The sequence below is a fragment of the Acomys minous genome (assembly GCF_964271855.1).
Source record: "Acomys minous genome assembly, chromosome: 13".
NCBI lineage: Eukaryota > Metazoa > Chordata > Mammalia > Rodentia > Muridae > Acomys > Acomys minous.
The window spans coordinates 26,223,581-26,325,243 of record NC_140495.1 but is presented as its reverse complement, the minus strand read 5'-3'; the positions used below and the strand labels follow the sequence as shown (position 1 = coordinate 26,325,243).

Sequence of the window (101,663 nt, the reverse complement as noted above, 5' to 3'; positions counted from 1 at the left end):
AGATGGTCAGCTACGGGTACCTGCATAGGTCAGTGTAGGATCTGAGTCATCAGAGGCTTTAATGCTGGGCTGTTTTGTTTTTAAAGAGCAGGAAGCCAAACAGGGTGGAGTACATTCTTCCATGCCTCCTTTTGGGAGTGATGGGGCTGCACTGATGAGGAATACTGAAGGCCAAAGAGTGAAGTGAACGAATCAGTAGCCAGTGCAAGCACAGCCCAGGGCCTTCCCAGCTGCTGCTGCTGGGTCTTCCTTTAGTGCCTCACCCACAGACAGGCGAGGCACAGAAACTCTAAGTATAAGGAAGGTCTCACAAATAGCAAACAGGCTTCTTGTACTTTATTTGAGTTATTTTCAAATGACAGTTACAAAAGCTTTTAATTTTTATAATACTCTTCATAAGAAAATAAAATTTAAATAAAAATACATTCTCAACAATACAACATGGTTACACAAATTCACTATATTACACTTTGATAACTTACATTTTCAAACTAGAGACTGTAAAAACCAGTATTTACTAGCAACATATTAATTCCCGAGTTAAAAATGGAAGCAGATAACACCAATTAAGATCAGTAATTTAACTCTAGAATGAGTTTTGCATTTGTCACATATGTGAGGACACTAGAAAGCTCTGCAGAGTCTGTCTTTATGGGCTATCCAACAGCATTTTAAAACAAATTAGAAGGCGAGTTCACTTAAAAGAAATCTGTTTTTTAAAAACATGGCTGCAAGAGCTTTTCTAGTGAAAGAATGAAATCAGGCCTTGGAAACACAAACAAAAGCCACAGCCATCAGTCACATGATATTTTCTGTTGGTAAAATAAGAGCCCAGTCCTGACCCTTAGCTATTATTACCCGTGATATTAAAAACATGTTTCTTTGGTAAACAAAATAGTTTGACTTGATAAATTATATTCCTGGGAGTAAAAACTTTTGCTATTGTCCATTGTGTTATCAGATGATGACTTAAAACAAAGCTACACAAAACACACAACAGATCCCACAGTCTCAATGGGTGGACACAGCTCCACTAAGAGTCAGAGCTAGTGAGCGTCTATGGTAGGTCTCTCCCAATCGTTTTCTTCTGTTCTTTCTGGGTACTCTAGGTTTTAGGGAGAGGTGAGCTGCCATGTTTTTTCTTTTTTTCAAATGCTCTTAGTAAAAGGCGGAGAAAGGAGATCATGGATTTAAGATCCAAAGTGCTCAAGAGCATAGAAAGGGGAGGCCCCCAGGAGAGCCTTGATTGTCTTAGGGTCCTGTGGACATGATTTCTGATTGGAAGAATTCATCTAAAGAAAATTAGCTTTATATTTCTCTTTTTACACTGTACCCAGCTGGCCAATTAATTCCAGTCAAGCTGGCTGCTTAAAGAGTAATGTGACTAAAAGAACTAGAATATTCAGCTCTCAAACGCTGAGCTATACATGTGTGCAGCTTGGGCCCCTCTGATTGTACAATCATTGAAAACATTTGTAACTGGAGTGTAACATTAGAAATGTTAGGGGAGTTGGATGTGGTGGCATACACTTTTAATCCCAGCACTCGGGAGGCAGAGGCAGGCAGATAGCTCTGTGAGTTCTAGGCCAGCCAGGGCTACATAGTGAGACCTTGTCTCAAAACAGCAAGAAGAAATCCTTAGGAAATAGTTCCTTTTGGGGAGTAGAAAAAACCAAAACCAAAACCAAAATGCAAACCAACAAAACCACCAACAGAAGATTCAAAACCACTCAAGAGCCTTGAATTCTTTAATCTGGCTGGCTCATGTCCTTTTTAGGTAGACATTTTGGAGAATCTAAGTAGGAATTTTAATACAAAGTTCATAAGAAATTTATTAAATGGCTAAGTTTAAGAAAAAACAAAACCCTGTAACAGCATATTTAATGGGATCTATAAGTCTGTCAGATTTAAAGAACTCTTCTAAACTTTAGTATGGGCCAGGAGTCCCCAGTGAGATGCAGGCCAGTACTGACTCTAAAAGGTCATTTAGAAAAATAAATTTTTCAGTCATGATTTTTAATGGGACAACTCTCTGTGTTAATGATCTTTAAAAATGATTACCCAATAATAAGGTAAAAATAATTACCCAGCAACATAATAGGCAAATACATTCTGAAATACAGCTTAAGTTCAAAGAAACAGAAGACTACAGTTAGTTAGACTCACACCAATAAGTCACAGTTGTCAACAGGAACATATGTAAATACCCCAAGGTTCAAAGTACCACACTTAGAAAATGTTTTGAATTTAAAAAGACAAGTAAGTACCATGGTTTTTAATACTGATGAAGCCAAGTGTATCACTCCTTTTCAGGGCAGCACTTGCTTCAACTGCTTATTTACAGTTATGGTTTTTAGGACCCAAGTAGAATAAGGAAAACATGTGGCTAGCAGGCAATAGGAAACAGCAATAAAATATCAACAGTTTCTGGAAAGCACTGTTCTAGATTTAAACACTGATCATTCAACTGATCATAAAAGATAGATACCATGGAGTATCTAAACTACAATCTGGAATGTGCCAGATTATTAAAGTGCGCCAAGTGACTGTTCTCGAGTTAGAGCAGGACCTAACACTCTATGGAGGGTATCCTAACACACCCTTATTAGGACAGGAAACAGCAGACAAGGTCAAGTGATCACCTCACTACCTTCTTCACTCTCTTTCTTCTGGTTGGGAAGAGATGCCCTCAGGAGTAATGTGAAACTGAATTCTCAAATTAAGAGGATGAGTACCTGATACTTAAAACAATGACAAACATCTTAGTGGTCTCATTTTGTTTCATCTGTCATCACTCATTCCAATGTAAACATGGTGCACATAGAGCACATATCCCTGATGTCTATCCAAGTCCTCTCACACTGGACGAGGTGGAACATCCACCAGCTTTCAAAGGTGCTCTGAGGTCTTCGTCTCTGTCTCTACCCGGTAATGGCTGCCACGACAGAGGGAAAAAAAGTTTTTCTTCTCTTTCCTTTTTAAAGATGGAGGGTCCAGATGAACTCAATGAAAAATTCTGAATTGATAAGGAACTAGAATTTTCTAGTGAACCACAATGTTGGCAGTATAGAGCAGGCACTAACGGTAGTGAAAATGCATCCACACAACAGAGTGCTACAAGTAGAGATGGTTTCTTACTATGAAGTGCTCCCTTTATTACAAAGCTTCGTAGGAACCTTCGCTGGAAAGATTCTTTCTATCAAAAGGAAGTTGCTGAGACACGGATTTTGATGCATGGATGCATGAATTTGGATATAAAAGAAATTTTGGGTTTCAAATTCTCTAGTAATAAACTCAACAATATCAGGATTCCCAAACAATTAATTTCAATTGTTAAATATTAAATACAACATGAAAGCAGGAGTCATCAGAGCCAATGTCCACTCGTACATGCTATATGAACAAAACAGGGTGAATTGAAAAACTCCACGAAAAATATATTTTCCAGTTCTCCATCAGTTGGTCAAACTATGATATTTTCCCAACAATTGGATTTTCCCTACAAAACAGTAAAAGAAAATTTTTTCTTTAAAAGAAATACAAAAATTAAAAATGTGACATATATAGAACCCGTCAAGCACTTTAATTTTCCCCGATCATGGAAATGTTGAGTCTTATTTTATTAATTCAACAAGTATTACTGATCACTTATCACATTTCAGACACTATGCTAGAAGCCAAGGGTACAATACTGAACAAAACAGACACGAGCAAATTATTTAGTATAAGAAGGTTTGCTGGTTCATTCTTGCCCTCTCTCCCCCCAGTGCTAGGCAACCATACTGACACCAAGCTATTTTCTTAGCTCACATCTGGCCCCCACAATTAAAGAAAGAAAACAGATGTATGAAGTACACTGTAAGGGGCAGTAGGCAAGAGCTCTCCCAGAAACTGAGCTGGTGTTTTTTCATAGAGAAAACTAAAGCTGGGCTGGGTATGGTATGCACGGATGAGGTGCTAGTTAAGGATGGTCAAGCCTTGGCTATGAACGTTGAAGGACTCCAGGAAAGTGAGATTAACTCTTGTTGAAAAAGACTCAAATTACACTAATAAAGAAAATACAGGATTAGGATGTTTACAACCTTGCAATGTGCTAAGCTTTACACCAAGAAGAATGCATTTATACCCGTAAAACTGAGTTTTAAAATTCAGGAATATAAAAGTACTAACTGACATAATTTTCAAAAGCCATTTACAATAATACAACAAGGCTTCAGAGTGCTCCCACTAATGGTGTAGCATCTTGGGCAAGGCATTCATTTTTCTTGCACTTAAAATCTTTCTCCCTATAAAGTGGGACTGAAACTCTGCTGGGCTGCTGTGAGGATCCAGAACAGAGGAGCACACACGGTGTTGTCAGTTGCTGGTCCAGGAAATAAATGTTTGCCACCCACTGTACCACCAGCAGGACCCTGATCACGCTTGAGCATTGTGTGGCGGGGAAGGCTGCGGGTTACTCTAGCCAAGTTTCTTCGCTCTTACTAGGGAGGAAATACTTTACTTTCCTGCCTGTGGACACTAAGAAAAGAGAGTGGGGTTCTCAACTATTGTGGCTCAGGATTTAGATTACCTTAGCCGCGTATCGTTCCCAGTGACAGTGCTTAGTCGCTGCATTAACTGTATAAGCTTGCTCTTCCTTGGTGAGGCTGGCTGCTGGGCGTCATCTAACTGACAAGGTGTCCAGTGCTGGTGTAGCACTGAGAGGAGCAAGTCCCAGTGCACGCCAGCTGCGGCTGCCCTTACCCACCCATCCTCTTCATCTGTGATAAAGCAGCTGAGGTCAACTAGCAAATGCTTTATGTACTGTCATATCTTAGTTTCCTGGTATTCATCACAATATAATGTGGGAAATATAAAGGAGACAACAAAAACATGAAAACGCTCCTGTTACTCAAGAAGTGACTCCTGACTGACTGTGACGTTTGAAGCAGTGATGAAGCACACACCAACATAATGCAATGGCAGCTGACCTGAACAAGACAAGCAGCGAGCACAGGGAAGGGCGCCCCACAGGCTGCCCCAGCAGACGCGCCAAGCAGTCGCCTAGGATACTTACTTGCTTCCGTATTTTGCACTACTCGATCTTTTCTTTCTGTATTTCTCGTGAGGCTCATCTAGCTTCTCTATGGTGCTTTTTATTTGCTGAATTGTCTTAAAGGTCGTTACAGAATCCTCGATGGTAAAGCTAGAATCCATAGGTTCCTTCTGCGGCCCTTGGTACACCGCTATAGACCCACACGCCTCTGTAAGGAGCAGCGAAACCTCCCATCAGAAAACTAAACTCCACAAATGCCATCTGCAGTGTAATTAAAAAAACAACAACAACCCATCAAGTTCTAAGGGATAGATTTTCTTTGACCAGAGCACAGGTGGCTGTATTAGAACAATTTCACAAAACAGAACCACACTTACTAAGAATAGTATGCTTACTTCATGAATAGGTAAGATAAATGCCTTCTTTGAGGGCCTGTAAACTTCATTATCAGTAACTTAGCAAATCTAGAAATATTTTCAACTTCTTAAAAAGTCAATGAAATAACCCAGAAATTAGTAACGAAAGGTCATGGTTTTATAAAAGTAGAATGTGTGTTTACCTTCCATTTTCTGCAGCTTAAGTAAACTGAGGGTAAAAAGGGAATAAATTCTTTCTGTTTCTCTGTCTTCATCAATATCTATCTGGATGTCTGCTGGGATACCTCTATGATAAAAAGAAAATTAAAGAGATTGGAAAAAATTTTCTTTGTTAACATGAGAAAGATTTTGAAGGTACTGAGACTAAAATTAGAATTTTGCAAAAGGGACCTTAGAAATCAGTTTCCAAGATAGCTCAACAGGATCATAAGGTTTGATTGTTAAGGACTCAAGTTTGTTTGTTTGTTTGTTTTCTCTTTTTTCTTGTTTTCTTTGTGTAGCTTTGGCTGTCCTGGACTTACTTTGTAGACCAGGCTGGCCTTGAACTCACAGAGATCTGCCTGCCACTGCCTCCCCAACTAATGGCATTACAGATGTGCACCACCACACCTGGCGAGGACTCAAGTCTTGAAGAGGATTTTGAATTAAATTAATTTTAAAAACATTTTTTATTGTGTATGTGTGTATCTATGTACATATGTGTGTGTGTGTGTGTGTGTGTGTGTGTGTGTGTGTGTGTGTGCGTGCGCGCGTAGGCTAGAAGAGGGCATCGGATGCTCTGGAGCTAGTTACATCGGTTCTAGAACTAAACTTGGGTCTTCTACAAGAGCAGGAAGCATTTATTACGCTTTCCATTCCCAATAAAAACATTCATATAATCTACAGTTTCTCACAAAACATTAATAAGAAAATCTATAGGGCAACAATGCTAATCCGTATGTTTAAAAAACAGAATGTTTAGTGGACTTCTTTGATCCAATTTAAGAAAGATTTTAACTTTATTATTTCTATGTGTGGGGATGGGCATGTAAGTGTGGATGCCTGAGGAGGCCAGAGGCACCTGATATCCTGGAGCTGGAGACAGAGGTAGTTGAGAGCTGCCTAATGTGAGTGCTAGCAACTAAACTTGGGTCTTGGGCAAGAGCAGTAAGAGCTGCTAACTACTGAGCCATCTCTATCTTTGTGTCTTGCTCAGGCTTGAGATGCTGATTCCTCCTTTAATAATGTTGATCACAGGGTGGACTCTGCTTATACTTGGCAAATGCTCTACCATCAAGCTTTAACTTGGCCCTTCGGACCTGTGTTACTATCTAATCCCCTCCCTCCACGTGAACAACCGTTATTAATTTCAGATTTTTTTCTTTTTTCTTATCTTTTTGTTTCTTTCTTTTCGAGACAGGGCTTCTCCTTGCAGCCTTGGCTGTCCTGGACCTGCTTTGTAGACCAGGCTAGAACTCACAGAGATCTGCCTGCCTCTGTCGCCCTGAGTGCTGGGACTAAAGGTGTGCACCACTATGCCCAGCTAATTTCAGAATATTTTCTTACCTGCTTGTTATCAGTCTCCTTTCTCCCATCCATCTAGACTCTGGCCACCACTAATTTACATTTTTTGTCTATGAATTTACTTACTCTATATTCTTTATTTTTTGTGGTACTAGAACCCAACCAAAGTACTTGTGTGTATGTCAGGCAAACACTCTACCACTAGACGACAACCCAAGTCCTTCTAGACACCTTGTATACAAATGCTTTCAAACAGCATGTGCCTTTATGTCTAGCTACTTTTACTTGGCATGTTTCATCTCCATACCCACTGTATGGACAGACATTTTCAATCACTACTTCTCTCATCAGAGAGGAACTTACGCAGTACACGGCTTGCAGCCTGGTGTGTTTTCGCTTGTCTCCTGGCAGCAGAGCCAGTTCCCATTGAGATACGCTGAAGGATGAAAAGAACTGAGCCTGTTGTGGTTGCACCTGCTCACCCTGCACAGCACATCTATCCACTCGTTAGCTTCCACACAGTTATTTGCTTGGACGTAGAGTGTTTTCTCTGTATGTATCACCTGGAACATCTTTATTGGCAATTAAGATAAAAGTTAGAAAAGCCTTAAAAGCAACACACAGTACACAAACAGAGAAAGCATTTAGAAGGAGACCTAGTTAGTTTGGCTAAGAAATGACCACTAATGTGCCTTACTGAACTGTTACACTAAGCTTAGTTAATGGTTCTGAGCACTAGAACCATAAAAGTTGTAGATGTCATACATGTCCAAAGGAATGGGCCACTGTCTGAGTAAGAACAAAGCAGGGAACACAGAGTGAGGACCTAGGATGTCATCCTGGTGACTGAAGGGTCCCGCACCATCTGCGTGGCAAGAGTTGACAGAAATTGGGACAATACTGAGACCTGAATAGCAAATCCTAAAAGAACTCACATATGCCGACTTAAAATGCTCTCAACATTTATATTACTTACGTTCTTCTTGCTGAAAGAGCTTTCTTCCAGTTTTTCCACAGCAAGAATGTTTTTCACTGGAATAGTGTAAATAGCATCTTTGCCTAAATAATTAAAGATGACAAAATTAAAAGAATTACTGTAAACATTAAGAGAATTTCTTTAATAGTTACAAAGGCGAGATGTTAGTTCTGTAAGGTTAATTCGCTTGCTGACAGAAGCGTATGTATCTCCAGCAGGCCTCTGAGTGCTTTGTATATAACAATATGGGACAAGAATTTTGATTGCTTTCTATAAAGCAACATCCTCTTCTTTTTCCATGTAGATGAAAACATTTTCAAGGAAAAGTGTGTGAATAAGTTTGATCTTCATATAGAAAATTTCTATGCCATTAGAAATTTGTAATACTAATTATATAAAGCTGAAAGAACTAACACGCCTAGTGATGAAGAGCCATTGAGAGGCCCAGGCCCAGGAGTTACGACCTAAGCAGTGAATGTAACTATTAAAGTAGATTCTTTTTTGTTTTTGTTTTGTCAACTTAACATTTAGTTAAAGAATTAGCCCTTAGCTGGGTGTGGTGACACATGCCTGTAATACCAGCACTTGGGGAGGTAGAGGCAGGTAGACTGCTGTGTGTTCAAGGCCAGCCTGGTCTACCAAGGCTACACAGAGAAACCCTGTCTTGAAAAAATAAACAAACCCAAACATACAAACATTTGTGTGTGCAGATGTGCGGGGAACCAAACCCAAGACACGATGCATGCTAGGCAAGTGCCCTAGCACTGACCTACATCTCGACTCTTAAAACATGCCCACTTTTATTACTTTGTGTGTGTGAGTGTTTTCCCAGCATGTATGTATGCATACTGCATGTGTACCCAGTGTCCTCAAAGATCCAAAGAAGAGGATTTGGATCCCCTGGAACTGGAGTTACAGATGATTGCAAGCCACTATGTGGGTGCTGGAAATTGAACTCAGGTCTTCTGCAAAAAATAAGTGCTTTTACCTAGTGAGACAACTATCCAGCCCTAAATTTTTAAGTTTTGCTTTATTTATTTATTGTAGCAAAGTCTCTTATGACTATCCTGGAACTCACTACGCAGGTCAGGTGGCCTCACACTCAGATTCACCTGCCTCTACCTCCCAAGTGTTAGAATCAAAGGCCATGCCCAGCCTTGTTTAAAATTTTTAAAATTCCATTTTATTTCAGTGTTTGTGTCTATTAGTTTAGTATTAGTTTAGTATTTAGTGTGTGTGTAGGTGCACACACATGTACTACAGTAGACAAGACCCCTGCCTGGGGATGGGCCGAACTCCTAACTCCGTGACAAGGAGGGGAGAGAAGAGTGAAACAGCTCAAAAGGTAAAACGTGTGACTTTGAGGACAGCTAGAAACATACTATCTCCAAGAGCCACTACTATTGTTTACCTCATAATATAAAATTCCTGCCATGAGAAAGGGAAGCAAAGCTCAGCCATGGAAGCTCAGCCTTGGAGAGAAAGTTCAGTCAGGAACTCCAGCTGCCCAGTCTCAACTTCCCCAGTGGGTTTCTTTTCTTTCTTTCTTTTTGATTTCTTATTTATTTTTGGCTTTTTGAGACAGGGTTTCTCTGTGTATCCCTGGCTGTCCTCAGCTCCCACTTCTGTTCTTTAAAGCAGCCAGTCTCCACTTGGTGTTTTGTTACAGGAGCCCGGCCACAGTGATCCGCCTGCCTCTGCCTCCTGAGTGCTGGGATTAAAGCTGTGCACCACCACTGCCTGGCAGATGTGATATATGATTTTTTGAAAGATATATACTGACTGTCTGCTATATGCTAGGTACTGTTCTAATAATTTAAGACAGAACAATAAACAAAAATCTACCAGTTCTGAAAAGACTGGTAGATAAATATTAACTAGATATGAAAACTATAGTGGAAATAAATTGAAGTGATGTAATAGAACGTAACTGGAAAGTTACTTGATACTGGGCAGTTAGAAAGACTGTAGAGATAACACAGTCTTACACGGGAACAAAAGAAAAATTATCAGCAGTATTCTAGAAACAGACAAGACAAAATTTATGAAGACGTAAGGTTAAGGCAGGAAGGGAGTAATGATGAAAGCACAGGTAGAAGATGGTTAGGGAGAGCTGCAAGCCAGCATCAGTGGACACAGAGGGCTGGGATTGGAGAGACTCAGACACATCAGGATGATTAACAGATCTCCATGAGGAACAGCTGGGCCAAACATCCACAGGCTAATGCAGCCAGGCTATAAGCAGGGCTGCAGAGCAGTGCAACGTCCCTGTCCCTCCCATGATCATTGTGGGCATGTTACGGAACCCTAAGGTAGGTAAAAGGGTTGTAAAACACAGATAAGCAAAATTGCCAGGGCAGTTACACAACAGGTAAGAAAATCCAGCATTTGCTGGGTGGTGGTGGCACACACCTTTAATCTCGGCATTTGGAAGGCAGAGGCAGGTGGCTTGCTGTGAGTTTGAGGCCAGCCTGGTTTATAAAGCAAGTCCAGGATAGTCAAGGCTACACAGAGAAATTCTGTCTTGAAAAAAAAAAAAAAAAAAGAAAGAAAAAAAGAAAAAGAAAGAAGGAAGGAAAGAAAAACCAGCTTTCTAAAGGAGAGATACACATATAGAGTAACATCTGAGGGAGTCAGAGTGTAATGAGTTGGGTACCAACCTACACAGGACATCAGAGGGTCTAGCTAGAGAATTTAAAACTATTCTTTCTTTCTGGATAACTATTTGTTATCCAGCATGCCCATACCCTAATGTTGCTGTATTTACTCATTTTTCTACATGTAGACATCCAGTTAGACCAGCACACCATTTATTCAAGATGCTACCTCATCCCCGCCCACTGTATGGTTTTGGCTTCTTTGTCAAAAATCAAGTGCCCATAGGCTTTTGGGTTTATTTCTGAGTCTTCGACTCAATCTAATACTGCAAATGTTAGATGCTCCCAAAAACAGTTCTTACACTACGAGGGCGAATTTCATTTAACCATGATAATAAGAGTGAATTACATGAGTTAGAAGCAGAAGATTTTCCCAAGAAGTTTTCAATAACAACACAGAAAGACATATAAACACAATGTACCAGCTTAGGCTCATAGGACTTCTAAGTGTTGAGAAATGACTAAATGCCCTTAAGAAGAAGAAATATTATGAATAAGGCTGCAATGAACATAGTTAAGCAAGTGTCCTTGTGGTAAGGTAGAGTATCTTTTGGGTATATGCCCAGGAGTGGTATAGCTGGGTCTTGAGGTAGATCTATTTCCAATTTCCTGACAAATCTCAGGATTGACTGCCACAAGTGTGCACCCCCACCAGCAACGGAGGAGTGTTCCCCTCACTCTGCATCCTATTCAGCATGCCCTGTTACTTGAGGTTTTTATCTTAGCCATTATGACGGGTATAAGATGGAATGTCAGAGTTGTTTGATTTGCACTTCCCTGATGACTAAGGATATTGAACATTTCTTGAAGTGCTTCTCAGCCATTAGAGATTCCCGTTGAGAATTCTGTTTAGCTCTGTGCCTTTTTTTTTTCTCTCTCCCCTTTTGAGTCAGGGTTTCTCTGTGCAGCCTTGGCTGTCCTGGACTCACTTTGTAGACCAGGGTGACTTCGACTCACAGCCATCCCCTGCCTCTGCCTCCCGAGTGCTGGGATTAAAGGTGTGTGCCATCATCCCAACTCTATATCTCATTTTAAAATTGGATTATTTGGTTTGTTGGTGTTTAATTTCTTAAGTTCTTTATATTTTGTCAGATGTAGGGTTGATGAAGACCTTTTCCCAATTTGTAGGCTGTCATTTTGTTCTACTAAGGTGTCCTTTGCCTTTGTTTTTCAGTTCCATGTGGTCCCATTTATGAATTGTTATCTTAGAGCCTGAGCTGTTGGTGTTCTGTTCAGGAAGTTATCTTCTGTGCCAGTGAGTTCAAGGCTTTTCTCCACTTTTTCTTTTAATAGACTTAGTGTATCTGGTTTTATGTTGAGTTCTTTGATCCATTTGGACTTGAGTTTTGTGCAGTGTGATAGATATGGATCTATTTGCATTTTCTACATGTAGACATCCAGTTAGACTAGCATATCATTTGTTGAAGATGCTACCTCACCCCCGTTTTATGGTTCTGGCTTCTTTGTAAAAAATCAAGTGTCCATAGGCTTATGGGCTTATTTCTGGGTCTTCGATTCAATCCCAGTTATCCACCAGTCTGTTTCTATGCCAATACTATACAGTTTTGTTTTGTTTTTTAATTACTGTTGCTCTGTAGCATAGCTTGAGATCAGGGATGGAGATACTTCCTGAAGTTCTTTTATTATGTAGGATTGCTTTAGCTATTCTGGGTTTTTTGTTTTCCCATATGAAGTTGAGAACTATTCTTTCAAGTTCTGTAAGAAATTGTGTAGGTATTTTGATGGGAATTACATTGAATCTGTATATTGCTTTTGGTAAGATGGCCATTTTTACTGGAAACAACCTAGACATCCCCCAACTGAAGAACAGATGAAGAAAATGTGGTAGATTTACACAATGAAATTCTACTCAGCTATTAAAAACAAGGATATCATGAAATTTGCAGGCAAATGGATGGAACTAGAAACGACCATTCTGAGTGAGGCAACCCAGACCCAGAAAGACACACATGATATATCTTCACTTATAAGTGGGTATTAGCCATGTAGCACAGAATAACCACACAACAATCCACAGACCCAAAGCAGCTAAATAATGAGGGGGGTCCAAGGGAACATGCATGAATCTTTTATTTTCTTAATGATCTTTTTTTTTCTCGTGTTTGTGTGTGTGTGTGTGTGTGTGTGTGTATGCAGGCAAATGTATAAGCTCATACATGTGGATGCCTGAAGTTGACATAGCACATCTTCCTCAACAGCTCTTCAATTTATTTACTAAGCAGGTTTCCTCACTGAGTCTGGAGCTCACCAGCTCCAGTTGGTCTGGTTAGCTAACTTGCCTTGGGGAAGCTCCTGTTTTGAATAATTATGAAGTCCAATTTGTTAATATTTTTCTTTCATGGATGACACCTTTGGCTTTAAAAACTTTCCTGTTGGGGCTGGAGAGATATGTCGATGGTTAAGGGAACTGGAATTTGATTCCCTCTGGTACCCAAGCGGGAGCTCACAAACACACACAACTCTAGCGCCTGAGGATCCGGTGCCCTCTTCTGGTCTCCTTGGACACCAGGTACCAGACTTTTTAATATATATATGCAAAACACTCAGCCACACATGTAACATGTTAAATTAAAAATAAATAAACAAAAGAAGAGACTTTGCTAGTTAATAGAAATACTTAAAGCAATTAATTTTCATTAAGTACTGCTTTAACCATATTCTACAAACTTTGTTGAGTTTGTCATTCATTATGTTTTTATTATGAGTTTTATTATCATTTATAGTTTAAAAGTAGTTCTGAATTTCTTTGACCTGTAGGTTATTAAGAAGCATATTAACTTTCAAATGTGCTGGGGGGTGGACATACCTAGATGTATATAACTTTAATTATGTTATAAGAGAACATTTTGTACCATGTTAACTTTTGATAGGTACTGTAACTTAGTTTGGTTTAGTTTGGTAAATGCTCCAATATGACTGAAAGGATTGTGTAGTCTCTTTGTTTTGTATAATATTCCATACATGTGAATCACAGCAAGGTAACTGAGTGTGATGCTTCAAATTTCTATATTTTTGTTGATTTTTTTTGTCTATTTTGATAGCTACTTAAAGTATTTAAATATTCGACTGTAATTATGGACTTGTCTATCTTAACTGTTTTTCTCCTGACACACATTAACAAACAAACATGTACAAACACTCAGAACATTGTTTTTCCCCGTGAAGGCTCTTTATCATTCTGGAGTATTTACTTGGTAACAGCTGTTCTGAGGTTTACTGTGATTACTGCTCATCTCATACCGTCTTTTTCTCCACCCAATTACTTTCAATCTATCTGTGCTTTTATACTTAAGACACAAAAGTTATAGAAAGTATTTCATAAGACCTTGTTTGTTAGAACATCTAGTCTGGCAGTTTCCATTAAACTAGTTTCCTTACACTTAGTCTAATTATTGATACTGTTGGGTTTAAGCCACCATCTTGCTATCTGTTCCGACTTCTGATGCTTTGTCGTTCTCCCCATGACATCTTTAGCTACTTTCTGAATGGGAGACAGGGTACAGGCTGCTCCACCCATTTCCCTCTAAGCTTTGTTATAATATATAGTCCTGTTTAGAGACAAGGTCTCACTGGGTAGGTCTGGCTGTCCTGGAACAGGCTATGTAGACCAGGCTGGGCTGGAACACACAGAAATCTGCCTGCCCCTGCCTCCCCAGTGCTGGGTTAACGATGTGCACCACCACACTTGGGATCATAGAGTCTTTTTTTTTTTCCAACAGGGTTTAGCTTTAGCTGTCCTGGACTCACTTTGTAGACCAGGCTGGCTTCAAACTCACAGAGATCTGCCTGCCTCTGTCTTCTGAGCGCTGGGATTAAAGGCGTGCACCACCACTGCACAGCTGGCATTATGTAGTCTTAACTCATTACAATCTATTTAAAATTATTTTTGTGTTCTATCCTAAGATACAGGATATTTTCCTTCATCCCTTCTGTTATGACACTCCTGCCACACACACTTAGCTATGCTATAAAGCCACAGCTCAATGCTATAAATCTTATATTAAGCAGTTACCTTTTGAAACAAATAATTCTGTATTTATACATGTGTCAACCACGTCCTGTGCTCTTAATTTTTACATATCTTTGTCTCTACTTAGTGTTATTTCTTGTCATCTTGGAAAACTCTCCTTTAGAATTTTTGTACAGTGAGGCTGTTCACAATCAATCTTTTATTGATTGAAGAATATTTTCATATTTGATAAAGAAAGTTTTACTAGAATATTTCTAAGTTGAAAATTTTTTTTCAGTACTTCAAAAATGGCATTCCATTGTCTTTGTTTCTGCTTGGTTTTGTTGTTTGTTGGTTTGCTTGTTTGTTTGTTTTGCTTTTCGAGACAGTTTCTCTGTGTAGCTCTGGCTGTCCTGGAACTCTTTGTAGACCAGGCTGGCTTTGAACCTGTTTATGTTCTAGGAAAAGTAAATAGTCAAATGTACTGCTGTTCTTCTTTATGTACAGCAATTCATCCTTGTTTCTCTGTTTACAAAGTTTTATCTTTGTTTACCATACACCTTGCTCTTTTCTCGAACCTCGGCTGTCCTGGACTCGCTCTGTTGACCAGGCTGGCCTCAAAGTCACAGCAATCTGCCGGTTGAGGGATGTATTTTGATGTTAATTACTGTTTTCTGTCTGTGACTTACCTTTTGTTTAATAAAAAGCCATCCCACCTGGGCAGGGCAGGGGAGATAGGTGGGGCGAAGAGAGAGAAAAATTCTGGGAAAAAGAAGGACTGCCATGAGAAAGGAAAAGGGAAAAGACCTAAAGTAAAGAGAGGAAGGCCGCCATGGGTTAGCTGGAGGAAAAGCACATGTCCAGTGGCATGGATAGAGATTTGAGTATTTGAGATTATGGATGGGGAGGTAGCTTGATAAAAGTTATTAGAAACAGATGACATGAGATCAAGGCAGGGATTCCATGCCTGCCCCACTATGGGAGGCAGTTTAAAGGATTGGTATCTGCCTTGCCCCAGGTTAACTAAGGCTTTTTAAAAATATAACAAGTGTCTGTGTCTTAACTGATTGCTAGCCGGGCCTACAGATAATACATGTAATTTTAAAAACAATATCTGCCTGCCTCTGCCTGCCTAGTGCTGGGATTAAAGGCATGCGCCACCACCACCCAGCTGAATTTCCTGGTTCTTTAAGATGATTTCTCTCAATGAATTTATGAATTTATTTAGGCCACTATTCCTTCAAATCCCCACTCTGTTTCTCTATATGAGATACCCATCATGCCTGATATGGTTTTACAAATTAATGCTGATTCCCTTCATCTCATAAATGCCCACATCTTTTTTGTTTCCCAAACTGGTTAATTGCTATCGATCTGTTTTTAAGTTTAGTGAACTTTTCTTCTCGTACCTCCAGCTGTTAAACCCATCCAGTTACTTTCTCATGTAGTCTATTTCTAACATGCACACTCCCATTGCATTTTCTTTCTTGCACCTTCTCTCCAGAGTTGTCTATATATTTTGGGCAATGTTTCTAATTATTATTCATGAGGGTGTTAGATTAGTACTAAATTAATATTATCTGAACTCACTGTGTATGTATTTAAAAGATAAGCTCTAATACAGCCCAGGTTGGCTTTGAATTCACTATTTAGCCAAGGATTACCTTGAACTTGTGATGTTCCCAGCTCTATCTCCCAAGTGCTGGGATTATAGATGTGGCCGCCACACCCAGTTTATGTCCACCAGAGATAATAACATGGCTTTATGCATGTTAGGTGAGCGATCTATCAACTAAGCTATACCCACGTCTTCAGTCATGTTTCTATTTATAAAAAGGTAATTTCATCCCTTCAGTTGCTTTTGCCTAAATTCTTGAAGTATTTCTTTCCCTGTCTCCCCCCTCCCCCGCATATCTAATTCCTGAACAGATCCTCTGAGTACTATCTTTAAAATAGATCCAGAATGTGATCTTTTTTACTACCCCTATTGCTACCTACTGGTCCAAGCCAGTACTTTCTGTGCCTTGGATTATTGTAATTAAAAATAATTTTGGCTTATATCTATCAGTACTAACCTGTAAATTGAGTAAGAGCCTGGGTTTTAGTATGTCTTCTTCACTACTGCTCTGTCCTGCATCTCTGGCACATAGTAGGCACCCAGTAAAATATGTTTAGCTGAAAATATTTGCATAATTGAGTCAATGATTTTGATTCTTTAGCAATCAAAGAAAAACAAACAAAACCCTGGAGAGCTTCATGCTGGAAAACACGAGGGAAATGTCAAGTCAACAACCTAAATGCACTGAAAGTGTATGTTTATGGAAGATATATAAATTGCCTATATGTACCTATATATAATAGGTCTCAAGAACACACAATATCTGTATTCACTATCAGTTGCTTACTATTGCTTCTCAGCAACTGCCTAAGTGAGCATCCCAACTTATCTGAGGAAAAAAAAATTTAAAGTGGAGAAAATTCTATTAATTGTTTTTATACAGCAAATTGGGAAGATATCCTATTATTGATTCAGAATACACTTATCTATCAGGAATAGTAAGTAAAAGACAATGATTCAAAACTATGCTACAGAAAAAAATTTCAGACATCAAAATTTATTGTATAGTAAAATTTAATATAGTAGCTGTAGCAACAGAAAATAGCCACCAGTTTAGGCTACCAAGAAAATAGCTAGGTGACAGAAGTAAGCAAAATTGCTGAGCAGCTAGCACATATAAAGTCTGCACACTTTATTTATGAGGCAAAGTCCTTACATCTTCATTCAGAGCTTTTGGTCATATATGTAGTTTTAGCAAATATAGTACCTGCAGCACCTTAATTCATAGTACATTAGCAGTAAGAGATGAAGGCTGAAGACAGGGATGGGAGTAAGACACTTCACTGACAGAACAGGAAAGTTAAGGTGACAGCCTGACTAAAAGAGGTGAGGATAAACTGAGCAAAGCAAACACGCGAACACAAGAAGCACGGCAGTCTAAGATGTTTAGCTGGGGAACAGCTGCACTGACCCTTTGGCACTCTGAAAACACACTAACTAGGGCACTATATATAATTAACATCATCAGTGATCACCCCAAGTCAATCAGAAAATGTTAACATATGTTCAGTGAATCCTGTTTTAGAAGGTAGGAAAACATGTAACACATTTTGGAAAAATCCATCTAAATAATTAAAACAATAGGCATGTATGCTTAGAATTGTAGGCTTTGACAAATAACCTCACAAACTCATTATGTATTTATTTCCTCCAACACAAAAAAACAACACAAACGCCTATATCTTATGGTTCCAATACTCTAATTCTACGAAAGTCTATCCTTTTAATACCACTGGATAGAACACAGGCTAAACTTGACAACTGCAGGTGTTTTGGGCCTATGGGATCCATGAAATTCCTATACAAACTCCGTGTCTATGTAACATATGTAGGATCCTCAGAAGAAAGGCACTGTAGCTACCATGTGACTTAAAGGGCTTTAGAACCAGCTGACTTTGGAATACTGGTTTGGGTTAGACAGTGCTTTAACTGAGGAAAAAATAAGTTGTTTATTCACAGAAGATGACTAATTTAGCTTACATTTTATTTAATTGCACTATAGTAGTTATTATTGGATTTTTTGAGACAATCTCTCCCTGGCTGTCTTAGAGCTCACTCACAGAATCTGTTTGCCTCTATCCCACAGCTCCCCAACCCTGAGTGCTAGGATTAGAGGTGTGCACCACCATGCTTGGCTTAATTGTACTATTAAAATAAACACTATAAACAACAATGATGTCCACAGGTGAGAATATTGATATAAAATTCAATATAAGCCAGAATTCTAGAACATTCAAAGTCAGCTTTAAAAACACTTGTAAAGGCAAACCTATTATTGATCTTTAGTTATATATTTTTATACTATAACCAACTATCTGGATACCTAAAATACAACACACTGTAAAATATCTCTTACTAATATTCTTGGATATATACATGTGCATCTATCTACATATAGATATGTAGATAGATGCACATGTATATTCATTCTGGTTAAACTGCATATATGTACATGTACACACATACACACTGTATATATGTACACGTACACACACACACACACACACACACACACACACACACACACACACACACACCCCTTCTCTTAGCCGATACAGTAGTACATTCCAATAGTCCCTGTTATTTGGGAGGCTATTTGCTTAAGCTCAGAGTTCTGGGTCAAGACCCCATCTTTTTAAAATATCCCTCTCCTCATTCTACTGCTCAGGAATTTCCAGTGAAGCACTTTGAATTCTCTTAAAGTCCCCTATGTCATGTGTTTATGCCATCATTTTGGAATTTATAGGAGAGGCTCTTAGTAAGTATTTACTGATCAGATTTGATGAGACTTCAAAAGCCTACTGAGTACCATGCTACACTGAGCACTTGTGGTTGTTAGCTACTGTTAGCCTGTGCCTTTCTGCTTTTACTGTTATACTGCCTTACTTACCATGTCCAGCTATTCTGTTCTCAAGTTGATTTATCCCAGGCTTTCACATCATAGTTTTATTATATACTTTCATAACATGATAAAATGAACATTCCAGTTTAGGCTTTTGTGTCCCTGTGAGAAACTGAACCAGGCATTGCGCAATGATCCACTGCAGCACCAAGAACCAGCAGAGTAAAGCCAGAACAAAGCATAAAGACAACTCTACCTTGCTGTTTGTGGTAGGTGAGGTCTCTGCTTGTCAAGCAGAACCACCGTTTCTTGAAATTCTTTTTTCCAATACGGGTTCTTCCTTGGGCTCTTTTATACATTTCACTGCCAATGTAACAGACAAAAAATTAAACCTGAGATTAAACAAAAGGTTGACCCTTACTGTTGGATGACACTGGTAGTCATGTACAATTATTAGTGTAGGCAGTGATTTCCACTGATGACTCCACTGATTTTACGTTGGCCACACTGAGGAACTAGTCTTTAATTATTGTAGACTGTTTTAATTTTACTTTTAGGTATGGTGTTTAGGGTGCATGATGTCTATGCACATGTGTGCAGTGTCTGGAAATCAGAAGAGGTCATCAGATCCCCTGGAACTGGAGCTTCAGACAGCTGGGAGCCACTGTATGGGTGATGGGAACTGAGTCAGCTCTCCTAACCACTGAGCCATCTCTCCAGCGCATAAGTGATGTCGTTTTAAAAGTGTGTTATACAGAATGGAAAAGGGCCACGCAAGTTTATTTCCATCCTATAATCCCCTAGTCATAACCACTCCTCTTTAAGGCTGACCAGCACTATCTCTTGACTGCAGAACAGCTCGGGACTGCGCATCAGTAAGTGCTGCCCTAAGACACAAACCGACAGGGCAGTGAGGGTGATTTACCTGACTGAAGCAGCGCAGGAGGCTCTGGACTGAATGAAAACTGTTTTCCTCACTCTCAGACCCATGTCCTTCGTACTTAACTATCTATAGTGAAACGTAACTTCTATGTCTCATTGAATTAATTACCCTTCCTTCAGGTGCACAGGTTCACTCGTACCACTGGACTCTTTAGTTTCCGTAGATGAAATTTCATCCAAGAACTAAATGGAGAGATGGGGAAGCATACAGTATGTGAATAAATAAGGTATATCATAATAGCTGTTTTAATTATACATCATTGATTTTATTAGGAAATTCTCCATTACTAACAACTATATAAATTACAGGTTGAGAATCTCTTTTATACAAAATGCTCAGGACTCAAGTGCTTTAGATTTAGGACTCTGAAATATTTGCATATACAGTAAGAAATCTTGGGAACTGGACTCATGTCTAAGCAAAATTCACATACATAGCCTATGGGTAATTTTATACAGTATTCTTACTAGACCTGCACTTTGTAACCTATCACATGAAGTTGAGTGTGTAATTTTCCATTATGACATCATGCCCATTCAAGAAGGTTTAAACATTGCAATATTTCAGATTTTAGAGCATCTTGGATCAAAGAGGCTCATTCTATAGTAATCTATAAAACAAAATATGTTTGGTTATAGAAAGTTCCAAATTCACACATGAAAGGAATTTAAAAAAAATTTATTCTTAATTTATTCAAATTCGGAATGGATTTCCCTATAGAAATAACCCAAGCCTGTAATCCCAGCACTGGGGGAGGCAGAGGCAGGAGCATCTCTGTGAATTGGAGGTCAGCCTGGTCTACAAAGCAAGTTCATATCAGGCAAGGCTACACAGAGAAACATTGTCCCAAAAAGCAAAACAAATAACAAAAAAGAAACAACTGGAATTTTTCTTGAGACAATGTCTCACTATTTCTAAGGCTGGACTTAAACTTACTGCAATCTTCCTGTCTTAGCCTTCACACAGGCATATACCACTACATAAGGCTTCAAATACAAAGGATGTATTTTGAATATTTAAAAATGTTGTCTTTGATTTGTAGCAAACTCATTTTATTATGTAAGTAACCTTCAACTAGCTCACACTATCATGATCTGGATTTATCTTACAGTGTATTTTGCATTGTGACAAATAAACACCAATGTGTGCGACAATTAGATGTTAACAAAGGGGCTATTTAATATAGTTTGTTCCCATTACTTTTTGAAATTCTGAAAACCTGAATTCTGAAGATTCCTGGTTCCAAAGAGTTATACATATGCAGAATATGAGAATGTGGCTTAAGAAAATTTCTGATACCCACTGCTAGAAACAGGAAGTTACTAGTGAAAAGCATTTAGCTTTATGACTATGTCACCTGGTCTAGTCAAGGGCTTCCCAGCATGTGGATGACTCTTCATGGAAAAGGGAAATTTAGCAGCTCAAGAAGCAACTCTTGTTCTTAGAGAGGAATCCTATTTTGCCTCCTAAGTCAACTATCCATTTGGTGATTAGAGAAATATTATGAACTAAGATGTCTGGATTTCACTGCTTTCTTCCCTTTTATGTTTCTAACTTATTTTGTTAAGGATTTTAGGATGTACATAAAACAAGCATGTAGTTTTCTAAGAACATCGAGGGTCTAATGCTTCCTCTATAGAACTGAAGGCACAGCTACCTGGGCCTAAGAATGCTGTGATTCACCTACCTGAGTACACACTCAGGAGGCTTCCCAATGTGGTCCTTCTAGTTTGCTGGAAGGAAATCTGGGTAAGTGAACAAACAAGAACAGAATTCCTTTTGTCCTGTGGGTGATGCAGGTTCAAGAATCCAAGGACATTAACGAAGTGGCCTGTCTTGTCTCTAGTTCTAAGACACAGGTCATCCACCAGTGGAGTTTAACAGTTATTTAAATATCTCACTCCTTAGCACTTTTATGAAGAAGTATAAGGTAAAAACAAATGTGTGAATGTGAAAATGTTAGAAACCAGTTAAGATGATAGTACGGTGACTGTAGGTAAGCAGCTGGTTCAGGTTCAGCCTGCATAGGCCATAATTATCTTTACTTCTTCACAGTGCTGTAGCTCTGTCACCACGTTATATAATCACGGTGTATATAGAACTCTCCTGGTTAGCTTTCCTATATTGTTTGGGGAATAGTACTGATGTAATTACAAGTCATTTAACGTCACTAGTACAAATGTCAACATGAATAAGGAGCTGAGTTACATGGGTGCCTGTAATTTCTAGCATTGATTGTATCTAGTTTTAATTATAGGGGCTGGGGACAGAGCTCAATCTTAAGCAGAGCTGTCTAGGATACGTAAGGTCCCGGGTCCAATCTATAGACAGAGAAAAAGACACACGGACACACACAGACACAGAGAAAATTAAGGTTTTACGGCAAATTGTCTTACGCTCCCTTTGGGCTACAGATATAAACGAGACAGTACATGTACTATGGTGAGAATCTATCTGAATAAGGGTAGGTGACTCAGAGGTAGATTAGGAACCTACTAAAGTCCTCGCACTCTAAACTCTTCTCCCCATTGGTACCATCAACTATATATGTTCAGATTATACGGGGGAGGGGGTGCAGGTATTACCATAGCTTAGGTTATTAGACATGGAAAAATAACTTCAAAACAAAAGCTAGTACATCATAATCTTATTAACTGAAGTCTAACTCTACTGTCCCCAAATTTCTCAAGAGCCTTCTCTAATTGCTTTAAAAAGTTTTAGTTGAATATGCATTATTCTAGATAAAAAAGAAAAATAGGCTCAGTATAGTGATGCATACCTTTAATCCTAGCACTTAAGAGGTAAAAGCAGGTGGCTATCTGTGAGTTTGAGGACAGCCTGGTCTACATAGTAAGTTCTGGGACAGCCAAGGCCACACACTGAGACTCTGTATCAAAAAACAAAACAATAAAACAAAAAAAACAAAAAGCTATGTGATGCCAGCATTTTCACTTAGGGAGCCCTTTGAAAGTTATGTTAAAAGTCCAAATACATACTTCAGTTCTTGGCCATCACCTGCTAATTATGTACAGAAACTGAATGGGCTTTAAAGACTGGCCTTGCGAACTTGTTCACTGAGTTAGGATTGTGATAATAAAGACAATATTTTATTCAAGTTTAGTTTAGATATATTCTATAATAGTCTTTCCAAGTTTTTCATGTTTATAATACTGTATTTTATATAGTCAAGGACCAAGAAATTAAAGACTTAAACATATTCTAAGCTTCTACACAGTCCTTTTTACATGTTGTAGGTATTATGTTTTCATGCTATATGCTGTAGGCATTTGTAAATTTTCATTTTTAGTTATTTTCCTCCAATTACTACCATAAGCACTCAATAACATGTTGAAAATACTATTTTACATTTATATTAGTTTGTGTGGATGCTGAGTGTCACAGTATGCATATGGAGGCTAGGGGACAACTTGTGGGAGTTTGTTCTCTCCTTCCAATTGTCTCCAAGATCAGACTCAGGTCATCAGGCTCCATAACAGGTGCCGTCAGCTGCTGAGCCATTCTGCTGACCACTTTGTTTTATATGGCAACTTAGTACGCAGTCTACTGCACAACAAGGACTATTAGGGTCTAGTCGTGGACTGAAAGATCATTCTGCCCTCCAAGGGACATCTAGCAATAGCTTAAAGCTCTTCTGGTCTTCAAAAGCTGGGATGTGCTATTGCATTTAATTCAGGGACGTTGTTAAACATCCTACAATACAAAGCCTAGCTCTTCAAATCAAGAACTACCCAGCCCTATACGTCAATAGTGTTCGCAGTAGGGAAACCTAACCATAGAGGTCTGTATTTGTATTATTAAGGCAACAATGGTAACAGTAGTAACTGTCAAGACTTGCTTATCTCAGCTTTATTTGACAGGAGAATTGGAAGAAAAAGACTTCTTGACAATTTAAACTTTTTTTTTTTTTTAAATGGAGACTGACTCTTAGGAAGAATGAGATGTTAATTGCTTTAGACTAGAAGACAAGTTCCCTGTTCCCAAAAATAAAACAACCATACCTTTTTCACATCTGTAAAGTATCTTTCTTCTTGAAACATTTTGAGAAATTCAGACATGACTGACTTTTTGAAACGTGACTATGGAAAAAAAAAAAAAAGAGAAACAAAAAAACCAGAAGATTTAAGTATGTTAGATACACACATCTTATTAAACTGTTAATGTGACTCCGCAGGGGGTCATGAGAAGTTGGTCAATAGTAAATGGGTTCTGAAAGCACAAGTAACAAGAACTAGTTCACAAGTGCCATGACTCTGAGGTGTTTCTAGTGGTGCCACCCACGATGCATGGCACCACATCACTGCAGCTTTTCCTCTGCTCATACCACACTCATGCTTTGCACTATGGATGCCAATACACCATGCATCACCAGTCACTGCACCCTGCAGGACCTCAGCACACAGCTCTGGGCTGCCTTATATTAGGAGCTGAGCTATTTTTACAGGCCACAAAGGCTTTTCCCCTATAACAACATAAATGGCCTAATTACAGAAAACAAAACTTAAAATAGTCAGCATGTATCAAATTAGTAGTTTCGGATTTTATTACCTTAGAATGTTTAATTTTAAGTTTCACAGAACTATGTGATTTGAGTTTCACTAAACAAGCAAACAAATCCCAAAACCAACCAACCAAAACCCAAAAAACATTAAGTAAATTCTGGCTTGAGATTAGGACAAAATTTCCAACAGTTTTAAAAACGGCCTTAAATATACTTCTGTCATTTTGTACTATGTGTTTATGCAAACTGAATGGTTACAAAATCAAATTACAACTTTAAAAATAGCCAAGATGTTCTATATATCTACAGTATCAAATACTTAACTAGTATTTCTTTATGTAAACATAAATAAGTATATTCATCATTAGTATGCAAATTTGCATTTTGACTTTAATAAATGGTAAGATTATATATACAAAGAATAGTTTAAATACTTTTGGCCAATATACAATATAAATATGTATCAAAGCACATTGGATATATACATTTGTATAATTATTATATGACAAAATGAGAAATTTGATAGAGAATTTGAAAATGTACTTACAAATGAGTGGACAGGGTTTAATTAGCACACAATAAGGTATAGCCCTAAAAGGACAAGTGAAAAATGGCAATCTACTTGGTGTCCCCTGACAAGAGCTACCGTGAAACCAAAACAAGAGCCATACCATTGTGAAGGAGCCACACTGTTATTAAGTTACCTTATAAGAACTTTTCCTAAACCTAATGTATCCTGTAAATAGTGTTTTCAATCTATGCTGAATCTGTAATCCCATGATGTACAGCCACTCCTTTGTCCTGCTAAACTCCTCAACACTTGTGATAACACCCCTTCCTTCCACCTATCTACCTCACAGGCAGCCTTGAACCTCCAGTCCTCCACTCTTCTGTCCGGTGCTAACAGCCAATTATCTCTCTCTCTCTCTTTTTAAAAAAATACTTTATTAACCTATTCATATTACATCTAAATTGTTAGCCCATCCCTTGTATCTTCCCATTCCTCCCTCCCTCCTGTGTTCCCCCTACTCCCCTCTCCGATGACTGTGACTGAGGGGGACCTCCTCCCCCTGTATATGCTGATAGGATATCAAGTCTCTTCTTGGTAGCCTGCTATCCTCCTGTAAGTGCCACCAGGCCTCCCCATCAAGGGGACATTGTCAAATATGGGGCACCAGAGTTCGTGTGGAAGTCAGTCCCCACTCTCCATTCTACTGTCCATTGGCTAGATCTGAGTAGGAGTTCAAAGTTTACTACACATATTGTCCTTGGCTGGTGCCATAGTTTGAGCAGGACCCCTGGGCCCAGATCTGCCTATCATAATGTACTTCTTGTAGGTTTCCAGGACCCTCTGGATCCTTCTATTTCCCCATTCTCCCATGCTTCTCTCACCTAGAGTCCTAAAAGGATGTCCTCCCCTCTGTCCCAGTTTCCTGGTAAGTGAAGACTTTCATGGGACATGCCCCTTGGACTAGTATCCAGATATAAGTGAGTATATACCATTTGACTCTCTGCTTCTGGGTTAACTTACTCATGATCATTTCTAGTTCAATTCATTTGTCCACAAATTTCGGGAATTCCTTGTTTTTAATAGCTGAGTAGTATTCCATAGTGTAAATGTACACCAGTTTCTTTATCCATTCTTCTACTGAGGGACACTTAGGCTGTTTCCATGTTCTGGCTATTATGAATAAGGCTGCTATGAACATGGTTGAACATATGTCCTTGTTGTGTGCTAGAGCATCTTCTGGGTATATTCCAAGGAATGGAATAGCTGGGTCTTGAAAAAGCCTTATTCCCAGTTTTCTGAGATAGTGCCAGATAGATTTCCAAAGTGGCTGTATTAGTTTGCATTCCCACCAGCAATGAAGGAGTGTTCCTCTTTCTCCACATCCTCGTCAGCATTGGTGTCACTTGAATTTTTGATCTTAGCCATTCTGATGGGTGTAAGATGGAATCTCAGAGTTGTTTTGATATACATTTCCCTGATGACTAAGGACGTTGAGCATTTCTTTAAATGTTTCTCAGCCATTTGATGTTCCTCTGTTGAGAATTCTCTGTTTAGTTCTGAGCCCCATTTCTCAATTGGGTTATTTGGTTTGGTGGTGTTTAATTTCTTGAGTTCTTTATATATTTTGGATATTAGACCTTTGTCAGATGTAGGGTTGGTGAAGATCTTTTCCCAATATCTCAACAGCTGTTTTCTATTAATCCTAACCCTTTCCCATAAAGTGGACCTTCAAAGCCAGATTGAGGCTGCTTTCTGAAATCCTAACTTAGGGAGAGGCAGCCGTCTGGCCAGTCTAAATCAAGCTTTCTTTCTTTCTCTCTTTCTTTTCTTTCAAGACAGGGTCTCTCTGTGTAGCCTTGGCTGTCCTGGACTCGCTTTGTAGACCAGGTTGGCCTAGAACTCACAGTGATCCACCTGCCTCTGCCTCCCAAGTGCTGGGATTAAAGGTGTGCACTACCACTGCCCGGCTTAAATAAAGCTTTCTTAATCAGACAGTTGCGGAAATGTTTTTCCTCAGGTCTGACACTAACTACCTTTAGGAGACAGAACAGCCCACACAGAATAAGCAGACAAAGAAGACTAAAAAATAAATTCTCTGGCCTCTCTCTTCTTTGACTACTAGTTTGCTGTGCCTCACTGAGCAAACTCATGGGGTCCTAGGCTCTCCTGAGGCACAGAGTAGTACAACGCAGGTGTGTAGGTCTGGATAGGCGGATGAAACTGTGCCAACCAATTTCTAGGTTTTGGTGTTTTTTTTTTTTAAATGATAGTAGTGAGGATTGAACCTAGGGTTTACCACTAACTACAGGCCAGCCTTTCAATTTCCAGTTTCATGGGAAAGGAAGAAAACAGGTAGAAAAAGATTAAAAAACAAAAACAAAATAAAGCAAAACCAAACAAAAACAAAACAAAACAAAAAAAGCTCTTAGCAATTAGGGTCAGTGACAAGGAAAGGCAGTAAGATAAGGGCAAGGCCTCCACATGTCACTAGACAACAGGAATGGACCCAGATTAGAAGTGTCCAAACATGCCTATCATAAATGAAAAGGTGTGAACACTTTCCTTCAGCAAGTTTCTCTATACAGCCTGGAACTTAAAATCCTCTAATGTGGGCAACCGATGAAGCATTGAATAAATGTGTGTCATTACCAAGAGCACAGCTATGTCCAGGACCCTAGCTGCCTCAGACCCTGGAAATGGCAAACCTTCCTCTGATCCAAGTACTTGTGGTTAGGAGTGACTGGTTTTTATCTAAAACCAGAAATTACCAAATACAACTTGATCCTCAAGGAAGTTTCCTGTCTAAGACTGTTCCTACAGAGACATCCCAGTGAGAGGGCTAACCCCTTCCTTTTGTGTTGCACATACTAAAGGCACCTGGTTTACTGGTTAGTTAGTTGGTGTCCCACCAGAGCAAGCACAGCTCACTCAACCCTAGCTTTTCTGTATGTGTGTCTGCCAGGCCTTCACTCCTGTGGTGTCCCAGTCGCTTAGGTTTCAGGACCAAGCTGTGCAAGATGAAGCTTTATTCTTAAGGCTTCCATCTTCTACATTCCCTACCAACTTCCCTATTTCCCCAAAGGACCTCAACCCTACTTTCGTCACAGAGTAGGGAAGTAGCCAGCCACTATGCTTTTCTCCACATTGACACAGCACAAGGCCAGCTCCTGTCCACTGTGGCGGCTCCCCAAACCACTGACATCTGCAGATGCCGTTCATGTCAGGCAGCGAGTATGGCAGGGTTTCCCCCTCTTGGCTCCTCAGTCTTAATTACTCATGGAGCCAGTTCTGCAGCCAGAGACAACAGAGGTCCAACAGCGCTGTCACACCTGTGTTACAGACGCAGATTTGGTACTGAGACCAGACCACGGAGCTTCCTCAACTCTTCTCCACGTGGGGCAGAGCAGGAGGGCTGGGGACTCTGCATGCTCTAATCCCACAGCACTTCCAGAGTGCTTTCCACCAAGGGACCAACCTTAGTCAGTCAGTGAACCCAGAATGTTCCAGCACGGTGGCTACAGTGCACTCATGGTCTTCAGCTTTCCCCCGAATAGCACAAGGTATATTGTGCTCAGCCTCTCCAGGAACATGGCCAGGCTTGGTTTCCATTCTGTTTTTTCCAGCTGCTGATAATCAAAGGTTCCTCATGCTGGATCAGATGCTGGGTGGTAGCAAGGCCTATTCTTTTGTTGAGTCAGTGACTCTATTAGCCAGAGCATGGCTCTTATCCCCTCTTTGTTGGACATCTTGATGAGAGAGGGAACTGAGGAGCAATCAAGGCCCCTCAAAGCCTGTGCCACTGCCATGAGCCTGTAGTCACTGTTGGATGTTTTTCCTCTTGGATCTAAAACTAGGGAAAAACCCAGGAAAACTCTCTCCTCAGCTGTGGGGGCTGGGATTTTCAAATGCTAAAACAAGTTATTATCAGTAAATGTTTGGTTTTTGTGTCTGTTTAAGAAAATATTTATTTGTTTACTTATTATGTATACAGTGCTCTGCAGGTCAGAAGAGAGCCTTATATTATATTACAGATGGTTATTAGCTACCATGTGGTTGCTGGGAATTCAATTCAGGACTCTGGAAGAGCAGTCAGTGCTCTTAACCTCTGAGCCATCTCTCCAGCCCCCTATTTTATATATCTGTATTCCTAAGGTTGCATAAAAGTTTCCTGGGTAAAAAGTTTCATGAGTGGAAAAGTTTCTGAAGGAAATGGTGGGAGGCTGCAGATTAAGCTAGTTTTACATTGCCATGAGTTACTCATCTTCCGGGCTAACGACGTCTTTCAATGCTGCTAGGTGGCTATGGTGCAGATAACTCAATTGTGCTGTGTCTTTTCTTCCTAATTAGTTAAGTGCAGCCGTCTCCTTCAACAGGTGACTACAGTAGAACACCCACTAAAACACAATTATTGATTCTGAATATGTATTCTCTTCAGTTTTATTTTACTATGGGATGAGGTGAGTGAAGAAGATACCTTAAGAGTATATTAAATTTGCTAAGAAAAGAAGGAAAAAGCTACAGACTCACCTTTCTTCTGGATAGACTTCCCCAGTTTCCCAAACTCTGAATGGTTTTTGAGATGAGAGTTAATGTCCTAATTGTCTGTGTATCCTAGAAAATGTGAAAATGACAAAAAAATCTTTGTTAATTTTTCAAGAAGTAGAATTTATATAAAAAGAAAAATAGAATGAGTGAGCTTTATGACTCTAAAATAGTGGCTTAAAAGTGTTCATTCAAGCTAAGATAGTTAAGATGTAGCAAAGCCTAGGATAACCTACAGAACTTGGGTTTAGGAGACTAAACGAGTTGGTGATGTAGGTCTGTGATTCCTCCTTGGGAGGCTCAGACAGAAAGACTGCAAACTCTGTTTAAGCTACAAAAAATCCAGTCTAGGCAACTTAATGATATTGCTTTGTCTCAGTATAAAAAGTAAAGAAGGCTGGGGGTACAGCTTAATGGTAGAGTGGGGGCCTTAGGTTCCATTCTCAGAACTATTAAAAAGAAAGAGCAAGGGAGAGAGGAAGAGAGGGAGATAGATAGATAGATAGATAGAGAGATAGAGAGAGAGAGAGAGATATTAAAGATTTAATGACTTGTTCCCTTTGAAATGCATAATTTAGTCAACTGTAGACAAGATCACACTATAAATTTTATTCACTTTTGGAATAGCAGAGCTATCTACTTTTTTGTCTACCGTATAACTTAAAATGGGTGTTTCCAACTTTCAGTGCTCATATTCAAATAACATATATGACTTCTGCAATCAACTGTTTCCATCGTGCAGGTGGAGGGAGAATACACACTCAGATCAGGAATGAAGCCACCCTGCTTACATAGGATCTTACTAGAGTGTAAATATTTGGGTCTCTTATCCAAGTTATCTTTCAGGTCTGTCTATCAGACAGTAATGTAAACTCCAATGAAGTAAATGTAAGTAAAATGGACAGGCACAGGGTTCTTCCATGTGCCTTACTAATCTGCATTTCTATATAGCCAACTATGCTACCACAGTAAACAATACTATTAAAAGACACATCCAGAAAAATATAGTTAAGGAGACATACTGTTAGTTTTTATTATCCTCACATTGAAAATAGACAATGAATATGATGGGGAAGAAATAACCAAGAAATGAAGAAATCTGAAGAAGGACTGTCTGGTATGTGGTCATTACAGTATAGCTGGAAAAAGTTACAGATTACAGTTATGCAAAAAATTTTTTATCTGGACCATCCAGGACTCCATCCTTTCTGTAAGAGGTCCTAACTATAGTCCTACCTTTGAAGAAAGTAATATTCTTTAGAAATTCTAGTAAAATTAGGTTGAATTGAATTTCACAAGATTCCTCCATTTAGATTTATTTCTTTGTTTTCTTGGTTCTTTAAGACAGGGTTTCTCTGTCTAGCCCTGGTTGTCTAGGAACTCACTTCGGTAGACTATGCTAGCCTTGAACTTAAGAGATCTGCCTGCTTCTGCCTCCTGAGTGCTGGGATTAAAGGCATGTGCCATCACTGCCCCACTTAAATTTGGTTTTCAAATTTAGCATTTTAGGTTATGTTTTATTGAACTAGCAAAAGAGAATAAAGTGTATTTTATTCAACCTCGGGCTTTAGATCCACATTACTGTGGTTACTACTGAACAGTCTTGTCATTCAGCTGCTTTGATTCCTTGGTACTATCTCCACACAAACTTAAATAAAAATTCCCCTTCACTGTTACCTAGGACCTTCATCACCTGGCTCTCAGTACACAGCTTGATCTCATCACTCAGCAAGCACTATGTAACATTTATTAAATTCAACTGAAATGCTGAATTTTTTAAAAAATTTAAAATAACTTAGCATACATTCTCTTCTTTTTTCTCTTATGTTGGTGCATGGAAATGGTGCCATTTGACTGTCTTTGGTATAAAAAAACAATGTCACAGGTTTGCTATAGTCTTTCAAAAGAGCAGTTGTTCTGTTGGTATCTCATTACCTTTCTGCGAATCCTCTAGGGCTCTGGCCTGAGGCAGTGAGACCCTCTTTTCTTGTATTTAGGAGGCAGCTCACCTCTTCCCTGTATTTAAACCATGAATCTATTTCCTGGTTAAGAAAGACTCACTCCATGAGCTCCTTCTCTGTATCTCCACTTATACTAATTAGACACTCACTGAGCATGTGACTGCCCTAGCAACTACCACGTACTTTGGATACACATAGTTGGACAAGGTCCTGCCTTGCTCCTGAGGTACTGACAGTCTGGGTGCAGAGATCTGTTATACACAGACATTACTACAACAGAATATAGAATATGCCATGACAGAGAGTGCACAGGGTGTTACAGTAATATATGAGAGACACAAAACAAAACTAAAGGGTTAAAGACGATTCCACAGGGAGGATCTTAAGGGTTTCAAGGAGAGAACGGGGCACATAATGAAAATAGTCCAATTGGTTTCCTTTATGACACTTCAACATTGTTTACCATATCAGTGTAATATAATCTCTATTTTAAAAAACAAACCAAACAATTGTCAAGGTGATTCAAGTAAAGGTTTCCTTTTTTTCATTCTTCTGACAGCATTAGGAATTCAATGTAGGGTCTCACAAATGCTTGCAAATGCCTTACCACTGAGCTACAGTCCCAGCCCTTAGCCTATCTCATTATTTATATTTTTAAATTTTATTTTTTATGTGCATATGCATATCTGTGTGTGGGCATGTGCACACGAGGGTACAGGTGCCCAGAGTTCAGAAGAGGGGTTAGGTCCTCTAGAGTGGGCATTACAGGTTGCCGTGAGCTGCCTGACAGAGGTGCTGGGAAGTGAATTTGGGTACTCTGCAAGAGCAGTATGCCTTCTTAACTGCTGAGCCATCTCTCCAGCTCTTCCATATTTTAAAACTAGTGTTTTAAATGAAAATAGCTTTTACAGAGCCAGGGCATGGTGGTGCACACCTTTAATCTCTGTACTTGGGAGGCAGAGGCAGGTGGATCTCCGTGAGTTTGAGGCCAGCCTCAAACAGAGAAACCCTGTCTTGAAAAACTAAAGAGGAGGAGGAGGAAGAAGAAAAGCTTTTACGCATGTATATGGACACATACTTCCCTGAATCAGTCACCAAGAATGGATCATATCTGGTGTCTTCGCTGTGATTATTTAGCTACTTGTTCGTTAATCTACTCTTTTGTCTATTCTAAAACCATCTTCATAATTAGTTTCTAAAAATTCAAAGATTTTTCTAAATGGAAAATTCAGTATAATTTGATCAACTCTGCTCCTGAATTATTTTGAAACTTTCAGTACCTGACAATGTCATCGCCCTTAGTTCTCTGAGATTACTCTGTATTCTCAGCGTGTACAGTAGTGCTTACTCATACTTTCCACCTGGTACTAATCAAGGGCTAACTTTGAACTGATGCAAGCAGTTCTAGATTAATGGAAAGCAGCTGTACTCATCCCTATTATCACCAATGCTAAGTAAGAGTTACGTGTTTTCTCTATTCCCACTACTTCAAAGTTTCTTTAAAATGGTTTAAGACCTGCTGGAGGTGCTTAGGTGGTCCAGATGGGGGCACACAACCACAAAAAGGGACCAAAAGAAAAGATGGAAAACTTGGAATAAATAATAAAATTGCATGAAAAGTGAACTAAAAGTGTTTGTGGTTAGAGAGATTTTATTTCAGCATTCAATCTAGGAATTCCAACTCTGAATAGAAAGCAGTCACAAGTTCAGAGGTGGGAATTCTGATTATGAACAAAATGTTGCTGGGAAGCTTTCACTGCCCCAGTTCTTTACAGCTTTAGTTAAAACAGCCACAGGAAGGGTTCTCCGTGAACAAGAGGCTACACAGAACATCTATCTTCTGCCACTGCTAACACTGTGAGGCTAGCTAGAGAAGCACGGGCATTCAGAATTTGGCTGCAAAGCCTCGTGTCTTCCCTACACTGCATTACTTGATGGACCATGAGCACATTAAGGGAACATCAAGTAAGATGGCCAGCACTGAGCACTGTAACAGTGGCTGCTGTAAGATTTTCAACACCAGTCTGCTTGTAGACTGTGGAGACTGAACTAGTCCAAATGGGTAGGATCCAATCATAATGCCTTAGTCCTAGAGAAGCTACTGCATGGTGATTTCCTTATCTGTACATGGGGCTAATAAAATAATTTACTTCTACAGTGACTAGGATGACCTAAGAGAGGCAAACATATAAAGTGATTAAAACAAAGCAATTACTGACAGCTGCTTATTATCCTGTTATACACATCAGCAGCTGAAAGCATCAAGGGTATAAAAAATTTAGAACAAAAAAGGCTAAAGAATGACTAAAAATATGATGGATGAGGACTAGAAATAGGTTAAAAGAAAAAGGGAACCTTTAAATAATAAAAAATACATATGCAAAGAAGATTTAGATTTAGGTAAATGAGTAGAACTTCAGAAATAAACTAAGTGCTTTGAAGAATTTTAAATCTCATAGGTGAACAGAAAGCAAAAGTATGAAGATACCTAATAAGATAGGTTCCTACATGCTTTTGAAATGAATTTCTTCAAATTTCTGAGATTTAAAAATATTCCTTTGATTAAACTAGCATAAGCTGGGTGCAGTGGGTCTGCTGGCACTCCTGCACTATGACGGCGGACACAGAAGACTGTTATGAGTCAAAGTCAGTCTGGGCTATATAACAACATCCTGCCTCAAAATAGAAAAAAATAAAGTATTATAATAAACCAGGAAAGGGTCTGTTAACTACAGACGGCACCCACCCACCACCACAACCAGCTGTAACTAAGGACCAACAGCACTGTACAACCACAGAGGGAAGCCTGACGTGTCCTCCCCTCTGCTCACCACAGACTTCACCTCATCAGCACTTTACCACTTGTGAGATATCTTAGCAGAGCAAAGTAAAAGCGGCTTATTTAATTTTTTCTTCATTTTACTAAAAATAAATAAAAATGGAATAAAGCTTTGAGAGGAACAAACACTTACTGGATAATGAGGTCGCAAATGAAAAGTATGAGGTGACAGTATCGCTACAGCAAAGAAACGGAGGAACACAAAGCTGCTCACTGCACAGTACGGAGCGTGAGGGTGATCTGCAGGGATAAAATGGTGACATGTCATGCAAAACACTGCGTACAACCCGCAGATGACGAGTAAAACAACATCATGTAAACTATGTAGGAGAGAGGAAAGTAATCTGTAAAGCAAAAACTGAGCTTGTGAAATGATACTAATGATTGTGGCTAAACTAAAAGAAAAAAACCGCTATAATTTAAAATAACAAATAAAATGAAAGGCAAAGTTGCTATGCTTTTAAAGAAACATTTTTTAATTTGAAAAATAACTTTTTCTTGTGATTCAGTTTCTTTATTTTATTTTATTTTTATTTATTTTTTTTATAGATGGTTGTGAGCCATCATGTGGTTGCTGGAAATTGAACTCATGGCCTCTGGAAGAGCAGCCACTCACTGCTCTTAACCACTGAGCCATTTTTGTCCATTTAACAGAGATTCTTGAAATGACAGAAAAATAAAAGCAGTATATAGCACCATGTAGTGGCAACACTGAATACCAAAAAGTAGCCTTCAGCTTTACATTTGTGTTTCAAATTCACCCTAAAAATCCGTTTTAAAAATTTTATTTAAGTAACTTATTCAGATTACATCTCAACTGCACCCTAAAAATCTTGATGGTATCAAAGGCTATAATGGTTAAACGTGACTGTCCAGTCCATTGGATGGAAAATGCCCAGGAGACCAGCAAACCATCATTCGGAGCAGTTCTGTAAGAATGATCATTCTGTAGAATGATCTAATTGATGCTTTAGTACACCAATGGATCCAATTGGAATAGGTAATTCCTAAAGATCCTATGTTGGGACAAGTGTTTGTAAAGTTAAAGACTGTTTCTGGAAGAAAAAAACCAACCAACCAAACAAAAACAAAACAAAACACCCAAACAAACAAACTCATCACAGATATTGTTAGCATTTCCAAGCTGTCAAATCTAGACAATTGTGTGAAATTAATGATTACTACTGCTTGAAAATATGCAATTGGAAAAAAATCTGGTATATACAAAGGTGTTCCTGCTTATTTCCTTCTCTTTCTCTCTCCCTCCCTGATCATTTTGTTCTCTCTCTCCCCATTTATTTCGTTCTCTCCCTCCCTCCCTCCCTGTTTTAAGATCCAGACAGGGTTTCTCTGTGTAGCCCTGGCTGTCCTGGAGCACTCTCTGTAGCCCAGGCTGGATTTGAACTCACAGAGATCCGACTGTCTCCACCCCTGAGTGCTGGGATTACATGTATGCACCACCACTGCCTGGTGCGCCACCATCCCTTAAATATATGACACATAAAAGTTTACTTACATATTACAGAAAATCTTATAAATCCAAAATTTTCCCTCTTAAAACTAATGATTTTGATTTATGCAGTTGCCATTATGTTGAAATACAGTGAACTGTATGCTTTGAGATGATAGGAAAAATGAACCATTAAGTCTCACCTAGAAGCTAGCACCATTTTGAAACACAAGACTATACTTATGCACAAATATTTCATGCAAACCAAATGGACAGCATGTAGAAAAAAATATACTGAAAAAGAAAGCATGTGAGTATAACAAGGCACTTACTAGGAAACCTTTTAGTCGCCATTTGCCTCAGAGAATAAAAGATATCACACATCACAGTGGGGCAGCTCACGCTTGATCCTACAATCGTATTGAATACTTTGTCCACATAGTAGTGCAGATTCTCCTGCAGGTTTTAACAAAGTAAACACTAAGATTTTTATTTTCACACATCTCCAGCAGGCTTTGTGAAAAAGTAATGGATATGAGATTTATTAGAGGAAATTATGTAGTTTTATAAAGCGCTGCTTCCATTCCTCAAACTTAATTTAATAAGTTAAATTCAGACTTGTAGACAAATGAATGCACATATGAGTAATTTCCACAAGAAGCACAGTTAAGACAATAAAAATGGGAAGCAGGGGAATAATTCGTGGAAAGCAGCATTAGTACACTGTGACAGCTATACAGTGCGATGAAGGCTGTGACCCCAACACAGTTTCTCAGAGGCAATGAAGATCATGATGTCACTTAGCCTGATGAGTCTGATCAGGAAGGACTAGTGAGAGTGGAGGCTGCAGCTGGCTGCGGTTTAAATGCACTGTTACTATATGCTGTTGCCTCTGCTGTGCTGGCTCCTAGAACTAGATGCTAAGATCCTGCTGCTGAAGACAACACGTCTAGAAATTTCCTCCCTGCTAGTTAGATTTCATGGTGTTATAAGTTTATGGAAGAACTGTTAAGGAAGAACTGGCATTAAAAATGTGCTCAGCCACAACCCTGTGTCCTACACTACTGACCTGCCAGACAACGGGGCACTGATGTTATGGGTATCAACAAGCATTTTCTGATTTGGATCTGAGGCCTGCTTCACAGGAGGGAATTCTCACCTGACACTGTAAACCTGGTAAAAACCCCAGAGCTGGGAGTAAGAATAGCAGTGTGGTGGGGAAGCTGCTGCTGCTGCTGATTTGCTAAATGGATGTGCCTATCAAATTATCTTCTAAATATTTATGTTTAAGCCCATGCTGTTGACTTTAGTCAGAAAAGCTTCTTTCTGCAGTGGGTGGCAGCCATTGCAGAGGCTCACAGTGCTCAAGATAAAGAGACTGTTAAGTGCTTAGCCAGCCGTCTACAGCATCTCCCTCAGTGTTCAGGGAACACCACTGAAGACTGCACAGAGACAATCTAGGAGGAAAGAGTGACTGTCCCAACAGTTTTTTAAGTACTACATGGCAAATGCACTCTCACTCCAGATCTGATGTCCTCTTCAGGACTCTGCATTCACACGTACATATCCAGACACAAACTTCCAAACACATAAGAATGCTAAATTAAAATTTTAAGAATAAAAATAAAGTCAGCACCATGAAACGCTCTGAAAAATAATGGCTAATATAAAGAATAAATAACACTGTTTCCAGATACATGGCACTAAAATTTGTGTGTGTGTTTCTGAGTGTGTGTGTGGGTGAGGGATTGTGTAGAGAGATGGCTAAGTGGTTTAGAATATATATGTTCTTGCAGAGGACCTGGGTTTGATTTTTGGCACCCAGTCTGATTTTTGGCACCCACATGGTAGCTCACAACCATCTGTAACTCTATTCCCAGATGAACCAATGCCCTCCTCTGACCTCCACAGGTACCTGGCACACATGTGATGCATAGACATACATGCAGCCAAAACATTTATACACAGAAAATAAACCACTTAATATTAAGATAAAAAAATGTAATTATCAACTACATTATATAAACTTACCTTATTGTTTTCTACATTATCTCCCTCTTTCAACTTAACAGGATCTATTTCACAGGGTTTTGAGGAGTCACATATCTGAAAAATAGGTGTATTTTTCAGTTACTATTCTGTTCTAGGTAATTTAACAACATGAGAGGAACTCTTCTGATATTAGAAAAATTAAATCTAATAAAGTTTAAAGCCCCCACCTGGAGATAACATATACAATGTAGACAATTTCCCAAAGAATTGTATCAAAATGATCTCTTATATATTTAAAATCCTAGTAAAATAAAAATTTAACAAACAATAATATAGATTGATGTGCCTTGTGAGTAAAACTCGATAGAGGACAAAGTAACTGACTTATAAAAAGTGTCTATACTTATTACTTCAGTAGCCCAATAATGGACAGACCCTTCTCATCAACACATTTCCTCCCCCCCCCCCCCCCCACTTTTTCTCCTTTTTTTTTTTGGTTTTTCAAGACAGGGTTTCCCTGTGTAGCCTTGGTTGTCCTAGACTTGCTTTGTAGACCAGGCTGGCCTTGAACTCACAGCAATCCACCTGCCTCTACCTCCCGAGTGCTGGGATTAAAGACGTGCACCACCACCGTCTGGCAACACGTTTACTTCTTAAAAGAGAAGCTTTATAGCAGCGATTCTCAACCTTCTTAATACTGGGATCCTTAAATACAATTCCTCAAATTGTGGTGAACCCCAACCATAAAAGTATTTTCGTTGTTATTTCATAACTATAATTTTGTTACAGTTATGAGACGTAATGTAAGTATCTGATATGCAGATGGCCTTAGATGACTCTTGTGAAAGGGTTGTTTGACCCTTAAAGGGGTGGCCATGCACAGGTTGAGAACTGCTGCTCTAGATGGTCAGACTCTGGCACTGAGGTGCACTCTGTACCTCGTCTAGAATAGGCTTTAATGTGACCTTCAAGTAGTGCCCGCCCACTATTTTCATCATCTCATCCAGACACCGGGTAGCCAGGGAATTTCCTCTAAAAATTGTGCTTGCATCTCTGAAATAGAAACAGAAAGAGATAAAAATCACGTATGGCAAAAAGGGAAGAAAAAGTTCCAAAGCAGTAACATATTTGACTTCGATCCTACTTTAGTAATTTTTATTACTAACAGTATTCATTGCCTTAAGGATTACTAAACATTACTAAACTAAATAATTACAAAATTGTTTTCTGAAAATGTTAAAAATCATTTTTAAAAAGAAACTATGCTTATAAATTAAAAACGGTAGTGTGGGCAGATGTGCAAAAAATGATAGTACTGTTTTACTATGATGAATGGAAAGCCTATTGATTGCTCTTTATAATGTCTCATGTGTGCCTACAAGTGTGCCTTATACAGTTGCTACTATTTTACTGTGACATGTGAATCACTGCATCCAGAAACAATAATAGTAAGAAAGGAAACTGCACCACTCACTTAAAACTCATTCCCTCAGAAACTGGTCCTTACTGCTCCACTGTTTCTTTTGTTACTGACTAAGGAGTTCTTTTTAACCTGCTGCATAGTAAACTTGGTCAAAACAGAAGAACTGAGACTATAAAAACAACCTGACAAATTAAAAGTTTAGTTTCAACAATGCATTATTAACATTTAATGAAATACAATTCTTACTGAGTATCCTTCAAGTCCAGTTCAGCCACCGCAGTAATAAAAGGAACAAGTTTATTGTGATGCAGCAATAGTCGTACAAGAGGCAAAACAGCATCCTTTTGATCTTGACATATTTCACCCAAAATATAAGCAGCTGAGGCGGATACTGGCTAGGATACAGAATGATGGAAAACAAGCACAGAATCAAGGAAACATGGTTACATGCTCAATCACTAATCTGTGGATGTAATTATCTTATTATAAATTATGTATACAATAGTATTTATTTTCTAAATTCTAACAGATAAAATTTGAAGCCTGGTTAAGAGAAATAAAATACACAAAGCTTTGTTAAGAGCTGATACTATGAAATCTTTTCTTATCATTTACAGAATTAATTTAGCCTTTTCATATTGAGTCATACATGTACGATTTTTAAAGTACCTGAACTTCTGGTGATTTTAGCAGCAAAGTTTTCAACGGGCCATAGTACTCTGATGGAAGCACATAGTCTTCTGTATAACATAGAGTTAATCGAAGAGATCCCAGGTCATCAGTTTTAGATGACTTGTTTCCATTGTCTCTTGGTTGTAGCAAATACCTAAAGTAAAAAGAGAGTAGATGCCATGTGACAGTAGTAACAAGCAAGTGGGTAAGTAAACACTGAGCTGCTGAGAAACAAACTAGCAGCTGGAGTGAGGCCCAGTGTGTAAGATGTGTTCTCAGCCCATTCAGTCTTCAGTAGTGAATAAGTATATACACAGAGGATGCTGTTACTGGCAAAGATGGATGTGAATTCAGGCAATTGGATTCCAGAGTGCAAGTCCTTATGCACTATCATTGTTAAGTAAAAATAAAAGTATGGTACCATGGGTGTGTGGGCATGTGTTCACCTGGGAGGCTGAGGCAGAAGGACTGTGATTTCCAGGCCAGCCTAAGCTATACAGAAACCTAGTTTCAATGAAACAAAACAAATAAATTTGCCTATAAGTACAGAAAATATTCCCAGAAACTAGGGGACAGTGGCTGTCTTGGAAATAGTATCTAGTTGAGTAGTGGGGGGCAGGACCCAGGATTTGCTTTTAAATCTTTTTACCTAGGAATGGTGTGATACCTATTTAAAAAACCTACTTTAAAAAATCATATCAAATTATATTATCTATCTACCTACAAAGGGCAAAGTGGCAATTAGCTACTAGCATCAAGAACAAGACAATGCCAACATCTGACCTAATTATCACCATGTCAATGGGGTAAATCAGTCAGAAAAGGAGGGGGGCTTGCAAGACGGCTCAGTGGGTAACAGCACTTGCTGGCTGTCAGAACACAGTCATGGAATGCAGTTGTGCAAGAGGAATTCTGTGTGTTCATGAGAAAACGACAAGAGTCTTGTGATCTAAGTTTCTTCAAAAACACAGACTTGTTCTTGGGTGTGCGCCCATGCTCCTCCCAGGTGTAGCGGATACGAGTGAGTGTGAGCCTGGTCATTTGTTACAACTGGTTGTTGTTATTTGTCTAAATGCCTTATGGGAAAGCATGGATTTTTGTTTTTGTTTTTTGCTTTGCCATGTGCAGCTCGTCCTTGTGATTATACACTTTACTCATGTGATTCTCAATCCTCAGAGTATAAACTGTCTGTGGCTCTGAATGAAGTTGGCGATTGCATGGGCCTTTAGGCTGCCTCTCATTTAGGCTCCATTCTCCCGGGTACCACCACAACCAAGAGCCAACTAGAGAGGTAATCAGCTGACAACTTTAGCTCAATACCAGAAGCAAAATGGTGGAAACAGCAAAGATTCCTACAGGCATTCACATACTATATACACAAACACATACACAGTAAATAAGTAAATGAAACAAAAAAGTTTTAGAAAGAAAGGGAAAAGCAACTGAGTCATATTATAATCTGCAAATAAAATTAAATTGGAACTGAACCTAGAGAGACGGCAGGCAGAGCAGTTAAGGACCCCTGCTGCTTTTGCAGAAGACCTTGGGTTTGGCTCTCGGTACCTACATGTTGGCTCATAAGTCTCTGTAGTTCCAGTGCCAGGGCACCTGACACCTTCTTATGACCTCCACAGGCACCAGGAACACACGTGGTGAACAGACATACATGCTGGCAAAACACTCACATACATAAAATAAAATAGAAATCTTAAACTAACTGGAACCATCAAAAAAGTTTTTAGAAGTCCAATATAATAGGCAAATACTAATGGAAATTATTGGGAAAAAGTAGTGAAAAACTTCAAACAATATTATTATCTACTGATAAGTTATTATGACTCTTTGCAATATCAAATTTAGAAATTATGCCTGAACGGAAAAATGAGGTTTTGTGCAGTTACCATTAACACCACTAGGGGATGCTACAGGTCTACAAGTGATGAAGGAGACTAAGAATCTTGAGTTAAAATGGCATTATTTTTACATTTCTGTACAGTGTACATTAATACAGATATATTAGCAGATTCTTCTCTTTTATGCTACATGAATTTTAGCATTTAAAATATTCAGATTACTAGAAGCTAGAGAAATGGCTTAGTGGTTAGGATCATATACTGCTCTTACAAAGGACTTGAGTTTAGTTCTCAGCACCCGCAATCAGGTAGCCACAACCACCTGTAACTCCAGCTCCGGAGGATCCAACGACACCAGCACTTAAGTGTACATAACATATTTATACTACTGACAGAAGAAACTGAAAGAAAATTACTTATTGTCTGATAACATTCCCTAGTCTGCGAAGGTAGAAAATTCTGTCAAATTTGGAAAGTATACGGAGAGATAGAGTCACTGAAAGCACATGATATGGGGCAGATTTCAAGTTCATTTTGGTGGGCTCTGTGAGACATAGCTCATTTTTCTCTTCTGTACTAAAGGGTATGGAATATTATTTTAAAGACTTCAACACTGAGTTCAGAAATGTTCATGGAGATGGACAAAAGCATCACATACTCGGGGAAGGCAAACATTAAGAGTAATAAATTTTTTGTAATGATAAATTTCTCCCTCTCTGAATGCATTTAGAAATTAAAATATACAAAATGTTGTTGGAGAGACCAATGTATCTTAGATTTGCATTAGAGAACTAAAAATAAAGCTTAAAAAGAATTCTAAAACTCAGTCCATAAGGAGGCTATGGACTAGCACACTCCAAATGAGGAGTGTCTGATCTCTAGAAAAGGAGGCAGGCTCTTTTAAAGGCAAATGAGACCAACAGGAAAATACTCAGTGTCAGCCTTGGTGGTGCCCATCTTTAATGTCAGTGCTCAGAAGGCAGAGGCAGGCAGATCTCTGAGGTCAAGGCCAGTCTGGTCTTCATAGCAAGATCCAGGCCAGCCCTGTCTCAGAAAACAAAGCAATGAAAATGAAGCAAAACAACAGAAAAACAACCCCTAAATATTCAATGTCAACTCTTCTAGGCAGAAAATGAGTTCTAAAAAGTCGTTCTTGTGTGTTAACATTCCACAGTAATGTACAGAACCACATTATTTAAATACATTCACTCACTAGCTGACACTTTGCTATCAAAGAGTGAAATCCTATCATCTGTGGTAACTTGTCTGGAATTGGCAGTCACTTTATCATGTGAATTAAGGCACAGATAGACAAAGGCCACAAGTTCTTATTTGTGAAAGCTAAAGTCGATCCACATAAAAAGAAAGTAGTATACAGACTGTTAGAAGGCAGGAGAGGAGAGGGGCAGAGAAAAGGTAGGCAGTGGGCTCTAAATGCAGCTGTGGGCATAGCAGCTCTCATGTTTATAATGCAATAGGTTAAATATGGTCTTTAACAATTAATGTTACATTTCAGCTTATTATTTTCCAGGATCCCAACATGATATTTGAAATGGTATTTGAGGAGATGGAAATGCTGACTATACTGATTTGACCATTACACTATATATACACATTGGGGGACGGTCTGATGTATTTTGATGCTAATTAATAAAAAGCCATCCCATCTGGGCAGGGCAAAGGAGATAGGTGTGGCTAAGTTCCTGGGCTTAGCTAGACACAGAAGATCCTGGGAACGAGAAAGAGAGAGAGAGACTGGCGGGTTCTGAGAAGGGAAGAGGAACGCCACCATGGGTTAGATGGAGGAGAAGCACATGGCTGGTGTGGATGGAGAATCTGGCCCAGATGAAGAACATGAGCAAGTATTTGGGATTATGGGTGGGAGGTAGCTTGATAGAAGTTATTAGAGCCAGGAGGCATGGGATTGGGGGGCATCCTATACCTGCTCCTCTATGGGAAGTAGTTTAGAGGATTGATATCTTCCCTGCATCAGGTTAACTAAGGCTATTTTAAAATATAACAAGTATCAATGTCTTGATTGATAGCTGGTAAGACTAATAATACTGATTAATTAAAAACAACATATATACATGTGATACTATTATACTTAATAAGCAAGCACAAATATTACGTTCCATTTTAAAAAGTGATCTTTAAAGAGAAGTGATAGAGGTTGGAGGAATGGCTCAGTTGGTAAAGTGTCTGCTACATTAAGCATGAGGCCTGAGTTGGGTTCCCAGTGCCCGTGTAGAAGCTGGGCTGAGTGGTGTGCACATCTGTAATCCTTGCACAGGTGGAGGTAAGATAGGTGGAGTCCATGGAGCTCGCTGACCTGCCAGGCTAACTAATCAGTGACCTCCAGGTTCAGAAGTCCTCTCTCCAAACAATGAGGAGAGTGACTGATGGAGACAGCGGTGTCAAGCTCCATTCTCTTCATGCACATGTTCACACACCAATGTAAACAAGCCTGGCTTCCCTGACCCACACACACATGGAAGTTGAGAAAGGTATGTCTCTACATACTCAGCTGAAATACAAACATAGGAAGAAAAGATTTACATGAAAAGATAGGATACAGTAGGGGTTTTTGCTGTTTTCAAGACAGGGTTTCTCTGTGTAGCCTTGGGTGTCCTGGACTCACTTTGTAGACCAGGCTGGTCCGGAACTCACCGAGATCCACCCACCTGCCTACCTCCTGAATGCTGGGATTAAAGGCATGTGCTACCACACTTGGCAGATACAGTCGTTTTTAAGGGCTACAGACAAAACAAGGAGTTTCACATTGAAGTAAGTATGAATTTAATGTTTAAACATTGATTTATTAACATCAAGTTAATAACATCACTACTAGAGCAATGAAAAGGTCAAATAACACAACAGTCAATACTGAGCCCCCAGAGTTCCTAAACAGTCAATCAGTTCAATGCCAACACCTACACTCATAAAACACCTCAAACTTGTCTGCGTTTTTAATAGCGTGTGAAGGAAAAGCAGACATCAACTCCCCACACAGCTGCGTCTTCTCAGTGAGCCCTTTGATTCTCACACATAGTTCTTGTGACCAAAAGGCATCTGCGCTGGAGAAGCTGACATGTGATTAAGGGTCTTCTCATGAGTAGTTCATGCGGTGTCTTAATGTTTCTCATTTCCCAGATTTATTTTTATTTTATTGTGTGTGTCTATGAGTGTACACACAGGTGTCCATCAAGACCAAAGAGAGCACAGGGATCAAAGCCATTTTTTTTTTGTGAGTAGTCCTAGGTAGATACGGAGATCTGAACTCCAGTCCAGATAGAGCAGTGAATTCAGTCATCTCTACACCCCCAAGATTTCATTATTAAACAGAAAAATATTCCTAGACAACTAAGTACTTTTATCTCAGTATCACAGATCAAGTGACATTAAAGCACTTAAAAAAAAAAGTACTTATTTTTCTTTAACAAATTCATAACAAAAATAAATGCCAGTAACTTCTGACTTATTTCCAGGAAGCATACACATATATTCTTTATAAAAGAGGATTAAAATCAGCTCACTAGAGTATTTGTCTTCTTACCAGGCTTGATGAGAGGAATCATTTCTTAACACATTCACAGGAACCTTAATCTCTCCCAGGAAAACATCTTGGATTAGGTTTTCATTATTCCACAAGTCAATCCTGAAAATTGAAAACCTAGCTTTAGTTTTTACAAACCACACTGGGCTGTTTCAAGTGACTCTGATTTGTACTGTAGCATCAATTTCACATGCTTAAAAGAGATGTTAGCATCATCATTTAACACATTAATCAGACCTTGAAAGCAAAGCATTACAATAACTTTTACTGAAAAAAAAAATACAATTTAAATTCTAGATTACATTTTTATTAATTAATTCTGGGGGGGGGGGCACACGTCACTGCTCATGTGGAGGTCAGAGGCAATCTACAGGAGTTGGTTCTTTCCTTCCATCATGTGGGTCCCAGGGACAGAACTTGGATAGATGGGCTTGGCAGCAAGTGCCTTTACCAGCTGAGCATCTCCCTGGCCAGATTCCAAACAGTCTAAAAGGAAAACTTATGATTCTTAGGGGTTTTTGTTTTGTTTTTTTAATCTTTAGCAGTAGCAGAAAAGGGTTATTTTACTGAATTTGAGAAAACAAACCAATTCAGGAGTACAGTTTCTCTTTTGATGATAAATTAATTAATATGTAAAGACAAGTGATTTAAAAGATATTGCCTAACACTGTGAACACATGATTAATACGCCTTTTATATAGCACACTGTTAACACCACACCTACACATGCATTTGCAAAAGTTTCCTTTCCAAAACAGCATAGATATTTAAGACCTGGGAAATATCACAAACTTCAAACACATGCACCTGTGCAGTTATCTCCTTACCTCACTGAAATTTCTGATAGTCAGCAGATATGTTAAGAAGAATAAAAAAATTATTTCTAAATTGGTTTAAATATAATTGCGTTTCCATTCATTATACTATAATCCAGATAGCTAAGGAGCAAATTAAAGTAAGGGAAAATAAAAAACAGAACAGGTGAAATTAGGTTGTTTTTGCTCACACAAAAAATACACTTTGGTATTTCTGAAAAGAAACAGATTTTGAATAGGCAATCTGGATTAAATTAGATGCCTGATCCTCTAAGTTTTATCAATTAACTTGCTACAGAGAATTCTATCAAGATTTAAACAGAAAAAAGCCGTTCTGTAGTAAAAGCACAAGACACAAACCTGATTTCCAACTTCTCAATATCCTCCTCTTCCACTTGGAACTGGGACTTCCTAGTGTAACTACTGGATCTGGTTACCTATTAATGAAATAAAGAAAAACATTTGAAATCATCTTTTTTCTTCATGAGTTCAAAAATGACTATTCCAAAAATATCTGACTACAAATACAAAGAGTCAAGTGTGAAAGTAATATTCCAAAGCACAGAAAGAACACTAACTACGCACAGAAAAGCAAGGAAGAGAGCACAAAACCAACAGCACTTCTACGATGGCGACGTGCAGCAGCATCTGGGTCACCGGTTACAGGTGTCTGCCAGTGACACTGTGTTCAAAGAGCTGCCCTTGTAAAACACCTTAAAGTCTTTCCCACCATTCTTAAAACACACCACCCTACTCATATTTCCTTCTCACATTTTTACTGAAAATATAAAGGCCACCGGGCAGGAACTTCCTCAACTGCCACGCAGCTAAGCATACACTTTCCGCCTACCTCAGGCCCACCTCTTTTTGAAGAGGTGATGATTTCAAGCCAACCCCTTCCCCCACAGAATCTAACAAGCATATGCTATAAGCATTTGGTGTACCTTAATTACAGCTGTCCTTACTAGTTTGATCGCTTCTTTCTAGTCTAAGAAAAATCCTCTCCTTAAATCACAGTCCTCCTGTCTCTTCTTTTTTAGACAACTACCTTAAAACTAACTCATCCCAGCAGGTACTTCCTCACCACCCACTCAAGACAGTAACCACTTTATCTCTGGCTTCTTTACAAATCACCCTCCTAAAAATCTCTCTTCTCATCACCAAATCGGTGGTCTTGTACTTCTCACTGTCCTTGGCCTCTCTCGCTCTCTCTCTTACCTATTCCCAGGTGAGCTCTTTGCTTTGAGTTTACCTGGGGACTACCCTGCCACCTCTGGCTGCTCTCTTTTCTTCCTTAGCATCTGCCCAGGTGGCTCTCCAAGGTTCTGCCTTGTTGCCCAGCTTACAAACCGCCATCATGTCCATCATCTCTCTTACCCCTCAGAATGAATGCTGCTCTGAGGCAGGCAGGGCTATATTGACTATCCTCGTTTTGAAAATGAGGAAGCTCCGGCACAAACTAAAGCAGCATGTCTGAAGCTGACAGCTCGTTAGCAGCAGCACTTCTTTGGTTTTCCTTGTTGCATCTCTTCATTCCCTTGGCTCTCCTGACTCCATAACAAATCCTGTATTGTGCTCCACAGCTATCACCTACCATGTTTCAGTCATAAACTGTCCTGTTAGCAGATTCCCCGCCCCCCCAAGACAAGGTGGCCTGAGACTGGCCTTGAAGCTGTGGTTTTCCTGCCCACACTGCTCAAGGACTGGGATTACAGGCATGCACTGGATCTGACGTCTGATGGAGAACTTTTACATGGGTCTGTGGGAGCTTTTGATTTCTCCCCTTTTTCTTCTATAATCAGTTATCTCAATCTCTTTCATTTTTTTTTATTTGTCCTTCTCCCAGTTGTTTGTTTAAACATGAAAACACAGCTCTCTAGGCACCTGCTAACAGATCGTAGTTACTTCTTTCTAGGTTCAAGAATATTCCATGGCTAAAACTAGGGCCCTACAGCCAGGAACTGGAGGGATTCATTTGTCGGTTTATCCATCTTTTTACTTTTTTCTCGTTACTTTCTTAGTTAAATCATTACTTGATGCTCTTTTAGGTTTAACTTTCAGTTTTTCTGTCTCTGTGCCCAAAATGTTCTGTCTCTGTAATATCCTTTTTGTTCTTACTTATGAAAATCTAGTCTTTCTTCAGACTGTTCGGACCCTGAGCTCAAGCACTGTGTGCTGCACATCACAGCTGTGTATATATATATGTACCCGTGTGTGTGCTTTCTTATGTCTTGCTCTGGTTTTACCAGATCATACCTATCTTTATAATCAATCTAAGAAAGGGCTCAAGGAACATACATCTTAAGGCCTGACAGGTAAACTGGTACAGCAAGCAGTTCAAACCTTGACTTTCAAAAACTTACTTGCTTGCCAAGAGGTCTTCCTGAGCATAGTGAGTTACAGCCACCTGGTGTATGCACTATGTGCAGTGAGTGATTTTGACAGCAGCTTTAACAATTGCTATCTTCTTCATATTAGCAAATGTAGAAAACTGTACCAAGTCCTTAGCCAGGAAAGGAAGTCTCTTGTATTAGTATGTTTTCCTTTTCCTTTGCTTCTACCCCTCACCAGTTTCCTATCTCACTACTGGCCTCACTCACTTCAGCCTATGATCCTTTATTTTATTAAAGTACAGCAATCAGGCATGAGCAGGGGTACTCTCTCCAAAACAGAAGAGAAATACAAAAGAAAAATTTCAAGATATAATTGCCTACTTTTATCAACTGTTCTCAGGTTAATATCAATTGCAAGTTGTTCTGTTATTACAATCTTTTAGAGATTTTGATTTTTAAATTTTTCTATAGCCTTCAATTAATATTAAAAAATTTATTAAATTCTTGAAAGACTGCCAAATCACTGTGCTGGGGACAATTTCAAGGCAGCTGAAGATGCACCTTGGTGGTCTAGTGGTTAGGATTTGCTCAAGGCAGCTGAAGATCTTCATAAACAAGATATATCTACAGAATAAATTAATTATGGAGAACTTAGTGACAAAAAGGTCTAATCATGAAGTGCTTCAAGCTCTCAAAGGAGTCTCCTATTTGACTTATTTGCTACTGTTTTCCCTTATAAAACTGTCCTTTCACAGGATATGAAAATGCAGGCTTTGTTTAGCTGATCATTAAAGTTAACTGGGAAAAGATTCCAAATCTTCTGAGTGGTGATACTTATTTTTCTAAGGTTTTCAAAAACTGTGCTCAGAAGAGTCAGTGCGTGTTAGGTGGAATGGGGTGGGAAGGAGGGTCTGAGGGGAGCCGTGACAATGAGGAAACTACAGGGTGGGTATGGCTTGAGCTTCCAAACCAACCACAGCTGCATGTGTTACATCATAGCTCTACTGCTTTCCAGAAACTGTCAACTGCATTAATCAATACAATAATTACTACGGCTGTAGTTTACACTATTAAAGAAACTAGGATTAGATATTAAATATTAACATTTATATAAAATAAGAAATTACCTCGAAATAAAAGATTTCATTAAACTGTGGATTGCTCGTTTTCTTCTTTACTTTTGTCTTCTTTTGGTCATTCCTGTTCCAATGTGGTAGAGTTTTACCTTGTAGAACTTAATAGCACACAATTATAAAACAAGCTATTTCCAACCAGGATGCCTGACCTCAGTCTAGATGTTAGGATGACTGAGAAAGGACAAAAATTAATATACTATGCAAGAGAAAAAAGCTAGAGTGTCCTCACAAACTTAAATGGATGAACATCCACACATAGGATAGAAGTTTTGTGTATGGATACATGTGGGTTATTGTCTCCATGGCTGTGAGAAGCTGATTACCAAGTTCTCTTTGAACGTTTTAAACATATCCTATTACATAAGCAGTGAAGTGGTGAGAACAAAGGCAGTGAGACTTAAAGTGCCTTTATGGATGTTGGAAAATACCTGAAAAACATGAAAAGTGACTCTTAACTCAGTTTACTTGTTAGGGTTGCAGCAAGACAGTGCCTTGTGCAAACAGCAAGAAATCTGTTAGTTTTCAAGTGAATGTATGAATTCAGAGGCAGTTATAAAGAAATGTACAGTCTTTATACAGTCTGTGTCTTTAGCTAGACTCAACTAATGTGAATGTCTTGTGCAACTACAGTAATAGCAAAATCAATTGTGATTTAAAAAAAAAAATGGCTCAGTGGTTAAGAGCACTGGCTGCTCTTCCAAAGGATCCGGGTTCAATTACCAGCACCCACATGGCAGCTCACAACTGTCTGTAACTCCAGTTCCAGGGGATCTGACAGCCTCACACAGACATACACGCAGACACGACACCAATGTACATAAAATAAACATAAATAAATCATTAAAAATAGTTTCTGTGGCATGTTACTTTAATCATTAAACAGAGTTGAAGATGTATCTCATTGGCAGGGTAACTGCTTAGCATCAATAGTCTGGGTTCAAATACAGAACTACAAAAAGTTTACACAAAACAAGCAGCTCCTCTAGGCTGACTTGTTTCCCTTCTCATTTCTCTGTGTGACAGGAGCTTAACTAAGTAGCTCGGGCTGGACAGAAATTGTGATCCTTTGCCGCCACCTCCCAGGTACAGGGATTATCATTATGCTTCCAATATCTAGCAAGGCTGAACATTTTTAACATTTAAACCCTCTAACAGCACTAAACGCTATATACATTTCTGCTTTTAAATTTAAAACCAATGTGCAATAATAATACATACCAGTGCTTCAGCTCCATAGTGTCAGGTGCTTTAACATACACTCATACAGACACACTACGAACATGTACACATGCACACACACACACACACACACACACACACACAAACATACTTTTTAAGACTTTGTGACTACAAAAAAAAGTATAGCACTTTAGGTTGAAAAGGGGGAGTGTGTGTGTGTGTGTGTGTGTGTGTGTGTGAGAGAGAGAGAGAGAGAGAGAGAGAGAGAGAGAGAGTGTGAGTGTGTGTGTGTGTGTGTATAAAAACCTCGTGCTTTTGTTTCCTGACTCAAACAGCTTCATGTTACAAACTTGAGACTAGTCAGTCTTGTAAAGAAACCACAATGAAGTTATCTAATAATTGATACTACAAACTGCTATCAGTTTTTAAAAAATTATAGACCATTTATATCAACATTACACCACACTTCACCATACTTTGGGGCTTCAGTAATTCTTTCAGAGCTTGGAAATCTCCCCATAAAGCACTGATATCATGAATAGAAAAGGCAGTTTTCAGTTCTGAGAAGCTTTCCAGATACTGTTTCCATACTAGTATGGAAACTGCTTTGTTGTTTTGAGTTGTCATTCACTAAAATGTGATTTTTATTTGTATAAAAATTGATGATATTTGAAAGTAAGAATGTTAGCGAATAAAGGCAAACAGGTGTATATGATTTGGTGTTTTTGTTCTAGAGCCTGGATGGCCTGTAACTTGTCATGTAGTTCAGGGTGACCTTAGATTCATAGAGATTCACTTGCCTCTGCCTCTGAAGTACTTTGATTAAAGGCATGCATCCTCCACACCTGGCCCAAGAATATATTTTAAAGCACATTTTACAATAGTTTAAGAATGAGGTTTTCCCTGCAGCCTAATAAATATATAACAGATTTTAAATGACACCCAATTATCTTTCTGTGAAAACAGAACTCAGTAGTTTACCAAGTGTACTTTACAACTTAGTAAAAATTTGTTTAAAGCATTATTTTATGTGATAGTTACTCAGTATTATCTAAGAACTTTGCATTCCCAATTGTTAAACCCAACCTTAAGCTTGAAAACCCAGTAACAATTCAATAAACATTACCTAGAAGGGCCCACCAGGGAAACTGTTGCATAAGGATCACAGCTTTGTCCATTTATAAGAGGCAACCCATGGCATGCCTTGATGCTAAGGTAGAATAAAAGAGATTTTTAAAATATTAGTCAAGTTAACAACTTACACCCTGACTTTTGCCTTCTTGTGGACTGGGGACAGACCCTGGCGGCTTCACATACATAGGGCAAGTGCTCTGCAACTGAGCTGCACTCCCAACCCTAAGACATTATCTCTAAATAGAAATCAACATAGTCAAAGACCTTAAAATCGTTTAACACGTTGGTAATTCTAATACATCAACTATTCCAAAGGATGTATTTGCTTATATTTACAGGATTATTTCCCAAAGAGAACTAAACAGGAATGACATAATCGGCACTCAGACTACCAAACACAGTTCTTTCTGGTAAATGCGCAAGGTACATTTTGTGGTTTGATAATACATCAAAACTGCTGTGGCTTCTAAAAAGGAAAAGAAAGTGGTATAGCCTTACATGAGAAACTACAAACCAGGCCAGCTCCATGGCACCATATCCTCTGCTAAAGCATGAATGACACACAAGGAAATGGTTGTGGTTTTACTTCAATCTGATTCATAAATATAGGGCAAACCTCACATGACTGTGTAGTCTTTCATGCTGGTTCTCAACAACAGTTCCTGTATCATTCTGTAGAAAATATTCTACACTACAAAAATCAAGGCCATGCAATCCACTTTATGGATTTTAGTTGTATTTGTAGAAGGCACATAACAAAATCTAATGATCTGATTGTCAAAGTGTCTCAGGAGTTACTACTAAGTTAGTTGGTGTAATGAGTAAGAATTCATTTCCTGCTCCCTTACAAAGCTCATGAATGCTGCTAAATATTTTTTGTTTTTTTCTTTTCTAAAGACTAAGGCTACTGAGCAACATCCTCTATTTCTCTCGAAAACTCACTCATGGGTGAAATGCAAACGGTGTACAAGAGAAAATTGAAAGTAAGACTCATTTCTACTAAACTGGGCATCAACAATTCAAAAATTTCTGAAAATAACCTAAAAATTACAGTCCAAGGAAATATTTTAGGGTTTATGTTTGCCCACTAATGAGGTATTATTCATCAACTACCAGTTTTCTTTCTGTGGCTTGTGGGCCTCTTGCTAGCTCTATGACATACGCTGCTCTTCTCTGTCTGACAAAGCTTAAAAACAAATTGTAAACAGAACAAACCGTTTCTAAGCAACTTAACCGATACCTACAGAACAACTCAAGTGCACTACAAGAATATACAGTTGTAGTGAGAATTTTAGAATTTTGGTTTCTTTAAAAACACAAAAATAGTATGACATGTTTTTAGTTTAATCCCAGGTGTGAGGATCTGGGGCTGCTGCACAGCAGCTGACTATGATTTGCCTCGTGCTCTGGTGGGGGTGTGATTTTGCCAGCTGCAGATAGTTTCTGCAATTGTGTGACATTTGGGATTCTGGGGCCTTTACAGAGGGTATATAAATGCTAGGGCCCTGAGAGGCAGTGTGGGTTGTCAGTTGGTTGTTGGTTGAGGTTTGTTAAGTAGCAGTGTGAAAAGAGGAAACAAGAAGATATTAAGTATCCTGACAGTGAAGATTAAACTTGCCCAAGGAGCTCAATGCCCCTCACCACCAGGAAATAGTCTAATGGTGACACTGCCCCCTTCCTAAACCCTAATTTTATTCATGTATCTCTTTCCTTTCTTCTCTATCCTTTTTTTTCTCTCTCATAGCTAGTGTTAGGGGTTGAAAGGGAAGAAGAAAAGGGGTGGACAAAGAACCCATGAACTAGCTAAAATCAGCTACACAAGGCACTTAGTGACTTCATTGCCCGATGTAAACCATCAATAAATATGGCCTATTTTGAAAAGAAAACCCACAAAAACAGAAGCAGAAATGACAGAAAATATAACTGCAGACAATGACATTTAAATGTTTTACTTCACATAGTGGACAGATAGAGAAAACCTTAAAAAACAAAGGTCTAGAGATGGGAAAAATGTAAGTACTAACATAAACACACAAGTAAACTCAAACATTTGCTAAGACTGTGGAAAAGAGCTGAACAAATGTAAGAATAAAACATGTAAAAGTTTAGATGTGTAAAAGTTGCAATATGAGACAGTGCAGTGGATATGTGAAACCAAGACTTAAAACAAATAGGTTGAATATACAGAGTACAGACAATTAAAAAATTTTGTTTCAATGTAATTGCAGATCTTGAAATAGTTGCAAAAATAACATACAGAGTTTCTGTAAAACCAATATCAAATGTTAACCTTCTGCATTAATCTATAGATGTCACTCAAATTTTGCCAAGATCCAGGTTGCAGTAGAGGGTCTTACACCACATTCAGCTGCCATGTCCTCTTAGTCGATGTCATACTGGGATACTTGCTTTCATATTCCCTAGTCTGAGTTTGTCTGGTATTTGCTCCTGAGAGACTGGGATTAGGTGTCTTGGTGTCCTTTTCAGTACATAGTATCAAGAGGTACTGCATTGTCTCATTACTGTGAAGTGTATCTCCTCTTTGCACTATCTTTGTAAAGCTATAATCTCAAGTTAAAAAAAATTAAATGTCTGAAGTTGAAATCTAGCCCTCAAACTTAAGAGTTGAAGGTGGGCTTATTTAACCAGCATGCACATTGGTTGAGTAATCTGTCAAGTTATGGCAAAAAAGAATGGGCTGGGATTTGGCTCAGTGGTAGAACTTAACTGTGTACACCGTGCATCAGGGACCAGAACACTAGAAAGAAGAATCACTACCACAGCAGGCAACAGTGAGAGTGAATATCAAAAGGCGTTTACTAAGTAAACAAAGCCGGACACAAAGACTATATATATGAGTCTATCCAAATGACAATTTAGAAAAGGCAAAAAACACCAGACATAGCAATCAGATTATGGTTGCCTAGAGCTGGGTGTGAGGAAGACGACTTGAACCACATCTATGAATAATGTCTTCTGATATAACTTCTTCTTTTTAAAACATGCTACTATTTTACACTCTCAAAAATGAAACCAGGGAGCCAGAGATATGCTCAGCAGGTAAGAGCCCTTGATGCTCTTCCAGAGGACCCTAGTTAGGTTCTAAGTACATATATCAGGTGGCTCCCAACAGCCTGTGACTCCAGAGGATCCAACACCTCTGGTCTCGGCAAGCACTCAGACATGCATGGCATGCACCCACCCACACAAACAAAATACACAACAATAAAAACTAAATCTTAAAAAAGAAAAAAGACCTAAACAAACAAGGACGAAACTAAGAAATCTAAACTAGTATGTAAATAAAATAAATGAATCCAGCTAACAGTCCTTCAAATGACTATACTCAAGCAGGAAGGAAGCAGCAGTAGTGCCTCATCCAAAGAATTCCACTATAGGCACTCAGTCTGGGGTACAGTCTGCACACAAATCCTGGAATGTCTTTTTCTTGTCTTGTCAAGACAGGGTCTCTGTGTAGCCCTGGCTGTCCTAGAACTCTCTGTGTAGCCCTGGGTTTACTAGAACTCTCTATGTAGCCGTGGCTGTCCTAGATCTCACTATGTAGCCGTGGCAGTCCTAGAACTCTCTATGTAGCTGTGGCTGTCCTAGAACTCACTATGTAGCCGTGGCTGTCCTAGAACTCACTATGTAGCCGTGGCTGTCCTAGAACTCTCTATGTAGCTGTGGCTGTCCTAGAACTCTCTATGTAGCCGTGGCTGTCCTAGAACTCTCTATGTAGCGCTGGCTGTCCTAGAACTCACTATGTAGCCGTGGCTGTCCTAGAACTCTCTATGTAGCGCTGGCTGTCCTAGAACTCTCTATGTAGCTGTGGCTGTCCTAGAACTCTCTATGTAGCGCTGGCTGTCCTAGAACTCTCTATGTAGCCGTGGCTGTCCTAGAACTCTCTATGTAGCGCTGGCTGTCCTAGAACTCTCTATGTAGCCGTGGCTGTCCTAGAACTCTCTATGTAGCCGTGGCTGTCCTAGAACTCTCTATGTAGCCGTGGCTGTCCTAGAACTCTCTATGTAGCGCTGGCTGTCCTAGAACTCACTATGTAGCCGTGGCTGTCCTAGAACTCACTATGTAGCCGTTGCTGTCCTAGAATTCACTATGTAGCCGTGGCTGTCCTAGAACTCTCTATGTAGCCGTGGCTGTCCTAGAACTCACTATGTAGCCGTGGCTGTCCTAGAACTCACTATGTAGCCGTGGCTGTCCTAGAACTCTCTATGTAGCCGTGGCTGTCCTAGAACTCTCTATGTAGCGCTGGCTGTCCTAGAACTCAATATGTAGCCGTGGCTGTCCTAGAACTCACTATGTAGCCGTGGCTGTCCTAGAACTCTCTATGTAGCCGTGGCTGTCCTAGAACTCTCTATGTAGCGCTGGCTGTCCTAGAACTCACTATGTAGCCGTGGCTGTCCTAAAACTCTCTATAGAGACATGGATGTTTCAGATTTCTCTATGTAGACATGGTTTTGCCTCAAATTCACAGAGATCCACGTACTCTGTTTTGAGTACTGGGATTAAAGGCACGTACCACAACACCTGGCTTTTGCCTATTTTAACAGGTATACTGAAGTTGAAAATAATTAAGATTAAAAACTATAAGCAAGTAACAACAAAACGTTACTTTATTATATCTATTAAGTTACCAATGTGCCTTAATAAGCATACTGTTTTGGCAATTCATTCATACATAGCAATCACTTAGACTCTTTTTATTACTTATACATAATCAAGATAGAGGGTAAAAGCGAAAAATTGAATGCCTCAGATGACATATATTGTCAGTATATATAATACAGAAAGGCAATGTTTCAAAGAATTGGGGTTTTCCTCATTAGGAGAGTGAATTACAGTCTGGAGTAGTAATAGGAAAGTAACAATTTCTCTATTTCCTTACCCTGAGTATGTGGGCATGGACATTCAGACACCAACTGAGGCAAAGGCACAGAAGGTTCCAGAATGAAGGATCCTTGGTAGCTTTTGGAGGGAAGAAGTAGAAGACTAGGCTAGAACAGAGACTTCCTAGCACAGACTGCTAAGCACGTGGATGATAAAGCACAGCAAGCCTGCAGGAAAAGTGCTGGCAATCTTAGGCATCCATTCAGCTTGAGTGCCATGCCATGTGGCCTCCTCCCAGGCGCCCTGGGTCCCTAAAGCTTTCGTAATGACTGAATGCTCCAAGAAGGCGCTCTCTGGAAACACTTTGCAAGGCTCCACTGCCAGGAAGTCAGGGACTCCTCCTAGAGCCCTGCCGTACCTTAGTATTTATACACACATGTCGTTTAACCCACGGTCAATAAAAATTAGTTCAATAATTAACGACTCTCCATAACCTGAGTGGACTAGACGGGACTATCAGCTTGGTAAAGAAATAATATATGAGAGTTTCATTTTGCAATTTCTGAAATGTTTAAAATAAGTCTAAGAACAAAGCAGGGAATTATTTCTAGGTGACTTTGGTAAAAAATAAAAAGGTATGCTTACTGTACAACAAGCTGCTGGCACACAGTTCCGTTCTCGGTTATCAGTTCATTCAGTTTTAATTCAAGGTGAACTTTTCCCTATGACAAAAGAAAAATTCAAACTCAACAGTCTATTTTATTTGGCTAACAAAATATTGCAATGTATTTTTGTCCAAATAGCACACATATTTAATTATTCACTGCTACTATCACATGGCTCTGCAAACACTCAGTTGTTAAATGGCTAATAGTCAACAACGTATAGATCAAAGTCTGAAAGAAAACAGCTGAATATTTGTATCAACTATGACATGCAAAAATTCAAGCTCTTTATGTCCTCTTTAATAAATGTTTATGTACCTCAATGACCACAATCTTTCCTCAAAAAAAAAAAAAAAAGATGGCACTTATGTTTTTGGAAAAATAAAAAGAAATTAATCTCTAAAACTATAAAATTAAAGACAGTAAGAATAAATTTTTTTTTACAATTATGTCTATCAACTACTACAGACTGATCCTTCTATGCTTTAGGAAGTGCTACGAGAACAAACAGACAACTGTGTAAGACAACAGTTACCACTTAGTGGAAGCTCACAACCTAGCCAAGGATACAATAAAACACATGGCCAAAAGCACTGATAGAAAGACTGGAATAAAACAGTTCTCTCTGGCACACAGCTGTTAAGAGATGGGTGCAAAGCACAGTTTAATAAGTTTTAAGGAATTCAAGCAGTTAGCTTCCTTAAGAACGTGCTTAGGAACAGTGTAATCTAGAACTTGAGTTATCTCGTCCCTTTTCTGGCAACGAGCAACTCTAAGATGGTTAACAGTCAGTGCTGCATTACCCGCACCCAGCTGACAAGACAACTCCCATAGTCTGAGTGCAGAGCCTGAGGTGTAACTGAGTGACCTTGCCAGAGGTCGGAATACTGACTCTCCAGTTACAGCTTCTCTTCTGCGCTCTTGGAGACATTCGTTCAGAGAATCCAACCTGAACCAGCTTTACTACTCTATGGGGACTTGGCTTACAAGACTCAATCTTAGGACCATTAGTCCAGGTTAGATGACTACTATGTGATGAGCAATGACAGTTATGAGTCATAACACATAGTTTTACATGAGAGAGTTAAGCTCTAAGGCAATAAAAGGCATCAGTGAGTAAAACTAGTAGTTATGTAGAGTTGGAACTAAAGTGAGAAACAGTTCAGGAAGTCTAGGTATAAATACTGATACAATTATACATGTTTTTCAAACTATGTCTTTCACTGTTCCTGCATGTAGCATCCACAACCTTTGCTTTTCATGATTGGCCTTGAAGGTCTAAACTATGTACTAATTTCTAGTATTCCTCACCTGGAACTTTTCCTGTCATGCCAGCATATGTGTGGTACTTAGCTAGAAAGGCAGTTTGCACAACTGAGCAATTTCTGCATGTTAAAGCAGTTTCATTATTTTAACACACACACACATTTTTATAGTACTTCCAAAAGCAATAAAAACCAATAAAATAGAGAAAAAAGTATTCATAATTAAAACCACAGCACATAATCCTAGAGATAAAAAGATATCTAATGAAATTCTACCAGGAATTAGTATCATTGACTCAAAGTCATCCTAGTATGTTAGTTACTCCTACTAAACGGTCAAGAGAGCATTCCTTTGGAATTAGTAACATAATTTGCACATTAATCAGGTCAAGAAAATAATGAAGACAGAACAAGCAGACACGTATTACTAGGGAGGAACACTAGAATTAAAGGACATTTTGGTAGAAATTAAGGACATTATAATTTATAAGTAATAAACCTACCTAATTGTCCACTGAAATGATCAATTTATTATTACTGTATGTGTGGCCACAGGCATGCCACGGTCTACTGAAATGATATATTTATTATTACTGTATGTGTGGCCACAGGCATGCCACGGTGCTGTGTGGGGATCAGAAGGCAACCACGTGCAGTCTGTGATCTCCGCCACCTTTACATGGGTTCTGGACATAAAACTCAAGTTGTAAGATTTGTGTCACAAAATGTTTTACCCACCGAAGCATCTTGCCAGCCCTCATTATCTACTTTCATTAAAAGATGATAGTTAGCTTCAAAAAAAATTACAAAGATGTGGTGTAAAATGTTAACTTGAACATATAAATATATGTGCAAATTACTACACCAGTATCCACCCAGATACTGAGTATTTACCTGTGGTTGGTAGGATACCAACCTAGACTTTGAAATTTTCTACTGTTTGAAATGTTTCTACTACTGTTTTGCTTTAGTAAAGAAAGTGAATGTAAATTTTAAATTACACAAAGCTGTTTTTCAGTGTTAAAAAGGCAAATCTGCACTGAATGTGGTGGCATACACCTGGAGGCCAAGGCAGAAAGGTCCAAGTCTGAAATCCACCTACACTATATAATTAATCATTGTCTCAAAAAGAAAGAAAAAAAGAAAGAAAAAAAATTAAGAAAAGGCAAATCTGTGATCATTTTAGAAAAATGAAGTCTTCCCTGATTATTTCCAAATAAAGGTCAGGGGAGGGGTAATCAAAAGATAAACTGCTTTAAATTTTCTAAAACTGAGCAAAGACTAAGTCACAGATTCAAAAACTTCAAAACCACGTAAGTTGGATAAAAAAAAAAGAGAAGCATATAAAGGCACTAGTAAGACAGGTAAAAAGATAAAAAGAAACCTTAAAGCAGCTACAAACACACACACACACACACACACACACACACACACACACACACACACACACACACACACATATCCTGGTATCAAAAGAATGCATGGAAATTTGTGCACAGTTTGGAAAAACAGATACTCAGGCAAAACACAATGCATAAAGACAAAATCTCACATTTATATAGTCTTTAAATCATAAAACACTTAAATACTAATATTAATAATTTCCTCATTTAAAAAACTCAGTATGTTTAAGGGCTGATGAGACTCCTCTGTGGTTAAGAACTCATATTAATGGTGATTTTTTTTCTTTTTGACAAAAAGATTTTCTTCTCCTTAAACAATTTAATAATGAGATAAAGAGCAGGGCACGATGCCACATATAATTAGTTCCAGCACTAGAAACAAGCAGTTCTCTGAGTTTGATGCCAGCCTGGTCCACACAGTTGAGTTCCAGACCGGTCAGGACTACACAGTGAGACCTTAGTTCAAAAAATAAAATTAAGGCCCCTGGCAATGGGCAAAGAGACATCTTATTGGTGTTATCATCAGTGGGGGGCAGAGCAGATGGTAGTCATTTGTTCATCATAGCTTGATGTCTAGCATGGTGGTCAAATCTGTCTCATGCCTAGGATTCATAAAAACCAAACTCAAATCCAGGCAGCATAGTGCAGGATTTGGAAGACAGACAGACCTGTGGACCACCATGCCACCCACCCACTTGCCACCATGCCACACAGCAAGAATGGAGGGTATCATCCAGCAGCTCCCAAGCCATGTGGCCAGCCTGCAGTGGGGTCACCCCAATGTGCAAGTGTGTGATGATCAGATGGGAGAGAAGGAGAAGTGGAGCAGCTTAAGCATCATGAATAGATGAAACTGGAGACTCTGGGGTGGAGAGGAGTAGCCTATTGTGCGTGTTTAGTCCACGGTGAGTCCAAGTCCAAGCTGCTGCCTAGGGCCATGTCAAGTCTGTAGTTATGCAGCATCAGGGGTTGGTGTAGATGTCCACAGCACATAATACCATTAGAGAACATAGAGGCATCCCTGGCAGCCACTGGGGACCACATAGATATCCAGGGGCTGTGCATAATTGGCCCTGCTCTTCTCTGGATGCAGAGTTCTGGAGAAGTGGCCCCATCTCTCACCAGAGGCAGCACTTGGGAGAGTGAACCCTGCACCTCACCTAGGCAGCACAGTGGAACTGGCCCTGGTGATGGGGGTGGGGTGAGCCAGCCCTGAGGGCTTGAGTGTGGGAGAGCTGACCCTACCACTTATCTGTTGTGAGGTAGTGTGGGTGCAGGAGTGATGTCCTACCCTCTTGCCCCTTATCACCTGCATAGTTGGGAGAGCTAGCCCTGAGGTCATGAGGGCGGGAGAGCTGGCACTGCCCCTTGCCAGCTGTGGCAATCGGGAGAGTGGGCCCTGCCCCTTACCTGGGCAACATGGTGTAGCTGGCCCTGATGGCAAAGGCACTGGTGAGCCAGCCAGAAAATGTGAGAGTGAAAGAGCTGGCACAGTCCCTCAGAGGCTGCAGCACTTGGGCCCTGCATCTTGACTGGGCAGCACAGTGGAGCTGGCTCTGTAGGCATGAGTATGGATAAGCCACCCCCAAGGGCATGAGAAGAGTAGAGATGACCCTGTCTCCTGCCAATGCTGGCATTTGATGGCCTAGCTAGAGCAGTGCTGGGGAGCTCACCATGGTGTTGCAGATAAGGGAAACCTGGCATGCTACCACCCAGGCCCAGATCTAAGACTCTTAATTGGGCCACCCCAAAATCTGTATCTTCTGAAAATGGTTGTGACTTGTGAAAAGGCCAGTCCTGCTGACCCAAAGCTATAGGATCTCCATGACACCAGGCAACAACAACAGGATAACTGCTAGGAGTCCTGATGAGGAGCCATGATGTACATGGAATGCATGATATGACACTTATGAAGAATCAATAAAAAAGTTTAAAAAACGGGGCTGGAGAGATGGCTCAGCAGTTAAGAACACTGACTGCTCTTTCAGAGGTCCTGAGTTCAATTCCCAGCACCCACATGGTGGCTCACAACCATCTGTAATGTGATATGAGGCCTCTTCTGGGATGCAGGGGTACATGCAGGCAGAGCACTGTATACATAATAAATAAATGAATCTTTTTAAAAAAAAGTTTAAAAAAATTTAAAAAGATAGAATAGTTTATTTCTGCTATTTTCATTATATAAATTATAAATGAAATGAAGTTTTAAAATCAACTATAATAATAAATTATGCTTTTGTATTAATGATACCTTTACACGGTTGTTTGAAACAATAAACCAAAGACCATTAACAAAAGGTATGTACCAATCAATAACTTATGGTATGATCCAGATGATCAAGATTATCCTGTTGGTTAGGATTTACTAAGTAACTGCATCAAAAGGACATAACTAATATTACAGCTGGCATAACATCTGGGTTTGCTGTCTGTACAAGTTGTGTGAGACACCACCCATAATTAAGTCTTATGTAAAGTATGTTCTTTATCACAGTACCCAGGAAAGAAAGAATGAAACAATGCTTTAAAGCTGTGAGTTCCAGTATCTTACAGCTAAGAGGGTAGCTGTACTAACATTATTTGTATAGAAGAAAATGCAGGAAAAGGACACCAAATGTGGCCAACTGACAACCAGCACCATAACCAGGACTGCTACCTAAGGAAGAGAGTGCTTCAAAAAAATCAAAGAGGCGGTCAGCCAGAATCAAGACCTGATAGAAAGTCAGGGAAAGGAAGGACTGGGAATGTCCGTTGGTTAGTGGCATGTCGTAAGTAGGAAGAGCCATTACTGTTCCCTTAGCCACCCTGTGGGGATGGAAGGCACATTACAATGAGTTAAGAAGAAAATGATTCAACTTAGAGGAGAAAACGACCAAAAAACAAAACCAGAAGCAAGAAAAAAGATTGTGTCTTGTTAGATAGGTAGAAATGGGGTTAAAGAAATGGCTGAGAAGTTATAAGCCCTCACCACTCTTGCAGAAGATCCAGGTCTGAATCCCAGCACCCACATGGTGGGCAACTCTGTCCTAGGGGATCTGATGCCCTCTTTTGACTTTTGTGAGTTTTGCACAAGTGTTGCATATAATACACTCAGGCACAGACACATACAGATTAAATAAATAAACATTTTAAAAAATTCTGTCAAGGAGCTGAAGACATGCCTCAGCAATTAAGATCGCTGTTTTTGCAGAGGACCTGGGTTCAAATCCCAGAGCCCACATGGGGTTTCACAAGTTCCAGGGGGTCCAATACCTGGCTTCTGCAAGCGCTATGTACACATATGGTCCACACATACATGCAGACAAAACATCCATACACATAAAATGATTTTTTAGTTAGAATTCTATCTAAAAAGGTAGAAAATGTACTCATTAAATACTGTTACCATGAACTTCTGAGAAGAAAATAGTAACTTCAATAAGAAAGCAACAAAGTAAAGAGCTAAAATCAGTAATGATTTGAGTTACAAATACTAATTGGTGGTAATGAAAGAAAATCAAACAACTCCCTGCCCTGAGATAAAGATATCAATCATTTCATCCACTCAATCCCCTAGACAAACAGGCCTAAACCAAACTCTAGACTGTACTGCCCTGCAATGCTTCCTCCAACCACATCAAATGCAACCTCCAAGACTTCAATGGACAGTGACCCAAAGTTAGCCAACTTCTCTCTGCAAATTGCGAGTCAGTTCTTGGAGGACTGGGAGGCTATCCGGACACAGGGCTCAAAGATGACTATGGATGGCATTTTAAAAGAGTCAGTAAGAGAGTAAACGCACAGAAACAAAGGAAGAGATATGTACTCTCATTAGACATACAAAAAGAATGGGTGAGATCATATCTTTCAGACTCTTTAAATGTGGCGGGGAGACAGCTCAGTTGGTAAAGTGTCTGCCACGCATGCAAGAGGATGAGCTTAATCCTCACCAGCAACCTAGAAAAACGGGTGTGTAGAAAGATGGGTGTCTAATGACATTCTAAGTATTTGCCCTTATACTAGTGCTCATCCTGCACATCAAGGGAACTTCTCTCTGCAACGGAGTAAGATGATTAAAGAAACCACAATCAACAAAATGCAAGGTTGTGTAGCCCAGTCCCAACAGATGCATCTACAATATGATTCCTACACTAAAGGCTTGGGGATTATTCGGGGGAGGGTAAAAGAGTGTGAGCCAGAGGATCAGGGACTCTGCTATTAAATTGTGTCTCCTAGTAATGTCAGAAGGTACACCCACAAAGTTTCACATGACCCCTTAAACATAAAGTGGAACAAGGATGACTATAGACATGCTACTGTGAGTTAGGGTAAGGGTAGTCCTGGAGACCACAATCCTTCACAAAGAACTAGAGCCACCTCAGGAATGCAGGGAGAGAGACAGTCTCCCTCAGGGAAGAGCACACCAACTGGTTATCTGATACCAAGTGGTCAGCCATGAAAATATACATAAAAGCAGCATTATATAAATTGAACAGGTTATAGTTATGCACTTAAGAACATATGTACAGGGCTAAAGAGATGGCTCAGAGGTTAAGGGCACTATCTGTTCTTCCAAAGTTCCTGAGTTCAATTCCCAGCAACCACATGGTGGCTCACAATCATCCGTAATGAGATGCCCTCTTCTGGCGTGCAGACAGAACACTGTATATATAATAAATACGTACATTAAAAAAAAAGAATATATGTATATGCATTAAAAAAGAATATATGTATACACACACGTGCACAGGCACACACATGCATGTGCATGTGTACACACACACACACACACACACACACACACACACACACACACCCCTACCTACCTACCTACACCTACCAACGATTAATGAAAAAAGAAGCCATGAATTTGAAAAAAGAGCAATGAGGGATATATGGGAGGGCTTGGAACAAGAAAAGGGGAAATCATATAATTATATTTTAATCTCAAAAAAGAAAGAATTAAAAAAAAAGATGGATGTGGTATTGTGCTCTTGTAATCCCAATGCTAGGGAAGCAGAGATAGACAGATCCCTGGGACTCACTGACCAGCAAGCCTAGTAATTAGTGAAGTCTAGGCCCCAATGAGACTCTGTATCAAAAAGCAAGATAAAGTATTTTGAGGGGTGATACTCAAGGTTATTGTCTGGCCTCTGAATGCATAAGCTCACATGTACATAAGCACCTACACACGCAATCCTCCCCCTCCCTTCCCCCAACAAAATTTTTTTCAAGTATATAGTTATTTAAAAGAGAATGAAAAAAGAAAACATTAACTATTCATTGTGCAAAATAAAAGGTACAAAGCCATAAACATGAAAACAAAGAAACTAATGAGTGGACCTTAGTTCCCATCCACCTTACAGTATGCTCTGCTGCCGAGTTGGAGCCTACTGCTAAGGATGAAAACTACACACAGTGTTCATTCATCAAATAAAAACTAACATTTTCTGTGGCAGTCAACCGTCTTAGGAGAATTTAAAGTCATTTCCAAGATCATTTTTAACTGATGTAAACTTTTATCTTGTCTGGGATTGTTAGAACCTAACCTTCAATGCCTAGTAACTATTGGAGCTCACATTCCCAGGGAAGTTCCTGTGATTTGACTTCAAAAAGCTCCCTAGGAACATTCTTTTTTTAATAATGTATTCAGATTACATCCTGATTGTTATCCCCTCACTTGTATCTTCCCGTTCCCCCCCCTCACCCTATTCCCCTCCCCTAGGCCTGTGACAGAAGGGGACCTCCTCCCCCACCATATGACAGCCTGCTTCCCCTTCCTCTGAGTGCCACCAGGCCTCCCCACCAAGGGGAAGTGGTCAAACAGGGGGCGTCAGAGTCAGTCCCCACTCTCCATACAACTGTGGAGAGTGCACTGTCCATCGGCTAGATCTGAATAGGGAGTGTAGGTTTACTGCATGCACTGCCCTTGGTTGGTACAGCAGTTTGTGCAGGCCCCCTGGTCCAGATCCATCAGCCTTGATGGTCTTCCAGAGGAATCTCCATCTCTGATCTCAAGCTGTGCTACAGAGCAACAGCAATTACAGCAGCATGGTACTAGCACAGCAATAGGTTGGTTGATCGCTGGAATCTAATCGAAGACCCAGAAATAAATCCACACACCTATGGACACTTGATTTTGACAAAGAAGCCAAATCCATACAATGGGAAAAGGATAGCATCTTCAACAAATGGTGCCTGTCTAAATGGATGTCTATATGTAGGAAAATGCAAGTAGATCCATATTTATCACCATGCACAAAACTCAAGTCCAAGTGCATTAAAGACCTCAACATAAAACCAGATACACCAAATCTGTTAGAAGAACAAGTAAGGAAGAGCCTTGAACTCACTGGCACAGGAGACAACTTCCTGAACAGAACACCAACTGCCCAGGCTCTAAGGTCAACACTTAATAAATGGGACCTCATGAGGCTGAGAAGCTTCTGTAAGGCAGGACACTGTCCTAGGAACTTTCTAATGCACCGCCTAGCCCACTAATTTGGGTAGGCTTCTTATATTTTGATGCTACCTAAGTGAGTCTCCTCATCTGTTGAATTCTTTTTATAACTGACGGGTACATAGCACTGAAACACAGTACAGCGCTGTGATCAGGAGTCAGACAGATCTCCAACACAATCAGTTTTGGTGACTGGAGAAGTCACTACAACTTTTAATCCTATTAAAATAATCTGTAAAATGAGGTTACTATTACATAGTGCTACTATGGACCTTAAATGAGATAATATATACTAAATCTCACTACTGTACTTGGTACATGCTTTCATAATTGCTAAAAATAGTTATTAGATTGAGTTCCAGCTAAATTCGATCTTGCTGCCTTCTAAATTGTCATCTACTTTTATTTTTATGCAGGGTACACAAACATTAACAGAGTGGGTGGGTCTGTATTAACTGAGGGCTGTTTTCATATCTTTTATATCACAAGGTTAATGTGGTATTCTGAAATTGGTTTGTAGCTAAATAATAATATTTCCAATGATAGCATATTATTCTGAAAAGTATTATCCATCCCTCCTACCTCCTAAAGCATTCTTCTTTTAAAATCTATTTTAAATACTGGGTAAATCTTTCTAATTACCACTTAAGATAAAAGTTCTTGAAAGGTTAATGACTAGTGGCCATGAAGCAAATAGTAGTAAAATTTTAAATGCCAACACTATACAGAAAACTTAAATGCTACTTCAAATATTTTCATAGTGCAGAGGTGACAGTTTTATATATACACTGTCAAATAAAAGTTTGTGCCACAGTATTATTTTCTAATATCATCTCCAAGAATTACATAAAGAACATATACAATTCTACATTTCCGAATCAAATCCTTAAATCCTCCAGAAAAATTTATGCTGGTTATTAAGAATGCACTTAATAAATAAGCTATAATAAACCTCCTAATTCCATTTCAGATGAAAATCTCAAAGCCTTTTGTTATCTTTCCTTTTATTCAAATTATTAGAAACATCATATGGGTACAGTGGTGTGTGCCTATAATCCCAATGCTAGGGAGCTTTGTAAGGTAGAAGCCAGTCTCAGTTTAACAGTAAGCACCATCTCAAAAAAGGTTAACACCATACCAGTTTCTCATGTGGGTTGTAGATGGAAAATGTATTAAATCACATGTTAAAATTAAAAAGTAAATGGGTAATTTGGTAAGGTTATATTAGAAAGCCACCTGTGTTGACTAGTTTTATGTCAACAAGCTAAAGTTACTTGAAAAGAGAAAACTTCAATTAACATCCTCCATAATATCCATCTGTAGAGCATTTTTTAAGTTAGTGACTGGTGCGGGAAGGGCCCAGCCCATTGTGGGTGGTGCCATCCTGGGCTGGCGGTGCTGGGTTCTATTAAGAAAAGGAGGCTGAGCAAGCCATGAGGGGCAAGGCAGTAAGCAGCACTCCTCCACGGCCTTTGCGTCAGCTCCTTCCTCCAGGCTCTTGTCCTGTTTGAATTCCTGTCCTGACTTTTCTCAAAGGGGAAGTGTAAGCTAAATAAACCCTTTTCTCTTCAACCTGCTTTTAGTCATGGTGTTTCATGCTAGCAATAGGAACCAGACTGGTGATAATAAATTTACATTTGTATAGAAACTAACAGGTTTTGGTTGGTTGGTTTGTTTTAAAGACAAGAGTTTATGCAGCCTGGCTGGCCTTAAAATCCTGCCTTCACTTCCTAGGTGCTGGGATTACAAATCTGCACCACAAAGTTCAATTTCTGTGGTACTGGAGATCGCACCCAAGGATTTGCAATCACTAACCAAACACTACCAACTGAGCTACAACCCATAGTTTTAAAGTATTCTCAATCCATATGATTCAGGTATGGTGAATTTTATCCTCATTTTACAGAAATGAAGCTCAAAGTCATGTAAGTAACCATAGAAGAACACCAAAAATGTCCTGGCTTCTAATTGCAGCCCACTCTATTTCCTCCCAGTGCTCACCTGGGTCACTGACAATGTTCTACTATTGGGATCTGAATGACACTTACTGTCAAATGGAAAGAAAGGATATTATACAGTGGTAAAGAAGATAAAACAGAAAAAGTTCTTGGCTATACTTTGTACTTAAGGGATTTTAACACACAATACTAATATTTTTGGAGAATTTAATTATAGACATTACATAAGACGTTATGAAGAAATGGAGACACACTATCTATAAAGGATCTGTGGGTATGCTTTCCCCTTGTCTTAAATTTCTGCTTGAGTCCTAAAGTCAAATTATAGCCTCCTTAGGAAGCAAAGAATCCTGCATGCAGTTATGTCCTTGCAAATGGGTTCACAATCTACATATTTAATAAATCGGGTTACAAAAAGAAAAGACTTCTTTAGAAATAATTTCTAAGTCATAGAAAAGCTTTTTAGAAACTTCAACTACTTGGCTAAAAATACATTTCTGTTCACATGCAGAATCTATACAAGACCTTTTATTTTGGCAGGCAGAAAAAGAATAGATTAACAAGCATCACGATACCCTTTCAATAAGAAGAGATGAACAGAAAGGGGAGGCAGGAGTGAAGGTTGTGCATTGCAGAGTCAAGCATGGTTTAAATAAGTAGCATTTTTTCCAAAGTCTAGTTTATTAGAAGTGGAATAACAACATCCAAATGAGAATGAATAAAATCCGACTTCCATGTATTCCCCTACAGTTAGAGTTAATAAAACACATCTTCTCTTTCAAAATGTTTACCTCTTTTTAAAAAATCAATAGTTTGCTATTAGGACTCAGGAGTGAAGCAACTGTCCTCTTGCTGAGGATGGCAACACACATGTATAATCCCAGTACTTAGAAGGCAGAAGCAAGATGGTAAAGGATTCTAGGATGGCCTGGCCCACACAAAAAGACCCTGTTTACAACAAACTTTTCAATAAAAGCCTCATAAATAAATAAATAAACAAAACTTCAGGCAAGGCATGGTAGTACACACTCTTAATCTCAGCATTAATCCTAGTACTGGAAGGCAGAGGCAAGCAGACCTCTACGAGTTCTAGGCCCACCTAGGCTACATATTGTTACAGGACAGCCAGGACTAAGAGACCCTTGTCTCAAAAACAGAACAAAACAAAACAAACAAAAACAAAAAAACCCTAAATTCCTAAACTCATATATGTATGTATGTATATGTATATATATGTATATACACATTATTTTTCTTATAATTATCAATGTACATCAATTGAACTTATTAATGGATTTCAATATATTTGTATATTGTACTTTGCTCATAGCTACTTTCTTTAAATATGTTTGTTAGACTATTATTTTGTGGTTAACTTCTCTATGGACAAATGTATATACGTGTATGTGTATAGATGTCATGCACATGTGTGGAGGTCAGAGGTGAGAGTTGGTTCTCTCCTACATTTACAGGGGTTCTGGGAATCGAACACAGGTCATCAGGCTTGGTAGCAAACACCTTTACCCAGTGAGCCATCCCACCGTTCATATTTAAAAAAAAAATACACACACACACACACACACACACACACACACACACACACATCCGAATGGAAAAACCTTTTCCTCCCAGCTCTCTACTACTCAAAGGTCAACAGTGTTCGGTATTAGAATTGAAAATAAGACATAACAAGTTCTGACAGTATAAACTAGTATAATTGGTTGGTTTTCACTTTTTTCTGTAGGGTACAATCTCTTGTATTATTTACCTTACCTGAACTTCTGAATTTGAGTCAATAGGCTGCAGTGAAAACCAAGTTTCTTTACCACTATGATTACACAAGTCTTCTTTTTTGATGGCTACTTTTCCTACAGAAAATAAATAAAATGATGAGAAAACATATTTTATATACTCTTATAATTCATAAGCCCTGTTATCTATTTTGTGGAAAATACTTTAGAATAATTTGTATCTGTTGAAATAAAAATCTTCCACCAATTTTTTTAAACAGGATGTTGCTATGTAGCCCTGGCTGGCCTAGTACTTGCTATATAGCCCAAGATAGACTTGAACTCATGGCAATCCTCCTGCTTCAGCCTTCTGAGTGCTGAGATTATAGAATTTAAAAATCTGTTTCTATAAAGTTTTTTTCCTCCTATACTTTAAAGAAGAAATGTCTTATTTCTGCTTGCCCATTGGCAGACCCCTTTGTGGGTCATTCTGAATCAGGGCACTACAAAAACTCAGTTGGACTTTAATATAACTATGGATTTTAGTACTTAGATTAGTATTTTACTAGTACATTCAGTATAAAAAACAAAATGAAAATGGCAATGTACTATGATTTTTCAGGCTCTGCACACTCTGGATGAAATGTATGTGCTGGCTAATTGTGAGCAGCTACATTTGCATTTAGCAAGAGGTTCTATGGCCCAAGTAAGTGAAAGGACAAACAGTATCACCTATTAGTAACAAAAATGAAAAGCACCTCAAAAATCATCTTATTAAAATTTAACTTATAAAAACATTACTAAGCTGGTTATACTGCTTAAATTAACATGTTTTTTAAAAATCAAGACAGATTTCTAATGCATTTCTGTCTCTCAGGGAAAGATAATGAATGCACCATGAACAAAATAGTATAAAGCAAGGAAGAAACAAATGATCTTCACATAAAGTATTTGCCATGTTGGTGCAAAGCACTTCCTTCCTCAATGCAAGCTTTAAGCAGCAGATATAGTTTTGCATATGACTAACCATTCAAAGACTGCACAAAAGTTCCAACAAAGGAGATATGTGGTAGTTTAAAAGCAACTCATTTTTCCCCTTACTTAAAAAATAACTACTTTCCTTTTAAGTATGCCAACTGTATGTTTTATCTTTTTGCTTATGACATCTTGCTTTTAGTTCAACAGTTGAAAACATTAAGGAAATTATAAAGAATTTTTCATATGAAGATGCATCAACTTTTAGATATGAAGTGAAAAAAGATAGAAAAACAAACATAACAACTTATATTTAACTTTATTCGGAAAGCATGTGGTGATTATACAATTACAGGATATACTTAAAAAACACACTTTGTGCTTTTCTCATTTTCACAAATATTTTATCTTGATAATCCCAGCACAAGGCCAGCCTGGTCTAACAAGGACCCTATAGAAAGAAAGAAAGAAAGAAAGAAAGAAAGAAAGAAAGAGAGAAAGGAAAAGAAAAGACACATAAATAAATAAATAAATTAATTAATTTGGAGAAAAGCTGCCAAGAACAATATACAAAGCTTCTATTTTCTTTATCCAGAGTTTCTAAAATCTTATCATTTTTATCATATGTTGCTCTTTCTCTTTCTGATTAATACATATTAGTAATTAATATATATCTATCAATAGATAGACTCTTTCTCTGAGCAATTAAAAAATAGGTTTTAAATACAATGCATTTTAAAGCAAGAAATTTGTGGCACATGCCTTTAATCCCAGCACTCAGGAGACAGAGTCAGGCAGATCGCTGTGAGTTTGAGGTCAGCTTCATCTACAAAGTGAGTCCAGGACAGCCAGGGCTCTATTACACAGAGAAATCTTGTCTCAAAAATCAAAAATAAAAACAAACAAAACAAACAAAAAAGAAAAAAATTTATGATATGTGTCTTACACTTTAATAATCAAGTTGTTACTTTAACTTTTTAAGACTATATTACAATTTTATGTTTATCTCTATAGTTATAACTTAGAACTCAACCTACAGATGTATAATTTAAAGAAAAAGTTTAAATATACAATTAGATTTTTATTAGAAAGGCAACTGTAGTAATAATACTATGCAAAGGAGACCTGCTGAAAATCCAATCAACCTACAAACACAGGAAAGTTAAACATAAAACTTTAAACTTCTGAATCTGTTTTCTTTTAAATATTTTGAGTGAAATATAAAGATAAAAAAATCTTTATGGGGCTGGAGAGATGGCTCAGAGGTTAAGAGCACTCACTGCCTACTCTTCCAAAGGTCCTGAGTTCAATTCCTAGCAACCATATGGTGGCTCACAACCATTTCTAATGAGATCTGGTGCCCTCTTCTGGCCTGCAAGCAGACATGCAGGCAGAATACTGTAAACATAATAAATAATCTCTTTAAAAAAAAAATCTTTGTGATAGCTAGAACTTTAGAAAGTGCCACTAGGAAAATGTACTTCAGGAGTTGTTGTTGTTCAATTTTAAGATGATAAATGAAGGGAAAACTGAATTTATTCTAAAACTGAATGTGCACATTGATTGCTACGTATACAATATAGGCATTAACTAAACGAAGCAGTACACATACTTATAACCTTAGCACTCATGAGGCTGAAGCAGGAGACCTGTGATCTCAAGGCCAGCCTGGGCAGGGCAGGGTGGAGAGGAAGGGAAACAGATATGAATGTCTCTCATTTACATTTTTATATATATTCATATGTAAATGAATTAATGAAGTTGTCCTACACACACACACACAGAGAGAGAGAGAGAGAGAGAGAGAGAGAGAGAGAGAGAGAGAGAGAGAGTAAGTCCTCAACTTTAAAAGGAAGAGTTTTAATATTTTTCATTTGGAACCTTATTGCTTTGGAACCTATTTCATTTGGAACCTCATGCCCACATCCTGTAAAGCACACTGGTACTGTTATATACAGTGATTCAATTTCCATGATGCCTCAACTTAAGCTTATTTAACCAAATGTGCCTAAAAGCTACATAGGAATTCATCTTTCCTAGTACATCTTTCAGATCACAGGAAATACACCTGATACAGGGGTCTTCCCAGGCCCTGCATACAACAATTCAGAAGCAAATTATCTTATGTCTTATGTTTTTAAACTACAAAATGCTTTTCTTAAAATTAATATTTGATTTTTAATAAAAGTATTTGTTTCATTTTCTTTTTTTCTAGATTGCAAGTCTGACTCTGCAATCTGAGGTTCCCAAGATAGCCTCAAACCCATAGCAATCCTTCTGCCATAATCTCTTGGTACAAGTGTGAACTTCTATACCTGGTGATTTTTACTTGAAAAACAAGCAAGTATCAAAGGCAACTTTGGAAAATCTTTATTATTTATAGCTAGTATGGAAAAATATATAATATTTGGCCAGCAAAGACCTGCCCACAGGATATCATTTAAAGTAAATATGTAAAGTAAAAACCAAATGAACATAAAATCTAGGAAAGGATTAGAAATGCTGAACACATATCCTGCAGTTTTCAACACCTTTTTACTTCAGAAAGAATGAACACAACACCAATGTTGTAATTAAAAATAATTATGAATAGTACCTACCAATACGAAGATCTCTTTGTAAAACATTTTTATCATAAACATAAAAAGACAAATACTGGAAAGTTCGTGGAATCTCAAAATAAAAGTCTTCACTGAAATATGGTCTAGAGAGAAAAGAGAAAGCTCATTATGTCAAATAATATATAGTTTACTACCACTATTAAGTAATTCATTACTACTACTATTAAAATGGTACTGTTAAATAATATCATTCAAATTTTACTTTTAATAAACATTAATAAAATTATAAACTAAAATTTTTCATAAAAGAACTTCAAAAATCCAACATTATTCTCAAATTCTATACAAATAAAACTGAACTGAAAAGACCTCAAGTGCCAAGTCAATTCTACACACAGAGCTTTTCACAAAGTCCTATGAACAGAACATCTAGTCACTGCCTGGGCCACCCTCACCTCAAGCAGACCTAACATGAGAACCATGACAATATAAAGTTGTATTGCTCACAAAAATACCTAATATCTAAAATGGGTAATGCTATATAAAACATTTTAAAATGTTTTGTAAGTATTAAACATTAAGTATTTACATTATCTTTCTTGGGTTATTTTTGAATTATATATAACCAAATCTGATCTATGGAGGCTGGTGGCCTTTGGTAAATTTACAAACCTGTGTAGCTTCCACCCCAATCAAAATACTGACCACTGTTACCACCTCAGAAAGTTCCCTTATGCTCCCCATAGCACCTAACACATGCCACAGGCAACTAGTTTTGTGAGGGGTGGTGGTGGGGCCCGGGTGCTAAAGCCTGGGCCTTGTGCAGGTAGGCAAGCGCTCTACCACTCGGCTATATTCTTAGCCACAGGTCAATGCTGAATGTCACTACCTTATTTTTGAGACAGGGTCTCTCCCTGAGCCTGGAACTCGCTGTTTGGCTACAGCGTGCCTACCTAGCCCCCAAGATCTTTCTGCTCCTAAAGACCCAGCTCATTTTCATGCCATTGCACACAGCTTTTTACACAGGTGCTAAGGATCCAAACTCCCCAACCTCAGTGATGTGATTTGTGTATGGTGTACGCCCGTGTATGGTGTACTCCCATGTGTGCATAAACATAGGGGTCAGAAGTGGATGTCAAGCATCTTCTTCCATCTATCTCTACCTTATCTTTTGACACAATGTTTCTAGCTGAACCTGCAGCTCAATGATTTAGCTATACTGACTGGGCAGCAAACCTCAGGGATCCTCTTGGCTCCACATCCTCAGTCCTGGGATTACACCACTGATGTTCCACTTTGACATGGGTGCCAAGTATCCAAACTAAAGTTCTCAATGCTTCCAAGGAAAGCTGGGGAAGAGGCTTAGGAAGCCCCAGCAGCAGTCAACAGCTAACGGAAACGGAAAGCGTTTTCTTCAGTGGAGCAGCCACTGGTTAGCTGCATGTGCTGAAGTAAATAATGCTCTACCCATGCTCATGCAAGCAGCCCTAATGAGACTCAGTGGGTCACACATACAAAACACATGGAAATAGTAGAACGCGTTGGAAGGAATTCAGAGAGTGCGTTTGGGGAGATAAGGAAGGGTATGATTTACAAAGAACGGATTAAAAATAAAACCGATCTCCCAGGAACTTCCCTGCACCCCTGCAACCACCCACCACACAGCCAGTCAACTGAGGAAAGCGTGAGCATTACAGGTTACATCCTAATAGCGAGGAAAATAGCTTTAAACTGTGCTTTCCTGATGGGTAATGGTGCTGGATCTCTTTTCTTGTGTCTCTGAGACATTTGTATATCATTTATGAAATATCCGAGTAGTCTTGTATTTTAGAAACCTTAGTGATTAAGAGTTTTGCTTTTAGAGATATTTAGAAGCAAAATCTCTTAAATCTTTTTAGAATAGTATTTTCTGTTCTATAATTCAAAGTTATAAGAACTGAAAATAAAGACAAAAAATTCAGAAGGTGGAAGAAGTTAGAAAGATCTATAGTGTAGTTACTTTTAGCTGAATGGTTGGTTACAATTTACACAAGTTTTAAGAACATTATAAGAAAATCAAGATGAGGAAGGTTTTTTGTTTTGTTTTGTTTTTGTTTTTACTACAGATTATTGTGCCCTATTCTAGAAGGGAAAACTAAGGGCCATTCAGAATCCAAGAAATATCTAGTCTAGCTAGCTAGTTACACCCTTAAGTGTCTAAAGCACTAACACTGCTACCTTAAAATTATCTTTCAAATTATTTTCTTGTTTTTAAAGGTGGGCAAAGAAATAAAGAAGATTGGGTTCACCACTTTCCACTACACAAACATTCATAAAGGTTAAGGATAAAAAAAATAGCCTAATTCTGGTTATTTTCATATATATGGCTGCATATTACAAACTACAAGTACTCAATTTATGGACAATTACTATTTAATTTTGTTATCACTTATTACCTTGTGATATAAAATTGTTGTAACAAACTGAAACTTAAATAACTTCAGGTCAAAGTCCAGCTGTAATTTTAACTTCCTTCATTATATGACAAATCATTCAGCCTTTCAGTGACATGATTTCATCATTCATAATTGTAAATTTAAAAGCCATTTGTGAATTTGTATGCACAAATGTGAAAAACATCAAGATTCTAAATCAATATGGATATGTGACTTGTAACAAAATCTTTTAAGTTTATTACTCTCAATACTTTGGGGCTACTAAGGAACCATTAGTTTTTGGTTTTGTTTTGAATTGTGTGTACTTTTTTTTTTTTTAAAGGAAGGTACCCATGTGAGGAGAACAACCTAGGGGCGCGGCTCACTCCTTCCACCATGTGGGCTCTGGGTACTGACCTCAAGTTTCAGGCTCGACAGCTGGCACTGTTACCCCTGATCGAGCCACTACAAGGGCTACTTTCAGTTTTATATACTTTTCTTACGAAGAGTTCAAAATTATAAGAACCAAACGACATAAAAGGTGTATGTGAGAGGTATGCCTACATCACCAGCATTTCGAAGGCTGAAGAAGTAGGAGTAAAAGTTCAAGGTCAATCTCAGTTATGTAACAAGACTCTGTGTGGACAGGAAGAAAGGAAAGAGAAGGAAAGGCAAAGAAAAGAAAAAAAGAAAACAGGAAAGGAGACAGAGACAAACTTCAGAGGAAAAGATGGGCAAGTATGGGGGAGGCAGTAACAAAGTACCAACACATACTCCAGAAATCCAATGGAATAAAGCTGTGACAACTGTTTCATTCACCATGCTTGCTTCAACAACTCCTAGAATCCTCTCCTTAGCCTCGGGAAACTATCTCTTCAGCAGTGTGGTGGTGGTGGTTTGGTTTTGTTGCCTTTTTTTTTTTTTCCAAGACAGACTCTATATAGCCCTGACAGGCCTGGGACTTGCTACGGAGATCAGGCTGGCCATAAATTCAACAGAGATCTGCCTGCCTCTGTCTTCCAAGTGCTGAGATTGACAGCGTGTGTCATGACACCTGGTTTTAGCACAGTTCTATATCAGAATTATATCCACAAACACTGCTACTTGACAGAAGAGGCAAATAAGAATTTGCTGTGATACTTTCAAAGGGTAACTAGACTTTCAAAGATGAAAAAATCTACTAAGGGCTTACTCCCTGATAATGCACTAGTAATTAACTTACATGAAGAGTGAGAGTGTGTGTATATGTTCTTGTATATATGTAAATGCAGGGTAAGGGGAGATGTAGGTCAGAGGTTGACATCAGATACCTCTCTCAATCATTTTCTACCTAATTTTTTAAGACAAGGCCTCTTGTTGAACAATTTGGCTACACTGGCTGGGCAGCAAGTTCCTGGGTCCTCCTTCCTCCCTCCATGATCCCAGCACTGGGAAATATAGGTGGGAGCCATTGCATCTGGCTTTCTCACATGAGTGCTAAGGATGTAACACAAGTCTTCCTATTTGTGCAGAAGGTACTTTATCAATTAAGCTCTCTCTCTAGCTTCAACTTGTGTGAACTTTCAGAGCGAATTTACTCTTTGGAGAAATAAAATGATGCACTTTGAGGAAAGCTCAAACAAATAGGCAATATTTAGTCTAGAGAACAGACTGAAATCTTATGACAGTTGTTTTCAAACATTTAAGAACATCACATAAAAGATGGACTAGACTTGTTCTCTAGAAATCTAAAGGACAGAGCTAGGACAACTAAGAAAAAATACTTTCTAAGGCAATGAAAAGCCACATAAAAATAAGTACTTCACTGATGTCATTCTCAGACAGATGAGTAAGCAGAACCCAGAACTGAGCAAGCACTTCACACATGATTGGATGTCATCTTAATAATCATTAATGAATTAAACATAAGCACTTCTGAGTCAGAGCAGTTCAAAAGCCAAGCAGACTGCTTAAGAAGCATGAACTTCTTGGTGACCGAAACATTATTAGGCAGATGCCATATGACCTCTTGCCAGAACTACTGCTAAGGAGCCCAGTGTTGTCAGTTCAGCTTACTGAACATTCAAAGCCTCTTCAAGTGCTTACATTCTGTAATTCTAAAAGTAAATTCATATAGAATAGAAAAATTTTAAATAAAAATATCAGTTTCAAATCAAGAAAGTCAGTATAATGGGAAAAAACTGGAAAATACATAAAACTATGAATGTATATCATATGAATGATAATTTCTAATTTTTCTACCAACCTTAAAGACTTTTCAACAACCTGAGTGCGATAAACTTCTTCCTGGTCCAAATTTATAGTGCAGAAACAATCTCGCATTTTGTTGGGTCCAAGATATGGCAATAAATTTTTTGCTTCATCTGTTGGTACAAAAGTTTAAATTGATGTTAAGTATCTTTACTCATATCACCCAGAGCTTTATATATAAATTCAGTCTGGAAGAAGGCATAATATAGAGTACAGAAAAAAACAACTAGTGATCAGAGAGGGCAAGGTGGTCAAAGGAGACTAGTGAAGACTGAAAAGTGATGAGCCTTTTCTGAGACATATACATGAGGCCACATTGTATCACTGCATCTTCTTCCATGAAAAGGTACTGTCTCCCCATCCTGTCCCACCAGTACCGCCCCTTTACTGAATCAGCCTTAGTTTTCCTTGCTACCAGACTGCTCTCAGGAGCATATACACAATACTTCCCAATTCAAACAAACAAAAGAAGCAAATAACCATCCTAGATCCCACCTCCTCTCCCTTGCTGAACCTGCACGTCACGACTCCTTCTTCAAAACTTCCTCCATTTCTCACTCCCCATTCATTCTTTGCCCTCTCCAACCAGCTTCTAATTCCAATGTGACACTGAAACTGCTTTATCAAGGCCACCAATGTCCAGTGTTCAATCCTGCTCTTCCTATACCCACCCTTGCAGCATAATTTAACAAAGTGAACGTTTTACACGCTCCCGTCTCTTGGATTCCACAACATACTATTTCTGGCTTTCTCAGTTCAATGCTGCAATTGCCTCGGGGCTCAGATCTGGACCACCCCTCTTTTTTCTATAAACCACTGTAGTATATGGTGTTAATGCTACTACCTCCCAGTTCTGCATCTGAGGGTCTGACCTTTCCTCACCCATACTAAATGTATCTTCTGGATGTCCAGTAGATACCTCAAATTTTTATTCTTCTACAAGCTCTTCCCTTGATCTACCACCATTTCCCCCTCTCTCATCATCTTCCTTATACAATCCAGTTCATTAGCAAATCCAGAAGATCTTTAAAAAGACAAAACCTAAAATTCAGTTACTCCTTTCCTTCACTAGTATTACCAAAATCCACGCTGCTGCAACTTTTTGCTCAGACAAGCATGGCAATGCCTTCTGCTTCTACTACTTTCCTACAACTTGTTCTTCACTAAGAAGTATGAAAACAAGATGAACTGCTGGGGATGTTGGTGCATCCCTTTACTCCCAGAAATCAGAGGTAGAGGTGTTGGAGGGTGGTCTGGTTGTTGTCCAAATGAGCAGACTCACATACCCCAAAATGTTGGTAATCTTGCCTAAAGCCTTACTCCTGTTTGACCAATAAAGAGCCAACACATCCAGGCAGGGCAAATGGGAGAGGCGTGCCTAAGGTTCAGGGTGTGTGGGACAGAGAGAATCTGGGAAGGAGACTAGGGAAGAGAAGAAGGAAGGAGGCCATCACGATGGGTGAGGTGGAGTAAGAAACACCTGGCTGGCGTGAACGGAGGATTTGGCCCAGATGAAGAACATTAGCAGGTATTTGGGATTATGGATGGGCGGTAGCTCAACAGAAATGATTAGAAGCAGATGGCATGGGATAAGCGCATGGAGAGATGGGAGGTAGTTTAGGGGCTTAATATCTGCCCTGCCCCAGGTGAATCAAGGCTATTTTAAAATATAACAGGTGTCTGTGTTTTTATTGATGGCGGATTAGAAAATACCCACCATAATAATTACAGGGCTAATAATAAACATTTGTTAGGGTGTTGCTTCTAAATTAACCACAACATAGAGGCATGTGGATCTGTGAGTTTGAGGCCAGCCTGGTCTACAGATAGCGAGTTCTAGGACACCCATAGTTACTACACAGTGAGACCAGGTCTCAAAAACAAAACAAGGTGAACCAACTCCTGAAAGTTGTCCTCTGACCTCTACATTCATGCCACAGTATGTACACACAACCCATCCCTACCCTACGCATGCAATAAATAAGTTCTTTCAAAGAAAGAAAGTGGGGTAGCTTTGTAAAGGAAAGAACATTAATCACCCTAAAAATGCTGAGATCAGGTCTCTTCTCTTTAATTAAGCATTCAGAAAGTCACTGAAGAACAGCTCTTCTGATGAAGGTTTGGGTCTTTCTGTTTAGATTTAGAACTAAAGCCACTAAAGCCAGCATGTGGCTAAAGTCTACCAGAAACTTAAGAAGCATTTACAAAAATTCAGTAAACAAATAACTTTTAAAACTTTAAATAAGGAAACCAAAAGGCCAGGTATGGTGGTGCATCTCTTTAGTCCCAGCCAGCACTCAAGAGGCAGAGGCAGGAGGATGAGTTTGAGATCAATGTGGTCTACTTAGGGAGTTCCATGCCAACCATGGCACAGTGAGACCCTGCCTAAAATAAAGGAAAAAAAAAAAGAGTAAATGGGAAAGCACCAATAAAATATTCACTACTATTAAATTTATCATTGGAAGCCAGAAAAAAAAAGGAAATTACCACTGCTTAACCTTTACATAAACAAAAGTTATGCTCATCTCAAGTAAATCAGAATCAGCGAATCTCACCTTGTAAATGATTCCCAAACTAAATAAAAGAGGATGGCGTTTACAAGTGAAGCAGTTCCCAAAAGGAAAATAGTAAAATATCAGAATCCTATCTTCATCTGAAGCTCACCCTTCTCCGGTTCTCTATCCCCTATCCCTTCTCTCTCCCTACAGGGCCTTTTTATTTATTTATTTTTTTAGGAAATTCTATTTTCATTGGTCAAACTTCTCCAAACTCTCCTTTGCCTCTGCATAACACAACGGATTTGTTTTAAAACCAAAGTTCATGTACACCATTAAACAAGGCATGGAAAAAAAATATATATTTATAAAAATAACACCAAAAAACTAGAATTAAGACTACTTAATTAACTCAGGGTCCGTGGCCCAGGATTCGTAATTGTTTTATTCATGTTAAGCATTGTTTAGAAAATAATGCTGCAATAATGTGCATATAATCTACCAATCCCACCTCCCAAGAGGAAACATGGGTTATTTTGTCTGTAGAATCTAACAAAATTAACATTGTCAGATATTTACTTAGAATAATTAAAGGCCAGGCCTTATACAGTATAAAGAAATGCACCCAGCATCACTTTCTATAAAGACAGTTTTCCTAACATGCTTTTTTTTTTTCACTATTTACCACTGGTTGAAGTTCAAATAAGCTATGCTGAAAAGTAATTCAGCCAATCAATGCCCACTTTTCCAAAACAATCACAAGAATATGTTTTGTAAGCTATCAGGATTTTAAACTGTACAATAGTGACTGTCTGTTTATAAAGAGCACTAGGCAATGGTTAGAGCATTAAAGCACTGCTGCATCTGTTACATCTCGAAGCGGAAGGAGAAGGTGTGAACAGCACACACGACACCATCAAGCTACACAGAACGCAAAGGTGAGCACCTTTGAAGCTTGTACGTTCTCACAGATGGTCCTACTAGCTCTAGGCAACCTTATGAATCACAAGCCAAAACCACCCGTCCTCTAACCCGTCTCTTCTACTCATTCTCTAACCTTCTACAACCAGCTGCAAAACCACCCTTGTCTAGAACCTTCAAGAACACTAATAATATTAAACACTACCAAATCAAATTATTGTCTTTCAGTATCCACTTTATCGGCCACTTTTTAGTATATGCTAACACTGACCTCCCATCAGTTTGGGTAGCTCATGGTAAGTAGTCTTTGTTTTACTCCCTCATTCAGGCTTTTTTTTTTTTTATCTACAGAGCACATTTAAATGTGAGGAAACTTAGAATACACTGCTTAATTCACCAGAGGTGAAGGACCTATTTTAGGTGAATGTCATTATAAAATGAAAGACTTCCTACGCATGGTGGTACACACATTTAATCCTAGCACCCAAGAGGCAGAAGTAGGTGGATGGATCTCCAAGTTCAAGGCCATCATGGTCTACATAGTGAGTTCTAGGCCAACCAAAGCTACAAAATGAGGTCCTCTTTTGAAAGGAAGGAAGGAAGGAAGGAAGGAAGGAAGGAAGGAAGGAAGGAAGGAGACAAGCAGGCAAGCAGGCAGAGAAATAGACAAAGTTTCTCAACACTGGTGGTATTATTTGCAACTGAATTTATCTGTATCCTATTTAATGATGAATCACCTTAAGGAGAAATAAGTTTATACTAGTACAAGATATGGTGGATTAGTGATACAACACCAGTGTATGCCTTTCAGTATTGTAGAGCTTAAATTTCTTTAAAAAACAAAACAAACAAACAAAAACTACCTAAATTTCCCAGGCTCTCTTGCAGCTATGTTTATGTTCCTAAGTTCCACTAATTTAAGTTCCACTAATCAGTCGCACCCCCTAGAAAACTGGAAGACAGGACACTGAGTTTTGGCAGTTTCAAGTAGCAAGCACTATCAAAGGATACCCATGCTCACAGCAGCACTTGCAGAAGTCCTGGTACTAGTAACAGATTTCATGTACATAAGGAATTCACAGGGCATCCATTCTGTGGTACAGGTTATGGGAGGTCTGGGTTGGATCTAGAGGCAGCAACAGTGACGATGAAGGCTACCTGCTAATGGCTATTTCTTAATACTAGCTCATTCATAACCATGGCAGAAGTAGCAAAGTTCTAAGCAAAAAATAGTTACAAAATGAGAATTTGTTTTTGTGGCATTGAGGATTGAACACAGGGCCTCACAGCCATGCTAGGCAAGCACTGCAGTACTGGACAACACCAAAGTCCTTGAGGTCATTTGAAAGACTTTTGAAGTCATTCCTGAGAATTCCACTCAGTCTTTTAGGGGAGCCTGAGGGAGGGAAAGGCACATGTACATAGGAGTATACTGAGTGTGGAATCCAGGGAACAATCATTAGTAGCTGTCTGTCTGTCTATCTGTCTATCTATCAATCACAGTGTCTCATTGGCCTGAAACTCACTGAAGGATCTTGGGTCTGACAACATGGCTCAGGGTTTAGGTAAAGGCACTTGCCATGAACGTGTGATGACCTGAACTGTTAACTAAATTTCTTTTAAAACACTTCTTTATATTTCTTTTAAAATGCCTTTTTTCCAAAAACACAAATTTTCAAAAATGAGCAAAATAAACCCTTCATTAGACATAACTTCTTTCACAGATGTACTGCAAGTTGTCCAAAATACCTTCACATTATATGCCAATGGTTTTATCTTTTTTTATGACCAATAAAGTGTAACTTTTACTCAGTGTATGTGTGTGTGCGTCCGTTTCTTTTTCCTTTTTTTGTTGTGGGTGTTGGAAGGTTTTCAGACAAGGACTTTTATGTTGATTTTGGATTTGCTAGGTAGCCAAGGATAGATAGATAACCTTGAACTCCTGTTTCTCCTATTTCTACTTCCCAAGGGCTGGGATTACAGGCCTGTGCCATCGCTTAGCTATAATCATTTTTTAAATCTTAAATTAATTAAAAATTCTGATGACCTTTACATGGAAGCACTAGTTTTCCACTTCTGCTATCAGTTACTATTTCCATTGGTATTTATTATCTTGCTTTGAACTGTTCGTTTTGTCTTTGTCTCCCCGTTTCTCCCATTTCCTCAGATATTTGTGCAGAAGCTACCTTCTCAATGAAGTCTTCCTAGACTGCTCTCATCCTTCGTCATTGTATGTAGTACCCACTCCTATTTCCAGGAGTGCCACATATTAACTGTATACAGGAAAGTTATTTTTAACCTTTAAAGTGTTGACACAGATCAAATGATATCAAAGGAGAATTGACAAGTAATTTTATTTTATTTTTGAGACATAGTCTTACTATGTAGCCTTGGCTGGCCTTAAATTTTAATAATTTTAATTTTTAAATAGTATGCGTGTGTGTATGCGTGTGCATGCGCATGTACCTAAGTACAGAGCCCACAGAAGCCATATCAGGGCATCAGATAAATCCCCACCCCCCTGGGGGGAGCTATAGGCTGTTGAAAGCCACCCAACGTGAGTGCTAGGAACCAAACTCAGGTCCTCTGCAAAAGTAGTGTGTGCTCTTAACTGCTGAGCTGCCTCTCTGGCTCCAGTTTGTGTGTTTCGATCCTTGTCCTCCGTGTAGACTGTAGAGTAACTTCATGTGGGCAGGGAGGCTTGTTTTTATCTAGACCCTACCATGTAATGTTTTAGAGAACAGAGCCTCTAACTGAACCTGTCGCTAACAAGTTTGCCTAGACCTGGCTAGCCCATGAGCCCCAGGAATCCTCCTGTTCCATCTCCCTCAAACTGGAATTACAAGCATATATCACCACACCTGTTTGGGGTTTTGTTATTGTTTGTTTGTTTTATGTGAGTTATAGGGATCAAATTTAGATTCTCATAATTTTGCAGCAAACATTTTACCAACTAGCCACCTTCCTAGGAGATCCTATAAACTGTTATCTAGTACTAGGATATTAAACATCAAGCTGCTCAGCAGAGACTCTGGTGTGTGTTTTTATGTACCTGTATATGTGTATGTGTTTAAGTACATGTTTGAGAGAGATTCTGTAGATATATATTTCTACCAGTAGGTTTTGTTGTGTGTTTATGCATGTCCTAAGAGAACACACTACTGGAATAAGCTATCTCTTATATATTTGGATGTCCTACAGCAAATAATTTACTCAAATATCTCATTTGATTCTTACAACAACCCTATGAGGTAAGCAATATTGTTTCTTTTTATAAAGTAAATCAGCAGCAGCAGCAACAGCATCAATGAATAAACCACAGTGAAAAGCTGGCAAGATGATGGTCTTTCCACTCTCTTCTTAAGTCTTTCTAAAATAGTAGTTCTGAGACTCTATCCCTGTCTGAAAGAGATCTGGTAGACCCAGCCCTACTTCAAAGCATACCTTTAATACAAGGAAGAATAGGCGCTAACACAGGCCCTAACGGGATTAACCCTCAAAGGAAATCATAGAAGGTCTGGGTCTTGGACAAAATAATACTAAGAAAAAGACGATTTGGAGAGGGAAAAGCCAAACCAAGTCATAACAAAAAGCTACCATTTGTTTAATAAATATATGCTACACATAGCAAAATTTTAAAGAATGTCATGTTATTTTACTTAATTTTCACAATAGATCTTCCAAGTGACTTTTTCCCCCCAAAATATAGAAATTAATACTGGAAGAACAATGTTCCAACAGAAGGACAAATCTGGAAGTGGGAACAAGAGTAACATCTTCAGGGCAGCAATGAATAATACAAACTATTATATTTATATAATAATATAAACTAACTAAGGAAGGTGGATGAAAGGGGAAACCAGAAGGATACAGGATGGAGTCTAAGCCAGAACCTAAAATAGAAAACTACAGAGTTTTAACTTAGCAGATAACTAGCGTTAATAAAAGTTGTCATGTGTCTACTTCACAAAATTACTCTGACAAGTGTCTTGACCGAGGTAATGAAAAGGAAAGAAGAAATGGAAGATACACAACAGAGAACTCAGAGAACCAGGTATAAACTGGCCCAAGTGACACAGGATATGATGTCTTCATAAAAGAACCGGCAACCTAAGGAGAGGACTTTAGCTTTTACAGACAAGATAATGACAGCAGACCTGTACAACAACAACAACAAAAATAAAGAGAGAACGGGTCAAACATACTTAAAAATACACTATGGGAGCTGGAGAGATGGCTCAGCAGCTAACAGCACTTGCTGCTCTTGCAGAGAGCCTAAGTTTGGTTCCTAACACCCACATGATGACTCACAATCATCCCTAACTCCCTTTCTAGGGAATCTGGCACTCCTGAGGGTATGATGTACACATGTAGTACATATACATACACACAGGTAAAACACACACACACACACACACACACACACACACACACACACAAGATAAACTTAATAAAAACTTAAAAAATTTTAAAAGCTGGGCAGTGGTGGCACACGCCTTTAATCCTAGCACTCGGGAGGCAGAGGCAGGTAAACCTCTCAGTTCAAGGCTACAGAGCTGGAGGGTGGGGAGAACGCCAGACTCAGGGAAGCTTGATAAGCTTAGGAAAGATTAAATGCTACCTAATCATACACCAGACAATCCTAACCTTGATATGGTAATATATAACAGTCTTTGAATTTTTCCTCTAATTTTAATTTCAAATTCTGCAACAGGGCAATTCTAAAACCCCAAGTGATATTAACAATACAGCAAGTTAAATGAATGCATTTTAAGGCAGACATCTGATTTCTGCCTTATATATATAAGCTTTCAATATAAGCTTTGTACTTTAGAATTTGTTATATCCTTAGTTTCAACTTCCTGTATAAAAAGAGGTACTACTTAGGGCTGTTGTGAACATTAACTGTGGTAAAGCTCTTGGCACAATGTCGTAACTATTGGTGTTCTTGCTTGGCTAGAGGTGCTTAAAAATTAACATCTACATGCAATTCCCTTATCCAAGCCACTAGGTCCTGCTCAAAAATAATGCATAAAAACTATTGCAGTTATCTACTGTGGTCTGACTGAAACTTAGTCTAGAACAAGAAGTTAGGAAACTACTGTACATGAAAAGGCGAGTTTCACAAAGCATTGCCAGGAAGTGTCCATGGGGTATAGAAGTCTGTTACCAAGTGCAGGAAAGGATCTTCCTGTGGTTTGCCTTGCCCACTTCTGGTGTCAGTTTTGAACGTGTGCTGGCTTCTAAGGTCCCTACAGGCCCCTTTGCAAGGTGAGAAAGCAAACACAGATTATGGCGTAATCTCTGCTGAGCTAGGCTATTGGTCCCTACAGCTACATGATGCTTAGCAAGGCTCATAAGGCAATCTAGAGAGTCTGGAACGGCAAGCAAAAGGCTAAAAGACAGATGCTGGTGGAGCCTGGGGTCACACAGACAGGCCTTCCATGGGATGTGACTGTTATCTTTGGTAATGGAATTCTAGTAAGCTACTTTTCAACAGTAAGAAAAAGAAAGCACTTGATAACAAAGAAGATACACATACCCCATATGTGTATAAAAGATGTGTATTTATTAGGAGAACCACTCAAAAGCAAGAAACTGCATTTAACAGCAGAGAAACCAGTCGTGTGATAGCACATTCCTGCAATTCAAGCACTCTTTCACTAGTCTGAGAGTTTGAGGCTAGCCAGAAATGAGATTTCATGTCAAAAACAACAAGGAAGTAGAAAGAAAAAAATAAAGAAAGGAAGGAAGGAAGGAAGGAAGAAAAAGAACGAAAGAAAAGAGGAAGAGGTAGAGCAGAAAAAAACACACAGCTGAGAGGAATACAAAAGAATATTTTTACAAATCCCCAAATTCTCTCTTACCGCATTTGGCAACTTTACTGACTCTCCACTTCATTAGACCATTGCTAATTTAGAGGTAATCTCCATTTCCTTACAACAGAAATGAATTCATCGCAATACACTACTAAACAGCAGCCTGACAGGGAAAGGCGTGAGCCTTGACAAGGAGTCTGCAGAAACTGGTGCTCCCACACTGCTACAGAGCCCCTCTGTTGCTCCTTCCTTAAAGAACAACAATCCTCTCATAAAATGAAGCAAATTAAATAATAGGGAAACTATCCTAGCCCAATACCTGGAAACCAGTAAATATTAAATAAACACTGCTTTACTTCCCCATATGTACTAAGGAAGGTTTATATAAGTAAGACCGTCCAAATAAACAGGTTCAAAATTACTCAAGACCATCCTATAACATTCATCTGAAAGTATTAAGTTTTTGAAAAGTAAACATTCTTAGCATAAGCAACTGATCAAACAAGCAAAGTATACAGGAGTCCACTGTATTTTTCTAAGCTTCACTTTCTTTGACCTCAAAATAAAATTATAGGCGGGCACATTTTTCTCTTAAAGAAGACCAGAGTTCAGTTCCCAGTAGCCACCGCTAACAACCACCGCTAAGTCCTCTGGACCCTACAGGTACCTGCAACTCACATATACAAGATTAAATAGAAATCTTTAAAATTGCCCAAAACACATAAAAGGAGGGCCGGTGAGATAATCCAGCAGATAAAGGCACTTGCTGCTAATCCTCGCAACCTGAGTCAGTCTGCAGAAGGCACATAGTGGAGGAAGAGAACCAACTCCTACAAGTTGTCCTCTACACACACACACACACACACACACACACACACACACACACACACACACACACACCTTCCCCACATAATTACATACTTTTATACACATACTAATAAGTAGAAATAGATAACAGCAAAGTTGATGTTCATTTCCATGTGTACTTACAATGTTACTAAATCTGATTTTGCATACACTACTTAATCGAAAGTTAAATTGAATCTCAGTGATTAATACCATCAAATTTATTTGAACAAGCAGACATTTTTTATAATATCTCCAATACATACTTACACTCCCTACTAAAAACCAAGTCATTACAAGACTAATTCCTGTTGCTCATCATTGAAAAATCAATATTATGCAGCTTTTCAGACATTTTAAAATAAAATTTACATATTAATTTGTAGGAAAAGAGCCCCATTGGATTGTAGCCCAGTGACAGAAAACGTAATTAGCATTTGTGGTGTCCCAGGTTTGATCCTCAGGCATCACGAAAACAAACTGGAGAGATGGATGGATGGACAGATGAATGGATGATAGATAATAAATACACATATTATTATAACAATTTGCCTCTTTTCACCCAATAATATATGTTGAGGTCATTCCAACATAGACGTATTTCATACTGTTTCACTGCTATAGGATATATGTATGAACAAACCATTTAGCCACTTTCCTGTTAAATAAGCACTTCAGTTGTATCTTTTTTTTTTCTTTAACAAACAAGGTCAACACAAAACATCTTTGTGCCTTTAGGATGATAAGGCAGAAGTGAAAACACATAAGAAAAATACACCTAAATTTTAATAGATTCTATCAAACACTCTAACATGGTTTTATAAATTTTAAATGAGTATAAAATACAAAAAGTATCTGTTTCCCTAAGCACTCAATAAATAGTGAAAAATACAAGATTTCCATTTCTTTGTCAGTGGTGATATAGTCACACTTTCATTTCTCTGATTCATTTCTGTTCAGTTTCACCAGCATTTTCCTATATTTACTAGATAATTTATCTTCTTCTATGGAATGCCTTTGCATATATTTTTCTACTGGCCTCTTTAATTTGGAGGCGGTATGAAGCCCAGCGGTGATGGTGCACCCCTGTAACCCAGCACATCCAGTGGCTGCAGAAGTCAAGAGTATCATCACAAAGTGAAGGTCAGCCTGGCCTTCTCATTCCAGGACAGCCAGGGCTACATAGAGAAAACCTGTCTCAAAAAACTAAAATAAGTAAGTGAATGAATGAATGATCGAATGAATGTATAGCATGCAGCTTGGCTTGATGGTAGAGTGCAAAGAAGACTCTGAAGCAGGGTGTGGTGGCACGCATCTGTACTCCCAGCACTTGGGAGGCAGAGGCAGGCAGATCTCTGTGAGTTCCAGCCCAGCCTGGTCTACAAAGTGAGTCCAGGACAGCCAAGGCTACAAGAGAAACCATGTCTTGAAAAGAAAATTCAAGATAAGCAAGGTTATTTACTGTAGCAACATTTGTTATTGCAAAGAGATGACTGAAGTGTCAATCAATAGGTGGCTGGTTCAATAAAATGCAATAATCCAGATGATGAGATTATGCTTAGTATGAATATATTATTTGTAAATAAGGATATGAAAGATCTTCAACTTGTACTAAAAAAGAAAGATGCAGACCACCACCTATGTCGCTTCTGTTTCTCTGTAGTGGAAAAGCTACTTTATACAAACAATTGTTTGCAAATGCTTAAATAATCTCTAAAAGCATACAAACTAAACTGGTAGACCATCCAAATGATGAGTTTAAGGGTCTGGGTGTCAGAACGTTTTAAATACATAAGCGATACTGATGGACTGCAAAGAATTAAGATAAAGTCTGGTACAAGTGAGTCAACATCCATGTTAGTCTCCACGGAGCTCACACCCTGGGCTGCACTGCTAGTTCTCATCAGGAGCAGATGAGCACGTGGACAAAACTCAACGAAATTCTACCCCTCTGAAAACCATCAGAGAGGTAAAGCAGTCTTCATATCTTAAATGTAGTGTATCTTGAGCATTCATAGTAATAAATCAATAGCACTTTAGAAACAACTCCAAGAATGCACTAGTGTCAAACAAGTCATTAATGTGTGACACTTGGGTCCCTGAACATCAGTCTTCATGTACACAAGAACAGAAGAGACAAAAGTTTCCTTTTTCTTCAACTTCTAAAGCTTTATAATCCTCTAAGCAGAGAATGAATGAAAGCTACTGCTTAGTATAAATTCTGGAATATAACATTGAATAAAGACTTTCTCATCCCACTCACAGCTTAGACCTACTTTACAGAGCAAGGGACTGGTGTGCCCTAACAGATACTCAAATATGTATTACACATTACTACTGAATTAATTGCTGACCATAGGAAAAAATGTTTAGGATTCAAACAACCCTAATAAATCTTAGGCAAATTTCTTGAAAGTACTGGGCTAAATGCAAAACAGGTATATTAGACAAATTCAAGTGTTAAAGCAAAGGTCTCTGATGTATTATCTTAAATAAATGGTATACTTTCTAAAGCAACTATGAAAGAGCTAGAAGGCGTGTTTAAAGACACATCCAAACTCTCGTTTTTGAAGTAAGAAAGTAGGGGGCTCCTCAATCTGCCAAGATAGTCTATCACTAATAACACTATTAGAAACACACTCATAGTCATACATTTTTCAATTATAGCTCACTGTTCTTGTTTGTTTGTTTTTCTTTCTTTGTTTATTTTGAGACAGGGTTTCTCTGTGTAACCTTGGTTGTCCTGGAACTGGCTTGTAAATCAGGCTGGCCTCAAGCTCAAAGATCTGTCTGCCTCCCCCCACAAGTGCTAGGATTAATGGCCTGTGCCAGCTCATATTTGATATAACCTTATAAGGTGCCATTTTGGGGACTAGGGGGAGAAATCAGTAAAGTGCTTGCCTCAAACATGAGGACCTGAGTTTAATCCCGAGAACTCAGGCAAAAAATGCTGGGTGTGGGTGGTCTAGTGTGTCATCAACTCTAAAATGATACAGACAGGGATCCAGGGAGTCTGCTGACTGGCCAGTCTAGACTACTTTATGGGCTCCAGGCCATGAGCAGTGGAGAGTGTTCCTGAAGACAATGTATAAGATAGTCTTCGGGTGTCCACACGCACATATATACACATGCATATATATCTGTACACACACACACACAATAAAGCCAAGTTAGCTAAAGATTTTTGGTGATTAAAATACACATAACTAGATGTCATAAAAATTTAATACATAAAATGTTTCTTAATTTAGCAATAATGCATGACTATGCAACAAAACTTTGTTACCAGTTCTTAAAAGCATAGAAATTTATCAGGGAAAACACATAATCTGATATTATCAAATAATTTCATAAAGCACATTAAGAAGGAAATAGGTTTAGGGTCTGTAACTACAGGATAAAATGATGGTTTTATTCCAGCTACATTACTTAAACACTAACTCAGGACTATTCAAAGAGTTCTCTATGAACTCACTGAGGTTTACTCCTGTCTTCCACAGAGCAAATGATTAGCTGAATGCTCTGTGAACTTTTACAAAGATCCCTTTCTCCTCAGTTTCTGTCCATCTCAAAGATGGATTCTTCTTCCGTCCTAAATAACTCATCAGCTCATCTCAAATTTCTGACAATAATGAATTATTAGCATGAGTAAGCCCTTTTAAAGCCCTCTATTAAGTACTCATCATCTCATTTCAAAAATCTGATAATAATGAATTGTTGGCATGAATAATCCCTTTTAAATCTCTTCCTCTCAACTCTTGGGTAGTCAATAAAATATCTTTATTTACATCTTATTACCAAAACATTAAATCTGCAAGGCCAAATAAAAACACTTCTGGGTAAAGTATGAATTTAAGATTTTCTTTTCCAAGCTCCAGGACCAATTAGTAACAAAACTCATGAATATAGTCATATAACAATGAATACTTTAATTAATAAGCCAGCATTTATAAAAGTTTAATCCTTTTCCTAAGGAGGCAATTTTGCCCTCAGTTCAAACCTAAGGTTAGTGGACATTCCAGTTTTCAAATAAAAACAAAAAAGAACTTCCTGAGAGATTCATGAAGTTTTCCTTTAATATAGCTGACACTGCTAGCCTGTTCAGCACCATGGAAATTCTTTCAAACCCAGATATGCAGTTCTCTGAGGCTATCCTCTGGACAGATCTAAGAGAGAGAAAGGGTGTTTTCTAAAGGCCTGCCCGGTTCAAGTGAGACTGTTTTAAAAAATATTAAAAACCAGAGTGAATTTTAAAGTAGACCTTTACAGTATAACAGGGGACATACACAAAATGGTCATGAATTATGATTTTTTTTTTTCAAGACAGCATTTACTGTGTAGCCTTGGCTGTCCTAGACTCACTTTGTAGACCAGGCTGGCCTCAAACTCACAGCAATCCGCCTGCTTCTGCTTCCTGAGTGCTGGGATTAAAGGCTATAAATTATGATTTACTTATTTATTTTTTAGCATCAAAGCTGGACAGCTAGAAATAAGGGTGAGTTTGGCTCAAAGAAGACTTAGATAGATCACGTGGAGCATGCTTCTGAGGGATGTGCAGTTCTCTGACATAAATATGGGGAGGGGAGGGGCACAAACTCAGGCAGAGAAAACAACGTGAGCAAAATGGCTGGTGATGAAGCAGTAGCCCACTCTCAAGATGAGAAAGATAAAAGCCACGATAAGCTCAAGGGTAAATGAGCTACCTAGAGTCACAGGAATATTACCTAACAAAGTATAAAGCAGAACTCAGGCTTTCTGCTTTCAATCGGCTTCGTACACCAGGAAATGCTAGTGCACGCTGGACAAGAGCATCCGATAAGGCTTTATCTCCAACTTCACTCCTTCCTAAGAGATGGCCCATGGCTGACCCAGCTTTTTTTTTTTTTTTTTTTTTGTGAGGGGTGAGGGTATCATCAGCAATCCTGTGAGACATATATTTTTATTTTATTATTCACAGTTCACACATGAGACTATAGAGGAACACAACTGAATGAACTAAAGCTGGGGCTTAAGTGTATATTCAATCACAGTTGACTAATTACGCCAGGCCCCTAAACCTAAGCACTTAACTTCTCCTTTGTCAAACAGCCCTAAGTCACACCTGTCTGAAAATACCAAAATTCTAACTAAGTGAGCCCTTGAGTCGCATCCCTGTCTCACAGACCTCACTATACAATATATCAAACACTTCACACAAGTGTTCACAGTTGGTACCTTTATAAACCTGGTGCCCATGAGTGAAAAAGCCTATGCATAAAGTAGAATGGAGCCTTTCAGAACTTTTACAATTGACATAGTTAGACAAGGGCAAACTGAATAAAATGTGGTAAAAAAAAAAAAAAACAACAACAAAAGTCTTATCAATCTTGATATATTAAAGAGAAACTCTAAAACCTTTCTTTCACTTGATAATAGGGGTGTAATGGGAGAGGGGTGCATACAAACTAGCTGTAGGTATGCTACTTAAATCAAAGTAGTTCAGACCAAAAGTACTCCTAACTTTGTTTAAGATATCTAACCACTTTGCCTCCTGGATATAGTTAAGGAAGCTGACCATTCAAAACGTTCAGGATTTTTTTTTTTTTTTTTTTTTTTTTTGGTTTTTCAAGACAGGGTTTCTCTGTGTAGTCTTGGCTGTCCTAGACTCGCTTTGTAGTCCAGGCTGGCCTCGAACTCACAGCGAGCCGCCTATCTCTGCCTCCCGAGTGCTGGGATTAAAGGCGTGCGCCACCACGCCCGGCCACGTTCAGGATTTTTAAGACACTAAAATGGCCCGAGGAGCTGGACATTAATCAGTCTATAACCCAAAATACTATCCGCAATAATAGATTTCCTTAAACTGACTGTGTGGAAGCAGCTATAAAATGGTTTCTGTGCATGCATAAGTGTGTGTGTGTATGTGTGCGTGTACACGTGCGTGTATGTACTTGTTAGTGTGGCTTGTGGGCACATGTGCATGCCTGTGCCCATGTACGTGGCTGCCTTGACACCAATATCCAGTGTCTGGATCACTCTCTCCACCTTTGTTATTCGAGACAAGGTTTCTCAATGAACCAGAAGCTCTACTCAGCCAGGCTGGCCCAGTCAATGAGTTTCAGGGATCTGCCTGTCAACACTCCCCAGAGCTGGGGGTTAAAGGAATGTGCTGCAAGCCCTCCTCCTCCACCCACCCATCCATGCCTTCTTACAAGCCTCCTGGTGACTTGACGCAGGGCCTCATGCTTGCTTGCACAGCAGGCACTTTACCAAGAGAGCCACTTCCCCACCTACAGTTTTTTGATCTATCAACTTGATACTATATATACCTTGTGAAATCTATGGGACATAAACAAATCAGGAATGAGGCACCAGAAGGAGGGTGCGGACCACTATCTGTCTCTAGAATGTTCAGCCATCCCCACCCTCTCAGGGGGGACTGTTCAGCTGTCTGGATCTCTGCAGATCAGAGGCCCCCGAAGAGCAGGTTTGAATCTGAGAGCACATCTCCAGGCCAAAGGGCAACTATCAGGTCTCCCCGGGGTTTCTTGGGGGTGGAGAAAAGAAATGGTGACACAGGGACTTCAGCATCCCCAACCTGCTTAGTATCTTCATTGTCACACCACCAGCATCTGTCTCCTTTCTGTGATGTCAGCACTGCAAATGTTCCTGCCATTTTTCAGCCCTCACCTTGCAAAACCCACCTGTGTCAGTTTCAGGAAACTGAGAGCAAGCGTCTCTTTGCTAAGGTCGTGAGCTCAACCAACCCTAGGTTACACCAGCAAAAAAAAAAAAAAAAGAGGGCAGTGAAACAGGAGGAGTATTCTTGATTTAAACGTTTCTCTGTGAAACAATCACACCAGTGACCCAAGCTATAAGCTGAGCAATTAAAAAACAGAGAAACTGTCTAGGACGAAGGCAAGTATAATACTTTAGCCATGCTTAAACTAAAAATACCATTCCTAGGAACTTAATGGTCAATTTCTGGCAATGAGACTGTCTAAACCACAGAAACCAGGTTGTATTTTTTAACTTGCAGACCCAAACTTCACTTAGAGTGGTATTTTTACCAAACTGTTTGCAGAAACGTGGCTATGGATCAGGTCAAAGGAGAAGGGAACTAAGTCCTAGAAACAGTCCAACCCTAAATCTCAGCTCCAACAAGGCACACACATTTCATCCCACAACACAATCTGCTTTTATAGATTAGTGAGACTTCAACAGACAGTATCGAGCATCAATTCACAGAAAAACACAAAGTAGTACAAATTTGGAAAACCAAATCATTGGGGGGGGGGGCGGGTGAGATTCTAGTTCATGGCTTCTTCCAAACATTATATGCATGCAAATAGTAAGTGTAAGAAATGTAAATTATGCCAGGCGGTAGTGGCACACGCCTTTAATCCCAGCACTTGGGAGGCAGAGGCAGGTGGATCGCTGTGAGTTTGAGGCCAGCCTGGCCTACAAAGTGAGTCCAGGATAGCCAAGGCTACGCAGAGAAACCCTGCCTCGAAAAATAAAAACAAAAACAAAAACAAAAACCCAAAAATCTAAAGTATGAAACGTTTACACCCTAAGAAAGTAACTTAAAACTCACAAAACATCCATTGCTCTGGTGTAACTTTTCAAGTTTTAAAAAGTATAATGTCTTTTTGTTTTGTTTCGTGACATAGTTTCTTTGTGTAGCCTTGGGTATCCTGGACTCATTTTGTGGACCAGGCTGGCCTCGAACTCAGAGGCCTGCCTCTGTGCTGGGATTACAGGCATGGGACACTGCTCCTGGCTCCTACAATGTCTTAATTAAGAGTCCCAGAATCATATCAGAGAATAAAGCGTGTAACATTTTGTTTGTTCCTGGGATTTTAATATTTCACCATACAAAATATGAAATAATCTCTCACCGCCGGGGATTATTTAGGAGACATCATGGAGCATGACTCCAATCTGAGGACAAATAATCTGAATAAAGTTTTTCAACAGAAGTAACGATAAACTTACTGATTTATCTCTCAGTGAAAAGTGGGTCGTCTAAATACGATGAGGGGAGTCAAACTAGTATCAGAGAGTCAAAGACTAAAGACCGCAATGACCATCAAACTGAGTAAGCTTCTCGACTCATCAGCGCGGCTCTCGCAAAAGTAGCAAACGGACGGGAAAGACTTAAGTGGGTTAAGTGCGGGCTAGATGACTGGGTTTTGAGACCTGCTCACAGGAAGCCACTACATCCTGCCCGAAGTCTGTCAGGCGTGCCGCCTTCTCTCTCGATTCAAGTCCCAGCCGCAGCAAGGTGGGGCGGGCACAGGTGTCCGGCCCGCGCCTCTCAGGCGCCCCGCTCGCCTCGCCACGCCGCGCCGCCCGCTTCCGCAGCCCCCGGCGTCCGTCTCCACCTCGCCCCGGCACGGGAGCCCCGGGGAGCCCCAGGGCGCCCGCACCCCCTCCTCAGCCCGCCGCCCCGCCCCGCCCCGGCCGGCCTCCCTCCTCCAGCCGCGCCTCCCTTGTAATTACCACGGGGCTCCCACCTCGGGCCGCTCCCGTCGACCGCGGCCGCCCGCAGGCCTGCGTCGGAGGGAGGCCGGAAACTCCGCGCGCCCCCGGCCGCGCCCGGGGCTCCCGCGTCCAGGCCGCGCTCCAGGCAGCGCCCCTCACAGCCCGGCTCTCGCGTGCAGGTCCCCGCCCCGCTCGCTCCGAAGAGGGAGCCCCGACCCGCGCGGGCCGGTCGACGCGGCGCCTCCCCCAACACACCCCCATCCAGTCCCACCAGTCCCGGGCGGCCGCCAAGCGCCGCCACCCCCGCGCGCGCGTGCTCCCGCCCGCCTGCCCGCCGTCCACCCTCCGCCGCGGCGACCCGGGGTCCCCTCCAGCTTCCCCCCGGCCCCCGCCCCGGCGCCTCCCAGCCCCCGGCCCCGCTTACAGATCCTGCCGCGCAGGCTCTGCAGCACTCGGACCTCACGACTGTCTTCTTCTCCCGTCGCCGGGTCAGCCGTGCCCGTGACGGCCGGCGCCTCGGGAGAAGCCGCCGCAGCAGGCGCTGCCGCCGCCATGGTGCCGCCCGGCCCCTACCGCAGCCCTACCGCCTGCGTAGCCCGGGCAAGGCGGAGCCCCGAGCGCGGCCTAGGCCGGATCGAGCCTCGCTCTGGCCCCGCCCCGCCCCGGGCCTCGGGCTGGCTCGCCCCGCCCCCTCGCGCCGTGCCCGCCCTGCACCCGCCTCGCCCAGCCTCTCTAAGACCGGGTTCCAGCTCTCTTGTCCCTGGGTAAACCTCGGGATCCCCTAGGGCAGCGAGGCAAGCTCTAGTCATACTGTGATTTACGGGGCGTCCCCCATGAACGGACCACCAGGTCCTCTAATGCTCAAGGAAAAATAGGAATCCTCAGTCAGCACAGCTCCAGGTTCAGAGAAAAAGTTTGGCGTTTTGGCGAACTTGTTAAACTGATGTGTTATTAGAGACTGCCATCAGTGCCCAGATGCTCTTCCGCACCACTCACGCGACCTTCGCTCTAAGAACATTGCTCTGCAAAAGTTGGTTTTCAAGAAAGGACCACCGATCCTAACCAGTCTGAGACTCAGAGAAATTGGGACTTTATCACCACGTGTGTACTCCAGATGCAGAAAGGTGACCTGTTGTTTCACACTCCCATACGCAGGCTTTTTCGAAAGTAGATTGGCCCTGGGAAGTGTGTAAATCTTCAACTAGTTGTTGCCACTATCTAAAGGGAACTATTTACGGTGTGTAAACTGCGTGAATAATACCCTGGTATGTAATGAGGTGGATGATTTCCTGGTCCTGAGGTCGTTAACTGCGCTGCCCTAAGAAGGAAGAAACTGACTTCATAGAGCAGGGTTGTTCTTTGCCAGCTTATCTGCGGGAGTCAGTCAGTCAAGGGATGTTTTTAAGGATCAGACATACAAGGATGGCCTTAGGGCAGAGACAGAGCCCCTGACCCTGACACCTCAACCTGGAAAGGTACAGCAAAGAGAATAAAAGAAGCAGGTGAGGAAACTGGGGGTAAGAAGAGCCTTCCTGGCAGTGGACACTTCCTGAGAAGGGTGAACCGAAGACAAGCCGGAGCAAAGCGTTTTGAAGAGCAGAAGCCGCTTGGCCAGTCAGTCAGACAGAGTGACCTAAGCTTGCTAGGAGTCTCAGGCTGCAGAGCAAGGCTTCTGATCCACCTTGTGATGTGCGATGCCCCCTTTCCTGTACGAGGCAGCCTTAGAGAAAGTGAACAACCTCCTCTTACGGGCATTTTTGTTGTCGTTTCAAGCAATAAGTCCGAATTTTATTTCCCTCCCTTTCCAAAGCAGAGTTCACACCCACGTACTGGAGACTGGCTTTTTTTCTATTTGAAAACGTTTAATGCTTTACTGGTATTATTAATTATACATAATAATGGTGTGATAGCATTTTTCATACACGTGTCTAGTGTATTCATCGTACTCGTCCTGCCATTACTTTTTTTTTTTTTTTTTGGTCATCCTCCACCTCCTCTGAACCCCTTCCTCTCTCTCCAGCTAGCTCCCTTCCACTCTGATCCACAGGAAGGTCAATGGATGATTTTGGAAGTTGGTTCTCCGTCTACCAATTGGGTCCTAGGGCTTGCTTAACTCAGGTCATTTGGTTTGGTATCAAGAGCCTTTACTCACTGAGTCATCACACCAACAGGGCTTCTTAAAAAAAAAAAAATGTTTAATCCGATGAGTTTGCGAGAGTTGTTTGCAGAAGCATAGGTGAGAGGCGAATTACGGGAGCGTTGGAAACTTCCCAGCGGCTACGACTGAAGGAAATGCCTCTTTCTCCTCCCGCAGCCATTAACTGCCTAGAAATCCTTGTCAGATCCCTCCATCCCAGCACAGGATGTGGAAAGCCAGTCTTTCACAGCTCTTGCACAGCTCTATCAGGTAAAGAATGTAATGGCTGGAGGGGTGGCTGAGTGGTTAAGAGCACTTACACACGGTTTCTAACAGGAACTTTTATTCCCCTCTTTCAGTTGTACTCTTGGAGGCTTAGCACTTCGGTCAGCAAACCTGGAAGCTTCTAGCCTCTGTATAATCTAACCTAGGCCTAGAATGTTTTCAGTCTCTGAGATATACTGCTTAATAAGCTCACCCTTTCTAGTTCTTTCTGAGCTCAAAGCTGGCTGCTTCAACTCAGCTGTTCTGACTCAAACTCCTCTCCCAGCTGACTTATTCAATCTGGCTTCTCTCTCGGGCCCAGAATTGTTCTGCTTTGCCTCAAACTAACTCCAGGATTCTGCTTGACTCTCCTGGCTCTTTCTCATTCTCTGGCTCATTCAGTCTTCACCTGAGTCCTCTCTCTACAACCCATCCCTCTATTACTGTCCCAGTAAAAACTGCCTCCCCTTTCTCTCTCCCTCTGCATTTCCCTTTCCTCTCTCTTTTCATGGGCACATCCTATTCTGTCAAATCTTTCTCTGATTCATCACCTTTCCTGCCACTCAATTAGACATGTCTTTCAAACATGGGTGCTTCCTTCTACAAACTAACTTTACCTTCATTTGGGACTAAACGTGTGTACTACCATACCTGGACCTAAGCCTTTCTTTACCCAATACTTGCTCTATACCAGGCTGGCCTTAAACTCAGATCTGCTTCCTCTGGCTCTTGGATTAAAAGTGTATTTGTATTCCAGGTGGATGACACAGACCTAGAAGATCTTTGGATGTGATCTCTTGCCAGAGCAGCCATGTTCTGAATTAAAATTCCTCTAGACTAGTTCCAGGGATTCACCTCCTTTTGACCTCCAGGGACACCAGGTATCCATGCGGTATATATACATGCATGCAAACATTCATTCATATATATAATTACATAGATATAATATACATATTTAATTGCATATATATATATATATATATATATATATATATATATATATAATGGCCATGTGACATCATGCCCAGAAAATTCCACAATACTCCACTCTATCCTCTGACTCTTACATTCTTTCTGCCCTCTTTTTCTCAATGTTTCCTGAGCCTCAGAGAGGGGTGATATATAAAGATCTTGTTTAAGGCTGAGCACTAAGGAATTACTTATTCTCAGTATCTTGACCACTTATGAGTCTCTGCACTTACCATTCCTCATTACAGGAAAAAACAAACACACAAACAAAAACTTCTCTGCGTAAACACGGCATCCTCACTAATCCGTGGGCACAAGCACAATTACTGGAAAGCAATATTGTACATGCATCACATTCATTTAGCAAAACAGCATCTGTACTGTCCCTACTAGGGCTCGTGACCTCCCCAGCCATATGCTTTTAAGCAGGTTTATGGTACCCGATGAGCAGTCCCTCTTAAGGAGCAGGCCTCAATTCCAGTCAGGAAGTGGTTGGTAACCCCACGGCAGATGTACCACTAGTGCATTAGTAGGCACACCTCGCCTGGCAGGTCAGTGAGGTGGCAAGCAGAGCCCTCATCTGAGTAAGCCTACTGATGACAATTCTCCACCAGCAGCCTGTGTAGCACCTTCTGGCACTAGGAGGGTACCCAGCACTAGGAGGGGTAGCTAGCTGAGGGAGCTTCCTGTTCTCTCTCACCTTGATGTCTATATGTCCTATGGTCCCTTCAGCTTCTCAAGTCTAGTGCTGGTGGGCAAACCAGCCTCAGTGACAATTGCCTATGTTGTTTGGAAGCCCGATGGGCCTCTCTGACTAACAACTCATAGAGGGGATGGCCCACTCCCAGCACAGGGCTTTCATTTAATAAACCTATGGCTTCTCAGAGCAAGTTTTATCACCTCCATCAGACTCTTTATTTAATTTAATTTTTAATTATCATATCAAATATCTGCTTTGCTTGTGGCTATTTCGGATAGCCTTAGTTTTGGTTGGTTGGCCCTTCCCTCGTCCTCTCTCCCCGACCTGGAGACTTACTTTCCTGTACCTTTTCTTCATAGCGCCCCCAGTTACCACATCCCTCTGGTGAACCCTCTTTTCTTTCTCTCCTCCTTTCCATTCTGTCATTGCACGTCTTTATAAACAAAGCCAAAACTCCATTTGAAGAGTGTCCATATATTACAGCTTTTAAAAAAGACATGCCTTTTCAGATTCATGCACGGAACCTGATCCTATCCTTTTACATGTGTGATATTTGATAATTATATTTTAAGGTGTTTTTTTTTTTTAAATAGTGCTCCTTTAATTTTTTTCCCCCTTGGGGTTGGAAAGATGGCAGGTTAAACTGGGTGCTCTTCCAAAGGTCCTGAGTTCAATTCCCAGCACCCACACAGCAGCTTATAACTATCTATG

At 39.6% G+C, this 101,663-nt stretch overlaps 1 protein-coding gene across 3 annotated transcripts; it reads right to left on the bottom strand.

Moving 5' to 3' along the window:
* Window positions 1-319: 319 nt before the first annotated feature.
* Window positions 320-97,544, bottom strand: RASA2 (RAS p21 protein activator 2). Of its 3 annotated transcripts, none has more exons than XM_084753427.1 (24): window positions 97,307-97,544; window positions 78,334-78,451; window positions 73,714-73,817; window positions 70,182-70,276; window positions 57,324-57,400; window positions 51,829-51,912; window positions 49,515-49,587; window positions 46,415-46,491; window positions 45,240-45,341; window positions 39,828-39,984; window positions 39,405-39,553; window positions 38,674-38,788; window positions 37,775-37,849; window positions 36,076-36,199; window positions 34,427-34,533; window positions 29,479-29,562; window positions 23,941-24,018; window positions 20,030-20,103; window positions 19,235-19,341; window positions 7,892-7,974; window positions 7,279-7,487; window positions 5,595-5,698; window positions 5,057-5,243; window positions 320-3,499 (listed from the first exon to the last, which is right to left on the bottom strand). In XM_084753427.1, the coding sequence occupies exons 1-24, from the start codon at window positions 97,434-97,436 to the stop codon at window positions 3,469-3,471; spliced, it is 2,544 nt and encodes an 847-aa protein (XP_084609553.1). In that variant the 5' UTR covers window positions 97,437-97,544; the 3' UTR covers window positions 320-3,468. The 3 variants fall into 3 exon arrangements, with proteins under 3 accessions (XP_084609553.1, XP_084609554.1, XP_084609555.1); XM_084753428.1 differs by lacking the exon at window positions 97,307-97,544 and adding an exon at window positions 96,901-97,070; XM_084753429.1 differs by lacking the exon at window positions 97,307-97,544 and adding an exon at window positions 96,915-97,070.
* Between the last annotated feature and the right edge of the window lie 4,119 nt (window positions 97,545-101,663).

Bases quoted from the DNA above. Each gene is read 5' to 3' on its own strand.
- RASA2 (XM_084753427.1), bottom strand. From the start codon at position 97,436: ATGGCGGCGGCAGCGCCTGCTGCGGCGGCTTCTCCCGAGGCGCCGGCC. The intron at 78,452-97,306 runs GTAAGCGGGGCC...TTGTACCAACAG, and splicing joins GAGCCTGCGCGGCAGGATCT to ATGAAGCAAAAAATTTATTG. The intron at 57,401-70,181 runs GTAAGGTAAATA...CTTTTGTCATAG, and splicing joins ACTCAAATTCAGAAGTTCAG to GGAAAAGTTCACCTTGAATT.